This window comes from Atractosteus spatula, chromosome 3 (genome assembly GCF_055471065.1).
Source record: "Atractosteus spatula isolate fAtrSpa1 chromosome 3, fAtrSpa1.hap1, whole genome shotgun sequence".
Taxonomy (NCBI): domain Eukaryota; kingdom Metazoa; phylum Chordata; class Actinopteri; order Semionotiformes; family Lepisosteidae; genus Atractosteus; species Atractosteus spatula.
In genome coordinates this window covers 39509083-39652951 of record NC_142708.1, presented here as the reverse complement: position 1 = coordinate 39652951, position 143869 = coordinate 39509083, and positions in this window count along the sequence as shown.

Here is a 143869-nt window from a genome sequence, read left to right as displayed (position 1 = left end):
CCCAGTGTGCTGAAATTGTCAAAACGTGTTTTTCAGCAGAAATAAACACGTTTTGGCAACTTTGGTCACCACCATGTAAGTTATAGGGCAGGAACAGCACAGTTTTCAAAACGTGTTTTTCAGCCCGAAATAAACGCGTTTTCTCAGCTCTTAGAATCGCAGTGTAACTGCCTGTCTCAGAAGAGCACACTGAGTCAGCCCTTAACCCCAGTGTGCTGAAATTGTCAAAACGTGTTTTTCAGCAGAAATAAACACGTTTTGGCAACTTTGGTCACCACCATGTAAGTTATAGGGCAGGAACAGCACAGTTTTCAAAACGTGTTTTTCAGCCCGAAATAAACGCGTTTTCTCAGCCCTTAGAATCACAGTGTAACTGCCTGGCTCAGAAGAGCAAACTGAGTCAGCCCTTAACCCCAGTGTGCTGAAATTGTCAAAACGTGTTTTACAGCAGAAATAAACACGTTTTGGCAACTTTGGTCACCACCATGTAAGTTATAGGGCAGGAACAGCACAGTTTTCAAAACGTGTTTTTCAGCCCGAAATAAACGCGTTTTCTCAGCCCTTAGAATCACAGTGTAACTGCCTGGCTCAGAAGAGCAAACTGAGTCAGCCCTTAACCCCAGTGTGCTGAAATTGTCAAAACGTGTTTTACAGCAGAAATAAACACGTTTTGGCAACTTTGGTCACCACCATGTAAGTTTTAGGGCAGGAACAGCACAGTTTTCAAAACGTGTTTTTCAGCCCGAAATAAACGCGTTTTCTCAGCCCTTAGAATCACAGTGTAACTGCCTGGCTCAGAAGAGCAAACTGAGTCAGCCCTTAACCCCAGTGTGCTGAAATTGTCAAAACGTGTTTTTCAGCAGAAATAAACACGTTTTGGCAACTTTGGTCACCACCATGTAAGTTATAGGGCAGGAACAGCACAGTTTTCAAAACGTGTTTTTCAGCCCGAAATAAACGCGTTTTCTCAGCCCTTAGAATCACAGTGTAACTGCCTGGCTCAGAAGAGCAAACTGAGTCAGCCCTTAACCCCAGTGTGCTGAAATTGTCAAAACGTGTTTTTCAGCAGAAATAAACACGTTTTGGCAACTTTGGTCACCACCATGTAAGTTATAGGGCAGGAACAGCACAGTTTTCAAAACGTGTTTTTCAGCCCGAAATAAACGCGTTTTCTCAGCTCTTAGAATCGCAGTGTAACTGCCTGTCTCAGAAGAGCACACTGAGTCAGCCCTTAACCCCAGTGTGCTGAAATTGTCAAAACGTGTTTTTCAGCAGAAATAAACACGTTTTGGCAACTTTGGTCACCACCATGTAAGTTTTAGGGCAGGAACAGCACAGTTTTCAAAACGTGTTTTTCAGCCCGAAATAAACGCGTTTTCTCAGCCCTTAGAATCACAGTGTAACTGCCTGGCTCAGAAGAGCAAACTGAGTCAGCCCTTAACCCCAGTGTGCTGAAATTGTCAAAACGTGTTTTTCAGCAGAAATAAACACGTTTTGGCAACTTTGGTCACCACCATGTAAGTTATAGGGCAGGAACAGCACAGTTTTCAAAACGTGTTTTTCAGCCCGAAATAAACGCGTTTTCTCAGCTCTTAGAATCGCAGTGTAACTGCCTGTCTCAGAAGAGCACACTGAGTCAGCCCTTAACCCCAGTGTGCTGAAATTGTCAAAACGTGTTTTTCAGCAGAAATAAACACGTTTTGGCAACTTTGGTCACCACCATGTAAGTTATAGGGCAGGAACAGCACAGTTTTCAAAACGTGTTTTTCAGCCCGAAATAAACGCGTTTTCTCAGCTCTTAGAATCGCAGTGTAACTGCCTGTCTCAGAAGAGCACACTGAGTCAGCCCTTAACCCCAGTGTGCTGAAATTGTCAAAACGTGTTTTTCAGCAGAAATAAACACGTTTTGGCAACTTTGGTCACCACCATGTAAGTTATAGGGCAGGAACAGCACAGTTTTCAAAACGTGTTTTTCAGCCCGAAATAAACGCGTTTTCTCAGCTCTTAGAATCGCAGTGTAACTGCCTGTCTCAGAAGAGCACACTGAGTCAGCCCTTAACCCCAGTGTGCTGAAATTGTCAAAACGTGTTTTACAGCAGAAATAAACACGTTTTGGCAACTTTGGTCACCACCATGTAAGTTATAGGGCATAAACAGCACAGTTTTCAAAACGTGTTTTTCAGCCCGAAATAAACGCGTTTTCTCAGCCCTTAGAATCACAGTGTAACTGCCTGGCTCAGAAGAGCAAACTGAGTCAGACCTTAACCCCAGTGTGCTGAAATTGTCAAAACGTGTTTTTCAGCAGAAATAAACACGTTTTGGCAACTTTGGTCACCACCATGTAAGTTATAGGGCAGGAACAGCACAGTTTTCAAAACGTGTTTTTCAGCCCGAAATAAACGCGTTTTCTCAGCTCTTAGAATCGCAGTGTAACTGCCTGTCTCAGAAGAGCACACTGAGTCAGCCCTTAACCCCAGTGTGCTGAAATTGTCAAAACGTGTTTTTCAGCAGAAATAAACACGTTTTGGCAACTTTGGTCACCACCATGTAAGTAATAGGGCAGGAACAGCACAGTTTTCAAAACGTGTTTTTCAGCCCGAAATAAACGCGTTTTCTCAGCTCTTAGAATCGCAGTGTAAATGCCTGTCTCAGAAGAGCACACTGAGTCAGCCCTTAACCCCAGTGTGCTGAAATTGTCAAAACGTGTTTTTCAGCAGAAATAAACACGTTTTGGCAACTTTGGTCACCACCATGTAAGTTATATGGCAGGAACAGCACAGTTTTCAAAACGTGTTTTTCAGCCCGAAATAAACGCGTTTTCTCAGCTCTTAGAATCGCAGTGTAACTGCCTGTCTCAGAAGAGCACACTGAGTCAGCCCTTAACCCCAGTGTGCTGAAATTGTCAAAACGTGTTTTACAGCAGAAATAAACACGTTTTGGCAACTTTGGTCAGCACCATGTAACTTATAGGGCAGGAACAGCACAGTTTTCAAAACGTGTTTTTCAGCCCGAAATAAACGCGTTTTCTCAGCCCTTAGAATCACAGTGTAACTGCCTGGCTCAGAAGAGCACACTGAGTCAGCCCTTAACCCCAGTGTGCTGAAATTGTCAAAACGTGTTTTTCAGCAGAAATAAACACGTTTTGGCAACTTTGGTCACCACCATGTAAGTTATATGGCAGGAACAGCACAGTTTTCAAAACGTGTTTTTCAGCCCGAAATAAACGCGTTTTCTCAGCCCTTAGAATCACAGTGTAACTGCCTGTCTCAGAAGAGCACAGTGAGTCAGCCCTTAACCCCAGTGTGCTGAAATTGTCAAAACGTGTTTTTCAGCAGAAATAAACACGTTTTGGCAACTTTGGTCACCACCAGGTAAGTTATATGGCAGGAACAGCACAGTTTTCAAAACGTGTTTTTCAGCCTGAAATAAACGCGTTTTCTCTGCCCTTAGAATCACAGTGTAACTGCCTGTCTCAGAAGAGCACAGTGAGTCAGCCCTTAACCCCAGTGTGCTGAAATTGTCAAAACGTGTTTTTCAGCAGAAATAAACACGTTTTGGCAACTTTGGTCACCACCATGTAAGTTATATGGCAGGAACAGCACAGTTTTCAAAACGTGTTTTTCAGCTCGAAATAAACGCGTTTTCTCAGCCCTTAGAATCACAGTGTAACTGCCTGGCTCAGAAGAGCACACTGAGTCAGCCCTTAACCCCAGTGTGCTGAAATTGTCAAAACGTGTTTTACAGCAGAAATAAACACGTTTTGGCAACTTTGGTCACCACCATGTAAGTTATAGGGCAGGAACAGCACAGTTTTCAAAACGTGTTTTTCAGCCCGAAATAAACGCGTTTTCTCAGCCCTTAGAATCACAGTGTGACTGCCTGTCTCAGAAGAGCACAGTGAGTCAGCCCTTAACCCCAGTGTGCTGAAATTGTCAAAACGTGTTTTTCAGCAGAAATAAACACGTTTTGGCAACTTTGGTCACCACCATGTAAGTTATAGGGCAGGAACAGCACAGTTTTCAAAACGTGTTTTTCAGCCCGAAATAAACGCGTTTTCTCAGCTCTTAGAATCGCAGTGTAACTGCCTGTCTCAGAAGAGCACAGTGAGTCAGCCCTTAACCCCAGTGTGCTGAAATTGTCAAAACGTGTTTTACAGCAGAAATAAACACGTTTTGGCAACTTTGGTCACCACCATGTAAGTTATATGGCATGAACAGCACAGTTTTCAAAACGTGTTTTTCAGCCCGAAATAAACGCGTTTTCTCAGCTCTTAGAATCGCAGTGTAACTGCCTGTCTCAGAAGAGCACAGTGAGTCAGCCCTTAACCCCAGTGTGCTGAAATTGTCAAAACGTGTTTTACAGCAGAAATAAACACGTTTTGGCAACTTTGGTCACCACCATGTAACTTATAGGGCAGGAACAGCACAGTTTTCAAAACGTGTTTTTCAGCCCGAAATAAACGCGTTTTCTCAGCCCTTAGAATCACAGTGTAACTGCCTGTCTCAGAAGAGCACACTGAGTCAGCCCTTAACCCCAGTGTGCTGAAATTGTCAAAACGTGTTTTACAGCAGAAATAAACACGTTTTGGCAACTTTGGTCAGCACCATGTAAGTTATAGGGCATAAACAGCACAGTTTTCAAAACGTGTTTTTCAGCCCGAAATAAACGCGTTTTCTCAGCCCTTAGAATCACACTGTAACTGCCTGGCTCAGAAGAGCAAACTGAATCAGCCCTTAACCCCAGTGTGCTGAAATTGTCAAAACGTGTTTTTCAGCAGAAATAAACACGTTTTGGCAACTTTGGTCACCACCATGTAAGTTATAGGGCAGGAACAGCACAGTTTTCAAAACGTGTTTTTCAGCCCGAAATAAACGCGTTTTCTCAGCTCTTAGAAACGCAGTGTAACTGCCTGTCTCAGAAGAGCACACTGAGTCAGCCCTTAACCCCAGTGTGCTGAAATTGTCAAAACGTGTTTTTCAGCAGAAATAAACACGTTTTGGCAACTTTGGTCACCACCATGTAAGTTATAGGGCAGGAACAGCACAGTTTTCAAAACGTGTTTTTCAGCCCGAAATAAACGCGTTTTCTCAGCCCTTAGAATCACAGTGTAACTGCCTGGCTCAGAAGAGCAAACTGAGTCAGCCCTTAACCCCAGTGTGCTGAAATTGTCAAAACGTGTTTTTCAGCAGAAATAAACACGTTTTGGCAACTTTGGTCACCACCATGTAAGTTATAGGGCAGGAACAGCACAGTTTTCAAAACGTGTTTTTCAGCCCGAAATAAACGCGTTTTCTCAGCTCTTAGAATCGCAGTGTAACTGCCTGTCTCAGAAGAGCACACTGAGTCAGCCCTTAACCCCAGTGTGCTGAAATTGTCAAAACGTGTTTTTCAGCAGAAATAAACACGTTTTGGCAACTTTGGTCACCACCATGTAAGTTATAGGGCAGGAACAGCACAGTTTTCAAAACGTGTTTTTCAGCCCGAAATAAACGCGTTTTCTCAGCCCTTAGAATCACAGTGTAACTGCCTGGCTCAGAAGAGCAAACTGAGTCAGCCCTTAACCCCAGTGTGCTGAAATTGTCAAAACGTGTTTTACAGCAGAAATAAACACGTTTTGGCAACTTTGGTCACCACCATGTAAGTTATAGGGCAGGAACAGCACAGTTTTCAAAACGTGTTTTTCAGCCCGAAATAAACGCGTTTTCTCAGCCCTTAGAATCACAGTGTAACTGCCTGGCTCAGAAGAGCAAACTGAGTCAGCCCTTAACCCCAGTGTGCTGAAATTGTCAAAACGTGTTTTACAGCAGAAATAAACACGTTTTGGCAACTTTGGTCACCACCATGTAAGTTTTAGGGCAGGAACAGCACAGTTTTCAAAACGTGTTTTTCAGCCCGAAATAAACGCGTTTTCTCAGCCCTTAGAATCACAGTGTAACTGCCTGGCTCAGAAGAGCAAACTGAGTCAGCCCTTAACCCCAGTGTGCTGAAATTGTCAAAACGTGTTTTTCAGCAGAAATAAACACGTTTTGGCAACTTTGGTCACCACCATGTAAGTTATAGGGCAGGAACAGCACAGTTTTCAAAACGTGTTTTTCAGCCCGAAATAAACGCGTTTTCTCAGCTCTTAGAATCGCAGTGTAACTGCCTGTCTCAGAAGAGCACACTGAGTCAGCCCTTAACCCCAGTGTGCTGAAATTGTCAAAACGTGTTTTTCAGCAGAAATAAACACGTTTTGGCAACTTTGGTCACCACCATGTAAGTTATAGGGCAGGAACAGCACAGTTTTCAAAACGTGTTTTTCAGCCCGAAATAAACGCGTTTTCTCAGCTCTTATAATCGCAGTGTAACTGCCTGTCTCAGAAGAGCACACTGAGTCAGCCCTTAACCCCAGTGTGCTGAAATTGTCAAAACGTGTTTTTCAGCAGAAATAAACACGTTTTGGCAACTTTGGTCACCACCATGTAAGTTATAGGGCAGGAACAGCACAGTTTTCAAAACGTGTTTTTCAGCCCGAAATAAACGCGTTTTCTCAGCTCTTAGAATCGCAGTGTAACTGCCTGTCTCAGAAGAGCACACTGAGTCAGCCCTTAACCCCAGTGTGCTGAAATTGTCAAAACGTGTTTTACAGCAGAAATAAACACGTTTTGGCAACTTTGGTCACCACCATGTAAGTTATAGGGCATAAACAGCACAGTTTTCAAAACGTGTTTTTCAGCCCGAAATAAACGCGTTTTCTCAGCCCTTAGAATCACAGTGTAACTGCCTGGCTCAGAAGAGCAAACTGAGTCAGACCTTAACCCCAGTGTGCTGAAATTGTCAAAACGTGTTTTTCAGCAGAAATAAACACGTTTTGGCAACTTTGGTCACCACCATGTAAGTTATAGGGCAGGAACAGCACAGTTTTCAAAACGTGTTTTTCAGCCCGAAATAAACGCGTTTTCTCAGCTCTTAGAATCGCAGTGTAACTGCCTGTCTCAGAAGAGCACACTGAGTCAGCCCTTAACCCCAGTGTGCTGAAATTGTCAAAACGTGTTTTTCAGCAGAAATAAACACGTTTTGGCAACTTTGGTCACCACCATGTAAGTAATAGGGCAGGAACAGCACAGTTTTCAAAACGTGTTTTTCAGCCCGAAATAAACGCGTTTTCTCAGCTCTTAGAATCGCAGTGTAAATGCCTGTCTTAGAAGAGCACACTGAGTCAGCCCTTAACCCCAGTGTGCTGAAATTGTCAAAACGTGTTTTTCAGCAGAAATAAACACGTTTTGGCAACTTTGGTCACCACCATGTAAGTTATATGGCAGGAACAGCACAGTTTTCAAAACGTGTTTTTCAGCCCGAAATAAACGCGTTTTCTCAGCTCTTAGAATCGCAGTGTAACTGCCTGTCTCAGAAGAGCACACTGAGTCAGCCCTTAACCCCAGTGTGCTGAAATTGTCAAAACGTGTTTTACAGCAGAAATAAACACGTTTTGGCAACTTTGGTCAGCACCATGTAACTTATAGGGCAGGAACAGCACAGTTTTCAAAACGTGTTTTTCAGCCCGAAATAAACGCGTTTTCTCAGCCCTTAGAATCACAGTGTAACTGCCTGGCTCAGAAGAGCACACTGAGTCAGCCCTTAACCCCAGTGTGCTGAAATTGTCAAAACGTGTTTTTCAGCAGAAATAAACACGTTTTGGCAACTTTGGTCACCACCATGTAAGTTATATGGCAGGAACAGCACAGTTTTCAAAACGTGTTTTTCAGCCCGAAATAAACGCGTTTTCTCAGCCCTTAGAATCACAGTGTAACTGCCTGTCTCAGAAGAGCACAGTGAGTCAGCCCTTAACCCCAGTGTGCTGAAATTGTCAAAACGTGTTTTTCAGCAGAAATAAACACGTTTTGGCAACTTTGGTCACCACCAGGTAAGTTATATGGCAGGAACAGCACAGTTTTCAAAACGTGTTTTTCAGCCTGAAATAAACGCGTTTTCTCTGCCCTTAGAATCACAGTGTAACTGCCTGTCTCAGAAGAGCACAGTGAGTCAGCCCTTAACCCCAGTGTGCTGAAATTGTCAAAACGTGTTTTTCAGCAGAAATAAACACGTTTTGGCAACTTTGGTCACCACCATGTAAGTTATATGGCAGGAACAGCACAGTTTTCAAAACGTGTTTTTCAGCTCGAAATAAACGCGTTTTCTCAGCCCTTAGAATCACAGTGTAACTGCCTGGCTCAGAAGAGCACACTGAGTCAGCCCTTAACCCCAGTGTGCTGAAATTGTCAAAACGTGTTTTACAGCAGAAATAAACACGTTTTGGCAACTTTGGTCACCACCATGTAAGTTATAGGGCAGGAACAGCACAGTTTTCAAAACGTGTTTTTCAGCCCGAAATAAACGCGTTTTCTCAGCCCTTAGAATCACAGTGTAACTGCCTGACTCAGAAGAGCAAACTGAGTCAGCCCTTAACCCCAGTGTGCTGAAATTGTCAAAACGTGTTTTTCAGCAGAAATAAACACGTTTTGGCAACTTTGGTCACCACCATGTAAGTTATAGGGCAGGAACAGCACAGTTTTCAAAACGTGTTTTTCAGCCCGAAATAAACGCGTTTTCTCAGCCCTTAGAATCACAGTGTAACTGCCTGTCTCAGAAGAGCACACTGAGTCAGCCCTTAACCCCAGTGTGCTGAAATTGTCAAAACGTGTTTTTCAGCAGAAATAAACACGTTTTGGCAACTTTGGTCACCACCATGTAAGTTATATGGCAGGAACAGCACAGTTTTCAAAACGTGTTTTTCAGCCCGAAATAAACGCGTTTTCTCAGCTCTTAGAATCGCAGTTTAACTGCCTGTCTCAGAAGAGCACACTGAGTCAGCCCTTAACCCCAGTGTGCTGAAATTGTCAAAACGTGTTTTACAGCAGAAATAAACACGTTTTGGCAACTTTGGTCAGCACCATGTAACTTATAGGGCAGGAACAGCACAGTTTTCAAAACGTGTTTTTCAGCCCGAAATAAACGCGTTTTCTCAGCCCTTAGAATCACAGTGTGACTGCCTGTCTCAGAAGAGCACAGTGAGTCAGCCCTTAACCCCAGTGTGCTGAAATTGTCAAAACGTGTTTTTCAGCAGAAATAAACACGTTTTGGCAACTTTGGTCACCACCATGTAAGTTATATGGCAGGAACAGCACAGTTTTCAAAACGTGTTTTTCAGCCCGAAATAAACGCGTTTTCTCAGCTCTTAGAATCGCAGTGTAACTGCCTGTCTCAGAAGAGCACAGTGAGTCAGCCCTTAACCCCAGTGTGCTGAAATTGTCAAAACGTGTTTTACAGCAGAAATAAACACGTTTTGGCAACTTTGGTCACCACCATGTAAGTTATATGGCATGAACAGCACAGTTTTCAAAACGTGTTTTTCAGCCCGAAATAAACGCGTTTTCTCAGCTCTTAGAATCGCAGTGTAACTGCCTGTCTCAGAAGAGCACAGTGAGTCAGCCCTTAACCCCAATGTGCTGAAATTGTCAAAACGTGTTTTACAGCAGAAATAAACACGTTTTGGCAACTTTGGTCACCACCATGTAACTTATAGGGCAGGAACAGCACAGTTTTCAAAACGTGTTTTTCAGCCCGAAATAAACGCGATTTCTCAGCCCTTAGAATCACAGTGTAACTGCCTGTCTCAGAAGAGCACACTGAGTCAGCCCTTAACCCCAGTGTGCTGAAATTGTCAAAACGTGTTTTACAGCAGAAATAAACACGTTTTGGCAACTTTGGTCAGCACCATGTAAGTTATAGGGCATAAACAGCACAGTTTTCAAAACGTGTTTTTCAGCCCGAAATAAACGCGTTTTCTCAGCCCTTAGAATCACACTGTAACTGCCTGGCTCAGAAGAGCAAACTGAATCAGCCCTTAACCCCAGTGTGCTGAAATTGTCAAAACGTGTTTTTCAGCAGAAATAAACACGTTTTGGCAACTTTGGTCACCACCATGTAAGTTATAGGGCAGGAACAGCACAGTTTTCAAAACGTGTTTTTCAGCCCGAAATAAACGCGTTTTCTCAGCTCTTAGAAACGCAGTGTAACTGCCTGTCTCAGAAGAGCACACTGAGTCAGCCCTTAACCCCAGTGTGCTGAAATTGTCAAAACGTGTTTTTCAGCAGAAATAAACACGTTTTGGCAACTTTGGTCACCACCATGTAAGTTATAGGGCAGGAACAGCACAGTTTTCAAAACGTGTTTTTCAGCCCGAAATAAACGCGTTTTCTCAGCCCTTAGAATCACAGTGTAACTGCCTGGCTCAGAAGAGCAAACTGAGTCAGCCCTTAACCCCAGTGTGCTGAAATTGTCAAAACGTGTTTTTCAGCAGAAATAAACACGTTTTGGCAACTTTGGTCACCACCATGTAAGTTATAGGGCAGGAACAGCACAGTTTTCAAAACGTGTTTTTCAGCCCGAAATAAACGCGTTTTCTCAGCTCTTAGAATCGCAGTGTAACTGCCTGTCTCAGAAGAGCACACTGAGTCAGCCCTTAACCCCAGTGTGCTGAAATTGTCAAAACGTGTTTTTCAGCAGAAATAAACACGTTTTGGCAACTTTGGTCACCACCATGTAAGTTATAGGGCAGGAACAGCACAGTTTTCAAAACGTGTTTTTCAGCCCGAAATAAACGCGTTTTCTCAGCCCTTAGAATCACAGTGTAACTGCCTGGCTCAGAAGAGCAAACTGAGTCAGCCCTTAACCCCAGTGTGCTGAAATTGTCAAAACGTGTTTTACAGCAGAAATAAACACGTTTTGGCAACTTTGGTCACCACCATGTAAGTTATAGGGCAGGAACAGCACAGTTTTCAAAACGTGTTTTTCAGCCCGAAATAAACGCGTTTTCTCAGCCCTTAGAATCACAGTGTAACTGCCTGGCTCAGAAGAGCAAACTGAGTCAGCCCTTAACCCCAGTGTGCTGAAATTGTCAAAACGTGTTTTACAGCAGAAATAAACACGTTTTGGCAACTTTGGTCACCACCATGTAAGTTTTAGGGCAGGAACAGCACAGTTTTCAAAACGTGTTTTTCAGCCCGAAATAAACGCGTTTTCTCAGCCCTTAGAATCACAGTGTAACTGCCTGGCTCAGAAGAGCAAACTGAGTCAGCCCTTAACCCCAGTGTGCTGAAATTGTCAAAACGTGTTTTTCAGCAGAAATAAACACGTTTTGGCAACTTTGGTCACCACCATGTAAGTTATAGGGCAGGAACAGCACAGTTTTCAAAACGTGTTTTTCAGCCCGAAATAAACGCGTTTTCTCAGCTCTTAGAATCGCAGTGTAACTGCCTGTCTCAGAAGAGCACACTGAGTCAGCCCTTAACCCCAGTGTGCTGAAATTGTCAAAACGTGTTTTTCAGCAGAAATAAACACGTTTTGGCAACTTTGGTCACCACCATGTAAGTTATAGGGCAGGAACAGCACAGTTTTCAAAACGTGTTTTTCAGCCCGAAATAAACGCGTTTTCTCAGCTCTTAGAATCGCAGTGTAACTGCCTGTCTCAGAAGAGCACACTGAGTCAGCCCTTAACCCCAGTGTGCTGAAATTGTCAAAACGTGTTTTTCAGCAGAAATAAACACGTTTTGGCAACTTTGGTCACCACCATGTAAGTTATAGGGCAGGAACAGCACAGTTTTCAAAACGTGTTTTTCAGCCCGAAATAAACGCGTTTTCTCAGCTCTTAGAATCGCAGTGTAACTGCCTGTCTCAGAAGAGCACACTGAGTCAGCCCTTAACCCCAGTGTGCTGAAATTGTCAAAACGTGTTTTACAGCAGAAATAAACACGTTTTGGCAACTTTGGTCACCACCATGTAAGTTATAGGGCATAAACAGCACAGTTTTCAAAACGTGTTTTTCAGCCCGAAATAAACGCGTTTTCTCAGCCCTTAGAATCACAGTGTAACTGCCTGGCTCAGAAGAGCAAACTGAGTCAGACCTTAACCCCAGTGTGCTGAAATTGTCAAAACGTGTTTTTCAGCAGAAATAAACACGTTTTGGCAACTTTGGTCACCACCATGTAAGTTATAGGGCAGGAACAGCACAGTTTTCAAAACGTGTTTTTCAGCCCGAAATAAACGCGTTTTCTCAGCTCTTAGAATCGCAGTGTAACTGCCTGTCTCAGAAGAGCACACTGAGTCAGCCCTTAACCCCAGTGTGCTGAAATTGTCAAAACGTGTTTTTCAGCAGAAATAAACACGTTTTGGCAACTTTGGTCACCACCATGTAAGTAATAGGGCAGGAACAGCACAGTTTTCAAAACGTGTTTTTCAGCCCGAAATAAACGCGTTTTCTCAGCTCTTAGAATCGCAGTGTAAATGCCTGTCTCAGAAGAGCACACTGAGTCAGCCCTTAACCCCAGTGTGCTGAAATTGTCAAAACGTGTTTTTCAGCAGAAATAAACACGTTTTGGCAACTTTGGTCACCACCATGTAAGTTATATGGCAGGAACAGCACAGTTTTCAAAACGTGTTTTTCAGCCCGAAATAAACGCGTTTTCTCAGCTCTTAGAATCGCAGTGTAACTGCCTGTCTCAGAAGAGCACACTGAGTCAGCCCTTAACCCCAGTGTGCTGAAATTGTCAAAACGTGTTTTACAGCAGAAATAAACACGTTTTGGCAACTTTGGTCAGCACCATGTAACTTATAGGGCAGGAACAGCACAGTTTTCAAAACGTGTTTTTCAGCCCGAAATAAACGCGTTTTCTCAGCCCTTAGAATCACAGTGTAACTGCCTGGCTCAGAAGAGCACACTGAGTCAGCCCTTAACCCCAGTGTGCTGAAATTGTCAAAACGTGTTTTTCAGCAGAAATAAACACGTTTTGGCAACTTTGGTCACCACCATGTAAGTTATATGGCAGGAACAGCACAGTTTTCAAAACGTGTTTTTCAGCCCGAAATAAACGCGTTTTCTCAGCCCTTAGAATCACAGTGTAACTGCCTGTCTCAGAAGAGCACAGTGAGTCAGCCCTTAACCCCAGTGTGCTGAAATTGTCAAAACGTGTTTTTCAGCAGAAATAAACACGTTTTGGCAACTTTGGTCACCACCAGGTAAGTTATATGGCAGGAACAGCACAGTTTTCAAAACGTGTTTTTCAGCCTGAAATAAACGCGTTTTCTCTGCCCTTAGAATCACAGTGTAACTGCCTGTCTCAGAAGAGCACAGTGAGTCAGCCCTTAACCCCAGTGTGCTGAAATTGTCAAAACGTGTTTTTCAGCAGAAATAAACACGTTTTGGCAACTTTGGTCACCACCATGTAAGTTATATGGCAGGAACAGCACAGTTTTCAAAACGTGTTTTTCAGCTCGAAATAAACGCGTTTTCTCAGCCCTTAGAATCACAGTGTAACTGCCTGGCTCAGAAGAGCACACTGAGTCAGCCCTTAACCCCAGTGTGCTGAAATTGTCAAAACGTGTTTTACAGCAGAAATAAACACGTTTTGGCAACTTTGGTCACCACCATGTAAGTTATAGGGCAGGAACAGCACAGTTTTCAAAACGTGTTTTTCAGCCCGAAATAAACGCGTTTTCTCAGCCCTTAGAATCACAGTGTAACTGCCTGACTCAGAAGAGCAAACTGAGTCAGCCCTTAACCCCAGTGTGCTGAAATTGTCAAAACGTGTTTTTCAGCAGAAATAAACACGTTTTGGCAACTTTGGTCACCACCATGTAAGTTATAGGGCAGGAACAGCACAGTTTTCAAAACGTGTTTTTCAGCCCGAAATAAACGCGTTTTCTCAGCCCTTAGAATCACAGTGTAACTGCCTGGCTCAGAAGAGCACACTGAGTCAGCCCTTAACCCCAGTGTGCTGAAATTGTCTAAACGTGTTTTACAGCAGAAATAAACACGTTTTGGCAACTTTGGTCACCACCATGTAAGTTATAGGGCAGGAACAGCACAGTTTTCAAAACGTGTTTTTCAGCCCGAAATAAACGCGTTTTCTCAGCCCTTAGAATCACAGTGTAAATGCCTGGCTCAGAAGAGCAAACTGAGTCAGCCCTTAACCCCAGTGTGCTGAAATTGTCAAAACGTGTTTTTCAGCAGAAATAAACACGTTTTGGCAACTTTGGTCACCACCATGTAAGTTATAGGGCAGGAACAGCACAGTTTTCAAAACGTGTTTTTCAGCCCGAAATAAACGCGTTTTCTCAGCCCTTAGAATCACAGTGTAACTGCCTGGCTCAGAAGAGCACACTGAGTCAGCCCTTAACCCCAGTGTGCTGAAATTGTCAAAACGTGTTTTTCAGCAGAAATAAACACGTTTTGGCAACTTTGGTCACCACCAGGTAAGTTATATGGCAGGAACAGCACAGTTTTCAAAACGTGTTTTTCAGCACGAAATAAACGCGTTTTCTCTGCCCTTAGAATCACAGTGTAACTGCCTGTCTCAGAAGAGCACAGTGAGTCAGCCCTTAACCCCAGTGTGCTGAAATTGTCAAAACGTGTTTTTCAGCAGAAATAAACACGTTTTGGCAACTTTGGTCACCACCAGGTAAGTTATATGGCAGGAACAGCACAGTTTTCAAAACGTGTTTTTCAGCCCGAAATAAACGCGTTTTCTCAGCTCTTAGAATCGCAGTGTAAATGCCTGTCTCAGAAGAGCACACTGAGTCAGCCCTTAACCCCAGTGTGCTGAAATTGTCAAAACGTGTTTTACAGCAGAAATAAACACGTTTTGGCAACTTTGGTCAGCACCATGTAACTTATAGGGCAGGAACAGCACAGTTTTCAAAACGTGTTTTTCAGCCCGAAATAAACGCGTTTTCTCAGCCCTTAGAATCACAGTGTAACTGCCTGTCTCAGAAGAGCACAGTGAGTCAGCCCTTAACCCCAGTGTGCTGAAATTGTCAAAACGTGTTTTTCAGCAGAAATAAACACGTTTTGGCAACTTTGGTCACCACCAGGTAAGTTATATGGCAGGAACAGCACAGTTTTCAAAACCTGTTTTTCAGCACGAAATAAACGCGTTTTCTCTGCCCTTAGTATCACAGTTTAACTGCCTGTCTCAGAAGAGCACAGTGAGTCAGCCCTTAACCCCAGTGTGCTGAAATTGTCAAAACGTGTTTTTCAGCAGAAATAAACACGTTTTGGCAACTTTGGTCACCACCAGGTAAGTTATATGGCAGGAACAGCACAGTTTTCAAAACGTGTTTTTCAGCCCGAAATAAACGCGTTTTCTCAGCTCTTAGAATCGCAGTGTAACTGCCTGTCTCAGAAGAGCACACTGAGTCAGCCCTTAACCCCAGTGTGCTGAAATTGTCAAAACGTGTTTTTCAGCAGAAATAAACACGTTTTGGCAACTTTGGTCACCACCATGTAAGTTATATGGCAGGAACAGCACAGTTTTCAAAACGTGTTTTTCAGCCCGAAATAAACGCGTTTTCTCAGCTCTTAGAATCGCAGTGTAACTGCCTGTCTCAGAAGAGCACAGTGAGTCAGCCCTTAACCCCAGTGTGCTGAAATTGTCAAAACGTGTTTTACAGCAGAAATAAACACGTTTTGGCAACTTTGGTCACCACCATGTAAGTTATATGGCATGAACAGCACAGTTTTCAAAACGTGTTTTTCAGCCCGAAATAAACGCGTTTTCTCAGCTCTTAGAATCGCAGTGTAACTGCCTGTCTCAGAAGAGCACAGTGAGTCAGCCCTTAACCCCAGTGTGCTGAAATTGTCAAAACGTGTTTTACAGCAGAAATAAACACGTTTTGGCAACTTTGGTCACCACCATGTAACTTATAGGGCAGGAACAGCACAGTTTTCAAAACGTGTTTTTCAGCCCGAAATAAACGCGTTTTCTCAGCCCTTAGAATCACAGTGTAACTGCCTGTCTCAGAAGAGCACACTGAGTCAGCCCTTAACCCCAGTGTGCTGAAATTGTCAAAACGTGTTTTACAGCAGAAATAAACACGTTTTGGCAACTTTGGTCACCACCATGTAAGTTATAGGGCAGGAACAGCACAGTTTTCAAAACGTGTTTTTCAGCCCGAAATAAACGCGTTTTCTCAGCCCTTAGAATCACAGTGTAACTGCCTGGCTCAGAAGAGCAAACTGAGTCAGCCCTTAACCCCAGTGTGCTGAAATTGTCAAAACGTGTTTTACAGCAGAAATAAACACGTTTTGGCAACTTTGGTCACCACCATGTAAGTTATAGGGCAGGAACAGCACAGTTTTCAAAACGTGTTTTTCAGCCCGAAATAAACGCGTTTTCTCAGCCCTTAGAATCACAGTGTAACTGCCTGGCTCAGAAGAGCAAACTGAGTCAGCCCTTAACCCCAGTGTGCTGAAATTGTCAAAACGTGTTTTACAGCAGAAATAAACACGTTTTGGCAACTTTGGTCACCACCATGTAAGTTTTAGGGCAGGAACAGCACAGTTTTCAAAACGTGTTTTTCAGCCCGAAATAAACGCGTTTTCTCAGCCCTTAGAATCACAGTGTAACTGCCTGGCTCAGAAGAGCAAACTGAGTCAGCCCTTAACCCCAGTGTGCTGAAATTGTCAAAACGTGTTTTTCAGCAGAAATAAACACGTTTTGGCAACTTTGGTCACCACCATGTAAGTTATAGGGCAGGAACAGCACAGTTTTCAAAACGTGTTTTTCAGCCCGAAATAAACGCGTTTTCTCAGCTCTTAGAATCGCAGTGTAACTGCCTGTCTCAGAAGAGCACACTGAGTCAGCCCTTAACCCCAGTGTGCTGAAATTGTCAAAACGTGTTTTTCAGCAGAAATAAACACGTTTTGGCAACTTTGGTCACCACCATGTAAGTTATAGGGCAGGAACAGCACAGTTTTCAAAACGTGTTTTTCAGCCCGAAATAAACGCGTTTTCTCAGCTCTTAGAATCGCAGTGTAACTGCCTGTCTCAGAAGAGCACACTGAGTCAGCCCTTAACCCCAGTGTGCTGAAATTGTCAAAACGTGTTTTTCAGCAGAAATAAACACGTTTTGGCAACTTTGGTCACCACCATGTAAGTTATAGGGCAGGAACAGCACAGTTTTCAAAACGTGTTTTTCAGCCCGAAATAAACGCGTTTTCTCAGCTCTTAGAATCGCAGTGTAACTGCCTGTCTCAGAAGAGCACACTGAGTCAGCCCTTAACCCCAGTGTGCTGAAATTGTCAAAACGTGTTTTACAGCAGAAATAAACACGTTTTGGCAACTTTGGTCACCACCATGTAAGTTATAGGGCATAAACAGCACAGTTTTCAAAACGTGTTTTTCAGCCCGAAATAAACGCGTTTTCTCAGCCCTTAGAATCACAGTGTAACTGCCTGGCTCAGAAGAGCAAACTGAGTCAGCCCTTAACCCCAGTGTGCTGAAATTGTCAAAACGTGTTTTTCAGCAGAAATAAACACGTTTTGGCAACTTTGGTCACCACCATGTAAGTTATAGGGCAGGAACAGCACAGTTTTCAAAACGTGTTTTTCAGCCCGAAATAAACGCGTTTTCTCAGCTCTTAGAATCGCAGTGTAACTGCCTGTCTCAGAAGAGCACACTGAGTCAGCCCTTAACCCCAGTGTGCTGAAATTGTCAAAACGTGTTTTTCAGCAGAAATAAACACGTTTTGGCAACTTTGGTCACCACCATGTAAGTTATAGGGCAGGAACAGCACAGTTTTCAAAACGTGTTTTTCAGCCCGAAATAAACGCGTTTTCTCAGCTCTTAGAATCGCAGTGTAAATGCCTGTCTCAGAAGAGCACACTGAGTCAGCCCTTAACCCCAGTGTGCTGAAATTGTCAAAACGTGTTTTTCAGCAGAAATAAACACGTTTTGGCAACTTTGGTCACCACCATGTAAGTTATATGGCAGGAACAGCACAGTTTTCAAAACGTGTTTTTCAGCCCGAAATAAACGCGTTTTCTCAGCTCTTAGAATCGCAGTGTAACTGCCTGTCTCAGAAGAGCACACTGAGTCAGCCCTTAACCCCAGTGTGCTGAAATTGTCAAAACGTGTTTTACAGCAGAAATAAACACGTTTTGGCAACTTTGGTCAGCACCATGTAACTTATAGGGCAGGAACAGCACAGTTTTCAAAACGTGTTTTTCAGCCCGAAATAAACGCGTTTTCTCAGCCCTTAGAATCACAGTGTAACTGCCTGGCTCAGAAGAGCACACTGAGTCAGCCCTTAACCCCAGTGTGCTGAAATTGTCAAAACGTGTTTTTCAGCAGAAATAAACACGTTTTGGCAACTTTGGTCACCACCATGTAAGTTATATGGCAGGAACAGCACAGTTTTCAAAACGTGTTTTTCAGCCCGAAATAAACGCGTTTTCTCAGCCCTTAGAATCACAGTGTAACTGCCTGTCTCAGAAGAGCACAGTGAGTCAGCCCTTAACCCCAGTGTGCTGAAATTGTCAAAACGTGTTTTTCAGCAGAAATAAACACGTTTTGGCAACTTTGGTCACCACCATGTAAGTTATAGGGCAGGAACAGCACAGTTTTCAAAACGTGTTTTTCAGCCCGAAATAAACGCGTTTTCTCAGCTCTTAGAATCGCAGTGTAACTGCCTGTCTCAGAAGAGCACACTGAGTCAGCCCTTAACCCCAGTGTGCTGAAATTGTCAAAACGTGTTTTTCAGCAGAAATAAACACGTTTTGGCAACTTTGGTCACCACCATGTAAGTTATAGGGCAGGAACAGCACAGTTTTCAAAACGTGTTTTTCAGCCCGAAATAAACGCGTTTTCTCAGCTCTTAGAATCGCAGTGTAACTGCCTGTCTCAGAAGAGCACACTGAGTCAGCCCTTAACCCCAGTGTGCTGAAATTGTCAAAACGTGTTTTTCAGCAGAAATAAACACGTTTTGGCAACTTTGGTCACCACCATGTAAGTTATAGGGCAGGAACAGCACAGTTTTCAAAACGTGTTTTTCAGCCCGAAATAAACGCGTTTTCTCAGCTCTTAGAATCGCAGTGTAACTGCCTGTCTCAGAAGAGCACACTGAGTCAGCCCTTAACCCCAGTGTGCTGAAATTGTCAAAACGTGTTTTACAGCAGAAATAAACACGTTTTGGCAACTTTGGTCAGCACCATGTAACTTATAGGGCAGGAACAGCACAGTTTTCAAAACGTGTTTTTCAGCCCGAAATAAACGCGTTTTCTCAGCCCTTAGAATCACAGTGTGACTGCCTGTCTCAGAAGAGCACAGTGAGTCAGCCCTTAACCCCAGTGTGCTGAAATTGTCAAAACGTGTTTTTCAGCAGAAATAAACACGTTTTGGCAACTTTGGTCACCACCATGTAAGTTATATGGCAGGAACAGCACAGTTTTCAAAACGTGTTTTTCAGCCCGAAATAAACGCGTTTTCTCAGCTCTTAGAATCGCAGTGTAACTGCCTGTCTCAGAAGAGCACAGTGAGTCAGCCCTTAACCCCAGTGTGCTGAAATTGTCAAAACGTGTTTTACAGCAGAAATAAACACGTTTTGGCAACTTTGGTCACCACCATGTAAGTTATATGGCATGAACAGCACAGTTTTCAAAACGTGTTTTTCAGCCCGAAATAAACGCGTTTTCTCAGCTCTTAGAATCGCAGTGTAACTGCCTGTCTCAGAAGAGCACAGTGAGTCAGCCCTTAACCCCAGTGTGCTGAAATTGTCAAAACGTGTTTTACAGCAGAAATAAACACGTTTTGGCAACTTTGGTCACCACCATGTAACTTATAGGGCAGGAACAGCACAGTTTTCAAAACGTGTTTTTCAGCCCGAAATAAACGCGTTTTCTCAGCCCTTAGAATCACAGTGTAACTGCCTGTCTCAGAAGAGCACACTGAGTCAGCCCTTAACCCCAGTGTGCTGAAATTGTCAAAACGTGTTTTACAGCAGAAATAAACACGTTTTGGCAACTTTGGTCAGCACCATGTAAGTTATAGGGCATAAACAGCACAGTTTTCAAAACGTGTTTTTCAGCCCGAAATAAACGCGTTTTCTCAGCCCTTAGAATCACACTGTAACTGCCTGGCTCAGAAGAGCAAACTGAATCAGCCCTTAACCCCAGTGTGCTGAAATTGTCAAAACGTGTTTTTCAGCAGAAATAAACACGTTTTGGCAACTTTGGTCACCACCATGTAAGTTATAGGGCAGGAACAGCACAGTTTTCAAAACGTGTTTTTCAGCCCGAAATAAACGCGTTTTCTCAGCTCTTAGAAACGCAGTGTAACTGCCTGTCTCAGAAGAGCACACTGAGTCAGCCCTTAACCCCAGTGTGCTGAAATTGTCAAAACGTGTTTTTCAGCAGAAATAAACACGTTTTGGCAACTTTGGTCACCACCATGTAAGTTATAGGGCAGGAACAGCACAGTTTTCAAAACGTGTTTTTCAGCCCGAAATAAACGCGTTTTCTCAGCCCTTAGAATCACAGTGTAACTGCCTGGCTCAGAAGAGCAAACTGAGTCAGCCCTTAACCCCAGTGTGCTGAAATTGTCAAAACGTGTTTTTCAGCAGAAATAAACACGTTTTGGCAACTTTGGTCACCACCATGTAAGTTATAGGGCAGGAACAGCACAGTTTTCAAAACGTGTTTTTCAGCCCGAAATAAACGCGTTTTCTCAGCTCTTAGAATCGCAGTGTAACTGCCTGTCTCAGAAGAGTACACTGAGTCAGCCCTTAACCCCAGTGTGCTGAAATTGTCAAAACGTGTTTTTCAGCAGAAATAAACACGTTTTGGCAACTTTGGTCACCACCATGTAAGTTATAGGGCAGGAACAGCACAGTTTTCAAAACGTGTTTTTCAGCCCGAAATAAACGCGTTTTCTCAGCCCTTAGAATCACAGTGTAACTGCCTGGCTCAGAAGAGCAAACTGAGTCAGCCCTTAACCCCAGTGTGCTGAAATTGTCAAAACGTGTTTTACAGCAGAAATAAACACGTTTTGGCAACTTTGGTCACCACCATGTAAGTTATAGGGCAGGAACAGCACAGTTTTCAAAACGTGTTTTTCAGCCCGAAATAAACGCGTTTTCTCAGCTCTTAGAATCGCAGTGTAACTGCCTGTCTCAGAAGAGCACACTGAGTCAGCCCTTAACCCCAGTGTGCTGAAATTGTCAAAACGTGTTTTTCAGCAGAAATAAACACGTTTTGGCAACTTTGGTCACCACCATGTAAGTTATAGGGCAGGAACAGCACAGTTTTCAAAACGTGTTTTTCAGCCCGAAATAAACGCGTTTTCTCAGCTCTTAGAATCGCAGTGTAACTGCCTGTCTCAGAAGAGCACACTGAGTCAGCCCTTAACCCCAGTGTGCTGAAATTGTCAAAACGTGTTTTACAGCAGAAATAAACACGTTTTGGCAACTTTGGTCACCACCATGTAAGTTATAGGGCATAAACAGCACAGTTTTCAAAACGTGTTTTTCAGCCCGAAATAAACGCGTTTTCTCAGCCCTTAGAATCACAGTGTAACTGCCTGGCTCAGAAGAGCAAACTGAGTCAGACCTTAACCCCAGTGTGCTGAAATTGTCAAAACGTGTTTTTCAGCAGAAATAAACACGTTTTGGCAACTTTGGTCACCACCATGTAAGTTATAGGGCAGGAACAGCACAGTTTTCAAAACGTGTTTTTCAGCCCGAAATAAACGCGTTTTCTCAGCTCTTAGAATCGCAGTGTAACTGCCTGTCTCAGAAGAGCACACTGAGTCAGCCCTTAACCCCAGTGTGCTGAAATTGTCAAAACGTGTTTTTCAGCAGAAATAAACACGTTTTGGCAACTTTGGTCACCACCATGTAAGTAATAGGGCAGGAACAGCACAGTTTTCAAAACGTGTTTTTCAGCCCGAAATAAACGCGTTTTCTCAGCTCTTAGAATCGCAGTGTAAATGCCTGTCTCAGAAGAGCACACTGAGTCAGCCCTTAACCCCAGTGTGCTGAAATTGTCAAAACGTGTTTTTCAGCAGAAATAAACACGTTTTGGCAACTTTGGTCACCACCATGTAAGTTATATGGCAGGAACAGCACAGTTTTCAAAACGTGTTTTTCAGCCCGAAATAAACGCGTTTTCTCAGCTCTTAGAATCGCAGTGTAACTGCCTGTCTCAGAAGAGCACACTGAGTCAGCCCTTAACCCCAGTGTGCTGAAATTGTCAAAACGTGTTTTACAGCAGAAATAAACACGTTTTGGCAACTTTGGTCAGCACCATGTAACTTATAGGGCAGGAACAGCACAGTTTTCAAAACGTGTTTTTCAGCCCGAAATAAACGCGTTTTCTCAGCCCTTAGAATCACAGTGTAACTGCCTGGCTCAGAAGAGCACACTGAGTCAGCCCTTAACCCCAGTGTGCTGAAATTGTCAAAACGTGTTTTTCAGCAGAAATAAACACGTTTTGGCAACTTTGGTCACCACCATGTAAGTTATATGGCAGGAACAGCACAGTTTTCAAAACGTGTTTTTCAGCCCGAAATAAACGCGTTTTCTCAGCCCTTAGAATCACAGTGTAACTGCCTGTCTCAGAAGAGCACAGTGAGTCAGCCCTTAACCCCAGTGTGCTGAAATTGTCAAAACGTGTTTTTCAGCAGAAATAAACACGTTTTGGCAACTTTGGTCACCACCAGGTAAGTTATATGGCAGGAACAGCACAGTTTTCAAAACGTGTTTTTCAGCCTGAAATAAACGCGTTTTCTCTGCCCTTAGAATCACAGTGTAACTGCCTGTCTCAGAAGAGCACAGTGAGTCAGCCCTTAACCCCAGTGTGCTGAAATTGTCAAAACGTGTTTTTCAGCAGAAATAAACACGTTTTGGCAACTTTGGTCACCACCATGTAAGTTATATGGCAGGAACAGCACAGTTTTCAAAACGTGTTTTTCAGCTCGAAATAAACGCGTTTTCTCAGCCCTTAGAATCACAGTGTAACTGCCTGGCTCAGAAGAGCACACTGAGTCAGCCCTTAACCCCAGTGTGCTGAAATTGTCAAAACGTGTTTTACAGCAGAAATAAACACGTTTTGGCAACTTTGGTCACCACCATGTAAGTTATAGGGCAGGAACAGCACAGTTTTCAAAACGTGTTTTTCAGCCCGAAATAAACGCGTTTTCTCAGCCCTTAGAATCACAGTGTAACTGCCTGACTCAGAAGAGCAAACTGAGTCAGCCCTTAACCCCAGTGTGCTGAAATTGTCAAAACGTGTTTTTCAGCAGAAATAAACACGTTTTGGCAACTTTGGTCACCACCATGTAAGTTATAGGGCAGGAACAGCACAGTTTTCAAAACGTGTTTTTCAGCCCGAAATAAACGCGTTTTCTCAGCCCTTAGAATCACAGTGTAACTGCCTGGCTCAGAAGAGCACACTGAGTCAGCCCTTAACCCCAGTGTGCTGAAATTGTCTAAACGTGTTTTACAGCAGAAATAAACACGTTTTGGCAACTTTGGTCACCACCATGTAAGTTATAGGGCAGGAACAGCACAGTTTTCAAAACGTGTTTTTCAGCCCGAAATAAACGCGTTTTCTCAGCCCTTAGAATCACAGTGTAAATGCCTGGCTCAGAAGAGCAAACTGAGTCAGCCCTTAACCCCAGTGTGCTGAAATTGTCAAAACGTGTTTTTCAGCAGAAATAAACACGTTTTGGCAACTTTGGTCACCACCATGTAAGTTATAGGGCAGGAACAGCACAGTTTTCAAAACGTGTTTTTCAGCCCGAAATAAACGCGTTTTCTCAGCCCTTAGAATCACAGTGTAACTGCCTGGCTCAGAAGAGCACACTGAGTCAGCCCTTAACCCCAGTGTGCTGAAATTGTCAAAACGTGTTTTTCAGCAGAAATAAACACGTTTTGGCAACTTTGGTCACCACCAGGTAAGTTATATGGCAGGAACAGCACAGTTTTCAAAACGTGTTTTTCAGCACGAAATAAACGCGTTTTCTCTGCCCTTAGAATCACAGTGTAACTGCCTGTCTCAGAAGAGCACAGTGAGTCAGCCCTTAACCCCAGTGTGCTGAAATTGTCAAAACGTGTTTTTCAGCAGAAATAAACACGTTTTGGCAACTTTGGTCACCACCAGGTAAGTTATATGGCAGGAACAGCACAGTTTTCAAAACGTGTTTTTCAGCCCGAAATAAACGCGTTTTCTCAGCTCTTAGAATCGCAGTGTAAATGCCTGTCTCAGAAGAGCACACTGAGTCAGCCCTTAACCCCAGTGTGCTGAAATTGTCAAAACGTGTTTTACAGCAGAAATAAACACGTTTTGGCAACTTTGGTCAGCACCATGTAACTTATAGGGCAGGAACAGCACAGTTTTCAAAACGTGTTTTTCAGCCCGAAATAAACGCGTTTTCTCAGCCCTTAGAATCACAGTGTAACTGCCTGTCTCAGAAGAGCACAGTGAGTCAGCCCTTAACCCCAGTGTGCTGAAATTGTCAAAACGTGTTTTTCAGCAGAAATAAACACGTTTTGGCAACTTTGGTCACCACCAGGTAAGTTATATGGCAGGAACAGCACAGTTTTCAAAACCTGTTTTTCAGCACGAAATAAACGCGTTTTCTCTGCCCTTAGTATCACAGTTTAACTGCCTGTCTCAGAAGAGCACAGTGAGTCAGCCCTTAACCCCAGTGTGCTGAAATTGTCAAAACGTGTTTTTCAGCAGAAATAAACACGTTTTGGCAACTTTGGTCACCACCAGGTAAGTTATATGGCAGGAACAGCACAGTTTTCAAAACGTGTTTTTCAGCCCGAAATAAACGCGTTTTCTCAGCTCTTAGAATCGCAGTGTAACTGCCTGTCTCAGAAGAGCACACTGAGTCAGCCCTTAACCCCAGTGTGCTGAAATTGTCAAAACGTGTTTTTCAGCAGAAATAAACACGTTTTGGCAACTTTGGTCACCACCATGTAAGTTATATGGCAGGAACAGCACAGTTTTCAAAACGTGTTTTTCAGCCCGAAATAAACGCGTTTTCTCAGCTCTTAGAATCGCAGTGTAACTGCCTGTCTCAGAAGAGCACAGTGAGTCAGCCCTTAACCCCAGTGTGCTGAAATTGTCAAAACGTGTTTTACAGCAGAAATAAACACGTTTTGGCAACTTTGGTCACCACCATGTAAGTTATATGGCATGAACAGCACAGTTTTCAAAACGTGTTTTTCAGCCCGAAATAAACGCGTTTTCTCAGCTCTTAGAATCGCAGTGTAACTGCCTGTCTCAGAAGAGCACAGTGAGTCAGCCCTTAACCCCAGTGTGCTGAAATTGTCAAAACGTGTTTTACAGCAGAAATAAACACGTTTTGGCAACTTTGGTCACCACCATGTAACTTATAGGGCAGGAACAGCACAGTTTTCAAAACGTGTTTTTCAGCCCGAAATAAACGCGTTTTCTCAGCCCTTAGAATCACAGTGTAACTGCCTGTCTCAGAAGAGCACACTGAGTCAGCCCTTAACCCCAGTGTGCTGAAATTGTCAAAACGTGTTTTACAGCAGAAATAAACACGTTTTGGCAACTTTGGTCACCACCATGTAAGTTATAGGGCAGGAACAGCACAGTTTTCAAAACGTGTTTTTCAGCCCGAAATAAACGCGTTTTCTCAGCCCTTAGAATCACAGTGTAACTGCCTGGCTCAGAAGAGCAAACTGAGTCAGCCCTTAACCCCAGTGTGCTGAAATTGTCAAAACGTGTTTTACAGCAGAAATAAACACGTTTTGGCAACTTTGGTCACCACCATGTAAGTTATAGGGCAGGAACAGCACAGTTTTCAAAACGTGTTTTTCAGCCCGAAATAAACGCGTTTTCTCAGCCCTTAGAATCACAGTGTAACTGCCTGGCTCAGAAGAGCAAACTGAGTCAGCCCTTAACCCCAGTGTGCTGAAATTGTCAAAACGTGTTTTACAGCAGAAATAAACACGTTTTGGCAACTTTGGTCACCACCATGTAAGTTTTAGGGCAGGAACAGCACAGTTTTCAAAACGTGTTTTTCAGCCCGAAATAAACGCGTTTTCTCAGCCCTTAGAATCACAGTGTAACTGCCTGGCTCAGAAGAGCAAACTGAGTCAGCCCTTAACCCCAGTGTGCTGAAATTGTCAAAACGTGTTTTTCAGCAGAAATAAACACGTTTTGGCAACTTTGGTCACCACCATGTAAGTTATAGGGCAGGAACAGCACAGTTTTCAAAACGTGTTTTTCAGCCCGAAATAAACGCGTTTTCTCAGCTCTTAGAATCGCAGTGTAACTGCCTGTCTCAGAAGAGCACACTGAGTCAGCCCTTAACCCCAGTGTGCTGAAATTGTCAAAACGTGTTTTTCAGCAGAAATAAACACGTTTTGGCAACTTTGGTCACCACCATGTAAGTTATAGGGCAGGAACAGCACAGTTTTCAAAACGTGTTTTTCAGCCCGAAATAAACGCGTTTTCTCAGCTCTTAGAATCGCAGTGTAACTGCCTGTCTCAGAAGAGCACACTGAGTCAGCCCTTAACCCCAGTGTGCTGAAATTGTCAAAACGTGTTTTTCAGCAGAAATAAACACGTTTTGGCAACTTTGGTCACCACCATGTAAGTTATAGGGCAGGAACAGCACAGTTTTCAAAACGTGTTTTTCAGCCCGAAATAAACGCGTTTTCTCAGCTCTTAGAATCGCAGTGTAACTGCCTGTCTCAGAAGAGCACACTGAGTCAGCCCTTAACCCCAGTGTGCTGAAATTGTCAAAACGTGTTTTACAGCAGAAATAAACACGTTTTGGCAACTTTGGTCACCACCATGTAAGTTATAGGGCATAAACAGCACAGTTTTCAAAACGTGTTTTTCAGCCCGAAATAAACGCGTTTTCTCAGCCCTTAGAATCACAGTGTAACTGCCTGGCTCAGAAGAGCAAACTGAGTCAGCCCTTAACCCCAGTGTGCTGAAATTGTCAAAACGTGTTTTTCAGCAGAAATAAACACGTTTTGGCAACTTTGGTCACCACCATGTAAGTTATAGGGCAGGAACAGCACAGTTTTCAAAACGTGTTTTTCAGCCCGAAATAAACGCGTTTTCTCAGCTCTTAGAATCGCAGTGTAACTGCCTGTCTCAGAAGAGCACACTGAGTCAGCCCTTAACCCCAGTGTGCTGAAATTGTCAAAACGTGTTTTTCAGCAGAAATAAACACGTTTTGGCAACTTTGGTCACCACCATGTAAGTTATAGGGCAGGAACAGCACAGTTTTCAAAACGTGTTTTTCAGCCCGAAATAAACGCGTTTTCTCAGCTCTTAGAATCGCAGTGTAAATGCCTGTCTCAGAAGAGCACACTGAGTCAGCCCTTAACCCCAGTGTGCTGAAATTGTCAAAACGTGTTTTTCAGCAGAAATAAACACGTTTTGGCAACTTTGGTCACCACCATGTAAGTTATATGGCAGGAACAGCACAGTTTTCAAAACGTGTTTTTCAGCCCGAAATAAACGCGTTTTCTCAGCTCTTAGAATCGCAGTGTAACTGCCTGTCTCAGAAGAGCACACTGAGTCAGCCCTTAACCCCAGTGTGCTGAAATTGTCAAAACGTGTTTTACAGCAGAAATAAACACGTTTTGGCAACTTTGGTCAGCACCATGTAACTTATAGGGCAGGAACAGCACAGTTTTCAAAACGTGTTTTTCAGCCCGAAATAAACGCGTTTTCTCAGCCCTTAGAATCACAGTGTAACTGCCTGGCTCAGAAGAGCACACTGAGTCAGCCCTTAACCCCAGTGTGCTGAAATTGTCAAAACGTGTTTTTCAGCAGAAATAAACACGTTTTGGCAACTTTGGTCACCACCATGTAAGTTATATGGCAGGAACAGCACAGTTTTCAAAACGTGTTTTTCAGCCCGAAATAAACGCGTTTTCTCAGCCCTTAGAATCACAGTGTAACTGCCTGTCTCAGAAGAGCACAGTGAGTCAGCCCTTAACCCCAGTGTGCTGAAATTGTCAAAACGTGTTTTTCAGCAGAAATAAACACGTTTTGGCAACTTTGGTCACCACCATGTAAGTTATAGGGCAGGAACAGCACAGTTTTCAAAACGTGTTTTTCAGCCCGAAATAAACGCGTTTTCTCAGCTCTTAGAATCGCAGTGTAACTGCCTGTCTCAGAAGAGCACACTGAGTCAGCCCTTAACCCCAGTGTGCTGAAATTGTCAAAACGTGTTTTTCAGCAGAAATAAACACGTTTTGGCAACTTTGGTCACCACCATGTAAGTTATAGGGCAGGAACAGCACAGTTTTCAAAACGTGTTTTTCAGCCCGAAATAAACGCGTTTTCTCAGCTCTTAGAATCGCAGTGTAACTGCCTGTCTCAGAAGAGCACACTGAGTCAGCCCTTAACCCCAGTGTGCTGAAATTGTCAAAACGTGTTTTTCAGCAGAAATAAACACGTTTTGGCAACTTTGGTCACCACCATGTAAGTTATAGGGCAGGAACAGCACAGTTTTCAAAACGTGTTTTTCAGCCCGAAATAAACGCGTTTTCTCAGCTCTTAGAATCGCAGTGTAACTGCCTGTCTCAGAAGAGCACACTGAGTCAGCCCTTAACCCCAGTGTGCTGAAATTGTCAAAACGTGTTTTACAGCAGAAATAAACACGTTTTGGCAACTTTGGTCACCACCATGTAAGTTATAGGGCATAAACAGCACAGTTTTCAAAACGTGTTTTTCAGCCCGAAATAAACGCGTTTTCTCAGCCCTTAGAATCACAGTGTAACTGCCTGGCTCAGAAGAGCAAACTGAGTCAGCCCTTAACCCCAGTGTGCTGAAATTGTCAAAACGTGTTTTTCAGCAGAAATAAACACGTTTTGGCAACTTTGGTCACCACCATGTAAGTTATAGGGCAGGAACAGCACAGTTTTCAAAACGTGTTTTTCAGCCCGAAATAAACGCGTTTTCTCAGCTCTTAGAATCGCAGTGTAACTGCCTGTCTCAGAAGAGCACACTGAGTCAGCCCTTAACCCCAGTGTGCTGAAATTGTCAAAACGTGTTTTTCAGCAGAAATAAACACGTTTTGGCAACTTTGGTCACCACCATGTAAGTTATAGGGCAGGAACAGCACAGTTTTCAAAACGTGTTTTTCAGCCCGAAATAAACGCGTTTTCTCAGCTCTTAGAATCGCAGTGTAAATGCCTGTCTCAGAAGAGCACACTGAGTCAGCCCTTAACCCCAGTGTGCTGAAATTGTCAAAACGTGTTTTTCAGCAGAAATAAACACGTTTTGGCAACTTTGGTCACCACCATGTAAGTTATATGGCAGGAACAGCACAGTTTTCAAAACGTGTTTTTCAGCCCGAAATAAACGCGTTTTCTCAGCTCTTGGAATCGCAGTGTAACTGCCTGTCTCAGAAGAGCACACTGAGTCAGCCCTTAACCCCAGTGTGCTGAAATTGTCAAAACGTGTTTTACAGCAGAAATAAACACGTTTTGGCAACTTTCGTCAGCACCATGTAACTTATAGGGCAGGAACAGCACAGTTTTCAAAACGTGTTTTTCAGCCCGAAATAAACGCGTTTTCTCAGCCCTTAGAATCACAGTGTAACTGCCTGGCTCAGAAGAGCACACTGAGTCAGCCCTTAACCCCAGTGTGCTGAAATTGTCAAAACGTGTTTTTCAGCAGAAATAAACACGTTTTGGCAACTTTGGTCACCACCATGTAAGTTATATGGCAGGAACAGCACAGTTTTCAAAACGTGTTTTTCAGCCCGAAATAAACGCGTTTTCTCAGCCCTTAGAATCACAGTGTAACTGCCTGTCTCAGAAGAGCACAGTGAGTCAGCCCTTAACCCCAGTGTGCTGAAATTGTCAAAACGTGTTTTTCAGCAGAAATAAACACGTTTTGGCAACTTTGGTCACCACCAGGTAAGTTATATGGCAGGAACAGCACAGTTTTCAAAACGTGTTTTTCAGCCCGAAATAAACGCGTTTTCTCAGCCCTTAGAATCACAGTGTAACTGCCTGTCTCAGAAGAGCACACTGAGTCAGCCCTTAACCCCAGTGTGCTGAAATTGTCAAAACGTGTTTTTCAGCAGAAATAAACACGTTTTGGCAACTTTGGTCACCACCATGTAAGTTATATGGCAGGAACAGCACAGTTTTCAAAACGTGTTTTTCAGCCCGAAATAAACGCGTTTTCTCAGCTCTTAGAATCGCAGTTTAACTGCCTGTCTCAGAAGAGCACACTGAGTCAGCCCTTAACCCCAGTGTGCTGAAATTGTCAAAACGTGTTTTACAGCAAAAATAAACACGTTTTGGCAACTTTGGTCAGCACCATGTAACTTATAGGGCAGGAACAGCACAGTTTTCAAAACGTGTTTTTCAGCCCGAAATAAACGCGTTTTCTCAGCCCTTAGAATCACAGTGTGACTGCCTGTCTCAGAAGAGCACAGTGAGTCAGCCCTTAACCCCAGTGTGCTGAAATTGTCAAAACGTGTTTTTCAGCAGAAATAAACACGTTTTGGCAACTTTGGTCACCACCATGTAAGTTATATGGCAGGAACAGCACAGTTTTCAAAACGTGTTTTTCAGCCCGAAATAAACGCGTTTTCTCAGCTCTTAGAATCGCAGTGTAACTGCCTGTCTCAGAAGAGCACAGTGAGTCAGCCCTTAACCCCAGTGTGCTGAAATTGTCAAAACGTGTTTTACAGCAGAAATAAACACGTTTTGGCAACTTTGGTCACCACCATGTAAGTTATATGGCATGAACAGCACAGTTTTCAAAACGTGTTTTTCAGCCCGAAATAAACGCGTTTTCTCAGCTCTTAGAATCGCAGTGTAACTGCCTGTCTCAGAAGAGCACAGTGAGTCAGCCCTTAACCCCAGTGTGCTGAAATTGTCAAAACGTGTTTTACAGCAGAAATAAACACGTTTTGGCAACTTTGGTCACCACCATGTAACTTATAGGGCAGGAACAGCACAGTTTTCAAAACGTGTTTTTCAGCCCGAAATAAACGCGTTTTCTCAGCCCTTAGAATCACAGTGTAACTGCCTGTCTCAGAAGAGCACACTGAGTCAGCCCTTAACCCCAGTGTGCTGAAATTGTCAAAACGTGTTTTACAGCAGAAATAAACACGTTTTGGCAACTTTGGTCAGCACCATGTAAGTTATAGGGCATAAACAGCACAGTTTTCAAAACGTGTTTTTCAGCCCGAAATAAACGCGTTTTCTCAGCCCTTAGAATCACAGTGTAACTGCCTGGCTCAGAAGAGCAAACTGAATCAGCCCTTAACCCCAGTGTGCTGAAATTGTCAAAACGTGTTTTTCAGCAGAAATAAACACGTTTTGGCAACTTTGGTCACCACCATGTAAGTTATAGGGCAGGAACAGCACAGTTTTCAAAACGTGTTTTTCAGCCCGAAATAAACGCGTTTTCTCAGCTCTTAGAATCGCAGTGTAACTGCCTGTCTCAGAAGAGCACACTGAGTCAGCCCTTAACCCCAGTGTGCTGAAATTGTCAAAACGTGTTTTTCAGCAGAAATAAACACGTTTTGGCAACTTTGGTCACCACCATGTAAGTTATAGGGCAGGAACAGCACAGTTTTCAAAACGTGTTTTTCAGCCCGAAATAAACGCGTTTTCTCAGCTCTTAGAAACGCAGTGTAACTGCCTGTCTCAGAAGAGCACACTGAGTCAGCCCTTAACCCCAGTGTGCTGAAATTGTCAAAACGTGTTTTTCAGCAGAAATAAACACGTTTTGGCAACTTTGGTCACCACCATGTAAGTTATAGGGCAGGAACAGCACAGTTTTCAAAACGTGTTTTTCAGCCCGAAATAAACGCGTTTTCTCAGCCCTTAGAATCACAGTGTAACTGCCTGTCTCAGAAGAGCACACTGAGTCAGCCCTTAACCCCAGTGTGCTGAAATTGTCAAAACGTGTTTTACAGCAGAAATAAACACGTTTTGGCAACTTTGGTCACCACCATGTAAGTTATAGGGCATAAACAGCACAGTTTTCAAAACGTGTTTTTCAGCCCGAAATAAACGCGTTTTCTCAGCCCTTAGAATCACAGTGTAACTGCCTGGCTCAGAAGAGCAAACTGAGTCAGCCCTTAACCCCAGTGTGCTGAAATTGTCAAAACGTGTTTTTCAGCAGAAATAAACACGTTTTGGCAACTTTGGTCACCACCATGTAAGTTATAGGGCAGGAACAGCACAGTTTTCAAAACGTGTTTTTCAGCCCGAAATAAACGCGTTTTCTCAGCTCTTAGAATCGCAGTGTAACTGCCTGTCTCAGAAGAGCACACTGAGTCAGCCCTTAACCCCAGTGTGCTGAAATTGTCAAAACGTGTTTTTCAGCAGAAATAAACACGTTTTGGCAACTTTGGTCACCACCATGTAAGTTATAGGGCAGGAACAGCACAGTTTTCAAAACGTGTTTTTCAGCCCGAAATAAACGCGTTTTCTCAGCTCTTAGAATCGCAGTGTAAATGCCTGTCTCAGAAGAGCACACTGAGTCAGCCCTTAACCCCAGTGTGCTGAAATTGTCAAAACGTGTTTTTCAGCAGAAATAAACACGTTTTGGCAACTTTGGTCACCACCATGTAAGTTATATGGCAGGAACAGCACAGTTTTCAAAACGTGTTTTTCAGCCCGAAATAAACGCGTTTTCTCAGCTCTTAGAATCGCAGTGTAACTGCCTGTCTCAGAAGAGCACACTGAGTCAGCCCTTAACCCCAGTGTGCTGAAATTGTCAAAACGTGTTTTACAGCAGAAATAAACACGTTTTGGCAACTTTGGTCAGCACCATGTAACTTATAGGGCAGGAACAGCACAGTTTTCAAAACGTGTTTTTCAGCCCGAAATAAACGCGTTTTCTCAGCCCTTAGAATCACAGTGTAACTGCCTGGCTCAGAAGAGCACACTGAGTCAGCCCTTAACCCCAGTGTGCTGAAATTGTCAAAACGTGTTTTTCAGCAGAAATAAACACGTTTTGGCAACTTTGGTCACCACCATGTAAGTTATATGGCAGGAACAGCACAGTTTTCAAAACGTGTTTTTCAGCCCGAAATAAACGCGTTTTCTCAGCCCTTAGAATCACAGTGTAACTGCCTGTCTCAGAAGAGCACAGTGAGTCAGCCCTTAACCCCAGTGTGCTGAAATTGTCAAAACGTGTTTTTCAGCAGAAATAAACACGTTTTGGCAACTTTGGTCACCACCAGGTAAGTTATATGGCAGGAACAGCACAGTTTTCAAAACGTGTTTTTCAGCCCGAAATAAACGCGTTTTCTCAGCCCTTAGAATCACAGTGTAACTGCCTGTCTCAGAAGAGCACACTGAGTCAGCCCTTAACCCCAGTGTGCTGAAATTGTCAAAACGTGTTTTTCAGCAGAAATAAACACGTTTTGGCAACTTTGGTCACCACCATGTAAGTTATATGGCAGGAACAGCACAGTTTTCAAAACGTGTTTTTCAGCCCGAAATAAACGCGTTTTCTCAGCTCTTAGAATCGCAGTTTAACTGCCTGTCTCAGAAGAGCACACTGAGTCAGCCCTTAACCCCAGTGTGCTGAAATTGTCAAAACGTGTTTTACAGCAGAAATAAACACGTTTTGGCAACTTTGGTCAGCACCATGTAACTTATAGGGCAGGAACAGCACAGTTTTCAAAACGTGTTTTTCAGCCCGAAATAAACGCGTTTTCTCAGCCCTTAGAATCACAGTGTGACTGCCTGTCTCAGAAGAGCACAGTGAGTCAGCCCTTAACCCCAGTGTGCTGAAATTGTCAAAACGTGTTTTTCAGCAGAAATAAACACGTTTTGGCAACTTTGGTCACCACCATGTAAGTTATATGGCAGGAACAGCACAGTTTTCAAAACGTGTTTTTCAGCCCGAAATAAACGCGTTTTCTCAGCTCTTAGAATCGCAGTGTAACTGCCTGTCTCAGAAGAGCACAGTGAGTCAGCCCTTAACCCCAGTGTGCTGAAATTGTCAAAACGTGTTTTACAGCAGAAATAAACACGTTTTGGCAACTTTGGTCACCACCATGTAAGTTATATGGCATGAACAGCACAGTTTTCAAAACGTGTTTTTCAGCCCGAAATAAACGCGTTTTCTCAGCTCTTAGAATCGCAGTGTAACTGCCTGTCTCAGAAGAGCACAGTGAGTCAGCCCTTAACCCCAGTGTGCTGAAATTGTCAAAACGTGTTTTACAGCAGAAATAAACACGTTTTGGCAACTTTGGTCACCACCATGTAACTTATAGGGCAGGAACAGCACAGTTTTCAAAACGTGTTTTTCAGCCCGAAATAAACGCGTTTTCTCAGCCCTTAGAATCACAGTGTAACTGCCTGTCTCAGAAGAGCACACTGAGTCAGCCCTTAACCCCAGTGTGCTGAAATTGTCAAAACGTGTTTTACAGCAGAAATGAACACGTTTTGGCAACTTTGGTCAGCACCATGTAAGTTATAGGGCATAAACAGCACAGTTTTCAAAACGTGTTTTTCAGCCCGAAATAAACGCGTTTTCTCAGCCCTTAGAATCACAGTGTAACTGCCTGGCTCAGAAGAGCAAACTGAATCAGCCCTTAACCCCAGTGTGCTGAAATTGTCAAAACGTGTTTTTCAGCAGAAATAAACACGTTTTGGCAACTTTGGTCACCACCATGTAAGTTATAGGGCAGGAACAGCACAGTTTTCAAAACGTGTTTTTCAGCCCGAAATAAACGCGTTTTCTCAGCTCTTAGAATCGCAGTGTAACTGCCTGTCTCAGAAGAGCACACTGAGTCAGCCCTTAACCCCAGTGTGCTGAAATTGTCAAAACGTGTTTTTCAGCAGAAATAAACACGTTTTGGCAACTTTGGTCACCACCATGTAAGTTATAGGGCAGGAACAGCACAGTTTTCAAAACGTGTTTTTCAGCCCGAAATAAACGCGTTTTCTCAGCTCTTAGAAACGCAGTGTAACTGCCTGTCTCAGAAGAGCACACTGAGTCAGCCCTTAACCCCAGTGTGCTGAAATTGTCAAAACGTGTTTTTCAGCAGAAATAAACACGTTTTGGCAACTTTGGTCACCACCATGTAAGTTATATGGCAGGAACAGCACAGTTTTCAAAACCTGTTTTTCAGCACGAAATAAACGCGTTTTCTCTGCCCTTAGTATCACAGTGTAACTGCCTGTCTCAGAAGAGCACAGTGAGTCAGCCCTTAACCCCAGTGTGCTGAAATTGTCAAAACGTGTTTTTCAGCAGAAATAAACACGTTTTGGCAACTTTGGTCACCACCAGGTAAGTTATATGGCAGGAACAGCACAGTTTTCAAAACGTGTTTTTCAGCCCGAAATAAACGCGTTTTCTCAGCTCTTAGAATCGCAGTGTAACTGCCTGTCTCAGAAGAGCACACTGAGTCAGCCCTTAACCCCAGTGTGCTGAAATTGTCAAAACGTGTTTTTCAGCAGAAATAAACACGTTTTGGCAACTTTGGTCACCACCATGTAAGTTATATGGCAGGAACAGCACAGTTTTCAAAACGTGTTTTTCAGCCCGAAATAAACGCGTTTTCTCAGCTCTTAGAATCGCAGTGTAACTGCCTGTCTCAGAAGAGCACAGTGAGTCAGCCCTTAACCCCAGTGTGCTGAAATTGTCAAAACGTGTTTTACAGCAGAAATAAACACGTTTTGGCAACTTTGGTCACCACCATGTAAGTTATATGGCATGAACAGCACAGTTTTCAAAACGTGTTTTTCAGCCCGAAATAAACGCGTTTTCTCAGCTCTTAGAATCGCAGTGTAACTGCCTGTCTCAGAAGAGCACAGTGAGTCAGCCCTTAACCCCAGTGTGCTGAAATTGTCAAAACGTGTTTTACAGCAGAAATAAACACGTTTTGGCAACTTTGGTCACCACCATGTAACTTATAGGGCAGGAACAGCACAGTTTTCAAAACGTGTTTTTCAGCCCGAAATAAACGCGTTTTCTCAGCCCTTAGAATCACAGTGTAACTGCCTGTCTCAGAAGAGCACACTGAGTCAGCCCTTAACCCCAGTGTGCTGAAATTGTCAAAACGTGTTTTACAGCAGAAATAAACACGTTTTGGCAACTTTGGTCACCACCATGTAAGTTATAGGGCAGGAACAGCACAGTTTTCAAAACGTGTTTTTCAGCCCGAAATAAACGCGTTTTCTCAGCCCTTAGAATCACAGTGTAACTGCCTGGCTCAGAAGAGCAAACTGAGTCAGCCCTTAACCCCAGTGTGCTGAAATTGTCAAAACGTGTTTTACAGCAGAAATAAACACGTTTTGGCAACTTTGGTCACCACCATGTAAGTTTTAGGGCAGGAACAGCACAGTTTTCAAAACGTGTTTTTCAGCCCGAAATAAACGCGTTTTCTCAGCCCTTAGAATCACAGTGTAACTGCCTGGCTCAGAAGAGCAAACTGAGTCAGCCCTTAACCCCAGTGTGCTGAAATTGTCAAAACGTGTTTTTCAGCAGAAATAAACACGTTTTGGCAACTTTGGTCACCACCATGTAAGTTATAGGGCAGGAACAGCACAGTTTTCAAAACGTGTTTTTCAGCCCGAAATAAACGCGTTTTCTCAGCTCTTAGAATCGCAGTGTAACTGCCTGTCTCAGAAGAGCACACTGAGTCAGCCCTTAACCCCAGTGTGCTGAAATTGTCAAAACGTGTTTTTCAGCAGAAATAAACACGTTTTGGCAACTTTGGTCACCACCATGTAAGTTATAGGGCAGGAACAGCACAGTTTTCAAAACGTGTTTTTCAGCCCGAAATAAACGCGTTTTCTCAGCTCTTAGAATCGCAGTGTAACTGCCTGTCTCAGAAGAGCACACTGAGTCAGCCCTTAACCCCAGTGTGCTGAAATTGTCAAAACGTGTTTTTCAGCAGAAATAAACACGTTTTGGCAACTTTGGTCACCACCATGTAAGTTATAGGGCAGGAACAGCACAGTTTTCAAAACGTGTTTTTCAGCCCGAAATAAACGCGTTTTCTCAGCTCTTAGAATCGCAGTGTAACTGCCTGTCTCAGAAGAGCACACTGAGTCAGCCCTTAACCCCAGTGTGCTGAAATTGTCAAAACGTGTTTTACAGCAGAAATAAACACGTTTTGGCAACTTTGGTCACCACCATGTAAGTTATAGGGCATAAACAGCACAGTTTTCAAAACGTGTTTTTCAGCCCGAAATAAACGCGTTTTCTCAGCCCTTAGAATCACAGTGTAACTGCCTGGCTCAGAAGAGCAAACTGAGTCAGCCCTTAACCCCAGTGTGCTGAAATTGTCAAAACGTGTTTTTCAGCAGAAATAAACACGTTTTGGCAACTTTGGTCACCACCATGTAAGTTATAGGGCAGGAACAGCACAGTTTTCAAAACGTGTTTTTCAGCCCGAAATAAACGCGTTTTCTCAGCTCTTAGAATCGCAGTGTAACTGCCTGTCTCAGAAGAGCACACTGAGTCAGCCCTTAACCCCAGTGTGCTGAAATTGTCAAAACGTGTTTTTCAGCAGAAATAAACACGTTTTGGCAACTTTGGTCACCACCATGTAAGTTATAGGGCAGGAACAGCACAGTTTTCAAAACGTGTTTTTCAGCCCGAAATAAACGCGTTTTCTCAGCTCTTAGAATCGCAGTGTAAATGCCTGTCTCAGAAGAGCACACTGAGTCAGCCCTTAACCCCAGTGTGCTGAAATTGTCAAAACGTGTTTTTCAGCAGAAATAAACACGTTTTGGCAACTTTGGTCACCACCATGTAAGTTATATGGCAGGAACAGCACAGTTTTCAAAACGTGTTTTTCAGCCCGAAATAAACGCGTTTTCTCAGCTCTTAGAATCGCAGTGTAACTGCCTGTCTCAGAAGAGCACACTGAGTCAGCCCTTAACCCCAGTGTGCTGAAATTGTCAAAACGTGTTTTACAGCAGAAATAAACACGTTTTGGCAACTTTGGTCAGCACCATGTAACTTATAGGGCAGGAACAGCACAGTTTTCAAAACGTGTTTTTCAGCCCGAAATAAACGCGTTTTCTCAGCCCTTAGAATCACAGTGTAACTGCCTGGCTCAGAAGAGCACACTGAGTCAGCCCTTAACCCCAGTGTGCTGAAATTGTCAAAACGTGTTTTTCAGCAGAAATAAACACGTTTTGGCAACTTTGGTCACCACCATGTAAGTTATATGGCAGGAACAGCACAGTTTTCAAAACGTGTTTTTCAGCCCGAAATAAACGCGTTTTCTCAGCCCTTAGAATCACAGTGTAACTGCCTGTCTCAGAAGAGCACAGTGAGTCAGCCCTTAACCCCAGTGTGCTGAAATTGTCAAAACGTGTTTTTCAGCAGAAATAAACACGTTTTGGCAACTTTGGTCACCACCAGGTAAGTTATATGGCAGGAACAGCACAGTTTTCAAAACGTGTTTTTCAGCCCGAAATAAACGCGTTTTCTCAGCCCTTAGAATCACAGTGTAACTGCCTGTCTCAGAAGAGCACACTGAGTCAGCCCTTAACCCCAGTGTGCTGAAATTGTCAAAACGTGTTTTTCAGCAGAAATAAACACGTTTTGGCAACTTTGGTCACCACCATGTAAGTTATATGGCAGGAACAGCACAGTTTTCAAAACGTGTTTTTCAGCCCGAAATAAACGCGTTTTCTCAGCTCTTAGAATCGCAGTTTAACTGCCTGTCTCAGAAGAGCACACTGAGTCAGCCCTTAACCCCAGTGTGCTGAAATTGTCAAAACGTGTTTTACAGCAGAAATAAACACGTTTTGGCAACTTTGGTCAGCACCATGTAACTTATAGGGCAGGAACAGCACAGTTTTCAAAACGTGTTTTTCAGCCCGAAATAAACGCGTTTTCTCAGCCCTTAGAATCACAGTGTGACTGCCTGTCTCAGAAGAGCACAGTGAGTCAGCCCTTAACCCCAGTGTGCTGAAATTGTCAAAACGTGTTTTTCAGCAGAAATAAACACGTTTTGGCAACTTTGGTCACCACCATGTAAGTTATAGGGCAGGAACAGCACAGTTTTCAAAACGTGTTTTTCAGCCCGAAATAAACGCGTTTTCTCAGCTCTTAGAATCGCAGTGTAACTGCCTGTCTCAGAAGAGCACACTGAGTCAGCCCTTAACCCCAGTGTGCTGAAATTGTCAAAACGTGTTTTTCAGCAGAAATAAACACGTTTTGGCAACTTTGGTCACCACCATGTAAGTTATAGGGCAGGAACAGCACAGTTTTCAAAACGTGTTTTTCAGCCCGAAATAAACGCGTTTTCTCAGCTCTTAGAATCGCAGTGTAACTGCCTGTCTCAGAAGAGCACACTGAGTCAGCCCTTAACCCCAGTGTGCTGAAATTGTCAAAACGTGTTTTTCAGCAGAAATAAACACGTTTTGGCAACTTTGGTCACCACCATGTAAGTTATAGGGCAGGAACAGCACAGTTTTCAAAACGTGTTTTTCAGCCCGAAATAAACGCGTTTTCTCAGCTCTTAGAATCGCAGTGTAACTGCCTGTCTCAGAAGAGCACACTGAGTCAGCCCTTAACCCCAGTGTGCTGAAATTGTCAAAACGTGTTTTACAGCAGAAATAAACACGTTTTGGCAACTTTGGTCACCACCATGTAAGTTATAGGGCATAAACAGCACAGTTTTCAAAACGTGTTTTTCAGCCCGAAATAAACGCGTTTTCTCAGCCCTTAGAATCACAGTGTAACTGCCTGGCTCAGAAGAGCAAACTGAGTCAGCCCTTAACCCCAGTGTGCTGAAATTGTCAAAACGTGTTTTTCAGCAGAAATAAACACGTTTTGGCAACTTTGGTCACCACCATGTAAGTTATAGGGCAGGAACAGCACAGTTTTCAAAACGTGTTTTTCAGCCCGAAATAAACGCGTTTTCTCAGCTCTTAGAATCGCAGTGTAACTGCCTGTCTCAGAAGAGCACACTGAGTCAGCCCTTAACCCCAGTGTGCTGAAATTGTCAAAACGTGTTTTTCAGCAGAAATAAACACGTTTTGGCAACTTTGGTCACCACCATGTAAGTTATAGGGCAGGAACAGCACAGTTTTCAAAACGTGTTTTTCAGCCCGAAATAAACGCGTTTTCTCAGCTCTTAGAATCGCAGTGTAAATGCCTGTCTCAGAAGAGCACACTGAGTCAGCCCTTAACCCCAGTGTGCTGAAATTGTCAAAACGTGTTTTTCAGCAGAAATAAACACGTTTTGGCAACTTTGGTCACCACCATGTAAGTTATATGGCAGGAACAGCACAGTTTTCAAAACGTGTTTTTCAGCCCGAAATAAACGCGTTTTCTCAGCTCTTAGAATCGCAGTGTAACTGCCTGTCTCAGAAGAGCACACTGAGTCAGCCCTTAACCCCAGTGTGCTGAAATTGTCAAAACGTGTTTTACAGCAGAAATAAACACGTTTTGGCAACTTTGGTCAGCACCATGTAACTTATAGGGCAGGAACAGCACAGTTTTCAAAACGTGTTTTTCAGCCCGAAATAAACGCGTTTTCTCAGCCCTTAGAATCACAGTGTAACTGCCTGGCTCAGAAGAGCAAACTGAGTCAGCCCTTAACCCCAGTGTGCTGAAATTGTCAAAACGTGTTTTTCAGCAGAAATAAACACGTTTTGGCAACTTTGGTCACCACCATGTAAGTTATAGGGCAGGAACAGCACAGTTTTCAAAACGTGTTTTTCAGCCCGAAATAAACGCGTTTTCTCAGCTCTTAGAATCGCAGTGTAACTGCCTGTCTCAGAAGAGCACACTGAGTCAGCCCTTAACCCCAGTGTGCTGAAATTGTCAAAACGTGTTTTTCAGCAGAAATAAACACGTTTTGGCAACTTTGGTCACCACCATGTAAGTTATAGGGCAGGAACAGCACAGTTTTCAAAACGTGTTTTTCAGCCCGAAATAAACGCGTTTTCTCAGCTCTTAGAATCGCAGTGTAAATGCCTGTCTCAGAAGAGCACACTGAGTCAGCCCTTAACCCCAGTGTGCTGAAATTGTCAAAACGTGTTTTTCAGCAGAAATAAACACGTTTTGGCAACTTTGGTCACCACCATGTAAGTTATATGGCAGGAACAGCACAGTTTTCAAAACGTGTTTTTCAGCCCGAAATAAACGCGTTTTCTCAGCTCTTAGAATCGCAGTGTAACTGCCTGTCTCAGAAGAGCACACTGAGTCAGCCCTTAACCCCAGTGTGCTGAAATTGTCAAAACGTGTTTTACAGCAGAAATAAACACGTTTTGGCAACTTTGGTCAGCACCATGTAACTTATAGGGCAGGAACAGCACAGTTTTCAAAACGTGTTTTTCAGCCCGAAATAAACGCGTTTTCTCAGCCCTTAGAATCACAGTGTAACTGCCTGGCTCAGAAGAGCACACTGAGTCAGCCCTTAACCCCAGTGTGCTGAAATTGTCAAAACGTGTTTTTCAGCAGAAATAAACACGTTTTGGCAACTTTGGTCACCACCATGTAAGTTATATGGCAGGAACAGCACAGTTTTCAAAACGTGTTTTTCAGCCCGAAATAAACGCGTTTTCTCAGCCCTTAGAATCACAGTGTAACTGCCTGTCTCAAAAGAGCACAGTGAGTCAGCCCTTAACCCCAGTGTGCTGAAATTGTCAAAACGTGTTTTTCAGCAGAAATAAACACGTTTTGGCAACTTTGGTCACCACCAGGTAAGTTATATGGCAGGAACAGCACAGTTTTCAAAACGTGTTTTTCAGCCCGAAATAAACGCGTTTTCTCAGCCCTTAGAATCACAGTGTAACTGCCTGTCTCAGAAGAGCACACTGAGTCAGCCCTTAACCCCAGTGTGCTGAAATTGTCAAAACGTGTTTTTCAGCAGAAATAAACACGTTTTGGCAACTTTGGTCACCACCATGTAAGTTATATGGCAGGAACAGCACAGTTTTCAAAACGTGTTTTTCAGCCCGAAATAAACGCGTTTTCTCAGCTCTTAGAATCGCAGTTTAACTGCCTGTCTCAGAAGAGCACACTGAGTCAGCCCTTAACCCCAGTGTGCTGAAATTGTCAAAACGTGTTTTACAGCAGAAATAAACACGTTTTGGCAACTTTGGTCAGCACCATGTAACTTATAGGGCAGGAACAGCACAGTTTTCAAAACGTGTTTTTCAGCCCGAAATAAACGCGTTTTCTCAGCCCTTAGAATCACAGTGTGACTGCCTGTCTCAGAAGAGCACAGTGAGTCAGCCCTTAACCCCAGTGTGCTGAAATTGTCAAAACGTGTTTTTCAGCAGAAATAAACACGTTTTGGCAACTTTGGTCACCACCATGTAAGTTATATGGCAGGAACAGCACAGTTTTCAAAACGTGTTTTTCAGCCCGAAATAAACGCGTTTTCTCAGCTCTTAGAATCGCAGTGTAACTGCCTGTCTCAGAAGAGCACAGTGAGTCAGCCCTTAACCCCAGTGTGCTGAAATTGTCAAAACGTGTTTTACAGCAGAAATAAACACGTTTTGGCAACTTTGGTCACCACCATGTAAGTTATATGGCATGAACAGCACAGTTTTCAAAACGTGTTTTTCAGCCCGAAATAAACGCGTTTTCTCAGCTCTTAGAATCGCAGTGTAACTGCCTGTCTCAGAAGAGCACAGTGAGTCAGCCCTTAACCCCAGTGTGCTGAAATTGTCAAAACGTGTTTTACAGCAGAAATAAACACGTTTTGGCAACTTTGGTCACCACCATGTAACTTATAGGGCAGGAACAGCACAGTTTTCAAAACGTGTTTTTCAGCCCGAAATAAACGCGTTTTCTCAGCCCTTAGAATCACAGTGTAACTGCCTGTCTCAGAAGAGCACACTGAGTCAGCCCTTAACCCCAGTGTGCTGAAATTGTCAAAACGTGTTTTACAGCAGAAATAAACACGTTTTGGCAACTTTGGTCAGCACCATGTAAGTTATAGGGCATAAACAGCACAGTTTTCAAAACGTGTTTTTCAGCCCGAAATAAACGCGTTTTCTCAGCCCTTAGAATCACAGTGTAACTGCCTGGCTCAGAAGAGCAAACTGAATCAGCCCTTAACCCCAGTGTGCTGAAATTGTCAAAACGTGTTTTTCAGCAGAAATAAACACGTTTTGGCAACTTTGGTCACCACCATGTAAGTTATAGGGCAGGAACAGCACAGTTTTCAAAACGTGTTTTTCAGCCCGAAATAAACGCGTTTTCTCAGCTCTTAGAATCGCAGTGTAACTGCCTGTCTCAGAAGAGCACACTGAGTCAGCCCTTAACCCCAGTGTGCTGAAATTGTCAAAACGTGTTTTTCAGCAGAAATAAACACGTTTTGGCAACTTTGGTCACCACCATGTAAGTTATAGGGCAGGAACAGCACAGTTTTCAAAACGTGTTTTTCAGCCCGAAATAAACGCGTTTTCTCAGCTCTTAGAAACGCAGTGTAACTGCCTGTCTCAGAAGAGCACACTGAGTCAGCCCTTAACCCCAGTGTGCTGAAATTGTCAAAACGTGTTTTTCAGCAGAAATAAACACGTTTTGGCAACTTTGGTCACCACCATGTAAGTTATAGGGCAGGAACAGCACAGTTTTCAAAACGTGTTTTTCAGCCCGAAATAAACGCGTTTTCTCAGCCCTTAGAATCACAGTGTAACTGCCTGTCTCAGAAGAGCACACTGAGTCAGCCCTTAACCCCAGTGTGCTGAAATTGTCAAAACGTGTTTTACAGCAGAAATAAACACGTTTTGGCAACTTTGGTCACCACCATGTAAGTTATAGGGCATAAACAGCACAGTTTTCAAAACGTGTTTTTCAGCCCGAAATAAACGCGTTTTCTCAGCCCTTAGAATCACAGTGTAACTGCCTGGCTCAGAAGAGCAAACTGAGTCAGCCCTTAACCCCAGTGTGCTGAAATTGTCAAAACGTGTTTTTCAGCAGAAATAAACACGTTTTGGCAACTTTGGTCACCACCATGTAAGTTATAGGGCAGGAACAGCACAGTTTTCAAAACGTGTTTTTCAGCCCGAAATAAACGCGTTTTCTCAGCTCTTAGAATCGCAGTGTAACTGCCTGTCTCAGAAGAGCACACTGAGTCAGCCCTTAACCCCAGTGTGCTGAAATTGTCAAAACGTGTTTTTCAGCAGAAATAAACACGTTTTGGCAACTTTGGTCACCACCATGTAAGTTATAGGGCAGGAACAGCACAGTTTTCAAAACGTGTTTTTCAGCCCGAAATAAACGCGTTTTCTCAGCTCTTAGAATCGCAGTGTAAATGCCTGTCTCAGAAGAGCACACTGAGTCAGCCCTTAACCCCAGTGTGCTGAAATTGTCAAAACGTGTTTTTCAGCAGAAATAAACACGTTTTGGCAACTTTGGTCACCACCATGTAAGTTATATGGCAGGAACAGCACAGTTTTCAAAACGTGTTTTTCAGCCCGAAATAAACGCGTTTTCTCAGCTCTTAGAATCGCAGTGTAACTGCCTGTCTCAGAAGAGCACACTGAGTCAGCCCTTAACCCCAGTGTGCTGAAATTGTCAAAACGTGTTTTACAGCAGAAATAAACACGTTTTGGCAACTTTGGTCAGCACCATGTAACTTATAGGGCAGGAACAGCACAGTTTTCAAAACGTGTTTTTCAGCCCGAAATAAACGCGTTTTCTCAGCCCTTAGAATCACAGTGTAACTGCCTGGCTCAGAAGAGCACACTGAGTCAGCCCTTAACCCCAGTGTGCTGAAATTGTCAAAACGTGTTTTTCAGCAGAAATAAACACGTTTTGGCAACTTTGGTCACCACCATGTAAGTTATATGGCAGGAACAGCACAGTTTTCAAAACGTGTTTTTCAGCCCGAAATAAACGCGTTTTCTCAGCCCTTAGAATCACAGTGTAACTGCCTGTCTCAGAAGAGCACAGTGAGTCAGCCCTTAACCCCAGTGTGCTGAAATTGTCAAAACGTGTTTTTCAGCAGAAATAAACACGTTTTGGCAACTTTGGTCACCACCAGGTAAGTTATATGGCAGGAACAGCACAGTTTTCAAAACGTGTTTTTCAGCCCGAAATAAACGCGTTTTCTCAGCCCTTAGAATCACAGTGTAACTGCCTGTCTCAGAAGAGCACACTGAGTCAGCCCTTAACCCCAGTGTGCTGAAATTGTCAAAACGTGTTTTTCAGCAGAAATAAACACGTTTTGGCAACTTTGGTCACCACCATGTAAGTTATATGGCAGGAACAGCACAGTTTTCAAAACGTGTTTTTCAGCCCGAAATAAACGCGTTTTCTCAGCTCTTAGAATCGCAGTTTAACTGCCTGTCTCAGAAGAGCACACTGAGTCAGCCCTTAACCCCAGTGTGCTGAAATTGTCAAAACGTGTTTTACAGCAGAAATAAACACGTTTTGGCAACTTTGGTCAGCACCATGTAACTTATAGGGCAGGAACAGCACAGTTTTCAAAACGTGTTTTTCAGCCCGAAATAAACGCGTTTTCTCAGCCCTTAGAATCACAGTGTGACTGCCTGTCTCAGAAGAGCACAGTGAGTCAGCCCTTAACCCCAGTGTGCTGAAATTGTCAAAACGTGTTTTTCAGCAGAAATAAACACGTTTTGGCAACTTTGGTCACCACCATGTAAGTTATATGGCAGGAACAGCACAGTTTTCAAAACGTGTTTTTCAGCCCGAAATAAACGCGTTTTCTCAGCTCTTAGAATCGCAGTGTAACTGCCTGTCTCAGAAGAGCACAGTGAGTCAGCCCTTAACCCCAGTGTGCTGAAATTGTCAAAACGTGTTTTACAGCAGAAATAAACACGTTTTGGCAACTTTGGTCACCACCATGTAAGTTATATGGCATGAACAGCACAGTTTTCAAAACGTGTTTTTCAGCACGAAATAAACGCGTTTTCTCTGCCCTTAGAATCACAGTGTAACTGCCTGTCTCAGAAGAGCACAGTGAGTCAGCCCTTAACCCCAGTGTGCTGAAATTGTCAAAACGTGTTTTTCAGCAGAAATAAACACGTTTTGGCAACTTTGGTCACCACCAGGTAAGTTATATGGCAGGAACAGCACAGTTTTCAAAACGTGTTTTTCAGCCCGAAATAAACGCGTTTTCTCAGCTCTTAGAATCGCAGTGTAAATGCCTGTCTCAGAAGAGCACACTGAGTCAGCCCTTAACCCCAGTGTGCTGAAATTGTCAAAACGTGTTTTACAGCAGAAATAAACACGTTTTGGCAACTTTGGTCAGCACCATGTAACTTATAGGGCAGGAACAGCACAGTTTTCAAAACGTGTTTTTCAGCCCGAAATAAACGCGTTTTCTCAGCCCTTAGAATCACAGTGTAACTGCCTGTCTCAGAAGAGCACAGTGAGTCAGCCCTTAACCCCAGTGTGCTGAAATTGTCAAAACGTGTTTTTCAGCAGAAATAAACACGTTTTGGCAACTTTGGTCACCACCAGGTAAGTTATATGGCAGGAACAGCACAGTTTTCAAAACCTGTTTTTCAGCACGAAATAAACGCGTTTTCTCTGCCCTTAGTATCACAGTTTAACTGCCTGTCTCAGAAGAGCACAGTGAGTCAGCCCTTAACCCCAGTGTGCTGAAATTGTCAAAACGTGTTTTTCAGCAGAAATAAACACGTTTTGGCAACTTTGGTCACCACCAGGTAAGTTATATGGCAGGAACAGCACAGTTTTCAAAACGTGTTTTTCAGCCCGAAATAAACGCGTTTTCTCAGCTCTTAGAATCGCAGTGTAACTGCCTGTCTCAGAAGAGCACACTGAGTCAGCCCTTAACCCCAGTGTGCTGAAATTGTCAAAACGTGTTTTTCAGCAGAAATAAACACGTTTTGGCAACTTTGGTCACCACCATGTAAGTTATATGGCAGGAACAGCACAGTTTTCAAAACGTGTTTTTCAGCCCGAAATAAACGCGTTTTCTCAGCTCTTAGAATCGCAGTGTAACTGCCTGTCTCAGAAGAGCACAGTGAGTCAGCCCTTAACCCCAGTGTGCTGAAATTGTCAAAACGTGTTTTACAGCAGAAATAAACACGTTTTGGCAACTTTGGTCACCACCATGTAAGTTATATGGCATGAACAGCACAGTTTTCAAAACGTGTTTTTCAGCCCGAAATAAACGCGTTTTCTCAGCTCTTAGAATCGCAGTGTAACTGCCTGTCTCAGAAGAGCACAGTGAGTCAGCCCTTAACCCCAGTGTGCTGAAATTGTCAAAACGTGTTTTACAGCAGAAATAAACACGTTTTGGCAACTTTGGTCACCACCATGTAACTTATAGGGCAGGAACAGCACAGTTTTCAAAACGTGTTTTTCAGCCCGAAATAAACGCGTTTTCTCAGCCCTTAGAATCACAGTGTAACTGCCTGTCTCAGAAGAGCACACTGAGTCAGCCCTTAACCCCAGTGTGCTGAAATTGTCAAAACGTGTTTTACAGCAGAAATAAACACGTTTTGGCAACTTTGGTCACCACCATGTAAGTTATAGGGCAGGAACAGCACAGTTTTCAAAACGTGTTTTTCAGCCCGAAATAAACGCGTTTTCTCAGCCCTTAGAATCACAGTGTAACTGCCTGGCTCAGAAGAGCAAACTGAGTCAGCCCTTAACCCCAGTGTGCTGAAATTGTCAAAACGTGTTTTACAGCAGAAATAAACACGTTTTGGCAACTTTGGTCACCACCACGTAAGTTATAGGGCAGGAACAGCACAGTTTTCAAAACGTGTTTTTCAGCCCGAAATAAACGCGTTTTCTCAGCCCTTAGAATCACAGTGTAACTGCCTGGCTCAGAAGAGCAAACTGAGTCAGCCCTTAACCCCAGTGTGCTGAAATTGTCAAAACGTGTTTTACAGCAGAAATAAACACGTTTTGGCAACTTTGGTCACCACCATGTAAGTTTTAGGGCAGGAACAGCACAGTTTTCAAAACGTGTTTTTCAGCCCGAAATAAACGCGTTTTCTCAGCCCTTAGAATCACAGTGTAACTGCCTGGCTCAGAAGAGCAAACTGAGTCAGCCCTTAACCCCAGTGTGCTGAAATTGTCAAAACGTGTTTTTCAGCAGAAATAAACACGTTTTGGCAACTTTGGTCACCACCATGTAAGTTATAGGGCAGGAACAGCACAGTTTTCAAAACGTGTTTTTCAGCCCGAAATAAACGCGTTTTCTCAGCTCTTAGAATCGCAGTGTAACTGCCTGTCTCAGAAGAGCACACTGAGTCAGCCCTTAACCCCAGTGTGCTGAAATTGTCAAAACGTGTTTTTCAGCAGAAATAAACACGTTTTGGCAACTTTGGTCACCACCATGTAAGTTATAGGGCAGGAACAGCACAGTTTTCAAAACGTGTTTTTCAGCCCGAAATAAACGCGTTTTCTCAGCTCTTAGAATCGCAGTGTAACTGCCTGTCTCAGAAGAGCACACTGAGTCAGCCCTTAACCCCAGTGTGCTGAAATTGTCAAAACGTGTTTTTCAGCAGAAATAAACACGTTTTGGCAACTTTGGTCACCACCATGTAAGTTATAGGGCAGGAACAGCACAGTTTTCAAAACGTGTTTTTCAGCCCGAAATAAACGCGTTTTCTCAGCTCTTAGAATCGCAGTGTAACTGCCTGTCTCAGAAGAGCACACTGAGTCAGCCCTTAACCCCAGTGTGCTGAAATTGTCAAAACGTGTTTTACAGCAGAAATAAACACGTTTTGGCAACTTTGGTCACCACCATGTAAGTTATAGGGCATAAACAGCACAGTTTTCAAAACGTGTTTTTCAGCCCGAAATAAACGCGTTTTCTCAGCCCTTAGAATCACAGTGTAACTGCCTGGCTCAGAAGAGCAAACTGAGTCAGCCCTTAACCCCAGTGTGCTGAAATTGTCAAAACGTGTTTTTCAGCAGAAATAAACACGTTTTGGCAACTTTGGTCACCACCATGTAAGTTATAGGGCAGGAACAGCACAGTTTTCAAAACGTGTTTTTCAGCCCGAAATAAACGCGTTTTCTCAGCTCTTAGAATCGCAGTGTAACTGCCTGTCTCAGAAGAGCACACTGAGTCAGCCCTTAACCCCAGTGTGCTGAAATTGTCAAAACGTGTTTTTCAGCAGAAATAAACACGTTTTGGCAACTTTGGTCACCACCATGTAAGTTATAGGGCAGGAACAGCACAGTTTTCAAAACGTGTTTTTCAGCCCGAAATAAACGCGTTTTCTCAGCTCTTAGAATCGCAGTGTAAATGCCTGTCTCAGAAGAGCACACTGAGTCAGCCCTTAACCCCAGTGTGCTGAAATTGTCAAAACGTGTTTTTCAGCAGAAATAAACACGTTTTGGCAACTTTGGTCACCACCATGTAAGTTATATGGCAGGAACAGCACAGTTTTCAAAACGTGTTTTTCAGCCCGAAATAAACGCGTTTTCTCAGCTCTTAGAATCGCAGTGTAACTGCCTGTCTCAGAAGAGCACACTGAGTCAGCCCTTAACCCCAGTGTGCTGAAATTGTCAAAACGTGTTTTACAGCAGAAATAAACACGTTTTGGCAACTTTGGTCAGCACCATGTAACTTATAGGGCAGGAACAGCACAGTTTTCAAAACGTGTTTTTCAGCCCGAAATAAACGCGTTTTCTCAGCCCTTAGAATCACAGTGTAACTGCCTGGCTCAGAAGAGCACACTGAGTCAGCCCTTAACCCCAGTGTGCTGAAATTGTCAAAACGTGTTTTTCAGCAGAAATAAACACGTTTTGGCAACTTTGGTCACCACCATGTAAGTTATATGGCAGGAACAGCACAGTTTTCAAAACGTGTTTTTCAGCCCGAAATAAACGCGTTTTCTCAGCCCTTAGAATCACAGTGTAACTGCCTGTCTCAGAAGAGCACAGTGAGTCAGCCCTTAACCCCAGTGTGCTGAAATTGTCAAAACGTGTTTTTCAGCAGAAATAAACACGTTTTGGCAACTTTGGTCACCACCATGTAAGTTATAGGGCAGGAACAGCACAGTTTTCAAAACGTGTTTTTCAGCCCGAAATAAACGCGTTTTCTCAGCTCTTAGAATCGCAGTGTAACTGCCTGTCTCAGAAGAGCACACTGAGTCAGCCCTTAACCCCAGTGTGCTGAAATTGTCAAAACGTGTTTTTCAGCAGAAATAAACACGTTTTGGCAACTTTGGTCACCACCATGTAAGTTATAGGGCAGGAACAGCACAGTTTTCAAAACGTGTTTTTCAGCCCGAAATAAACGCGTTTTCTCAGCTCTTAGAATCGCAGTGTAACTGCCTGTCTCAGAAGAGCACACTGAGTCAGCCCTTAACCCCAGTGTGCTGAAATTGTCAAAACGTGTTTTTCAGCAGAAATAAACACGTTTTGGCAACTTTGGTCACCACCATGTAAGTTATAGGGCAGGAACAGCACAGTTTTCAAAACGTGTTTTTCAGCCCGAAATAAACGCGTTTTCTCAGCTCTTAGAATCGCAGTGTAACTGCCTGTCTCAGAAGAGCACACTGAGTCAGCCCTTAACCCCAGTGTGCTGAAATTGTCAAAACGTGTTTTACAGCAGAAATAAACACGTTTTGGCAACTTTGGTCACCACCATGTAAGTTATAGGGCATAAACAGCACAGTTTTCAAAACGTGTTTTTCAGCCCGAAATAAACGCGTTTTCTCAGCCCTTAGAATCACAGTGTAACTGCCTGGCTCAGAAGAGCAAACTGAGTCAGCCCTTAACCCCAGTGTGCTGAAATTGTCAAAACGTGTTTTTCAGCAGAAATAAACACGTTTTGGCAACTTTGGTCACCACCATGTAAGTTATAGGGCAGGAACAGCACAGTTTTCAAAACGTGTTTTTCAGCCCGAAATAAACGCGTTTTCTCAGCTCTTAGAATCGCAGTGTAACTGCCTGTCTCAGAAGAGCACACTGAGTCAGCCCTTAACCCCAGTGTGCTGAAATTGTCAAAACGTGTTTTTCAGCAGAAATAAACACGTTTTGGCAACTTTGGTCACCACCATGTAAGTTATAGGGCAGGAACAGCACAGTTTTCAAAACGTGTTTTTCAGCCCGAAATAAACGCGTTTTCTCAGCTCTTAGAATCGCAGTGTAAATGCCTGTCTCAGAAGAGCACACTGAGTCAGCCCTTAACCCCAGTGTGCTGAAATTGTCAAAACGTGTTTTTCAGCAGAAATAAACACGTTTTGGCAACTTTGGTCACCACCATGTAAGTTATATGGCAGGAACAGCACAGTTTTCAAAACGTGTTTTTCAGCCCGAAATAAACGCGTTTTCTCAGCTCTTGGAATCGCAGTGTAACTGCCTGTCTCAGAAGAGCACACTGAGTCAGCCCTTAACCCCAGTGTGCTGAAATTGTCAAAACGTGTTTTACAGCAGAAATAAACACGTTTTGGCAACTTTCGTCAGCACCATGTAACTTATAGGGCAGGAACAGCACAGTTTTCAAAACGTGTTTTTCAGCCCGAAATAAACGCGTTTTCTCAGCCCTTAGAATCACAGTGTAACTGCCTGGCTCAGAAGAGCACACTGAGTCAGCCCTTAACCCCAGTGTGCTGAAATTGTCAAAACGTGTTTTTCAGCAGAAATAAACACGTTTTGGCAACTTTGGTCACCACCATGTAAGTTATATGGCAGGAACAGCACAGTTTTCAAAACGTGTTTTTCAGCCCGAAATAAACGCGTTTTCTCAGCCCTTAGAATCACAGTGTAACTGCCTGTCTCAGAAGAGCACAGTGAGTCAGCCCTTAACCCCAGTGTGCTGAAATTGTCAAAACGTGTTTTTCAGCAGAAATAAACACGTTTTGGCAACTTTGGTCACCACCAGGTAAGTTATATGGCAGGAACAGCACAGTTTTCAAAACGTGTTTTTCAGCCCGAAATAAACGCGTTTTCTCAGCCCTTAGAATCACAGTGTAACTGCCTGTCTCAGAAGAGCACACTGAGTCAGCCCTTAACCCCAGTGTGCTGAAATTGTCAAAACGTGTTTTTCAGCAGAAATAAACACGTTTTGGCAACTTTGGTCACCACCATGTAAGTTATATGGCAGGAACAGCACAGTTTTCAAAACGTGTTTTTCAGCCCGAAATAAACGCGTTTTCTCAGCTCTTAGAATCGCAGTTTAACTGCCTGTCTCAGAAGAGCACACTGAGTCAGCCCTTAACCCCAGTGTGCTGAAATTGTCAAAACGTGTTTTACAGCAAAAATAAACACGTTTTGGCAACTTTGGTCAGCACCATGTAACTTATAGGGCAGGAACAGCACAGTTTTCAAAACGTGTTTTTCAGCCCGAAATAAACGCGTTTTCTCAGCCCTTAGAATCACAGTGTGACTGCCTGTCTCAGAAGAGCACAGTGAGTCAGCCCTTAACCCCAGTGTGCTGAAATTGTCAAAACGTGTTTTTCAGCAGAAATAAACACGTTTTGGCAACTTTGGTCACCACCATGTAAGTTATATGGCAGGAACAGCACAGTTTTCAAAACGTGTTTTTCAGCCCGAAATAAACGCGTTTTCTCAGCTCTTAGAATCGCAGTGTAACTGCCTGTCTCAGAAGAGCACAGTGAGTCAGCCCTTAACCCCAGTGTGCTGAAATTGTCAAAACGTGTTTTACAGCAGAAATAAACACGTTTTGGCAACTTTGGTCACCACCATGTAAGTTATATGGCATGAACAGCACAGTTTTCAAAACGTGTTTTTCAGCCCGAAATAAACGCGTTTTCTCAGCTCTTAGAATCGCAGTGTAACTGCCTGTCTCAGAAGAGCACAGTGAGTCAGCCCTTAACCCCAGTGTGCTGAAATTGTCAAAACGTGTTTTACAGCAGAAATAAACACGTTTTGGCAACTTTGGTCACCACCATGTAACTTATAGGGCAGGAACAGCACAGTTTTCAAAACGTGTTTTTCAGCCCGAAATAAACGCGTTTTCTCAGCCCTTAGAATCACAGTGTAACTGCCTGTCTCAGAAGAGCACACTGAGTCAGCCCTTAACCCCAGTGTGCTGAAATTGTCAAAACGTGTTTTACAGCAGAAATAAACACGTTTTGGCAACTTTGGTCAGCACCATGTAAGTTATAGGGCATAAACAGCACAGTTTTCAAAACGTGTTTTTCAGCCCGAAATAAACGCGTTTTCTCAGCCCTTAGAATCACAGTGTAACTGCCTGGCTCAGAAGAGCAAACTGAATCAGCCCTTAACCCCAGTGTGCTGAAATTGTCAAAACGTGTTTTTCAGCAGAAATAAACACGTTTTGGCAACTTTGGTCACCACCATGTAAGTTATAGGGCAGGAACAGCACAGTTTTCAAAACGTGTTTTTCAGCCCGAAATAAACGCGTTTTCTCAGCTCTTAGAATCGCAGTGTAACTGCCTGTCTCAGAAGAGCACACTGAGTCAGCCCTTAACCCCAGTGTGCTGAAATTGTCAAAACGTGTTTTTCAGCAGAAATAAACACGTTTTGGCAACTTTGGTCACCACCATGTAAGTTATAGGGCAGGAACAGCACAGTTTTCAAAACGTGTTTTTCAGCCCGAAATAAACGCGTTTTCTCAGCTCTTAGAAACGCAGTGTAACTGCCTGTCTCAGAAGAGCACACTGAGTCAGCCCTTAACCCCAGTGTGCTGAAATTGTCAAAACGTGTTTTTCAGCAGAAATAAACACGTTTTGGCAACTTTGGTCACCACCATGTAAGTTATAGGGCAGGAACAGCACAGTTTTCAAAACGTGTTTTTCAGCCCGAAATAAACGCGTTTTCTCAGCCCTTAGAATCACAGTGTAACTGCCTGTCTCAGAAGAGCACACTGAGTCAGCCCTTAACCCCAGTGTGCTGAAATTGTCAAAACGTGTTTTACAGCAGAAATAAACACGTTTTGGCAACTTTGGTCACCACCATGTAAGTTATAGGGCATAAACAGCACAGTTTTCAAAACGTGTTTTTCAGCCCGAAATAAACGCGTTTTCTCAGCCCTTAGAATCACAGTGTAACTGCCTGGCTCAGAAGAGCAAACTGAGTCAGCCCTTAACCCCAGTGTGCTGAAATTGTCAAAACGTGTTTTTCAGCAGAAATAAACACGTTTTGGCAACTTTGGTCACCACCATGTAAGTTATAGGGCAGGAACAGCACAGTTTTCAAAACGTGTTTTTCAGCCCGAAATAAACGCGTTTTCTCAGCTCTTAGAATCGCAGTGTAACTGCCTGTCTCAGAAGAGCACACTGAGTCAGCCCTTAACCCCAGTGTGCTGAAATTGTCAAAACGTGTTTTTCAGCAGAAATAAACACGTTTTGGCAACTTTGGTCACCACCATGTAAGTTATAGGGCAGGAACAGCACAGTTTTCAAAACGTGTTTTTCAGCCCGAAATAAACGCGTTTTCTCAGCTCTTAGAATCGCAGTGTAAATGCCTGTCTCAGAAGAGCACACTGAGTCAGCCCTTAACCCCAGTGTGCTGAAATTGTCAAAACGTGTTTTTCAGCAGAAATAAACACGTTTTGGCAACTTTGGTCACCACCATGTAAGTTATATGGCAGGAACAGCACAGTTTTCAAAACGTGTTTTTCAGCCCGAAATAAACGCGTTTTCTCAGCTCTTAGAATCGCAGTGTAACTGCCTGTCTCAGAAGAGCACACTGAGTCAGCCCTTAACCCCAGTGTGCTGAAATTGTCAAAACGTGTTTTACAGCAGAAATAAACACGTTTTGGCAACTTTGGTCAGCACCATGTAACTTATAGGGCAGGAACAGCACAGTTTTCAAAACGTGTTTTTCAGCCCGAAATAAACGCGTTTTCTCAGCCCTTAGAATCACAGTGTAACTGCCTGGCTCAGAAGAGCACACTGAGTCAGCCCTTAACCCCAGTGTGCTGAAATTGTCAAAACGTGTTTTTCAGCAGAAATAAACACGTTTTGGCAACTTTGGTCACCACCATGTAAGTTATATGGCAGGAACAGCACAGTTTTCAAAACGTGTTTTTCAGCCCGAAATAAACGCGTTTTCTCAGCCCTTAGAATCACAGTGTAACTGCCTGTCTCAGAAGAGCACAGTGAGTCAGCCCTTAACCCCAGTGTGCTGAAATTGTCAAAACGTGTTTTTCAGCAGAAATAAACACGTTTTGGCAACTTTGGTCACCACCAGGTAAGTTATATGGCAGGAACAGCACAGTTTTCAAAACGTGTTTTTCAGCCCGAAATAAACGCGTTTTCTCAGCCCTTAGAATCACAGTGTAACTGCCTGTCTCAGAAGAGCACACTGAGTCAGCCCTTAACCCCAGTGTGCTGAAATTGTCAAAACGTGTTTTTCAGCAGAAATAAACACGTTTTGGCAACTTTGGTCACCACCATGTAAGTTATATGGCAGGAACAGCACAGTTTTCAAAACGTGTTTTTCAGCCCGAAATAAACGCGTTTTCTCAGCTCTTAGAATCGCAGTTTAACTGCCTGTCTCAGAAGAGCACACTGAGTCAGCCCTTAACCCCAGTGTGCTGAAATTGTCAAAACGTGTTTTACAGCAGAAATAAACACGTTTTGGCAACTTTGGTCAGCACCATGTAACTTATAGGGCAGGAACAGCACAGTTTTCAAAACGTGTTTTTCAGCCCGAAATAAACGCGTTTTCTCAGCCCTTAGAATCACAGTGTGACTGCCTGTCTCAGAAGAGCACAGTGAGTCAGCCCTTAACCCCAGTGTGCTGAAATTGTCAAAACGTGTTTTTCAGCAGAAATAAACACGTTTTGGCAACTTTGGTCACCACCATGTAAGTTATATGGCAGGAACAGCACAGTTTTCAAAACGTGTTTTTCAGCCCGAAATAAACGCGTTTTCTCAGCTCTTAGAATCGCAGTGTAACTGCCTGTCTCAGAAGAGCACAGTGAGTCAGCCCTTAACCCCAGTGTGCTGAAATTGTCAAAACGTGTTTTACAGCAGAAATAAACACGTTTTGGCAACTTTGGTCACCACCATGTAAGTTATATGGCATGAACAGCACAGTTTTCAAAACGTGTTTTTCAGCCCGAAATAAACGCGTTTTCTCAGCTCTTAGAATCGCAGTGTAACTGCCTGTCTCAGAAGAGCACAGTGAGTCAGCCCTTAACCCCAGTGTGCTGAAATTGTCAAAACGTGTTTTACAGCAGAAATAAACACGTTTTGGCAACTTTGGTCACCACCATGTAACTTATAGGGCAGGAACAGCACAGTTTTCAAAACGTGTTTTTCAGCCCGAAATAAACGCGTTTTCTCAGCCCTTAGAATCACAGTGTAACTGCCTGTCTCAGAAGAGCACACTGAGTCAGCCCTTAACCCCAGTGTGCTGAAATTGTCAAAACGTGTTTTACAGCAGAAATGAACACGTTTTGGCAACTTTGGTCAGCACCATGTAAGTTATAGGGCATAAACAGCACAGTTTTCAAAACGTGTTTTTCAGCCCGAAATAAACGCGTTTTCTCAGCCCTTAGAATCACAGTGTAACTGCCTGGCTCAGAAGAGCAAACTGAATCAGCCCTTAACCCCAGTGTGCTGAAATTGTCAAAACGTGTTTTTCAGCAGAAATAAACACGTTTTGGCAACTTTGGTCACCACCATGTAAGTTATAGGGCAGGAACAGCACAGTTTTCAAAACGTGTTTTTCAGCCCGAAATAAACGCGTTTTCTCAGCTCTTAGAATCGCAGTGTAACTGCCTGTCTCAGAAGAGCACACTGAGTCAGCCCTTAACCCCAGTGTGCTGAAATTGTCAAAACGTGTTTTTCAGCAGAAATAAACACGTTTTGGCAACTTTGGTCACCACCATGTAAGTTATAGGGCAGGAACAGCACAGTTTTCAAAACGTGTTTTTCAGCCCGAAATAAACGCGTTTTCTCAGCTCTTAGAAACGCAGTGTAACTGCCTGTCTCAGAAGAGCACACTGAGTCAGCCCTTAACCCCAGTGTGCTGAAATTGTCAAAACGTGTTTTTCAGCAGAAATAAACACGTTTTGGCAACTTTGGTCACCACCATGTAAGTTATATGGCAGGAACAGCACAGTTTTCAAAACCTGTTTTTCAGCACGAAATAAACGCGTTTTCTCAGCCCTTAGAATCACAGTGTAACTGCCTGTCTCAGAAGAGCACACTGAGTCAGCCCTTAACCCCAGTGTGCTGAAATTGTCAAAACGTGTTTTACAGCAGAAATAAACACGTTTTGGCAACTTTGGTCACCACCATGTAAGTTATAGGGCATAAACAGCACAGTTTTCAAAACGTGTTTTTCAGCCCGAAATAAACGCGTTTTCTCAGCCCTTAGAATCACAGTGTAACTGCCTGGCTCAGAAGAGCAAACTGAGTCAGCCCTTAACCCCAGTGTGCTGAAATTGTCAAAACGTGTTTTTCAGCAGAAATAAACACGTTTTGGCAACTTTGGTCACCACCATGTAAGTTATAGGGCAGGAACAGCACAGTTTTCAAAACGTGTTTTTCAGCCCGAAATAAACGCGTTTTCTCAGCTCTTAGAATCGCAGTGTAACTGCCTGTCTCAGAAGAGCACACTGAGTCAGCCCTTAACCCCAGTGTGCTGAAATTGTCAAAACGTGTTTTTCAGCAGAAATAAACACGTTTTGGCAACTTTGGTCACCACCATGTAAGTTATAGGGCAGGAACAGCACAGTTTTCAAAACGTGTTTTTCAGCCCGAAATAAACGCGTTTTCTCAGCTCTTAGAATCGCAGTGTAAATGCCTGTCTCAGAAGAGCACACTGAGTCAGCCCTTAACCCCAGTGTGCTGAAATTGTCAAAACGTGTTTTTCAGCAGAAATAAACACGTTTTGGCAACTTTGGTCACCACCATGTAAGTTATATGGCAGGAACAGCACAGTTTTCAAAACGTGTTTTTCAGCCCGAAATAAACGCGTTTTCTCAGCTCTTAGAATCGCAGTGTAACTGCCTGTCTCAGAAGAGCACACTGAGTCAGCCCTTAACCCCAGTGTGCTGAAATTGTCAAAACGTGTTTTACAGCAGAAATAAACACGTTTTGGCAACTTTGGTCAGCACCATGTAACTTATAGGGCAGGAACAGCACAGTTTTCAAAACGTGTTTTTCAGCCCGAAATAAACGCGTTTTCTCAGCCCTTAGAATCACAGTGTAACTGCCTGGCTCAGAAGAGCACACTGAGTCAGCCCTTAACCCCAGTGTGCTGAAATTGTCAAAACGTGTTTTTCAGCAGAAATAAACACGTTTTGGCAACTTTGGTCACCACCATGTAAGTTATATGGCAGGAACAGCACAGTTTTCAAAACGTGTTTTTCAGCCCGAAATAAACGCGTTTTCTCAGCCCTTAGAATCACAGTGTAACTGCCTGTCTCAGAAGAGCACAGTGAGTCAGCCCTTAACCCCAGTGTGCTGAAATTGTCAAAACGTGTTTTTCAGCAGAAATAAACACGTTTTGGCAACTTTGGTCACCACCAGGTAAGTTATATGGCAGGAACAGCACAGTTTTCAAAACGTGTTTTTCAGCCCGAAATAAACGCGTTTTCTCAGCCCTTAGAATCACAGTGTAACTGCCTGTCTCAGAAGAGCACACTGAGTCAGCCCTTAACCCCAGTGTGCTGAAATTGTCAAAACGTGTTTTTCAGCAGAAATAAACACGTTTTGGCAACTTTGGTCACCACCATGTAAGTTATATGGCAGGAACAGCACAGTTTTCAAAACGTGTTTTTCAGCCCGAAATAAACGCGTTTTCTCAGCTCTTAGAATCGCAGTTTAACTGCCTGTCTCAGAAGAGCACACTGAGTCAGCCCTTAACCCCAGTGTGCTGAAATTGTCAAAACGTGTTTTACAGCAGAAATAAACACGTTTTGGCAACTTTGGTCAGCACCATGTAACTTATAGGGCAGGAACAGCACAGTTTTCAAAACGTGTTTTTCAGCCCGAAATAAACGCGTTTTCTCAGCCCTTAGAATCACAGTGTGACTGCCTGTCTCAGAAGAGCACAGTGAGTCAGCCCTTAACCCCAGTGTGCTGAAATTGTCAAAACGTGTTTTTCAGCAGAAATAAACACGTTTTGGCAACTTTGGTCACCACCATGTAAGTTATATGGCAGGAACAGCACAGTTTTCAAAACCTGTTTTTCAGCACGAAATAAACGCGTTTTCTCTGCCCTTAGTATCACAGTGTAACTGCCTGTCTCAGAAGAGCACAGTGAGTCAGCCCTTAACCCCAGTGTGCTGAAATTGTCAAAACGTGTTTTTCAGCAGAAATAAACACGTTTTGGCAACTTTGGTCACCACCAGGTAAGTTATATGGCAGGAACAGCACAGTTTTCAAAACGTGTTTTTCAGCCCGAAATAAACGCGTTTTCTCAGCTCTTAGAATCGCAGTGTAACTGCCTGTCTCAGAAGAGCACACTGAGTCAGCCCTTAACCCCAGTGTGCTGAAATTGTCAAAACGTGTTTTTCAGCAGAAATAAACACGTTTTGGCAACTTTGGTCACCACCATGTAAGTTATATGGCAGGAACAGCACAGTTTTCAAAACGTGTTTTTCAGCCCGAAATAAACGCGTTTTCTCAGCTCTTAGAATCGCAGTGTAACTGCCTGTCTCAGAAGAGCACAGTGAGTCAGCCCTTAACCCCAGTGTGCTGAAATTGTCAAAACGTGTTTTACAGCAGAAATAAACACGTTTTGGCAACTTTGGTCACCACCATGTAAGTTATATGGCATGAACAGCACAGTTTTCAAAACGTGTTTTTCAGCCCGAAATAAACGCGTTTTCTCAGCTCTTAGAATCGCAGTGTAACTGCCTGTCTCAGAAGAGCACAGTGAGTCAGCCCTTAACCCCAGTGTGCTGAAATTGTCAAAACGTGTTTTACAGCAGAAATAAACACGTTTTGGCAACTTTGGTCACCACCATGTAACTTATAGGGCAGGAACAGCACAGTTTTCAAAACGTGTTTTTCAGCCCGAAATAAACGCGTTTTCTCAGCCCTTAGAATCACAGTGTAACTGCCTGTCTCAGAAGAGCACACTGAGTCAGCCCTTAACCCCAGTGTGCTGAAATTGTCAAAACGTGTTTTACAGCAGAAATAAACACGTTTTGGCAACTTTGGTCACCACCATGTAAGTTATAGGGCAGGAACAGCACAGTTTTCAAAACGTGTTTTTCAGCCCGAAATAAACGCGTTTTCTCAGCCCTTAGAATCACAGTGTAACTGCCTGGCTCAGAAGAGCAAACTGAGTCAGCCCTTAACCCCAGTGTGCTGAAATTGTCAAAACGTGTTTTACAGCAGAAATAAACACGTTTTGGCAACTTTGGTCACCACCATGTAAGTTTTAGGGCAGGAACAGCACAGTTTTCAAAACGTGTTTTTCAGCCCGAAATAAACGCGTTTTCTCAGCCCTTAGAATCACAGTGTAACTGCCTGGCTCAGAAGAGCAAACTGAGTCAGCCCTTAACCCCAGTGTGCTGAAATTGTCAAAACGTGTTTTTCAGCAGAAATAAACACGTTTTGGCAACTTTGGTCACCACCATGTAAGTTATAGGGCAGGAACAGCACAGTTTTCAAAACGTGTTTTTCAGCCCGAAATAAACGCGTTTTCTCAGCTCTTAGAATCGCAGTGTAACTGCCTGTCTCAGAAGAGCACACTGAGTCAGCCCTTAACCCCAGTGTGCTGAAATTGTCAAAACGTGTTTTTCAGCAGAAATAAACACGTTTTGGCAACTTTGGTCACCACCATGTAAGTTATAGGGCAGGAACAGCACAGTTTTCAAAACGTGTTTTTCAGCCCGAAATAAACGCGTTTTCTCAGCTCTTAGAATCGCAGTGTAACTGCCTGTCTCAGAAGAGCACACTGAGTCAGCCCTTAACCCCAGTGTGCTGAAATTGTCAAAACGTGTTTTTCAGCAGAAATAAACACGTTTTGGCAACTTTGGTCACCACCATGTAAGTTATAGGGCAGGAACAGCACAGTTTTCAAAACGTGTTTTTCAGCCCGAAATAAACGCGTTTTCTCAGCTCTTAGAATCGCAGTGTAACTGCCTGTCTCAGAAGAGCACACTGAGTCAGCCCTTAACCCCAGTGTGCTGAAATTGTCAAAACGTGTTTTACAGCAGAAATAAACACGTTTTGGCAACTTTGGTCACCACCATGTAAGTTATAGGGCATAAACAGCACAGTTTTCAAAACGTGTTTTTCAGCCCGAAATAAACGCGTTTTCTCAGCCCTTAGAATCACAGTGTAACTGCCTGGCTCAGAAGAGCAAACTGAGTCAGCCCTTAACCCCAGTGTGCTGAAATTGTCAAAACGTGTTTTTCAGCAGAAATAAACACGTTTTGGCAACTTTGGTCACCACCATGTAAGTTATAGGGCAGGAACAGCACAGTTTTCAAAACGTGTTTTTCAGCCCGAAATAAACGCGTTTTCTCAGCTCTTAGAATCGCAGTGTAACTGCCTGTCTCAGAAGAGCACACTGAGTCAGCCCTTAACCCCAGTGTGCTGAAATTGTCAAAACGTGTTTTTCAGCAGAAATAAACACGTTTTGGCAACTTTGGTCACCACCATGTAAGTTATAGGGCAGGAACAGCACAGTTTTCAAAACGTGTTTTTCAGCCCGAAATAAACGCGTTTTCTCAGCTCTTAGAATCGCAGTGTAAATGCCTGTCTCAGAAGAGCACACTGAGTCAGCCCTTAACCCCAGTGTGCTGAAATTGTCAAAACGTGTTTTTCAGCAGAAATAAACACGTTTTGGCAACTTTGGTCACCACCATGTAAGTTATATGGCAGGAACAGCACAGTTTTCAAAACGTGTTTTTCAGCCCGAAATAAACGCGTTTTCTCAGCTCTTAGAATCGCAGTGTAACTGCCTGTCTCAGAAGAGCACACTGAGTCAGCCCTTAACCCCAGTGTGCTGAAATTGTCAAAACGTGTTTTACAGCAGAAATAAACACGTTTTGGCAACTTTGGTCAGCACCATGTAACTTATAGGGCAGGAACAGCACAGTTTTCAAAACGTGTTTTTCAGCCCGAAATAAACGCGTTTTCTCAGCCCTTAGAATCACAGTGTAACTGCCTGGCTCAGAAGAGCACACTGAGTCAGCCCTTAACCCCAGTGTGCTGAAATTGTCAAAACGTGTTTTTCAGCAGAAATAAACACGTTTTGGCAACTTTGGTCACCACCATGTAAGTTATATGGCAGGAACAGCACAGTTTTCAAAACGTGTTTTTCAGCCCGAAATAAACGCGTTTTCTCAGCCCTTAGAATCACAGTGTAACTGCCTGTCTCAGAAGAGCACAGTGAGTCAGCCCTTAACCCCAGTGTGCTGAAATTGTCAAAACGTGTTTTTCAGCAGAAATAAACACGTTTTGGCAACTTTGGTCACCACCAGGTAAGTTATATGGCAGGAACAGCACAGTTTTCAAAACGTGTTTTTCAGCCCGAAATAAACGCGTTTTCTCAGCCCTTAGAATCACAGTGTAACTGCCTGTCTCAGAAGAGCACACTGAGTCAGCCCTTAACCCCAGTGTGCTGAAATTGTCAAAACGTGTTTTTCAGCAGAAATAAACACGTTTTGGCAACTTTGGTCACCACCATGTAAGTTATATGGCAGGAACAGCACAGTTTTCAAAACGTGTTTTTCAGCCCGAAATAAACGCGTTTTCTCAGCTCTTAGAATCGCAGTTTAACTGCCTGTCTCAGAAGAGCACACTGAGTCAGCCCTTAACCCCAGTGTGCTGAAATTGTCAAAACGTGTTTTACAGCAGAAATAAACACGTTTTGGCAACTTTGGTCAGCACCATGTAACTTATAGGGCAGGAACAGCACAGTTTTCAAAACGTGTTTTTCAGCCCGAAATAAACGCGTTTTCTCAGCCCTTAGAATCACAGTGTGACTGCCTGTCTCAGAAGAGCACAGTGAGTCAGCCCTTAACCCCAGTGTGCTGAAATTGTCAAAACGTGTTTTACAGCAGAAATAAACACGTTTTGGCAACTTTGGTCACCACCATGTAAGTTATAGGGCAGGAACAGCACAGTTTTCAAAACGTGTTTTTCAGCCCGAAATAAACGCGTTTTCTCAGCTCTTAGAATCGCAGTGTAACTGCCTGTCTCAGAAGAGCACACTGAGTCAGCCCTTAACCCCAGTGTGCTGAAATTGTCAAAACGTGTTTTTCAGCAGAAATAAACACGTTTTGGCAACTTTGGTCACCACCATGTAAGTTATAGGGCAGGAACAGCACAGTTTTCAAAACGTGTTTTTCAGCCCGAAATAAACGCGTTTTCTCAGCTCTTAGAATCGCAGTGTAACTGCCTGTCTCAGAAGAGCACACTGAGTCAGCCCTTAACCCCAGTGTGCTGAAATTGTCAAAACGTGTTTTACAGCAGAAATAAACACGTTTTGGCAACTTTGGTCACCACCATGTAAGTTATAGGGCATAAACAGCACAGTTTTCAAAACGTGTTTTTCAGCCCGAAATAAACGCGTTTTCTCAGCCCTTAGAATCACAGTGTAACTGCCTGGCTCAGAAGAGCAAACTGAGTCAGCCCTTAACCCCAGTGTGCTGAAATTGTCAAAACGTGTTTTTCAGCAGAAATAAACACGTTTTGGCAACTTTGGTCACCACCATGTAAGTTATAGGGCAGGAACAGCACAGTTTTCAAAACGTGTTTTTCAGCCCGAAATAAACGCGTTTTCTCAGCTCTTAGAATCGCAGTGTAACTGCCTGTCTCAGAAGAGCACACTGAGTCAGCCCTTAACCCCAGTGTGCTGAAATTGTCAAAACGTGTTTTTCAGCAGAAATAAACACGTTTTGGCAACTTTGGTCACCACCATGTAAGTTATAGGGCAGGAACAGCACAGTTTTCAAAACGTGTTTTTCAGCCCGAAATAAACGCGTTTTCTCAGCTCTTAGAATCGCAGTGTAAATGCCTGTCTCAGAAGAGCACACTGAGTCAGCCCTTAACCCCAGTGTGCTGAAATTGTCAAAACGTGTTTTTCAGCAGAAATAAACACGTTTTGGCAACTTTGGTCACCACCATGTAAGTTATATGGCAGGAACAGCACAGTTTTCAAAACGTGTTTTTCAGCCCGAAATAAACGCGTTTTCTCAGCTCTTAGAATCGCAGTGTAACTGCCTGTCTCAGAAGAGCACACTGAGTCAGCCCTTAACCCCAGTGTGCTGAAATTGTCAAAACGTGTTTTACAGCAGAAATAAACACGTTTTGGCAACTTTGGTCAGCACCATGTAACTTATAGGGCAGGAACAGCACAGTTTTCAAAACGTGTTTTTCAGCCCGAAATAAACGCGTTTTCTCAGCCCTTAGAATCACAGTGTAACTGCCTGGCTCAGAAGAGCAAACTGAGTCAGCCCTTAACCCCAGTGTGCTGAAATTGTCAAAACGTGTTTTTCAGCAGAAATAAACACGTTTTGGCAACTTTGGTCACCACCATGTAAGTTATAGGGCAGGAACAGCACAGTTTTCAAAACGTGTTTTTCAGCCCGAAATAAACGCGTTTTCTCAGCTCTTAGAATCGCAGTGTAACTGCCTGTCTCAGAAGAGCACACTGAGTCAGCCCTTAACCCCAGTGTGCTGAAATTGTCAAAACGTGTTTTTCAGCAGAAATAAACACGTTTTGGCAACTTTGGTCACCACCATGTAAGTTATAGGGCAGGAACAGCACAGTTTTCAAAACGTGTTTTTCAGCCCGAAATAAACGCGTTTTCTCAGCTCTTAGAATCGCAGTGTAAATGCCTGTCTCAGAAGAGCACACTGAGTCAGCCCTTAACCCCAGTGTGCTGAAATTGTCAAAACGTGTTTTTCAGCAGAAATAAACACGTTTTGGCAACTTTGGTCACCACCATGTAAGTTATATGGCAGGAACAGCACAGTTTTCAAAACGTGTTTTTCAGCCCGAAATAAACGCGTTTTCTCAGCTCTTAGAATCGCAGTGTAACTGCCTGTCTCAGAAGAGCACACTGAGTCAGCCCTTAACCCCAGTGTGCTGAAATTGTCAAAACGTGTTTTACAGCAGAAATAAACACGTTTTGGCAACTTTGGTCAGCACCATGTAACTTATAGGGCAGGAACAGCACAGTTTTCAAAACGTGTTTTTCAGCCCGAAATAAACGCGTTTTCTCAGCCCTTAGAATCACAGTGTAACTGCCTGGCTCAGAAGAGCACACTGAGTCAGCCCTTAACCCCAGTGTGCTGAAATTGTCAAAACGTGTTTTTCAGCAGAAATAAACACGTTTTGGCAACTTTGGTCACCACCATGTAAGTTATATGGCAGGAACAGCACAGTTTTCAAAACGTGTTTTTCAGCCCGAAATAAACGCGTTTTCTCAGCCCTTAGAATCACAGTGTAACTGCCTGTCTCAAAAGAGCACAGTGAGTCAGCCCTTAACCCCAGTGTGCTGAAATTGTCAAAACGTGTTTTTCAGCAGAAATAAACACGTTTTGGCAACTTTGGTCACCACCAGGTAAGTTATATGGCAGGAACAGCACAGTTTTCAAAACGTGTTTTTCAGCCCGAAATAAACGCGTTTTCTCAGCCCTTAGAATCACAGTGTAACTGCCTGTCTCAGAAGAGCACACTGAGTCAGCCCTTAACCCCAGTGTGCTGAAATTGTCAAAACGTGTTTTTCAGCAGAAATAAACACGTTTTGGCAACTTTGGTCACCACCATGTAAGTTATATGGCAGGAACAGCACAGTTTTCAAAACGTGTTTTTCAGCCCGAAATAAACGCGTTTTCTCAGCTCTTAGAATCGCAGTTTAACTGCCTGTCTCAGAAGAGCACACTGAGTCAGCCCTTAACCCCAGTGTGCTGAAATTGTCAAAACGTGTTTTACAGCAGAAATAAACACGTTTTGGCAACTTTGGTCAGCACCATGTAACTTATAGGGCAGGAACAGCACAGTTTTCAAAACGTGTTTTTCAGCCCGAAATAAACGCGTTTTCTCAGCCCTTAGAATCACAGTGTGACTGCCTGTCTCAGAAGAGCACAGTGAGTCAGCCCTTAACCCCAGTGTGCTGAAATTGTCAAAACGTGTTTTTCAGCAGAAATAAACACGTTTTGGCAACTTTGGTCACCACCATGTAAGTTATATGGCAGGAACAGCACAGTTTTCAAAACGTGTTTTTCAGCCCGAAATAAACGCGTTTTCTCAGCTCTTAGAATCGCAGTGTAACTGCCTGTCTCAGAAGAGCACAGTGAGTCAGCCCTTAACCCCAGTGTGCTGAAATTGTCAAAACGTGTTTTACAGCAGAAATAAACACGTTTTGGCAACTTTGGTCACCACCATGTAAGTTATATGGCATGAACAGCACAGTTTTCAAAACGTGTTTTTCAGCCCGAAATAAACGCGTTTTCTCAGCTCTTAGAATCGCAGTGTAACTGCCTGTCTCAGAAGAGCACAGTGAGTCAGCCCTTAACCCCAGTGTGCTGAAATTGTCAAAACGTGTTTTACAGCAGAAATAAACACGTTTTGGCAACTTTGGTCACCACCATGTAACTTATAGGGCAGGAACAGCACAGTTTTCAAAACGTGTTTTTCAGCCCGAAATAAACGCGTTTTCTCAGCCCTTAGAATCACAGTGTAACTGCCTGTCTCAGAAGAGCACACTGAGTCAGCCCTTAACCCCAGTGTGCTGAAATTGTCAAAACGTGTTTTACAGCAGAAATAAACACGTTTTGGCAACTTTGGTCAGCACCATGTAAGTTATAGGGCATAAACAGCACAGTTTTCAAAACGTGTTTTTCAGCCCGAAATAAACGCGTTTTCTCAGCCCTTAGAATCACAGTGTAACTGCCTGTCTCAGAAGAGCACACTGAGTCAGCCCTTAACCCCAGTGTGCTGAAATTGTCAAAACGTGTTTTTCAGCAGAAATAAACACGTTTTGGCAACTTTGGTCACCACCATGTAAGTTATAGGGCAGGAACAGCACAGTTTTCAAAACGTGTTTTTCAGCCCGAAATAAACGCGTTTTCTCAGCTCTTAGAAACGCAGTGTAACTGCCTGTCTCAGAAGAGCACACTGAGTCAGCCCTTAACCCCAGTGTGCTGAAATTGTCAAAACGTGTTTTTCAGCAGAAATAAACACGTTTTGGCAACTTTGGTCACCACCATGTAAGTTATAGGGCAGGAACAGCACAGTTTTCAAAACGTGTTTTTCAGCCCGAAATAAACGCGTTTTCTCAGCCCTTAGAATCACAGTGTAACTGCCTGTCTCAGAAGAGCACACTGAGTCAGCCCTTAACCCCAGTGTGCTGAAATTGTCAAAACGTGTTTTACAGCAGAAATAAACACGTTTTGGCAACTTTGGTCACCACCATGTAAGTTATAGGGCATAAACAGCACAGTTTTCAAAACGTGTTTTTCAGCCCGAAATAAACGCGTTTTCTCAGCCCTTAGAATCACAGTGTAACTGCCTGGCTCAGAAGAGCAAACTGAGTCAGCCCTTAACCCCAGTGTGCTGAAATTGTCAAAACGTGTTTTTCAGCAGAAATAAACACGTTTTGGCAACTTTGGTCACCACCATGTAAGTTATAGGGCAGGAACAGCACAGTTTTCAAAACGTGTTTTTCAGCCCGAAATAAACGCGTTTTCTCAGCTCTTAGAATCGCAGTGTAACTGCCTGTCTCAGAAGAGCACACTGAGTCAGCCCTTAACCCCAGTGTGCTGAAATTGTCAAAACGTGTTTTTCAGCAGAAATAAACACGTTTTGGCAACTTTGGTCACCACCATGTAAGTTATAGGGCAGGAACAGCACAGTTTTCAAAACGTGTTTTTCAGCCCGAAATAAACGCGTTTTCTCAGCTCTTAGAATCGCAGTGTAAATGCCTGTCTCAGAAGAGCACACTGAGTCAGCCCTTAACCCCAGTGTGCTGAAATTGTCAAAACGTGTTTTTCAGCAGAAATAAACACGTTTTGGCAACTTTGGTCACCACCATGTAAGTTATATGGCAGGAACAGCACAGTTTTCAAAACGTGTTTTTCAGCCCGAAATAAACGCGTTTTCTCAGCTCTTAGAATCGCAGTGTAACTGCCTGTCTCAGAAGAGCACACTGAGTCAGCCCTTAACCCCAGTGTGCTGAAATTGTCAAAACGTGTTTTACAGCAGAAATAAACACGTTTTGGCAACTTTGGTCAGCACCATGTAACTTATAGGGCAGGAACAGCACAGTTTTCAAAACGTGTTTTTCAGCCCGAAATAAACGCGTTTTCTCAGCCCTTAGAATCACAGTGTAACTGCCTGGCTCAGAAGAGCACACTGAGTCAGCCCTTAACCCCAGTGTGCTGAAATTGTCAAAACGTGTTTTTCAGCAGAAATAAACACGTTTTGGCAACTTTGGTCACCACCATGTAAGTTATATGGCAGGAACAGCACAGTTTTCAAAACGTGTTTTTCAGCCCGAAATAAACGCGTTTTCTCAGCCCTTAGAATCACAGTGTAACTGCCTGTCTCAGAAGAGCACAGTGAGTCAGCCCTTAACCCCAGTGTGCTGAAATTGTCAAAACGTGTTTTTCAGCAGAAATAAACACGTTTTGGCAACTTTGGTCACCACCAGGTAAGTTATATGGCAGGAACAGCACAGTTTTCAAAACGTGTTTTTCAGCCCGAAATAAACGCGTTTTCTCAGCCCTTAGAATCACAGTGTAACTGCCTGTCTCAGAAGAGCACACTGAGTCAGCCCTTAACCCCAGTGTGCTGAAATTGTCAAAACGTGTTTTTCAGCAGAAATAAACACGTTTTGGCAACTTTGGTCACCACCATGTAAGTTATATGGCAGGAACAGCACAGTTTTCAAAACGTGTTTTTCAGCCCGAAATAAACGCGTTTTCTCAGCTCTTAGAATCGCAGTTTAACTGCCTGTCTCAGAAGAGCACACTGAGTCAGCCCTTAACCCCAGTGTGCTGAAATTGTCAAAACGTGTTTTACAGCAGAAATAAACACGTTTTGGCAACTTTGGTCAGCACCATGTAACTTATAGGGCAGGAACAGCACAGTTTTCAAAACGTGTTTTTCAGCCCGAAATAAACGCGTTTTCTCAGCCCTTAGAATCACAGTGTGACTGCCTGTCTCAGAAGAGCACAGTGAGTCAGCCCTTAACCCCAGTGTGCTGAAATTGTCAAAACGTGTTTTTCAGCAGAAATAAACACGTTTTGGCAACTTTGGTCACCACCATGTAAGTTATATGGCAGGAACAGCACAGTTTTCAAAACGTGTTTTTCAGCCCGAAATAAACGCGTTTTCTCAGCTCTTAGAATCGCAGTGTAACTGCCTGTCTCAGAAGAGCACAGTGAGTCAGCCCTTAACCCCAGTGTGCTGAAATTGTCAAAACGTGTTTTACAGCAGAAATAAACACGTTTTGGCAACTTTGGTCACCACCATGTAAGTTATATGGCATGAACAGCACAGTTTTCAAAACGTGTTTTTCAGCCCGAAATAAACGCGTTTTCTCAGCTCTTAGAATCGCAGTGTAACTGCCTGTCTCAGAAGAGCACAGTGAGTCAGCCCTTAACCCCAGTGTGCTGAAATTGTCAAAACGTGTTTTACAGCAGAAATAAACACGTTTTGGCAACTTTGGTCACCACCATGTAACTTATAGGGCAGGAACAGCACAGTTTTCAAAACGTGTTTTTCAGCCCGAAATAAACGCGTTTTCTCAGCCCTTAGAATCACAGTGTAACTGCCTGTCTCAGAAGAGCACACTGAGTCAGCCCTTAACCCCAGTGTGCTGAAATTGTCAAAACGTGTTTTACAGCAGAAATAAACACGTTTTGGCAACTTTGGTCAGCACCATGTAAGTTATAGGGCATAAACAGCACAGTTTTCAAAACGTGTTTTTCAGCCCGAAATAAACGTGTTTTCTCAGCCCTTAGAATCACAGTGTAACTGCCTGGCTCAGAAGAGCAAACTGAATCAGCCCTTAACCCCAGTGTGCTGAAATTGTCAAAACGTGTTTTTCAGCAGAAATAAACACGTTTTGGCAACTTTGGTCACCACCATGTAAGTTATAGGGCAGGAACAGCACAGTTTTCAAAACGTGTTTTTCAGCCCGAAATAAACGCGTTTTCTCAGCTCTTAGAATCGCAGTGTAACTGCCTGTCTCAGAAGAGCACACTGAGTCAGCCCTTAACCCCAGTGTGCTGAAATTGTCAAAACGTGTTTTTCAGCAGAAATAAACACGTTTTGGCAACTTTGGTCACCACCATGTAAGTTATAGGGCAGGAACAGCACAGTTTTCAAAACGTGTTTTTCAGCCCGAAATAAACGCGTTTTCTCAGCTCTTAGAAACGCAGTGTAACTGCCTGTCTCAGAAGAGCACACTGAGTCAGCCCTTAACCCCAGTGTGCTGAAATTGTCAAAACGTGTTTTTCAGCAGAAATAAACACGTTTTGGCAACTTTGGTCACCACCATGTAAGTTATAGGGCAGGAACAGCACAGTTTTCAAAACGTGTTTTTCAGCCCGAAATAAACGCGTTTTCTCAGCCCTTAGAATCACAGTGTAACTGCCTGTCTCAGAAGAGCACACTGAGTCAGCCCTTAACCCCAGTGTGCTGAAATTGTCAAAACGTGTTTTACAGCAGAAATAAACACGTTTTGGCAACTTTGGTCACCACCATGTAAGTTATAGGGCAGGAACAGCACAGTTTTCAAAACGTGTTTTTCAGCCCGAAATAAACGCGTTTTCTCAGCCCTTAGAATCACAGTGTAACTGCCTGGCTCAGAAGAGCAAACTGAGTCAGCCCTTAACCCCAGTGTGCTGAAATTGTCAAAACGTGTTTTACAGCAGAAATAAACACGTTTTGGCAACTTTGGTCACCACCATGTAAGTTATAGGGCAGGAACAGCACAGTTTTCAAAACGTGTTTTTCAGCCCGAAATAAACGCGTTTTCTCAGCCCTTAGAATCACAGTGTAACTGCCTGGCTCAGAAGAGCAAACTGAGTCAGCCCTTAACCCCAGTGTGCTGAAATTGTCAAAACGTGTTTTACAGCAGAAATAAACACGTTTTGGCAACTTTGGTCACCACCATGTAAGTTTTAGGGCAGGAACAGCACAGTTTTCAAAACGTGTTTTTCAGCCCGAAATAAACGCGTTTTCTCAGCACTTAGAATCACAGTGTAACTGCCTGGCTCAGAAGAGCAAACTGAGTCAGCCCTTAACCCCAGTGTGCTGAAATTGTCAAAACGTGTTTTTCAGCAGAAATAAACACGTTTTGGCAACTTTGGTCACCACCATGTAAGTTATAGGGCAGGAACAGCACAGTTTTCAAAACGTGTTTTTCAGCCCGAAATAAACGCGTTTTCTCAGCTCTTAGAATCGCAGTGTAACTGCCTGTCTCAGAAGAGCACACTGAGTCAGCCCTTAACCCCAGTGTGCTGAAATTGTCAAAACGTGTTTTTCAGCAGAAATAAACACGTTTTGGCAACTTTGGTCACCACCATGTAAGTTATAGGGCAGGAACAGCACAGTTTTCAAAACGTGTTTTTCAGCCCGAAATAAACGCGTTTTCTCAGCCCTTAGAATCACAGTGTAACTGCCTGGCTCAGAAGAGCAAACTGAGTCAGCCCTTAACCCCAGTGTGCTGAAATTGTCAAAACGTGTTTTACAGCAGAAATAAACACGTTTTGGCAACTTTGGTCACCACCATGTAAGTTATAGGGCAGGAACAGCACAGTTTTCAAAACGTGTTTTTCAGCCCGAAATAAACGCGTTTTCTCAGCCCTTAGAATCACAGTGTAACTGCCTGGCTCAGAAGAGCAAACTGAGTCAGCCCTTAACCCCAGTGTGCTGAAATTGTCAAAACGTGTTTTTCAGCAGAAATAAACACGTTTTGGCAACTTTGGTCACCACCATGTAAGTTATAGGGCAGGAACAGCACAGTTTTCAAAACGTGTTTTTCAGCCCGAAATAAACGCGTTTTCTCAGCTCTTAGAATCGCAGTGTAACTGCCTGTCTCAGAAGAGCACACTGAGTCAGCCCTTAACCCCAGTGTGCTGAAATTGTCAAAACGTGTTTTACAGCAGAAATAAACACGTTTTGGCAACTTTGGTCACCACCATGTAAGTTATAGGGCATAAACAGCACAGTTTTCAAAACGTGTTTTTCAGCCCGAAATAAACGCGTTTTCTCAGCCCTTAGAATCACAGTGTAACTGCCTGGCTCAGAAGAGCAAACTGAGTCAGCCCTTAACCCCAGTGTGCTGAAATTGTCAAAACGTGTTTTTCAGCAGAAATAAACACGTTTTGGCAACTTTGGTCACCACCATGTAAGTTATAGGGCACGAACAGCACAGTTTTCAAAACGTGTTTTTCAGCCCGAAATAAACGCGTTTTCTCAGCTCTTAGAATCGCAATGTAACTGCCTGTCTCAGAAGAGCACACTGAGTCAGCCCTTAACCCCAGTGTGCTGAAATTGTCAAAACGTGTTTTTCAGCAGAAATAAACACGTTTTGGCAACTTTGGTCACCACCATGTAAGTTATAGGGCAGGAACAGCACAGTTTTCAAAACGTGTTTTTCAGCCCGAAATAAACGCGTTTTCTCAGCTCTTAGAATCGCAGTGTAAATGCCTGTCTCAGAAGAGCACACTGAGTCAGCCCTTAACCCCAGTGTGCTGAAATTGTCAAAACGTGTTTTTCAGCAGAAATAAACACGTTTTGGCAACTTTGGTCACCACCATGTAAGTTATATGGCAGGAACAGCACAGTTTTCAAAACGTGTTTTTCAGCCCGAAATAAACGCGTTTTCTCAGCTCTTAGAATCGCAGTGTAACTGCCTGTCTCAGAAGAGCACACTGAGTCAGCCCTTAACCCCAGTGTGCTGAAATTGTCAAAACGTGTTTTACAGCAGAAATAAACACGTTTTGGCAACTTTGGTCAGCACCATGTAACTTATAGGGCAGGAACAGCACAGTTTTCAAAACGTGTTTTTCAGCCCGAAATAAACGCGTTTTCTCAGCCCTTAGAATCACAGTGTAACTGCCTGGCTCAGAAGAGCACACTGAGTCAGCCCTTAACCCCAGTGTGCTGAAATTGTCAAAACGTGTTTTTCAGCAGAAATAAACACGTTTTGGCAACTTTGGTCACCACCATGTAAGTTATATGGCAGGAACAGCACAGTTTTCAAAACGTGTTTTTCAGCCCGAAATAAACGCGTTTTCTCAGCCCTTAGAATCACAGTGTAACTGCCTGTCTCAGAAGAGCACAGTGAGTCAGCCCTTAACCCCAGTGTGCTGAAATTGTCAAAACGTGTTTTTCAGCAGAAATAAACACGTTTTGGCAACTTTGGTCACCACCAGGTAAGTTATATGGCAGGAACAGCACAGTTTTCAAAACGTGTTTTTCAGCCTGAAATAAACGCGTTTTCTCTGCCCTTAGAATCACAGTGTAACTGCCTGTCTCAGAAGAGCACAGTGAGTCAGCCCTTAACCCCAGTGTGCTGAAATTGTCAAAACGTGTTTTTCAGCAGAAATAAACACGTTTTGGCAACTTTGGTCACCACCATGTAAGTTATATGGCAGGAACAGCACAGTTTTCAAAACGTGTTTTTCAGCTCGAAATAAACGCGTTTTCTCAGCCCTTAGAATCACAGTGTAACTGCCTGACTCAGAAGAGCAAACTGAGTCAGCCCTTAACCCCAGTGTGCTGAAATTGTCAAAACGTGTTTTTCAGCAGAAATAAACACGTTTTGGCAACTTTGGTCACCACCATGTAAGTTATAGGGCAGGAACAGCACAGTTTTCAAAACGTGTTTTTCAGCCCGAAATAAACGCGTTTTCTCAGCCCTTAGAATCACAGTGTAACTGCCTGTCTCAGAAGAGCACACTGAGTCAGCCCTTAACCCCAGTGTGCTGAAATTGTCAAAACGTGTTTTACAGCAGAAATAAACACGTTTTGGCAACTTTGGTCAGCACCATGTAACTTATAGGGCAGGAACAGCACAGTTTTCAAAACGTGTTTTTCAGCCCGAAATAAACGCGTTTTCTCAGCCCTTAGAATCACAGTGTGACTGCCTGTCTCAGAAGAGCACAGTGAGTCAGCCCTTAACCCCAGTGTGCTGAAATTGTCAAAACGTGTTTTTCAGCAGAAATAAACACGTTTTGGCAACTTTGGTCACCACCATGTAAGTTATATGGCAGGAACAGCACAGTTTTCAAAACGTGTTTTTCAGCCCGAAATAAACGCGTTTTCTCAGCTCTTAGAATCGCAGTGTAACTGCCTGTCTCAGAAGAGCACAGTGAGTCAGCCCTTAACCCCAGTGTGCTGAAATTGTCAAAACGTGTTTTACAGCAGAAATAAACACGTTTTGGCAACTTTGGTCACCACCATGTAAGTTATATGGCATGAACAGCACAGTTTTCAAAACGTGTTTTTCAGCCCGAAATAAACGCGTTTTCTCAGCTCTTAGAATCGCAGTGTAACTGCCTGTCTCAGAAGAGCACAGTGAGTCAGCCCTTAACCCCAGTGTGCTGAAATTGTCAAAACGTGTTTTACAGCAGAAATAAACACGTTTTGGCAACTTTGGTCACCACCATGTAACTTATAGGGCAGGAACAGCACAGTTTTCAAAACGTGTTTTTCAGCCCGAAATAAACGCGTTTTCTCAGCCCTTAGAATCACAGTGTAACTGCCTGTCTCAGAAGAGCACACTGAGTCAGCCCTTAACCCCAGTGTGCTGAAATTGTCAAAACGTGTTTTACAGCAGAAATAAACACGTTTTGGCAACTTTGGTCAGCACCATGTAAGTTATAGGGCATAAACAGCACAGTTTTCAAAACGTGTTTTTCAGCCCGAAATAAACGCGTTTTCTCAGCCCTTAGAATCACAGTGTAACTGCCTGGCTCAGAAGAGCAAACTGAATCAGCCCTTAACCCCAGTGTGCTGAAATTGTCAAAACGTGTTTTTCAGCAGAAATAAACACGTTTTGGCAACTTTGGTCACCACCATGTAAGTTATAGGGCAGGAACAGCACAGTTTTCAAAACGTGTTTTTCAGCCCGAAATAAACGCGTTTTCTCAGCTCTTAGAATCGCAGTGTAACTGCCTGTCTCAGAAGAGCACACTGAGTCAGCCCTTAACCCCAGTGTGCTGAAATTGTCAAAACGTGTTTTTCAGCAGAAATAAACACGTTTTGGCAACTTTGGTCACCACCATGTAAGTTATAGGGCAGGAACAGCACAGTTTTCAAAACGTGTTTTTCAGCCCGAAATAAACGCGTTTTCTCAGCTCTTAGAAACGCAGTGTAACTGCCTGTCTCAGAAGAGCACACTGAGTCAGCCCTTAACCCCAGTGTGCTGAAATTGTCAAAACGTGTTTTTCAGCAGAAATAAACACGTTTTGGCAACTTTGGTCACCACCATGTAAGTTATAGGGCAGGAACAGCACAGTTTTCAAAACGTGTTTTTCAGCCCGAAATAAACGCGTTTTCTCAGCCCTTAGAATCACAGTGTAACTGCCTGTCTCAGAAGAGCACACTGAGTCAGCCCTTAACCCCAGTGTGCTGAAATTGTCAAAACGTGTTTTACAGCAGAAATAAACACGTTTTGGCAACTTTGGTCACCACCATGTAAGTTATAGGGCATAAACAGCACAGTTTTCAAAACGTGTTTTTCAGCCCGAAATAAACGCGTTTTCTCAGCCCTTAGAATCACAGTGTAACTGCCTGGCTCAGAAGAGCAAACTGAGTCAGCCCTTAACCCCAGTGTGCTGAAATTGTCAAAACGTGTTTTTCAGCAGAAATAAACACGTTTTGGCAACTTTGGTCACCACCATGTAAGTTATAGGGCAGGAACAGCACAGTTTTCAAAACGTGTTTTTCAGCCCGAAATAAACGCGTTTTCTCAGCTCTTAGAATCGCAGTGTAACTGCCTGTCTCAGAAGAGCACACTGAGTCAGCCCTTAACCCCAGTGTGCTGAAATTGTCAAAACGTGTTTTTCAGCAGAAATAAACACGTTTTGGCAACTTTGGTCACCACCATGTAAGTTATAGGGCAGGAACAGCACAGTTTTCAAAACGTGTTTTTCAGCCCGAAATAAACGCGTTTTCTCAGCTCTTAGAATCGCAGTGTAAATGCCTGTCTCAGAAGAGCACACTGAGTCAGCCCTTAACCCCAGTGTGCTGAAATTGTCAAAACGTGTTTTTCAGCAGAAATAAACACGTTTTGGCAACTTTGGTCACCAACATGTAAGTTATATGGCAGGAACAGCACAGTTTTCAAAACGTGTTTTTCAGCCCGAAATAAACGCGTTTTCTCAGCTCTTAGAATCGCAGTGTAACTGCCTGTCTCAGAAGAGCACACTGAGTCAGCCCTTAACCCCAGTGTGCTGAAATTGTCAAAACGTGTTTTACAGCAGAAATAAACACGTTTTGGCAACTTTGGTCAGCACCATGTAACTTATAGGGCAGGAACAGCACAGTTTTCAAAACGTGTTTTTCAGCCCGAAATAAACGCGTTTTCTCAGCCCTTAGAATCACAGTGTAACTGCCTGGCTCAGAAGAGCACACTGAGTCAGCCCTTAACCCCAGTGTGCTGAAATTGTCAAAACGTGTTTTTCAGCAGAAATAAACACGTTTTGGCAACTTTGGTCACCACCATGTAAGTTATATGGCAGGAACAGCACAGTTTTCAAAACGTGTTTTTCAGCCCGAAATAAACGCGTTTTCTCAGCCCTTAGAATCACAGTGTAACTGCCTGTCTCAGAAGAGCACAGTGAGTCAGCCCTTAACCCCAGTGTGCTGAAATTGTCAAAACGTGTTTTTCAGCAGAAATAAACACGTTTTGGCAACTTTGGTCACCACCAGGTAAGTTATATGGCAGGAACAGCACAGTTTTCAAAACGTGTTTTTCAGCCCGAAATAAACGCGTTTTCTCAGCCCTTAGAATCACAGTGTAACTGCCTGTCTCAGAAGAGCACACTGAGTCAGCCCTTAACCCCAGTGTGCTGAAATTGTCAAAACGTGTTTTTCAGCAGAAATAAACACGTTTTGGCAACTTTGGTCACCACCATGTAAGTTATATGGCAGGAACAGCACAGTTTTCAAAACGTGTTTTTCAGCCCGAAATAAACGCGTTTTCTCAGCTCTTAGAATCGCAGTTTAACTGCCTGTCTCAGAAGAGCACACTGAGTCAGCCCTTAACCCCAGTGTGCTGAAATTGTCAAAACGTGTTTTACAGCAGAAATAAACACGTTTTGGCAACTTTGGTCAGCACCATGTAACTTATAGGGCAGGAACAGCACAGTTTTCAAAACGTGTTTTTCAGCCCGAAATAAACGCGTTTTCTCAGCCCTTAGAATCACAGTGTGACTGCCTGTCTCAGAAGAGCACAGTGAGTCAGCCCTTAACCCCAGTGTGCTGAAATTGTCAAAACGTGTTTTTCAGCAGAAATAAACACGTTTTGGCAACTTTGGTCACCACCATGTAAGTTATATGGCAGGAACAGCACAGTTTTCAAAACGTGTTTTTCAGCCCGAAATAAACGCGTTTTCTCAGCTCTTAGAATCGCAGTGTAACTGCCTGTCTCAGAAGAGCACAGTGAGTCAGCCCTTAACCCCAGTGTGCTGAAATTGTCAAAACGTGTTTTACAGCAGAAATAAACACGTTTTGGCAACTTTGGTCACCACCATGTAAGTTATATGGCATGAACAGCACAGTTTTCAAAACGTGTTTTTCAGCCCGAAATAAACGCGTTTTCTCAGCTCTTAGAATCGCAGTGTAACTGCCTGTCTCAGAAGAGCACAGTGAGTCAGCCCTTAACCCCAGTGTGCTGAAATTGTCAAAACGTGTTTTACAGCAGAAATAAACACGTTTTGGCAACTTTGGTCACCACCATGTAACTTATAGGGCAGGAACAGCACAGTTTTCAAAACGTGTTTTTCAGCCCGAAATAAACGCGTTTTCTCAGCCCTTAGAATCACAGTGTAACTGCCTGTCTCAGAAGAGCACACTGAGTCAGCCCTTAACCCCAGTGTGCTGAAATTGTCAAAACGTGTTTTACAGCAGAAATAAACACGTTTTGGCAACTTTGGTCAGCACCATGTAAGTTATAGGGCATAAACAGCACAGTTTTCAAAACGTGTTTTTCAGCCCGAAATAAACGCGTTTTCTCAGCCCTTAGAATCACAGTGTAACTGCCTGGCTCAGAAGAGCAAACTGAATCAGCCCTTAACCCCAGTGTGCTGAAATTGTCAAAACGTGTTTTTCAGCAGAAATAAACACGTTTTGGCAACTTTGGTCACCACCATGTAAGTTATAGGGCAGGAACAGCACAGTTTTCAAAACGTGTTTTTCAGCCCGAAATAAACGCGTTTTCTCAGCTCTTAGAATCGCAGTGTAACTGCCTGTCTCAGAAGAGCACACTGAGTCAGCCCTTAACCCCAGTGTGCTGAAATTGTCAAAACGTGTTTTTCAGCAGAAATAAACACGTTTTGGCAACTTTGGTCACCACCATGTAAGTTATAGGGCAGGAACAGCACAGTTTTCAAAACGTGTTTTTCAGCCCGAAATAAACGCGTTTTCTCAGCTCTTAGAAACGCAGTGTAACTGCCTGTCTCAGAAGAGCACACTGAGTCAGCCCTTAACCCCAGTGTGCTGAAATTGTCAAAACGTGTTTTTCAGCAGAAATAAACACGTTTTGGCAACTTTGGTCACCACCATGTAAGTTATAGGGCAGGAACAGCACAGTTTTCAAAACGTGTTTTTCAGCCCGAAATAAACGCGTTTTCTCAGCCCTTAGAATCACAGTGTAACTGCCTGTCTCAGAAGAGCACACTGAGTCAGCCCTTAACCCCAGTGTGCTGAAATTGTCAAAACGTGTTTTACAGCAGAAATAAACACGTTTTGGCAACTTTGGTCACCACCATGTAAGTTATAGGGCAGGAACAGCACAGTTTTCAAAACGTGTTTTTCAGCCCGAAATAAACGCGTTTTCTCAGCCCTTAGAATCACAGTGTAACTGCCTGGCTCAGAAGAGCAAACTGAGTCAGCCCTTAACCCCAGTGTGCTGAAATTGTCAAAACGTGTTTTACAGCAGAAATAAACACGTTTTGGCAACTTTGGTCACCACCATGTAAGTTATAGGGCAGGAACAGCACAGTTTTCAAAACGTGTTTTTCAGCCCGAAATAAACGCGTTTTCTCAGCCCTTAGAATCACAGTGTAACTGCCTGGCTCAGAAGAGCAAACTGAGTCAGCCCTTAACCCCAGTGTGCTGAAATTGTCAAAACGTGTTTTACAGCAGAAATAAACACGTTTTGGCAACTTTGGTCAGCACCATGTAAGTTATAGGGCATAAACAGCACAGTTTTCAAAACGTGTTTTTCAGCCCGAAATAAACGCGTTTTCTCAGCCCTTAGAATCACAGTGTAACTGCCTGGCTCAGAAGAGCAAACTGAATCAGCCCTTAACCCCAGTGTGCTGAAATTGTCAAAACGTGTTTTTCAGCAGAAATAAACACGTTTTGGCAACTTTGGTCACCACCATGTAAGTTATATGGCAGGAACAGCACAGTTTTCAAAACGTGTTTTTCAGCCCGAAATAAACGCGTTTTCTCAGCTCTTAGAATCGCAGTGTAACTGCCTGTCTCAGAAGAGCACACTGAGTCAGCCCTTAACCCCAGTGTGCTGAAATTGTCAAAACGTGTTTTTCAGCAGAAATAAACACGTTTTGGCAACTTTGGTCACCACCATGTAAGTTATAGGGCAGGAACAGCACAGTTTTCAAAACGTGTTTTTCAGCCCGAAATAAACGCGTTTTCTCAGCTCTTAGAAACGCAGTGTAACTGCCTGTCTCAGAAGAGCACACTGAGTCAGCCCTTAACCCCAGTGTGCTGAAATTGTCAAAACGTGTTTTTCAGCAGAAATAAACACGTTTTGGCAACTTTGGTCACCACCATGTAAGTTATAGGGCAGGAACAGCACAGTTTTCAAAACGTGTTTTTCAGCCCGAAATAAACGCGTTTTCTCAGCCCTTAGAATCACAGTGTAACTGCCTGTCTCAGAAGAGCACACTGAGTCAGCCCTTAACCCCAGTGTGCTGAAATTGTCAAAACGTGTTTTACAGCAGAAATAAACACGTTTTGGCAACTTTGGTCACCACCATGTAAGTTATAGAGCAGGAACAGCACAGTTTTCAAAACGTGTTTTTCAGCCCGAAATAAACGCGTTTTCTCAGCCCTTAGAATCACAGTGTAACTGCCTGGCTCAGAAGAGCAAACTGAGTCAGCCCTTAACCCCAGTGTGCTGAAATTGTCAAAACGTGTTTTACAGCAGAAATAAACACGTTTTGGCAACTTTGGTCACCACCATGTAAGTTATAGGGCAGGAACAGCACAGTTTTCAAAACGTGTTTTTCAGCCCGAAATAAACGCGTTTTCTCAGCCCTTAGAATCACAGTGTAACTGCCTGGCTCAGAAGAGCAAACTGAGTCAGCCCTTAACCCCAGTGTGCTGAAATTGTCAAAACGTGTTTTACAGCAGAAATAAACACGTTTTGGCAACTTTGGTCACCACCATGTAAGTTATATGGCAGGAACAGCACAGTTTTCAAAACGTGTTTTTCAGCCCGAAATAAACGCGTTTTCTCAGCTCTTAGAATCGCAGTGTAACTGCCTGTCTCAGAAGAGCACACTGAGTCAGCCCTTAACCCCAGTGTGCTGAAATTGTCAAAACGTGTTTTACAGCAGAAATAAACACGTTTTGGCAACTTTGGTCAGCACCATGTAACTTATAGGGCAGGAACAGCACAGTTTTCAAAACGTGTTTTTCAGCCCGAAATAAACGCGTTTTCTCAGCCCTTAGAATCACAGTGTAACTGCCTGGCTCAGAAGAGCACACTGAGTCAGCCCTTAACCCCAGTGTGCTGAAATTGTCAAAACGTGTTTTTCAGCAGAAATAAACACGTTTTGGCAACTTTGGTCACCACCATGTAAGTTATATGGCAGGAACAGCACAGTTTTCAAAACGTGTTTTTCAGCCCGAAATAAACGCGTTTTCTCAGCCCTTAGAATCACAGTGTAACTGCCTGTCTCAGAAGAGCACAGTGAGTCAGCCCTTAACCCCAGTGTGCTGAAATTGTCAAAACGTGTTTTTCAGCAGAAATAAACACGTTTTGGCAACTTTGGTCACCACCAGGTAAGTTATATGGCAGGAACAGCACAGTTTTCAAAACGTGTTTTTCAGCCTGAAATAAACGCGTTTTCTCTGCCCTTAGAATCACAGTGTAACTGCCTGTCTCAGAAGAGCACAGTGAGTCAGCCCTTAACCCCAGTGTGCTGAAATTGTCAAAACGTGTTTTTCAGCAGAAATAAACACGTTTTGGCAACTTTGGTCACCACCATGTAAGTTATATGGCAGGAACAGCACAGTTTTCAAAACGTGTTTTTCAGCTCGAAATAAACGCGTTTTCTCAGCCCTTAGAATCACAGTGTAACTGCCTGACTCAGAAGAGCAAACTGAGTCAGCCCTTAACCCCAGTGTGCTGAAATTGTCAAAACGTGTTTTTCAGCAGAAATAAACACGTTTTGGCAACTTTGGTCAGCACCATGTAAGTTATAGGGCAGGAACAGCACAGTTTTCAAAACGTGTTTTTCAGCCCGAAATAAACGCGTTTTCTCAGCCCTTAGAATCACAGTGTAACTGCCTGTCTCAGAAGAGCACAGTGAGTCAGCCCTTAACCCCAGTGTGCTGAAATTGTCAAAACGTGTTTTTCAGCAGAAATAAACACGTTTTGGCAACTTTGGTCACCACCATGTAAGTTATATGGCAGGAACAGCACAGTTTTCAAAACGTGTTTTTCAGCCCGAAATAAACGCGTTTTCTCAGCTCTTAGAATCGCAGTGTAACTGCCTGTCTCAGAAGAGCACAGTGAGTCAGCCCTTAACCCCAGTGTGCTGAAATTGTCAAAACGTGTTTTACAGCAGAAATAAACACGTTTTGGCAACTTTGGTCACCACCATGTAAGTTATATGGCATGAACAGCACAGTTTTCAAAACGTGTTTTTCAGCCCGAAATAAACGCGTTTTCTCAGCTCTTAGAATCGCAGTGTAACTGCCTGTCTCAGAAGAGCACAGTGAGTCAGCCCTTAACCCCAGTGTGCTGAAATTGTCAAAACGTGTTTTACAGCAGAAATAAACACGTTTTGGCAACTTTGGTCACCACCATGTAACTTATAGGGCAGGAACAGCACAGTTTTCAAAACGTGTTTTTCAGCCCGAAATAAACGCGTTTTCTCAGCCCTTAGAATCACAGTGTAACTGCCTGTCTCAGAAGAGCACACTGAGTCAGCCCTTAACCCCAGTGTGCTGAAATTGTCAAAACGTGTTTTACAGCAGAAATAAACACGTTTTGGCAACTTTGGTCAGCACCATGTAAGTTATAGGGCATAAACAGCACAGTTTTCAAAACGTGTTTTTCAGCCCGAAATAAACGCGTTTTCTCAGCCCTTAGAATCACAGTGTAACTGCCTGGCTCAGAAGAGCAAACTGAATCAGCCCTTAACCCCAGTGTGCTGAAATTGTCAAAACGTGTTTTTCAGCAGAAATAAACACGTTTTGGCAACTTTGGTCACCACCATGTAAGTTATAGGGCAGGAACAGCACAGTTTTCAAAACGTGTTTTTCAGCCCGAAATAAACGCGTTTTCTCAGCTCTTAGAATCGCAGTGTAACTGCCTGTCTCAGAAGAGCACACTGAGTCAGCCCTTAACCCCAGTGTGCTGAAATTGTCAAAACGTGTTTTTCAGCAGAAATAAACACGTTTTGGCAACTTTGGTCACCACCATGTAAGTTATAGGGCAGGAACAGCACAGTTTTCAAAACGTGTTTTTCAGCCCGAAATAAACGCGTTTTCTCAGCTCTTAGAAACGCAGTGTAACTGCCTGTCTCAGAAGAGCACACTGAGTCAGCCCTTAACCCCAGTGTGTTGAAATTGTCAAAACGTGTTTTTCAGCAGAAATAAACACGTTTTGGCAACTTTGGTCACCACCATGTAAGTTATAGGGCAGGAACAGCACAGTTTTCAAAACGTGTTTTTCAGCCCGAAATAAACGCGTTTTCTCAGCCCTTAGAATCACAGTGTAACTGCCTGTCTCAGAAGAGCACACTGAGTCAGCCCTTAACCCCAGTGTGCTGAAATTGTCAAAACGTGTTTTACAGCAGAAATAAACACGTTTTGGCAACTTTGGTCACCACCATGTAAGTTATAGGGCATAAACAGCACAGTTTTCAAAACGTGTTTTTCAGCCCGAAATAAACGCGTTTTCTCAGCCCTTAGAATCACAGTGTAACTGCCTGGCTCAGAAGAGCAAACTGAGTCAGCCCTTAACCCCAGTGTGCTGAAATTGTCAAAACGTGTTTTTCAGCAGAAATAAACACGTTTTGGCAACTTTGGTCACCACCATGTAAGTTATAGGGCAGGAACAGCACAGTTTTCAAAACGTGTTTTTCAGCCCGAAATAAACGCGTTTTCTCAGCTCTTAGAATCGCAGTGTAACTGCCTGTCTCAGAAGAGCACACTGAGTCAGCCCTTAACCCCAGTGTGCTGAAATTGTCAAAACGTGTTTTTCAGCAGAAATAAACACGTTTTGGCAACTTTGGTCACCACCATGTAAGTTATAGGGCAGGAACAGCACAGTTTTCAAAACGTGTTTTTCAGCCCGAAATAAACGCGTTTTCTCAGCTCTTAGAATCGCAGTGTAAATGCCTGTCTCAGAAGAGCACACTGAGTCAGCCCTTAACCCCAGTGTGCTGAAATTGTCAAAACGTGTTTTTCAGCAGAAATAAACACGTTTTGGCAACTTTGGTCACCAACATGTAAGTTATATGGCAGGAACAGCACAGTTTTCAAAACGTGTTTTTCAGCCCGAAATAAACGCGTTTTCTCAGCTCTTAGAATCGCAGTGTAACTGCCTGTCTCAGAAGAGCACACTGAGTCAGCCCTTAACCCCAGTGTGCTGAAATTGTCAAAACGTGTTTTACAGCAGAAATAAACACGTTTTGGCAACTTTGGTCAGCACCATGTAACTTATAGGGCAGGAACAGCACAGTTTTCAAAACGTGTTTTTCAGCCCGAAATAAACGCGTTTTCTCAGCCCTTAGAATCACAGTGTAACTGCCTGGCTCAGAAGAGCACACTGAGTCAGCCCTTAACCCCAGTGTGCTGAAATTGTCAAAACGTGTTTTTCAGCAGAAATAAACACGTTTTGGCAACTTTGGTCACCACCATGTAAGTTATATGGCAGGAACAGCACAGTTTTCAAAACGTGTTTTTCAGCCCGAAATAAACGCGTTTTCTCAGCCCTTAGAATCACAGTGTAACTGCCTGTCTCAGAAGAGCACAGTGAGTCAGCCCTTAACCCCAGTGTGCTGAAATTGTCAAAACGTGTTTTTCAGCAGAAATAAACACGTTTTGGCAACTTTGGTCACCACCAGGTAAGTTATATGGCAGGAACAGCACAGTTTTCAAAACGTGTTTTTCAGCCCGAAATAAACGCGTTTTCTCAGCCCTTAGAATCACAGTGTAACTGCCTGTCTCAGAAGAGCACACTGAGTCAGCCCTTAACCCCAGTGTGCTGAAATTGTCAAAACGTGTTTTTCAGCAGAAATAAACACGTTTTGGCAACTTTGGTCACCACCATGTAAGTTATATGGCAGGAACAGCACAGTTTTCAAAACGTGTTTTTCAGCCCGAAATAAACGCGTTTTCTCAGCTCTTAGAATCGCAGTTTAACTGCCTGTCTCAGAAGAGCACACTGAGTCAGCCCTTAACCCCAGTGTGCTGAAATTGTCAAAACGTGTTTTACAGCAGAAATAAACACGTTTTGGCAACTTTGGTCAGCACCATGTAACTTATAGGGCAGGAACAGCACAGTTTTCAAAACGTGTTTTTCAGCCCGAAATAAACGCGTTTTCTCAGCCCTTAGAATCACAGTGTGACTGCCTGTCTCAGAAGAGCACAGTGAGTCAGCCCTTAACCCCAGTGTGCTGAAATTGTCAAAACGTGTTTTTCAGCAGAAATAAACACGTTTTGGCAACTTTGGTCACCACCATGTAAGTTATATGGCAGGAACAGCACAGTTTTCAAAACGTGTTTTTCAGCCCGAAATAAACGCGTTTTCTCAGCTCTTAGAATCGCAGTGTAACTGCCTGTCTCAGAAGAGCACAGTGAGTCAGCCCTTAACCCCAGTGTGCTGAAATTGTCAAAACGTGTTTTACAGCAGAAATAAACACGTTTTGGCAACTTTGGTCACCACCATGTAAGTTATATGGCATGAACAGCACAGTTTTCAAAACGTGTTTTTCAGCCCGAAATAAACGCGTTTTCTCAGCTCTTAGAATCGCAGTGTAACTGCCTGTCTCAGAAGAGCACAGTGAGTCAGCCCTTAACCCCAGTGTGCTGAAATTGTCAAAACGTGTTTTACAGCAGAAATAAACACGTTTTGGCAACTTTGGTCACCACCATGTAACTTATAGGGCAGGAACAGCACAGTTTTCAAAACGTGTTTTTCAGCCCGAAATAAACGCGTTTTCTCAGCCCTTAGAATCACAGTGTAACTGCCTGTCTCAGAAGAGCACACTGAGTCAGCCCTTAACCCCAGTGTGCTGAAATTGTCAAAACGTGTTTTACAGCAGAAATAAACACGTTTTGGCAACTTTGGTCAGCACCATGTAAGTTATAGGGCATAAACAGCACAGTTTTCAAAACGTGTTTTTCAGCCCGAAATAAACGCGTTTTCTCAGCCCTTAGAATCACAGTGTAACTGCCTGGCTCAGAAGAGCAAACTGAATCAGCCCTTAACCCCAGTGTGCTGAAATTGTCAAAACGTGTTTTTCAGCAGAAATAAACACGTTTTGGCAACTTTGGTCACCACCATGTAAGTTATAGGGCAGGAACAGCACAGTTTTCAAAACGTGTTTTTCAGCCCGAAATAAACGCGTTTTCTCAGCTCTTAGAATCGCAGTGTAACTGCCTGTCTCAGAAGAGCACACTGAGTCAGCCCTTAACCCCAGTGTGCTGAAATTGTCAAAACGTGTTTTACAGCAGAAATAAACACGTTTTGGCAACTTTGGTCACCACCATGTAAGTTATAGGGCATAAACAGCACAGTTTTCAAAACGTGTTTTTCAGCCCGAAATAAACGCGTTTTCTCAGCCCTTAGAATCACAGTGTAACTGCCTGGCTCAGAAGAGCAAACTGAGTCAGACCTTAACCCCAGTGTGCTGAAATTGTCAAAACGTGTTTTTCAGCAGAAATAAACACGTTTTGGCAACTTTGGTCACCACCATGTAAGTTATAGGGCAGGAACAGCACAGTTTTCAAAACGTGTTTTTCAGCCCGAAATAAACGCGTTTTCTCAGCTCTTAGAATCGCAGTGTAACTGCCTGTCTCAGAAGAGCACACTGAGTCAGCCCTTAACCCCAGTGTGCTGAAATTGTCAAAACGTGTTTTTCAGCAGAAATAAACACGTTTTGGCAACTTTGGTCACCACCATGTAAGTAATAGGGCAGGAACAGCACAGTTTTCAAAACGTGTTTTTCAGCCCGAAATAAACGCGTTTTCTCAGCTCTTAGAATCGCAGTGTAAATGCCTGTCTCAGAAGAGCACACTGAGTCAGCCCTTAACCCCAGTGTGCTGAAATTGTCAAAACGTGTTTTTCAGCAGAAATAAACACGTTTTGGCAACTTTGGTCACCACCATGTAAGTTATATGGCAGGAACAGCACAGTTTTCAAAACGTGTTTTTCAGCCCGAAATAAACGCGTTTTCTCAGCTCTTAGAATCGCAGTGTAACTGCCTGTCTCAGAAGAGCACACTGAGTCAGCCCTTAACCCCAGTGTGCTGAAATTGTCAAAACGTGTTTTACAGCAGAAATAAACACGTTTTGGCAACTTTGGTCAGCACCATGTAACTTATAGGGCAGGAACAGCACAGTTTTCAAAACGTGTTTTTCAGCCCGAAATAAACGCGTTTTCTCAGCCCTTAGAATCACAGTGTAACTGCCTGGCTCAGAAGAGCACACTGAGTCAGCCCTTAACCCCAGTGTGCTGAAATTGTCAAAACGTGTTTTTCAGCAGAAATAAACACGTTTTGGCAACTTTGGTCACCACCATGTAAGTTATATGGCAGGAACAGCACAGTTTTCAAAACGTGTTTTTCAGCCCGAAATAAACGCGTTTTCTCAGCCCTTAGAATCACAGTGTAACTGCCTGTCTCAGAAGAGCACAGTGAGTCAGCCCTTAACCCCAGTGTGCTGAAATTGTCAAAACGTGTTTTTCAGCAGAAATAAACACGTTTTGGCAACTTTGGTCACCACCAGGTAAGTTATATGGCAGGAACAGCACAGTTTTCAAAACGTGTTTTTCAGCCTGAAATAAACGCGTTTTCTCTGCCCTTAGAATCACAGTGTAACTGCCTGTCTCAGAAGAGCACAGTGAGTCAGCCCTTAACCCCAGTGTGCTGAAATTGTCAAAACGTGTTTTTCAGCAGAAATAAACACGTTTTGGCAACTTTGGTCACCACCATGTAAGTTATATGGCAGGAACAGCACAGTTTTCAAAACGTGTTTTTCAGCTCGAAATAAACGCGTTTTCTCAGCCCTTAGAATCACAGTGTAACTGCCTGGCTCAGAAGAGCACACTGAGTCAGCCCTTAACCCCAGTGTGCTGAAATTGTCAAAACGTGTTTTACAGCAGAAATAAACACGTTTTGGCAACTTTGGTCACCACCATGTAAGTTATAGGGCAGGAACAGCACAGTTTTCAAAACGTGTTTTTCAGCCCGAAATAAACGCGTTTTCTCAGCCCTTAGAATCACAGTGTAACTGCCTGACTCAGAAGAGCAAACTGAGTCAGCCCTTAACCCCAGTGTGCTGAAATTGTCAAAACGTGTTTTTCAGCAGAAATAAACACGTTTTGGCAACTTTGGTCACCACCATGTAAGTTATAGGGCAGGAACAGCACAGTTTTCAAAACGTGTTTTTCAGCCCGAAATAAACGCGTTTTCTCAGCCCTTAGAATCACAGTGTAACTGCCTGGCTCAGAAGAGCACACTGAGTCAGCCCTTAACCCCAGTGTGCTGAAATTGTCTAAACGTGTTTTACAGCAGAAATAAACACGTTTTGGCAACTTTGGTCACCACCATGTAAGTTATAGGGCAGGAACAGCACAGTTTTCAAAACGTGTTTTTCAGCCCGAAATAAACGCGTTTTCTCAGCCCTTAGAATCACAGTGTAAATGCCTGGCTCAGAAGAGCAAACTGAGTCAGCCCTTAACCCCAGTGTGCTGAAATTGTCAAAACGTGTTTTTCAGCAGAAATAAACACGTTTTGGCAACTTTGGTCACCACCATGTAAGTTATAGGGCAGGAACAGCACAGTTTTCAAAACGTGTTTTTCAGCCCGAAATAAACGCGTTTTCTCAGCCCTTAGAATCACAGTGTAACTGCCTGGCTCAGAAGAGCACACTGAGTCAGCCCTTAACCCCAGTGTGCTGAAATTGTCAAAACGTGTTTTTCAGCAGAAATAAACACGTTTTGGCAACTTTGGTCACCACCAGGTAAGTTATATGGCAGGAACAGCACAGTTTTCAAAACGTGTTTTTCAGCACGAAATAAACGCGTTTTCTCTGCCCTTAGAATCACAGTGTAACTGCCTGTCTCAGAAGAGCACAGTGAGTCAGCCCTTAACCCCAGTGTGCTGAAATTGTCAAAACGTGTTTTTCAGCAGAAATAAACACGTTTTGGCAACTTTGGTCACCACCAGGTAAGTTATATGGCAGGAACAGCACAGTTTTCAAAACGTGTTTTTCAGCCCGAAATAAACGCGTTTTCTCAGCTCTTAGAATCGCAGTGTAAATGCCTGTCTCAGAAGAGCACACTGAGTCAGCCCTTAACCCCAGTGTGCTGAAATTGTCAAAACGTGTTTTACAGCAGAAATAAACACGTTTTGGCAACTTTGGTCAGCACCATGTAACTTATAGGGCAGGAACAGCACAGTTTTCAAAACGTGTTTTTCAGCCCGAAATAAACGCGTTTTCTCAGCCCTTAGAATCACAGTGTAACTGCCTGTCTCAGAAGAGCACAGTGAGTCAGCCCTTAACCCCAGTGTGCTGAAATTGTCAAAACGTGTTTTTCAGCAGAAATAAACACGTTTTGGCAACTTTGGTCACCACCAGGTAAGTTATATGGCAGGAACAGCACAGTTTTCAAAACCTGTTTTTCAGCACGAAATAAACGCGTTTTCTCTGCCCTTAGTATCACAGTTTAACTGCCTGTCTCAGAAGAGCACAGTGAGTCAGCCCTTAACCCCAGTGTGCTGAAATTGTCAAAACGTGTTTTTCAGCAGAAATAAACACGTTTTGGCAACTTTGGTCACCACCAGGTAAGTTATATGGCAGGAACAGCACAGTTTTCAAAACGTGTTTTTCAGCCCGAAATAAACGCGTTTTCTCAGCTCTTAGAATCGCAGTGTAACTGCCTGTCTCAGAAGAGCACACTGAGTCAGCCCTTAACCCCAGTGTGCTGAAATTGTCAAAACGTGTTTTTCAGCAGAAATAAACACGTTTTGGCAACTTTGGTCACCACCATGTAAGTTATATGGCAGGAACAGCACAGTTTTCAAAACGTGTTTTTCAGCCCGAAATAAACGCGTTTTCTCAGCTCTTAGAATCGCAGTGTAACTGCCTGTCTCAGAAGAGCACAGTGAGTCAGCCCTTAACCCCAGTGTGCTGAAATTGTCAAAACGTGTTTTACAGCAGAAATAAACACGTTTTGGCAACTTTGGTCACCACCATGTAAGTTATATGGCATGAACAGCACAGTTTTCAAAACGTGTTTTTCAGCCCGAAATAAACGCGTTTTCTCAGCTCTTAGAATCGCAGTGTAACTGCCTGTCTCAGAAGAGCACAGTGAGTCAGCCCTTAACCCCAGTGTGCTGAAATTGTCAAAACGTGTTTTACAGCAGAAATAAACACGTTTTGGCAACTTTGGTCACCACCATGTAACTTATAGGGCAGGAACAGCACAGTTTTCAAAACGTGTTTTTCAGCCCGAAATAAACGCGTTTTCTCAGCCCTTAGAATCACAGTGTAACTGCCTGTCTCAGAAGAGCACACTGAGTCAGCCCTTAACCCCAGTGTGCTGAAATTGTCAAAACGTGTTTTACAGCAGAAATAAACACGTTTTGGCAACTTTGGTCACCACCATGTAAGTTATAGGGCAGGAACAGCACAGTTTTCAAAACGTGTTTTTCAGCCCGAAATAAACGCGTTTTCTCAGCCCTTAGAATCACAGTGTAACTGCCTGGCTCAGAAGAGCAAACTGAGTCAGCCCTTAACCCCAGTGTGCTGAAATTGTCAAAACGTGTTTTACAGCAGAAATAAACACGTTTTGGCAACTTTGGTCACCACCATGTAAGTTATAGGGCAGGAACAGCACAGTTTTCAAAACGTGTTTTTCAGCCCGAAATAAACGCGTTTTCTCAGCCCTTAGAATCACAGTGTAACTGCCTGGCTCAGAAGAGCAAACTGAGTCAGCCCTTAACCCCAGTGTGCTGAAATTGTCAAAACGTGTTTTACAGCAGAAATAAACACGTTTTGGCAACTTTGGTCACCACCATGTAAGTTTTAGGGCAGGAACAGCACAGTTTTCAAAACGTGTTTTTCAGCCCGAAATAAACGCGTTTTCTCAGCCCTTAGAATCACAGTGTAACTGCCTGGCTCAGAAGAGCAAACTGAGTCAGCCCTTAACCCCAGTGTGCTGAAATTGTCAAAACGTGTTTTTCAGCAGAAATAAACACGTTTTGGCAACTTTGGTCACCACCATGTAAGTTATAGGGCAGGAACAGCACAGTTTTCAAAACGTGTTTTTCAGCCCGAAATAAACGCGTTTTCTCAGCTCTTAGAATCGCAGTGTAACTGCCTGTCTCAGAAGAGCACACTGAGTCAGCCCTTAACCCCAGTGTGCTGAAATTGTCAAAACGTGTTTTTCAGCAGAAATAAACACGTTTTGGCAACTTTGGTCACCACCATGTAAGTTATAGGGCAGGAACAGCACAGTTTTCAAAACGTGTTTTTCAGCCCGAAATAAACGCGTTTTCTCAGCTCTTAGAATCGCAGTGTAACTGCCTGTCTCAGAAGAGCACACTGAGTCAGCCCTTAACCCCAGTGTGCTGAAATTGTCAAAACGTGTTTTTCAGCAGAAATAAACACGTTTTGGCAACTTTGGTCACCACCATGTAAGTTATAGGGCAGGAACAGCACAGTTTTCAAAACGTGTTTTTCAGCCCGAAATAAACGCGTTTTCTCAGCTCTTAGAATCGCAGTGTAACTGCCTGTCTCAGAAGAGCACACTGAGTCAGCCCTTAACCCCAGTGTGCTGAAATTGTCAAAACGTGTTTTACAGCAGAAATAAACACGTTTTGGCAACTTTGGTCACCACCATGTAAGTTATAGGGCATAAACAGCACAGTTTTCAAAACGTGTTTTTCAGCCCGAAATAAACGCGTTTTCTCAGCCCTTAGAATCACAGTGTAACTGCCTGGCTCAGAAGAGCAAACTGAGTCAGCCCTTAACCCCAGTGTGCTGAAATTGTCAAAACGTGTTTTTCAGCAGAAATAAACACGTTTTGGCAACTTTGGTCACCACCATGTAAGTTATAGGGCAGGAACAGCACAGTTTTCAAAACGTGTTTTTCAGCCCGAAATAAACGCGTTTTCTCAGCTCTTAGAATCGCAGTGTAACTGCCTGTCTCAGAAGAGCACACTGAGTCAGCCCTTAACCCCAGTGTGCTGAAATTGTCAAAACGTGTTTTTCAGCAGAAATAAACACGTTTTGGCAACTTTGGTCACCACCATGTAAGTTATAGGGCAGGAACAGCACAGTTTTCAAAACGTGTTTTTCAGCCCGAAATAAACGCGTTTTCTCAGCTCTTAGAATCGCAGTGTAAATGCCTGTCTCAGAAGAGCACACTGAGTCAGCCCTTAACCCCAGTGTGCTGAAATTGTCAAAACGTGTTTTTCAGCAGAAATAAACACGTTTTGGCAACTTTGGTCACCACCATGTAAGTTATATGGCAGGAACAGCACAGTTTTCAAAACGTGTTTTTCAGCCCGAAATAAACGCGTTTTCTCAGCTCTTAGAATCGCAGTGTAACTGCCTGTCTCAGAAGAGCACACTGAGTCAGCCCTTAACCCCAGTGTGCTGAAATTGTCAAAACGTGTTTTACAGCAGAAATAAACACGTTTTGGCAACTTTGGTCAGCACCATGTAACTTATAGGGCAGGAACAGCACAGTTTTCAAAACGTGTTTTTCAGCCCGAAATAAACGCGTTTTCTCAGCCCTTAGAATCACAGTGTAACTGCCTGGCTCAGAAGAGCACACTGAGTCAGCCCTTAACCCCAGTGTGCTGAAATTGTCAAAACGTGTTTTTCAGCAGAAATAAACACGTTTTGGCAACTTTGGTCACCACCATGTAAGTTATATGGCAGGAACAGCACAGTTTTCAAAACGTGTTTTTCAGCCCGAAATAAACGCGTTTTCTCAGCCCTTAGAATCACAGTGTAACTGCCTGTCTCAGAAGAGCACAGTGAGTCAGCCCTTAACCCCAGTGTGCTGAAATTGTCAAAACGTGTTTTTCAGCAGAAATAAACACGTTTTGGCAACTTTGGTCACCACCATGTAAGTTATAGGGCAGGAACAGCACAGTTTTCAAAACGTGTTTTTCAGCCCGAAATAAACGCGTTTTCTCAGCTCTTAGAATCGCAGTGTAACTGCCTGTCTCAGAAGAGCACACTGAGTCAGCCCTTAACCCCAGTGTGCTGAAATTGTCAAAACGTGTTTTTCAGCAGAAATAAACACGTTTTGGCAACTTTGGTCACCACCATGTAAGTTATAGGGCAGGAACAGCACAGTTTTCAAAACGTGTTTTTCAGCCCGAAATAAACGCGTTTTCTCAGCTCTTAGAATCGCAGTGTAACTGCCTGTCTCAGAAGAGCACACTGAGTCAGCCCTTAACCCCAGTGTGCTGAAATTGTCAAAACGTGTTTTTCAGCAGAAATAAACACGTTTTGGCAACTTTGGTCACCACCATGTAAGTTATAGGGCAGGAACAGCACAGTTTTCAAAACGTGTTTTTCAGCCCGAAATAAACGCGTTTTCTCAGCTCTTAGAATCGCAGTGTAACTGCCTGTCTCAGAAGAGCACACTGAGTCAGCCCTTAACCCCAGTGTGCTGAAATTGTCAAAACGTGTTTTACAGCAGAAATAAACACGTTTTGGCAACTTTGGTCAGCACCATGTAACTTATAGGGCAGGAACAGCACAGTTTTCAAAACGTGTTTTTCAGCCCGAAATAAACGCGTTTTCTCAGCCCTTAGAATCACAGTGTGACTGCCTGTCTCAGAAGAGCACAGTGAGTCAGCCCTTAACCCCAGTGTGCTGAAATTGTCAAAACGTGTTTTTCAGCAGAAATAAACACGTTTTGGCAACTTTGGTCACCACCATGTAAGTTATATGGCAGGAACAGCACAGTTTTCAAAACGTGTTTTTCAGCCCGAAATAAACGCGTTTTCTCAGCTCTTAGAATCGCAGTGTAACTGCCTGTCTCAGAAGAGCACAGTGAGTCAGCCCTTAACCCCAGTGTGCTGAAATTGTCAAAACGTGTTTTACAGCAGAAATAAACACGTTTTGGCAACTTTGGTCACCACCATGTAAGTTATATGGCATGAACAGCACAGTTTTCAAAACGTGTTTTTCAGCCCGAAATAAACGCGTTTTCTCAGCTCTTAGAATCGCAGTGTAACTGCCTGTCTCAGAAGAGCACAGTGAGTCAGCCCTTAACCCCAGTGTGCTGAAATTGTCAAAACGTGTTTTACAGCAGAAATAAACACGTTTTGGCAACTTTGGTCACCACCATGTAACTTATAGGGCAGGAACAGCACAGTTTTCAAAACGTGTTTTTCAGCCCGAAATAAACGCGTTTTCTCAGCCCTTAGAATCACAGTGTAACTGCCTGTCTCAGAAGAGCACACTGAGTCAGCCCTTAACCCCAGTGTGCTGAAATTGTCAAAACGTGTTTTACAGCAGAAATAAACACGTTTTGGCAACTTTGGTCAGCACCATGTAAGTTATAGGGCATAAACAGCACAGTTTTCAAAACGTGTTTTTCAGCCCGAAATAAACGCGTTTTCTCAGCCCTTAGAATCACACTGTAACTGCCTGGCTCAGAAGAGCAAACTGAATCAGCCCTTAACCCCAGTGTGCTGAAATTGTCAAAACGTGTTTTTCAGCAGAAATAAACACGTTTTGGCAACTTTGGTCACCACCATGTAAGTTATAGGGCAGGAACAGCACAGTTTTCAAAACGTGTTTTTCAGCCCGAAATAAACGCGTTTTCTCAGCTCTTAGAAACGCAGTGTAACTGCCTGTCTCAGAAGAGCACACTGAGTCAGCCCTTAACCCCAGTGTGCTGAAATTGTCAAAACGTGTTTTTCAGCAGAAATAAACACGTTTTGGCAACTTTGGTCACCACCATGTAAGTTATAGGGCAGGAACAGCACAGTTTTCAAAACGTGTTTTTCAGCCCGAAATAAACGCGTTTTCTCAGCCCTTAGAATCACAGTGTAACTGCCTGGCTCAGAAGAGCAAACTGAGTCAGCCCTTAACCCCAGTGTGCTGAAATTGTCAAAACGTGTTTTTCAGCAGAAATAAACACGTTTTGGCAACTTTGGTCACCACCATGTAAGTTATAGGGCAGGAACAGCACAGTTTTCAAAACGTGTTTTTCAGCCCGAAATAAACGCGTTTTCTCAGCTCTTAGAATCGCAGTGTAACTGCCTGTCTCAGAAGAGTACACTGAGTCAGCCCTTAACCCCAGTGTGCTGAAATTGTCAAAACGTGTTTTTCAGCAGAAATAAACACGTTTTGGCAACTTTGGTCACCACCATGTAAGTTATAGGGCAGGAACAGCACAGTTTTCAAAACGTGTTTTTCAGCCCGAAATAAACGCGTTTTCTCAGCCCTTAGAATCACAGTGTAACTGCCTGGCTCAGAAGAGCAAACTGAGTCAGCCCTTAACCCCAGTGTGCTGAAATTGTCAAAACGTGTTTTACAGCAGAAATAAACACGTTTTGGCAACTTTGGTCACCACCATGTAAGTTATAGGGCAGGAACAGCACAGTTTTCAAAACGTGTTTTTCAGCCCGAAATAAACGCGTTTTCTCAGCCCTTAGAATCACAGTGTAACTGCCTGGCTCAGAAGAGCAAACTGAGTCAGCCCTTAACCCCAGTGTGCTGAAATTGTCAAAACGTGTTTTACAGCAGAAATAAACACGTTTTGGCAACTTTGGTCACCACCATGTAAGTTTTAGGGCAGGAACAGCACAGTTTTCAAAACGTGTTTTTCAGCCCGAAATAAACGCGTTTTCTCAGCCCTTAGAATCACAGTGTAACTGCCTGGCTCAGAAGAGCAAACTGAGTCAGCCCTTAACCCCAGTGTGCTGAAATTGTCAAAACGTGTTTTTCAGCAGAAATAAACACGTTTTGGCAACTTTGGTCACCACCATGTAAGTTATAGGGCAGGAACAGCACAGTTTTCAAAACGTGTTTTTCAGCCCGAAATAAACGCGTTTTCTCAGCTCTTAGAATCGCAGTGTAACTGCCTGTCTCAGAAGAGCACACTGAGTCAGCCCTTAACCCCAGTGTGCTGAAATTGTCAAAACGTGTTTTTCAGCAGAAATAAACACGTTTTGGCAACTTTGGTCACCACCATGTAAGTAATAGGGCAGGAACAGCACAGTTTTCAAAACGTGTTTTTCAGCCCGAAATAAACGCGTTTTCTCAGCTCTTAGAATCGCAGTGTAAATGCCTGTCTCAGAAGAGCACACTGAGTCAGCCCTTAACCCCAGTGTGCTGAAATTGTCAAAACGTGTTTTTCAGCAGAAATAAACACGTTTTGGCAACTTTGGTCACCACCATGTAAGTTATATGGCAGGAACAGCACAGTTTTCAAAACGTGTTTTTCAGCCCGAAATAAACGCGTTTTCTCAGCTCTTAGAATCGCAGTGTAACTGCCTGTCTCAGAAGAGCACACTGAGTCAGCCCTTAACCCCAGTGTGCTGAAATTGTCAAAACGTGTTTTACAGCAGAAATAAACACGTTTTGGCAACTTTGGTCAGCACCATGTAACTTATAGGGCAGGAACAGCACAGTTTTCAAAACGTGTTTTTCAGCCCGAAATAAACGCGTTTTCTCAGCCCTTAGAATCACAGTGTAACTGCCTGGCTCAGAAGAGCACACTGAGTCAGCCCTTAACCCCAGTGTGCTGAAATTGTCAAAACGTGTTTTTCAGCAGAAATAAACACGTTTTGGCAACTTTGGTCACCACCATGTAAGTTATATGGCAGGAACAGCACAGTTTTCAAAACGTGTTTTTCAGCCCGAAATAAACGCGTTTTCTCAGCCCTTAGAATCACAGTGTAACTGCCTGTCTCAGAAGAGCACAGTGAGTCAGCCCTTAACCCCAGTGTGCTGAAATTGTCAAAACGTGTTTTTCAGCAGAAATAAACACGTTTTGGCAACTTTGGTCACCACCAGGTAAGTTATATGGCAGGAACAGCACAGTTTTCAAAACGTGTTTTTCAGCCTGAAATAAACGCGTTTTCTCTGCCCTTAGAATCACAGTGTAACTGCCTGTCTCAGAAGAGCACAGTGAGTCAGCCCTTAACCCCAGTGTGCTGAAATTGTCAAAACGTGTTTTTCAGCAGAAATAAACACGTTTTGGCAACTTTGGTCACCACCATGTAAGTTATATGGCAGGAACAGCACAGTTTTCAAAACGTGTTTTTCAGCTCGAAATAAACGCGTTTTCTCAGCCCTTAGAATCACAGTGTAACTGCCTGGCTCAGAAGAGCACACTGAGTCAGCCCTTAACCCCAGTGTGCTGAAATTGTCAAAACGTGTTTTACAGCAGAAATAAACACGTTTTGGCAACTTTGGTCACCACCATGTAAGTTATAGGGCAGGAACAGCACAGTTTTCAAAACGTGTTTTTCAGCCCGAAATAAACGCGTTTTCTCAGCCCTTAGAATCACAGTGTAACTGCCTGACTCAGAAGAGCAAACTGAGTCAGCCCTTAACCCCAGTGTGCTGAAATTGTCAAAACGTGTTTTTCAGCAGAAATAAACACGTTTTGGCAACTTTGGTCACCACCATGTAAGTTATAGGGCAGGAACAGCACAGTTTTCAAAACGTGTTTTTCAGCCCGAAATAAACGCGTTTTCTCGACCCTTAGAATCACAGTGTAACTGCCTGGCTCAGAAGAGCACACTGAGTCAGCCCTTAACCCCAGTGTGCTGAAATTGTCTAAACGTGTTTTACAGCAGAAATAAACACGTTTTGGCAACTTTGGTCACCACCATGTAAGTTATAGGGCAGGAACAGCACAGTTTTCAAAACGTGTTTTTCAGCCCGAAATAAACGCGTTTTCTCAGCCCTTAGAATCACAGTGTAAATGCCTGGCTCAGAAGAGCAAACTGAGTCAGCCCTTAACCCCAGTGTGCTGAAATTGTCAAAACGTGTTTTTCAGCAGAAATAAACACGTTTTGGCAACTTTGGTCACCACCATGTAAGTTATAGGGCAGGAACAGCACAGTTTTCAAAACGTGTTTTTCAGCCCGAAATAAACGCGTTTTCTCAGCCCTTAGAATCACAGTGTAACTGCCTGGCTCAGAAGAGCACACTGAGTCAGCCCTTAACCCCAGTGTGCTGAAATTGTCAAAACGTGTTTTTCAGCAGAAATAAACACGTTTTGGCAACTTTGGTCACCACCAGGTAAGTTATATGGCAGGAACAGCACAGTTTTCAAAACGTGTTTTTCAGCACGAAATAAACGCGTTTTCTCTGCCCTTAGAATCACAGTGTAACTGCCTGTCTCAGAAGAGCACAGTGAGTCAGCCCTTAACCCCAGTGTGCTGAAATTGTCAAAACGTGTTTTTCAGCAGAAATAAACACGTTTTGGCAACTTTGGTCACCACCAGGTAAGTTATATGGCAGGAACAGCACAGTTTTCAAAACGTGTTTTTCAGCCCGAAATAAACGCGTTTTCTCAGCTCTTAGAATCGCAGTGTAAATGCCTGTCTCAGAAGAGCACACTGAGTCAGCCCTTAACCCCAGTGTGCTGAAATTGTCAAAACGTGTTTTACAGCAGAAATAAACACGTTTTGGCAACTTTGGTCAGCACCATGTAACTTATAGGGCAGGAACAGCACAGTTTTCAAAACGTGTTTTTCAGCCCGAAATAAACGCGTTTTCTCAGCCCTTAGAATCACAGTGTAACTGCCTGTCTCAGAAGAGCACAGTGAGTCAGCCCTTAACCCCAGTGTGCTGAAATTGTCAAAACGTGTTTTTCAGCAGAAATAAACACGTTTTGGCAACTTTGGTCACCACCAGGTAAGTTATATGGCAGGAACAGCACAGTTTTCAAAACCTGTTTTTCAGCACGAAATAAACGCGTTTTCTCTGCCCTTAGTATCACAGTTTAACTGCCTGTCTCAGAAGAGCACAGTGAGTCAGCCCTTAACCCCAGTGTGCTGAAATTGTCAAAACGTGTTTTTCAGCAGAAATAAACACGTTTTGGCAACTTTGGTCACCACCAGGTAAGTTATATGGCAGGAACAGCACAGTTTTCAAAACGTGTTTTTCAGCCCGAAATAAACGCGTTTTCTCAGCTCTTAGAATCGCAGTGTAACTGCCTGTCTCAGAAGAGCACACTGAGTCAGCCCTTAACCCCAGTGTGCTGAAATTGTCAAAACGTGTTTTTCAGCAGAAATAAACACGTTTTGGCAACTTTGGTCACCACCATGTAAGTTATATGGCAGGAACAGCACAGTTTTCAAAACGTGTTTTTCAGCCCGAAATAAACGCGTTTTCTCAGCTCTTAGAATCGCAGTGTAACTGCCTGTCTCAGAAGAGCACAGTGAGTCAGCCCTTAACCCCAGTGTGCTGAAATTGTCAAAACGTGTTTTACAGCAGAAATAAACACGTTTTGGCAACTTTGGTCACCACCATGTAAGTTATATGGCATGAACAGCACAGTTTTCAAAACGTGTTTTTCAGCCCGAAATAAACGCGTTTTCTCAGCTCTTAGAATCGCAGTGTAACTGCCTGTCTCAGAAGAGCACAGTGAGTCAGCCCTTAACCCCAGTGTGCTGAAATTGTCAAAACGTGTTTTACAGCAGAAATAAACACGTTTTGGCAACTTTGGTCACCACCATGTAACTTATAGGGCAGGAACAGCACAGTTTTCAAAACGTGTTTTTCAGCCCGAAATAAACGCGTTTTCTCAGCCCTTAGAATCACAGTGTAACTGCCTGTCTCAGAAGAGCACACTGAGTCAGCCCTTAACCCCAGTGTGCTGAAATTGTCAAAACGTGTTTTACAGCAGAAATAAACACGTTTTGGCAACTTTGGTCACCACCATGTAAGTTATAGGGCAGGAACAGCACAGTTTTCAAAACGTGTTTTTCAGCCCGAAATAAACGCGTTTTCTCAGCCCTTAGAATCACAGTGTAACTGCCTGGCTCAGAAGAGCAAACTGAGTCAGCCCTTAACCCCAGTGTGCTGAAATTGTCAAAACGTGTTTTACAGCAGAAATAAACACGTTTTGGCAACTTTGGTCACCACCATGTAAGTTATAGGGCAGGAACAGCACAGTTTTCAAAACGTGTTTTTCAGCCCGAAATAAACGCGTTTTCTCAGCCCTTAGAATCACAGTGTAACTGCCTGGCTCAGAAGAGCAAACTGAGTCAGCCCTTAACCCCAGTGTGCTGAAATTGTCAAAACGTGTTTTACAGCAGAAATAAACACGTTTTGGCAACTTTGGTCACCACCATGTAAGTTTTAGGGCAGGAACAGCACAGTTTTCAAAACGTGTTTTTCAGCCCGAAATAAACGCGTTTTCTCAGCCCTTAGAATCACAGTGTAACTGCCTGGCTCAGAAGAGCAAACTGAGTCAGCCCTTAACCCCAGTGTGCTGAAATTGTCAAAACGTGTTTTTCAGCAGAAATAAACACGTTTTGGCAACTTTGGTCACCACCATGTAAGTTATAGGGCAGGAACAGCACAGTTTTCAAAACGTGTTTTTCAGCCCGAAATAAACGCGTTTTCTCAGCTCTTAGAATCGCAGTGTAACTGCCTGTCTCAGAAGAGCACACTGAGTCAGCCCTTAACCCCAGTGTGCTGAAATTGTCAAAACGTGTTTTTCAGCAGAAATAAACACGTTTTGGCAACTTTGGTCACCACCATGTAAGTTATAGGGCAGGAACAGCACAGTTTTCAAAACGTGTTTTTCAGCCCGAAATAAACGCGTTTTCTCAGCTCTTAGAATCGCAGTGTAACTGCCTGTCTCAGAAGAGCACACTGAGTCAGCCCTTAACCCCAGTGTGCTGAAATTGTCAAAACGTGTTTTTCAGCAGAAATAAACACGTTTTGGCAACTTTGGTCACCACCATGTAAGTTATAGGGCAGGAACAGCACAGTTTTCAAAACGTGTTTTTCAGCCCGAAATAAACGCGTTTTCTCAGCTCTTAGAATCGCAGTGTAACTGCCTGTCTCAGAAGAGCACACTGAGTCAGCCCTTAACCCCAGTGTGCTGAAATTGTCAAAACGTGTTTTACAGCAGAAATAAACACGTTTTGGCAACTTTGGTCACCACCATGTAAGTTATAGGGCATAAACAGCACAGTTTTCAAAACGTGTTTTTCAGCCCGAAATAAACGCGTTTTCTCAGCCCTTAGAATCACAGTGTAACTGCCTGGCTCAGAAGAGCAAACTGAGTCAGCCCTTAACCCCAGTGTGCTGAAATTGTCAAAACGTGTTTTTCAGCAGAAATAAACACGTTTTGGCAACTTTGGTCACCACCATGTAAGTTATAGGGCAGGAACAGCACAGTTTTCAAAACGTGTTTTTCAGCCCGAAATAAACGCGTTTTCTCAGCTCTTAGAATCGCAGTGTAACTGCCTGTCTCAGAAGAGCACACTGAGTCAGCCCTTAACCCCAGTGTGCTGAAATTGTCAAAACGTGTTTTTCAGCAGAAATAAACACGTTTTGGCAACTTTGGTCACCACCATGTAAGTTATAGGGCAGGAACAGCACAGTTTTCAAAACGTGTTTTTCAGCCCGAAATAAACGCGTTTTCTCAGCTCTTAGAATCGCAGTGTAAATGCCTGTCTCAGAAGAGCACACTGAGTCAGCCCTTAACCCCAGTGTGCTGAAATTGTCAAAACGTGTTTTTCAGCAGAAATAAACACGTTTTGGCAACTTTGGTCACCACCATGTAAGTTATATGGCAGGAACAGCACAGTTTTCAAAACGTGTTTTTCAGCCCGAAATAAACGCGTTTTCTCAGCTCTTAGAATCGCAGTGTAACTGCCTGTCTCAGAAGAGCACACTGAGTCAGCCCTTAACCCCAGTGTGCTGAAATTGTCAAAACGTGTTTTACAGCAGAAATAAACACGTTTTGGCAACTTTGGTCAGCACCATGTAACTTATAGGGCAGGAACAGCACAGTTTTCAAAACGTGTTTTTCAGCCCGAAATAAACGCGTTTTCTCAGCCCTTAGAATCACAGTGTAACTGCCTGGCTCAGAAGAGCACACTGAGTCAGCCCTTAACCCCAGTGTGCTGAAATTGTCAAAACGTGTTTTTCAGCAGAAATAAACACGTTTTGGCAACTTTGGTCACCACCATGTAAGTTATATGGCAGGAACAGCACAGTTTTCAAAACGTGTTTTTCAGCCCGAAATAAACGCGTTTTCTCAGCCCTTAGAATCACAGTGTAACTGCCTGTCTCAGAAGAGCACAGTGAGTCAGCCCTTAACCCCAGTGTGCTGAAATTGTCAAAACGTGTTTTTCAGCAGAAATAAACACGTTTTGGCAACTTTGGTCACCACCATGTAAGTTATAGGGCAGGAACAGCACAGTTTTCAAAACGTGTTTTTCAGCCCGAAATAAACGCGTTTTCTCAGCTCTTAGAATCGCAGTGTAACTGCCTGTCTCAGAAGAGCACACTGAGTCAGCCCTTAACCCCAGTGTGCTGAAATTGTCAAAACGTGTTTTTCAGCAGAAATAAACACGTTTTGGCAACTTTGGTCACCACCATGTAAGTTATAGGGCAGGAACAGCACAGTTTTCAAAACGTGTTTTTCAGCCCGAAATAAACGCGTTTTCTCAGCTCTTAGAATCGCAGTGTAACTGCCTGTCTCAGAAGAGCACACTGAGTCAGCCCTTAACCCCAGTGTGCTGAAATTGTCAAAACGTGTTTTTCAGCAGAAATAAACACGTTTTGGCAACTTTGGTCACCACCATGTAAGTTATAGGGCAGGAACAGCACAGTTTTCAAAACGTGTTTTTCAGCCCGAAATAAACGCGTTTTCTCAGCTCTTAGAATCGCAGTGTAACTGCCTGTCTCAGAAGAGCACACTGAGTCAGCCCTTAACCCCAGTGTGCTGAAATTGTCAAAACGTGTTTTACAGCAGAAATAAACACGTTTTGGCAACTTTGGTCACCACCATGTAAGTTATAGGGCATAAACAGCACAGTTTTCAAAACGTGTTTTTCAGCCCGAAATAAACGCGTTTTCTCAGCCCTTAGAATCACAGTGTAACTGCCTGGCTCAGAAGAGCAAACTGAGTCAGCCCTTAACCCCAGTGTGCTGAAATTGTCAAAACGTGTTTTTCAGCAGAAATAAACACGTTTTGGCAACTTTGGTCACCACCATGTAAGTTATAGGGCAGGAACAGCACAGTTTTCAAAACGTGTTTTTCAGCCCGAAATAAACGCGTTTTCTCAGCTCTTAGAATCGCAGTGTAACTGCCTGTCTCAGAAGAGCACACTGAGTCAGCCCTTAACCCCAGTGTGCTGAAATTGTCAAAACGTGTTTTTCAGCAGAAATAAACACGTTTTGGCAACTTTGGTCACCACCATGTAAGTTATAGGGCAGGAACAGCACAGTTTTCAAAACGTGTTTTTCAGCCCGAAATAAACGCGTTTTCTCAGCTCTTAGAATCGCAGTGTAAATGCCTGTCTCAGAAGAGCACACTGAGTCAGCCCTTAACCCCAGTGTGCTGAAATTGTCAAAACGTGTTTTTCAGCAGAAATAAACACGTTTTGGCAACTTTGGTCACCACCATGTAAGTTATATGGCAGGAACAGCACAGTTTTCAAAACGTGTTTTTCAGCCCGAAATAAACGCGTTTTCTCAGCTCTTAGAATCGCAGTGTAACTGCCTGTCTCAGAAGAGCACACTGAGTCAGCCCTTAACCCCAGTGTGCTGAAATTGTCAAAACGTGTTTTACAGCAGAAATAAACACGTTTTGGCAACTTTCGTCAGCACCATGTAACTTATAGGGCAGGAACAGCACAGTTTTCAAAACGTGTTTTTCAGCCCGAAATAAACGCGTTTTCTCAGCCCTTAGAATCACAGTGTAACTGCCTGTCTCAGAAGAGCACACTGAGTCAGCCCTTAACCCCAGTGTGCTGAAATTGTCAAAACGTGTTTTTCAGCAGAAATAAACACGTTTTGGCAACTTTGGTCACCACCATGTAAGTTATATGGCAGGAACAGCACAGTTTTCAAAACGTGTTTTTCAGCCCGAAATAAACGCGTTTTCTCAGCCCTTAGAATCACAGTGTAACTGCCTGTCTCAGAAGAGCACAGTGAGTCAGCCCTTAACCCCAGTGTGCTGAAATTGTCAAAACGTGTTTTTCAGCAGAAATAAACACGTTTTGGCAACTTTGGTCACCACCAGGTAAGTTATATGGCAGGAACAGCACAGTTTTCAAAACGTGTTTTTCAGCCCGAAATAAACGCGTTTTCTCAGCCCTTAGAATCACAGTGTAACTGCCTGTCTCAGAAGAGCACACTGAGTCAGCCCTTAACCCCAGTGTGCTGAAATTGTCAAAACGTGTTTTTCAGCAGAAATAAACACGTTTTGGCAACTTTGGTCACCACCATGTAAGTTATATGGCAGGAACAGCACAGTTTTCAAAACGTGTTTTTCAGCCCGAAATAAACGCGTTTTCTCAGCTCTTAGAATCGCAGTTTAACTGCCTGTCTCAGAAGAGCACACTGAGTCAGCCCTTAACCCCAGTGTGCTGAAATTGTCAAAACGTGTTTTACAGCAAAAATAAACACGTTTTGGCAACTTTGGTCAGCACCATGTAACTTATAGGGCAGGAACAGCACAGTTTTCAAAACGTGTTTTTCAGCCCGAAATAAACGCGTTTTCTCAGCCCTTAGAATCACAGTGTGACTGCCTGTCTCAGAAGAGCACAGTGAGTCAGCCCTTAACCCCAGTGTGCTGAAATTGTCAAAACGTGTTTTTCAGCAGAAATAAACACGTTTTGGCAACTTTGGTCACCACCATGTAAGTTATATGGCAGGAACAGCACAGTTTTCAAAACGTGTTTTTCAGCCCGAAATAAACGCGTTTTCTCAGCTCTTAGAATCGCAGTGTAACTGCCTGTCTCAGAAGAGCACAGTGAGTCAGCCCTTAACCCCAGTGTGCTGAAATTGTCAAAACGTGTTTTACAGCAGAAATAAACACGTTTTGGCAACTTTGGTCACCACCATGTAAGTTATATGGCATGAACAGCACAGTTTTCAAAACGTGTTTTTCAGCCCGAAATAAACGCGTTTTCTCAGCTCTTAGAATCGCAGTGTAACTGCCTGTCTCAGAAGAGCACAGTGAGTCAGCCCTTAACCCCAGTGTGCTGAAATTGTCAAAACGTGTTTTACAGCAGAAATAAACACGTTTTGGCAACTTTGGTCACCACCATGTAACTTATAGGGCAGGAACAGCACAGTTTTCAAAACGTGTTTTTCAGCCCGAAATAAACGCGTTTTCTCAGCCCTTAGAATCACAGTGTAACTGCCTGTCTCAGAAGAGCACACTGAGTCAGCCCTTAACCCCAGTGTGCTGAAATTGTCAAAACGTGTTTTACAGCAGAAATAAACACGTTTTGGCAACTTTGGTCAGCACCATGTAAGTTATAGGGCATAAACAGCACAGTTTTCAAAACGTGTTTTTCAGCCCGAAATAAACGCGTTTTCTCAGCCCTTAGAATCACAGTGTAACTGCCTGGCTCAGAAGAGCAAACTGAATCAGCCCTTAACCCCAGTGTGCTGAAATTGTCAAAACGTGTTTTTCAGCAGAAATAAACACGTTTTGGCAACTTTGGTCACCACCATGTAAGTTATAGGGCAGGAACAGCACAGTTTTCAAAACGTGTTTTTCAGCCCGAAATAAACGCGTTTTCTCAGCTCTTAGAATCGCAGTGTAACTGCCTGTCTCAGAAGAGCACACTGAGTCAGCCCTTAACCCCAGTGTGCTGAAATTGTCAAAACGTGTTTTTCAGCAGAAATAAACACGTTTTGGCAACTTTGGTCACCACCATGTAAGTTATAGGGCAGGAACAGCACAGTTTTCAAAACGTGTTTTTCAGCCCGAAATAAACGCGTTTTCTCAGCTCTTAGAAACGCAGTGTAACTGCCTGTCTCAGAAGAGCACACTGAGTCAGCCCTTAACCCCAGTGTGCTGAAATTGTCAAAACGTGTTTTTCAGCAGAAATAAACACGTTTTGGCAACTTTGGTCACCACCATGTAAGTTATAGGGCAGGAACAGCACAGTTTTCAAAACGTGTTTTTCAGCCCGAAATAAACGCGTTTTCTCAGCCCTTAGAATCACAGTGTAACTGCCTGTCTCAGAAGAGCACACTGAGTCAGCCCTTAACCCCAGTGTGCTGAAATTGTCAAAACGTGTTTTACAGCAGAAATAAACACGTTTTGGCAACTTTGGTCACCACCATGTAAGTTATAGGGCATAAACAGCACAGTTTTCAAAACGTGTTTTTCAGCCCGAAATAAACGCGTTTTCTCAGCCCTTAGAATCACAGTGTAACTGCCTGGCTCAGAAGAGCAAACTGAGTCAGCCCTTAACCCCAGTGTGCTGAAATTGTCAAAACGTGTTTTTCAGCAGAAATAAACACGTTTTGGCAACTTTGGTCACCACCATGTAAGTTATAGGGCAGGAACAGCACAGTTTTCAAAACGTGTTTTTCAGCCCGAAATAAACGCGTTTTCTCAGCTCTTAGAATCGCAGTGTAACTGCCTGTCTCAGAAGAGCACACTGAGTCAGCCCTTAACCCCAGTGTGCTGAAATTGTCAAAACGTGTTTTTCAGCAGAAATAAACACGTTTTGGCAACTTTGGTCACCACCATGTAAGTTATAGGGCAGGAACAGCACAGTTTTCAAAACGTGTTTTTCAGCCCGAAATAAACGCGTTTTCTCAGCTCTTAGAATCGCAGTGTAAATGCCTGTCTCAGAAGAGCACACTGAGTCAGCCCTTAACCCCAGTGTGCTGAAATTGTCAAAACGTGTTTTTCAGCAGAAATAAACACGTTTTGGCAACTTTGGTCACCACCATGTAAGTTATATGGCAGGAACAGCACAGTTTTCAAAACGTGTTTTTCAGCCCGAAATAAACGCGTTTTCTCAGCTCTTAGAATCGCAGTGTAACTGCCTGTCTCAGAAGAGCACACTGAGTCAGCCCTTAACCCCAGTGTGCTGAAATTGTCAAAACGTGTTTTACAGCAGAAATAAACACGTTTTGGCAACTTTGGTCAGCACCATGTAACTTATAGGGCAGGAACAGCACAGTTTTCAAAACGTGTTTTTCAGCCCGAAATAAACGCGTTTTCTCAGCCCTTAGAATCACAGTGTAACTGCCTGGCTCAGAAGAGCACACTGAGTCAGCCCTTAACCCCAGTGTGCTGAAATTGTCAAAACGTGTTTTTCAGCAGAAATAAACACGTTTTGGCAACTTTGGTCACCACCATGTAAGTTATATGGCAGGAACAGCACAGTTTTCAAAACGTGTTTTTCAGCCCGAAATGAACGCGTTTTCTCAGCCCTTAGAATCACAGTGTAACTGCCTGTCTCAGAAGAGCACAGTGAGTCAGCCCTTAACCCCAGTGTGCTGAAATTGTCAAAACGTGTTTTTCAGCAGAAATAAACACGTTTTGGCAACTTTGGTCACCACCAGGTAAGTTATATGGCAGGAACAGCACAGTTTTCAAAACGTGTTTTTCAGCCCGAAATAAACGCGTTTTCTCAGCCCTTAGAATCACAGTGTAACTGCCTGTCTCAGAAGAGCACACTGAGTCAGCCCTTAACCCCAGTGTGCTGAAATTGTCAAAACGTGTTTTTCAGCAGAAATAAACACGTTTTGGCAACTTTGGTCACCACCATGTAAGTTATATGGCAGGAACAGCACAGTTTTCAAAACGTGTTTTTCAGCCCGAAATAAACGCGTTTTCTCAGCTCTTAGAATCGCAGTTTAACTGCCTGTCTCAGAAGAGCACAGTGAGTCAGCCCTTAACCCCAGTGTGCTGAAATTGTCAAAACGTGTTTTACAGCAGAAATAAACACGTTTTGGCAACTTTGGTCACCACCATGTAAGTTATATGGCATGAACAGCACAGTTTTCAAAACGTGTTTTTCAGCCCGAAATAAACGCGTTTTCTCAGCTCTTAGAATCGCAGTGTAACTGCCTGTCTCAGAAGAGCACAGTGAGTCAGCCCTTAACCCCAGTGTGCTGAAATTGTCAAAACGTGTTTTACAGCAGAAATAAACACGTTTTGGCAACTTTGGTCACCACCATGTAACTTATAGGGCAGGAACAGCACAGTTTTCAAAACGTGTTTTTCAGCCCGAAATAAACGCGTTTTCTCAGCCCTTAGAATCACAGTGTAACTGCCTGTCTCAGAAGAGCACACTGAGTCAGCCCTTAACCCCAGTGTGCTGAAATTGTCAAAACGTGTTTTACAGCAGAAATGAACACGTTTTGGCAACTTTGGTCAGCACCATGTAAGTTATAGGGCATAAACAGCACAGTTTTCAAAACGTGTTTTTCAGCCCGAAATAAACGCGTTTTCTCAGCCCTTAGAATCACAGTGTAACTGCCTGGCTCAGAAGAGCAAACTGAATCAGCCCTTAACCCCAGTGTGCTGAAATTGTCAAAACGTGTTTTTCAGCAGAAATAAACACGTTTTGGCAACTTTGGTCACCACCATGTAAGTTATAGGGCAGGAACAGCACAGTTTTCAAAACGTGTTTTTCAGCCCGAAATAAACGCGTTTTCTCAGCTCTTAGAATCGCAGTGTAACTGCCTGTCTCAGAAGAGCACACTGAGTCAGCCCTTAACCCCAGTGTGCTGAAATTGTCAAAACGTGTTTTTCAGCAGAAATAAACACGTTTTGGCAACTTTGGTCACCACCATGTAAGTTATAGGGCAGGAACAGCACAGTTTTCAAAACGTGTTTTTCAGCCCGAAATAAACGCGTTTTCTCAGCTCTTACAAACGCAGTGTAACTGCCTGTCTCAGAAGAGCACACTGAGTCAGCCCTTAACCCCAGTGTGCTGAAATTGTCAAAACGTGTTTTTCAGCAGAAATAAACACGTTTTGGCAACTTTGGTCACCACCATGTAAGTTATATGGCAGGAACAGCACAGTTTTCAAAACCTGTTTTTCAGCACGAAATAAACGCGTTTTCTCTGCCCTTAGTATCACAGTGTAACTGCCTGTCTCAGAAGAGCACAGTGAGTCAGCCCTTAACCCCAGTGTGCTGAAATTGTCAAAACGTGTTTTACAGCAGAAATAAACACGTTTTGGCAACTTTGGTCAGCACCATGTAACTTATAGGGCAGGAACAGCACAGTTTTCAAAACGTGTTTTTCAGCCCGAAATAAACGCGTTTTCTCAGCCCTTAGAATCACAGTGTAACTGCCTGGCTCAGAAGAGCACACTGAGTCAGCCCTTAACCCCAGTGTGCTGAAATTGTCAAAACGTGTTTTTCAGCAGAAATAAACACGTTTTGGCAACTTTGGTCACCACCATGTAAGTTATATGGCAGGAACAGCACAGTTTTCAAAACGTGTTTTTCAGCCCGAAATAAACGCGTTTTCTCAGCCCTTAGAATCACAGTGTAACTGCCTGTCTCAGAAGAGCACAGTGAGTCAGCCCTTAACCCCAGTGTGCTGAAATTGTCAAAACGTGTTTTTCAGCAGAAATAAACACGTTTTGGCAACTTTGGTCACCACCAGGTAAGTTATATGGCAGGAACAGCACAGTTTTCAAAACGTGTTTTTCAGCCCGAAATAAACGCGTTTTCTCAGCTCTTAGAATCGCAGTGTAACTGCCTGTCTCAGAAGAGCACACTGAGTCAGCCCTTAACCCCAGTGTGCTGAAATTGTCAAAACGTGTTTTTCAGCAGAAATAAACACGTTTTGGCAACTTTGGTCACCACCATGTAAGTTATATGGCAGGAACAGCACAGTTTTCAAAACGTGTTTTTCAGCCCGAAATAAACGCGTTTTCTCAGCTCTTAGAATCGCAGTGTAACTGCCTGTCTCAGAAGAGCACAGTGAGTCAGCCCTTAACCCCAGTGTGCTGAAATTGTCAAAACGTGTTTTACAGCAGAAATAAACACGTTTTGGCAACTTTGGTCACCACCATGTAAGTTATATGGCATGAACAGCACAGTTTTCAAAACGTGTTTTTCAGCCCGAAATAAACGCGTTTTCTCAGCTCTTAGAATCGCAGTGTAACTGCCTGTCTCAGAAGAGCACAGTGAGTCAGCCCTTAACCCCAGTGTGCTGAAATTGTCAAAACGTGTTTTACAGCAGAAATAAACACGTTTTGGCAACTTTGGTCACCACCATGTAACTTATAGGGCAGGAACAGCACAGTTTTCAAAACGTGTTTTTCAGCCCGAAATAAACGCGTTTTCTCAGCCCTTAGAATCACAGTGTAACTGCCTGTCTCAGAAGAGCACACTGAGTCAGCCCTTAACCCCAGTGTGCTGAAATTGTCAAAACGTGTTTTACAGCAGAAATAAACACGTTTTGGCAACTTTGGTCACCACCATGTAAGTTATAGGGCAGGAACAGCACAGTTTTCAAAACGTGTTTTTCAGCCCGAAATAAACGCGTTTTCTCAGCCCTTAGAATCACAGTGTAACTGCCTGGCTCAGAAGAGCAAACTGAGTCAGCCCTTAACCCCAGTGTGCTGAAATTGTCAAAACGTGTTTTACAGCAGAAATAAACACGTTTTGGCAACTTTGGTCACCACCATGTAAGTTTTAGGGCAGGAACAGCACAGTTTTCAAAACGTGTTTTTCAGCCCGAAATAAACGCGTTTTCTCAGCCCTTAGAATCACAGTGTAACTGCCTGGCTCAGAAGAGCAAACTGAGTCAGCCCTTAACCCCAGTGTGCTGAAATTGTCAAAACGTGTTTTTCAGCAGAAATAAACACGTTTTGGCAACTTTGGTCACCACCATGTAAGTTATAGGGCAGGAACAGCACAGTTTTCAAAACGTGTTTTTCAGCCCGAAATAAACGCGTTTTCTCAGCTCTTAGAATCGCAGTGTAACTGCCTGTCTCAGAAGAGCACACTGAGTCAGCCCTTAACCCCAGTGTGCTGAAATTGTCAAAACGTGTTTTTCAGCAGAAATAAACACGTTTTGGCAACTTTGGTCACCACCATGTAAGTTATAGGGCAGGAACAGCACAGTTTTCAAAACGTGTTTTTCAGCCCGAAATAAACGCGTTTTCTCAGCTCTTAGAATCGCAGTGTAACTGCCTGTCTCAGAAGAGCACACTGAGTCAGCCCTTAACCCCAGTGTGCTGAAATTGTCAAAACGTGTTTTTCAGCAGAAATAAACACGTTTTGGCAACTTTGGTCACCACCATGTAAGTTATAGGGCAGGAACAGCACAGTTTTCAAAACGTGTTTTTCAGCCCGAAATAAACGCGTTTTCTCAGCTCTTAGAATCGCAGTGTAACTGCCTGTCTCAGAAGAGCACACTGAGTCAGCCCTTAACCCCAGTGTGCTGAAATTGTCAAAACGTGTTTTACAGCAGAAATAAACACGTTTTGGCAACTTTGGTCACCACCATGTAAGTTATAGGGCATAAACAGCACAGTTTTCAAAACGTGTTTTTCAGCCCGAAATAAACGCGTTTTCTCAGCCCTTAGAATCACAGTGTAACTGCCTGGCTCAGAAGAGCAAACTGAGTCAGCCCTTAACCCCAGTGTGCTGAAATTGTCAAAACGTGTTTTTCAGCAGAAATAAACACGTTTTGGCAACTTTGGTCACCACCATGTAAGTTATAGGGCAGGAACAGCACAGTTTTCAAAACGTGTTTTTCAGCCCGAAATAAACGCGTTTTCTCAGCTCTTAGAATCGCAGTGTAACTGCCTGTCTCAGAAGAGCACACTGAGTCAGCCCTTAACCCCAGTGTGCTGAAATTGTCAAAACGTGTTTTTCAGCAGAAATAAACACGTTTTGGCAACTTTGGTCACCACCATGTAAGTTATAGGGCAGGAACAGCACAGTTTTCAAAACGTGTTTTTCAGCCCGAAATAAACGCGTTTTCTCAGCTCTTAGAATCGCAGTGTAAATGCCTGTCTCAGAAGAGCACACTGAGTCAGCCCTTAACCCCAGTGTGCTGAAATTGTCAAAACGTGTTTTTCAGCAGAAATAAACACGTTTTGGCAACTTTGGTCACCACCATGTAAGTTATATGGCAGGAACAGCACAGTTTTCAAAACGTGTTTTTCAGCCCGAAATAAACGCGTTTTCTCAGCTCTTAGAATCGCAGTGTAACTGCCTGTCTCAGAAGAGCACACTGAGTCAGCCCTTAACCCCAGTGTGCTGAAATTGTCAAAACGTGTTTTACAGCAGAAATAAACACGTTTTGGCAACTTTGGTCAGCACCATGTAACTTATAGGGCAGGAACAGCACAGTTTTCAAAACGTGTTTTTCAGCCCGAAATAAACGCGTTTTCTCAGCCCTTAGAATCACAGTGTAACTGCCTGGCTCAGAAGAGCACACTGAGTCAGCCCTTAACCCCAGTGTGCTGAAATTGTCAAAACGTGTTTTTCAGCAGAAATAAACACGTTTTGGCAACTTTGGTCACCACCATGTAAGTTATATGGCAGGAACAGCACAGTTTTCAAAACGTGTTTTTCAGCCCGAAATAAACGCGTTTTCTCAGCCCTTAGAATCACAGTGTAACTGCCTGTCTCAGAAGAGCACAGTGAGTCAGCCCTTAACCCCAGTGTGCTGAAATTGTCAAAACGTGTTTTTCAGCAGAAATAAACACGTTTTGGCAACTTTGGTCACCACCAGGTAAGTTATATGGCAGGAACAGCACAGTTTTCAAAACGTGTTTTTCAGCCCGAAATAAACGCGTTTTCTCAGCCCTTAGAATCACAGTGTAACTGCCTGTCTCAGAAGAGCACACTGAGTCAGCCCTTAACCCCAGTGTGCTGAAATTGTCAAAACGTGTTTTTCAGCAGAAATAAACACGTTTTGGCAACTTTGGTCACCACCATGTAAGTTATATGGCAGGAACAGCACAGTTTTCAAAACGTGTTTTTCAGCCCGAAATAAACGCGTTTTCTCAGCTCTTAGAATCGCAGTTTAACTGCCTGTCTCAGAAGAGCACACTGAGTCAGCCCTTAACCCCAGTGTGCTGAAATTGTCAAAACGTGTTTTACAGCAGAAATAAACACGTTTTGGCAACTTTGGTCAGCACCATGTAACTTATAGGGCAGGAACAGCACAGTTTTCAAAACGTGTTTTTCAGCCCGAAATAAACGCGTTTTCTCAGCCCTTAGAATCACAGTGTGACTGCCTGTCTCAGAAGAGCACAGTGAGTCAGCCCTTAACCCCAGTGTGCTGAAATTGTCAAAACGTGTTTTTCAGCAGAAATAAACACGTTTTGGCAACTTTGGTCACCACCATGTAAGTTATAGGGCAGGAACAGCACAGTTTTCAAAACGTGTTTTTCAGCCCGAAATAAACGCGTTTTCTCAGCTCTTAGAATCGCAGTGTAACTGCCTGTCTCAGAAGAGCACACTGAGTCAGCCCTTAACCCCAGTGTGCTGAAATTGTCAAAACGTGTTTTTCAGCAGAAATAAACACGTTTTGGCAACTTTGGTCACCACCATGTAAGTTATAGGGCAGGAACAGCACAGTTTTCAAAACGTGTTTTTCAGCCCGAAATAAACGCGTTTTCTCAGCTCTTAGAATCGCAGTGTAACTGCCTGTCTCAGAAGAGCACACTGAGTCAGCCCTTAACCCCAGTGTGCTGAAATTGTCAAAACGTGTTTTTCAGCAGAAATAAACACGTTTTGGCAACTTTGGTCACCACCATGTAAGTTATAGGGCAGGAACAGCACAGTTTTCAAAACGTGTTTTTCAGCCCGAAATAAACGCGTTTTCTCAGCTCTTAGAATCGCAGTGTAACTGCCTGTCTCAGAAGAGCACACTGAGTCAGCCCTTAACCCCAGTGTGCTGAAATTGTCAAAACGTGTTTTACAGCAGAAATAAACACGTTTTGGCAACTTTGGTCACCACCATGTAAGTTATAGGGCATAAACAGCACAGTTTTCAAAACGTGTTTTTCAGCCCGAAATAAACGCGTTTTCTCAGCCCTTAGAATCACAGTGTAACTGCCTGGCTCAGAAGAGCAAACTGAGTCAGCCCTTAACCCCAGTGTGCTGAAATTGTCAAAACGTGTTTTTCAGCAGAAATAAACACGTTTTGGCAACTTTGGTCACCACCATGTAAGTTATAGGGCAGGAACAGCACAGTTTTCAAAACGTGTTTTTCAGCCCGAAATAAACGCGTTTTCTCACCTCTTAGAATCGCAGTGTAACTGCCTGTCTCAGAAGAGCACACTGAGTCAGCCCTTAACCCCAGTGTGCTGAAATTGTCAAAACGTGTTTTTCAGCAGAAATAAACACGTTTTGGCAACTTTGGTCACCACCATGTAAGTTATAGGGCAGGAACAGCACAGTTTTCAAAACGTGTTTTTCAGCCCGAAATAAACGCGTTTTCTCAGCTCTTAGAATCGCAGTGTAAATGCCTGTCTCAGAAGAGCACACTGAGTCAGCCCTTAACCCCAGTGTGCTGAAATTGTCAAAACGTGTTTTTCAGCAGAAATAAACACGTTTTGGCAACTTTGGTCACCACCATGTAAGTTATATGGCAGGAACAGCACAGTTTTCAAAACGTGTTTTTCAGCCCGAAATAAACGCGTTTTTTCAGCTCTTAGAATCGCAGTGTAACTGCCTGTCTCAGAAGAGCACACTGAGTCAGCCCTTAACCCCAGTGTGCTGAAATTGTCAAAACGTGTTTTACAGCAGAAATAAACACGTTTTGGCAACTTTGGTCAGCACCATGTAACTTATAGGGCAGGAACAGCACAGTTTTCAAAACGTGTTTTTCAGCCCGAAATAAACGCGTTTTCTCAGCCCTTAGAATCACAGTGTAACTGCCTGGCTCAGAAGAGCACACTGAGTCAGCCCTTAACCCCAGTGTGCTGAAATTGTCAAAACGTGTTTTTCAGCAGAAATAAACACGTTTTGGCAACTTTGGTCACCACCATGTAAGTTATATGGCAGGAACAGCACAGTTTTCAAAACGTGTTTTTCAGCCCGAAATAAACGCGTTTTCTCAGCCCTTAGAATCACAGTGTAACTGCCTGTCTCAGAAGAGCACAGTGAGTCAGCCCTTAACCCCAGTGTGCTGAAATTGTCAAAACGTGTTTTTCAGCAGAAATAAACACGTTTTGGCAACTTTGGTCACCACCAGGTAAGTTATATGGCAGGAACAGCACAGTTTTCAAAACGTGTTTTTCAGCCCGAAATAAACGCGTTTTCTCAGCCCTTAGAATCACAGTGTAACTGCCTGTCTCAGAAGAGCACACTGAGTCAGCCCTTAACCCCAGTGTGCTGAAATTGTCAAAACGTGTTTTTCAGCAGAAATAAACACGTTTTGGCAACTTTGGTCACCACCATGTAAGTTATATGGCAGGAACAGCACAGTTTTCAAAACGTGTTTTTCAGCCCGAAATAAACGCGTTTTCTCAGCTCTTAGAATCGCAGTTTAACTGCCTGTCTCAGAAGAGCACACTGAGTCAGCCCTTAACCCCAGTGTGCTGAAATTGTCAAAACGTGTTTTACAGCAGAAATAAACACGTTTTGGCAACTTTGGTCAGCACCATGTAACTTATAGGGCAGGAACAGCACAGTTTTCAAAACGTGTTTTTCAGCCCGAAATAAACGCGTTTTCTCAGCCCTTAGAATCACAGTGTGACTGCCTGTCTCAGAAGAGCACAGTGAGTCAGCCCTTAACCCCAGTGTGCTGAAATTGTCAAAACGTGTTTTTCAGCAGAAATAAACACGTTTTGGCAACTTTGGTCACCACCATGTAAGTTATATGGCAGGAACAGCACAGTTTTCAAAACGTGTTTTTCAGCCCGAAATAAACGCGTTTTCTCAGCTCTTAGAATCGCAGTGTAACTGCCTGTCTCAGAAGAGCACAGTGAGTCAGCCCTTAACCCCAGTGTGCTGAAATTGTCAAAACGTGTTTTACAGCAGAAATAAACACGTTTTGGCAACTTTGGTCACCACCATGTAAGTTATATGGCATGAACAGCACAGTTTTCAAAACGTGTTTTTCAGCCCGAAATAAACGCGTTTTCTCAGCTCTTAGAATCGCAGTGTAACTGCCTGTCTCAGAAGAGCACAGTGAGTCAGCCCTTAACCCCAGTGTGCTGAAATTGTCAAAACGTGTTTTACAGCAGAAATAAACACGTTTTGGCAACTTTGGTCACCACCATGTAACTTATAGGGCAGGAACAGCACAGTTTTCAAAACGTGTTTTTCAGCCCGAAATAAACGCGTTTTCTCAGCCCTTAGAATCACAGTGTAACTGCCTGTCTCAGAAGAGCACACTGAGTCAGCCCTTAACCCCAGTGTGCTGAAATTGTCAAAACGTGTTTTACAGCAGAAATAAACACGTTTTGGCAACTTTGGTCAGCACCATGTAAGTTATAGGGCATAAACAGCACAGTTTTCAAAACGTGTTTTTCAGCCCGAAATAAACGCGTTTTCTCAGCCCTTAGAATCACAGTGTAACTGCCTGGCTCAGAAGAGCAAACTGAATCAGCCCTTAACCCCAGTGTGCTGAAATTGTCAAAACGTGTTTTTCAGCAGAAATAAACACGTTTTGGCAACTTTGGTCACCACCATGTAAGTTATAGGGCAGGAACAGCACAGTTTTCAAAACGTGTTTTTCAGCCCGAAATAAACGCGTTTTCTCAGCTCTTAGAATCGCAGTGTAACTGCCTGTCTCAGAAGAGCACACTGAGTCAGCCCTTAACCCCAGTGTGCTGAAATTGTCAAAACGTGTTTTTCAGCAGAAATAAACACGTTTTGGCAACTTTGGTCACCACCATGTAAGTTATAGGGCAGGAACAGCACAGTTTTCAAAACGTGTTTTTCAGCCCGAAATAAACGCGTTTTCTCAGCTCTTAGAATCGCAGTGTAACTGCCTGTCTCAGAAGAGCACACTGAGTCAGCCCTTAACCCCAGTGTGCTGAAATTGTCAAAACGTGTTTTTCAGCAGAAATAAACACGTTTTGGCAACTTTGGTCACCACCATGTAAGTTATAGGGCAGGAACAGCACAGTTTTCAAAACGTGTTTTTCAGCCCGAAATAAACGCGTTTTCTCAGCCCTTAGAATCACAGTGTAACTGCCTGTCTCAGAAGAGCACACTGAGTCAGCCCTTAACCCCAGTGTGCTGAAATTGTCAAAACGTGTTTTACAGCAGAAATAAACACGTTTTGGCAACTTTGGTCACCACCATGTAAGTTATAGGGCATAAACAGCACAGTTTTCAAAACGTGTTTTTCAGCCCGAAATAAACGCGTTTTCTCAGCCCTTAGAATCACAGTGTAACTGCCTGGCTCAGAAGAGCAAACTGAGTCAGCCCTTAACCCCAGTGTGCTGAAATTGTCAAAACGTGTTTTTCAGCAGAAATAAACACGTTTTGGCAACTTTGGTCACCACCATGTAAGTTATAGGGCAGGAACAGCACAGTTTTCAAAACGTGTTTTTCAGCCCGAAATAAACGCGTTTTCTCAGCTCTTAGAATCGCAGTGTAACTGCCTGTCTCAGAAGAGCACACTGAGTCAGCCCTTAACCCCAGTGTGCTGAAATTGTCAAAACGTGTTTTTCAGCAGAAATAAACACGTTTTGGCAACTTTGGTCACCACCATGTAAGTTATAGGGCAGGAACAGCACAGTTTTCAAAACGTGTTTTTCAGCCCGAAATAAACGCGTTTTCTCAGCTCTTAGAATCGCAGTGTAAATGCCTGTCTCAGAAGAGCACACTGAGTCAGCCCTTAACCCCAGTGTGCTGAAATTGTCAAAACGTGTTTTTCAGCAGAAATAAACACGTTTTGGCAACTTTGGTCACCACCATGTAAGTTATATGGCAGGAACAGCACAGTTTTCAAAACGTGTTTTTCAGCCCGAAATAAACGCGTTTTCTCAGCTCTTAGAATCGCAGTGTAACTGCCTGTCTCAGAAGAGCACACTGAGTCAGCCCTTAACCCCAGTGTGCTGAAATTGTCAAAACGTGTTTTACAGCAGAAATAAACACGTTTTGGCAACTTTGGTCAGCACCATGTAACTTATAGGGCAGGAACAGCACAGTTTTCAAAACGTGTTTTTCAGCCCGAAATAAACGCGTTTTCTCAGCCCTTAGAATCACAGTGTAACTGCCTGGCTCAGAAGAGCACACTGAGTCAGCCCTTAACCCCAGTGTGCTGAAATTGTCAAAACGTGTTTTTCAGCAGAAATAAACACGTTTTGGCAACTTTGGTCACCACCATGTAAGTTATATGGCAGGAACAGCACAGTTTTCAAAACGTGTTTTTCAGCCCGAAATAAACGCGTTTTCTCAGCCCTTAGAATCACAGTGTAACTGCCTGTCTCAGAAGAGCACAGTGAGTCAGCCCTTAACCCCAGTGTGCTGAAATTGTCAAAACGTGTTTTTCAGCAGAAATAAACACGTTTTGGCAACTTTGGTCACCACCAGGTAAGTTATATGGCAGGAACAGCACAGTTTTCAAAACGTGTTTTTCAGCCCGAAATAAACGCGTTTTCTCAGCCCTTAGAATCACAGTGTAACTGCCTGTCTCAGAAGAGCACACTGAGTCAGCCCTTAACCCCAGTGTGCTGAAATTGTCAAAACGTGTTTTTCAGCAGAAATAAACACGTTTTGGCAACTTTGGTCACCACCATGTAAGTTATATGGCAGGAACAGCACAGTTTTCAAAACGTGTTTTTCAGCCCGAAATAAACGCGTTTTCTCAGCTCTTAGAATCGCAGTTTAACTGCCTGTCTCAGAAGAGCACACTGAGTCAGCCCTTAACCCCAGTGTGCTGAAATTGTCAAAACGTGTTTTACAGCAGAAATAAACACGTTTTGGCAACTTTGGTCAGCACCATGTAACTTATAGGGCAGGAACAGCACAGTTTTCAAAACGTGTTTTTCAGCCCGAAATAAACGCGTTTTCTCAGCCCTTAGAATCACAGTGTGACTGCCTGTCTCAGAAGAGCACAGTGAGTCAGCCCTTAACCCCAGTGTGCTGAAATTGTCAAAACGTGTTTTTCAGCAGAAATAAACACGTTTTGGCAACTTTGGTCACCACCATGTAAGTTATATGGCAGGAACAGCACAGTTTTCAAAACGTGTTTTTCAGCCCGAAATAAACGCGTTTTCTCAGCTCTTAGAATCGCAGTGTAACTGCCTGTCTCAGAAGAGCACAGTGAGTCAGCCCTTAACCCCAGTGTGCTGAAATTGTCAAAACGTGTTTTACAGCAGAAATAAACACGTTTTGGCAACTTTGGTCACCACCATGTAAGTTATAGGGCAGGAACAGCACAGTTTTCAAAACGTGTTTTTCAGCCCGAAATAAACGCGTTTTCTCAGCTCTTAGAATCGCAGTGTAACTGCCTGTCTCAGAAGAGCACACTGAGTCAGCCCTTAACCCCAGTGTGCTGAAATTGTCAAAACGTGTTTTTCAGCAGAAATAAACACGTTTTGGCAACTTTGGTCACCACCATGTAAGTTATAGGGCAGGAACAGCACAGTTTTCAAAACGTGTTTTTCAGCCCGAAATAAACGCGTTTTCTCAGCTCTTAGAAACGCAGTGTAACTGCCTGTCTCAGAAGAGCACACTGAGTCAGCCCTTAACCCCAGTGTGCTGAAATTGTCAAAACGTGTTTTTCAGCAGAAATAAACACGTTTTGGCAACTTTGGTCACCACCATGTAAGTTATATGGCAGGAACAGCACAGTTTTCAAAACCTGTTTTTCAGCACGAAATAAACGCGTTTTCTCTGCCCTTAGTATCACAGTGTAACTGCCTGTCTCAGAAGAGCACAGTGAGTCAGCCCTTAACCCCAGTGTGCTGAAATTGTCAAAACGTGTTTTACAGCAGAAATAAACACGTTTTGGCAACTTTGGTCAGCACCATGTAACTTATAGGGCAGGAACAGCACAGTTTTCAAAACGTGTTTTTCAGCCCGAAATAAACGCGTTTTCTCAGCCCTTAGAATCACAGTGTAACTGCCTGGCTCAGAAGAGCACACTGAGTCAGCCCTTAACCCCAGTGTGCTGAAATTGTCAAAACGTGTTTTTCAGCAGAAATAAACACGTTTTGGCAACTTTGGTCACCACCATGTAAGTTATATGGCAGGAACAGCACAGTTTTCAAAACGTGTTTTTCAGCCCGAAATAAACGCGTTTTCTCAGCCCTTAGAATCACAGTGTAACTGCCTGTCTCAGAAGAGCACAGTGAGTCAGCCCTTAACCCCAGTGTGCTGAAATTGTCAAAACGTGTTTTTCAGCAGAAATAAACACGTTTTGGCAACTTTGGTCACCACCAGGTAAGTTATATGGCAGGAACAGCACAGTTTTCAAAACGTGTTTTTCAGCCCGAAATAAACGCGTTTTCTCAGCTCTTAGAATCGCAGTGTAACTGCCTGTCTCAGAAGAGCACACTGAGTCAGCCCTTAACCCCAGTGTGCTGAAATTGTCAAAACGTGTTTTTCAGCAGAAATAAACACGTTTTGGCAACTTTGGTCACCACCATGTAAGTTATATGGCAGGAACAGCACAGTTTTCAAAACGTGTTTTTCAGCCCGAAATAAACGCGTTTTCTCAGCTCTTAGAATCGCAGTGTAACTGCCTGTCTCAGAAGAGCACAGTGAGTCAGCCCTTAACCCCAGTGTGCTGAAATTGTCAAAACGTGTTTTACAGCAGAAATAAACACGTTTTGGCAACTTTGGTCACCACCATGTAAGTTATATGGCATGAACAGCACAGTTTTCAAAACGTGTTTTTCAGCCCGAAATAAACGCGTTTTCTCAGCTCTTAGAATCGCAGTGTAACTGCCTGTCTCAGAAGAGCACAGTGAGTCAGCCCTTAACCCCAGTGTGCTGAAATTGTCAAAACGTGTTTTACAGCAGAAATAAACACGTTTTGGCAACTTTGGTCACCACCATGTAACTTATAGGGCAGGAACAGCACAGTTTTCAAAACGTGTTTTTCAGCCCGAAATAAACGCGTTTTCTCAGCCCTTAGAATCACAGTGTAACTGCCTGTCTCAGAAGAGCACACTGAGTCAGCCCTTAACCCCAGTGTGCTGAAATTGTCAAAACGTGTTTTACAGCAGAAATAAACACGTTTTGGCAACTTTGGTCACCACCATGTAAGTTATAGGGCAGGAACAGCACAGTTTTCAAAACGTGTTTTTCAGCCCGAAATAAACGCGTTTTCTCAGCCCTTAGAATCACAGTGTAACTGCCTGGCTCAGAAGAGCAAACTGAGTCAGCCCTTAACCCCAGTGTGCTGAAATTGTCAAAACGTGTTTTACAGCAGAAATAAACACGTTTTGGCAACTTTGGTCACCACCATGTAAGTTTTAGGGCAGGAACAGCACAGTTTTCAAAACGTGTTTTTCAGCCCGAAATAAACGCGTTTTCTCAGCCCTTAGAATCACAGTGTAACTGCCTGGCTCAGAAGAGCAAACTGAGTCAGCCCTTAACCCCAGTGTGCTGAAATTGTCAAAACGTGTTTTTCAGCAGAAATAAACACGTTTTGGCAACTTTGGTCACCACCATGTAAGTTATAGGGCAGGAACAGCACAGTTTTCAAAACGTGTTTTTCAGCCCGAAATAAACGCGTTTTCTCAGCTCTTAGAATCGCAGTGTAACTGCCTGTCTCAGAAGAGCACACTGAGTCAGCCCTTAACCCCAGTGTGCTGAAATTGTCAAAACGTGTTTTTCAGCAGAAATAAACACGTTTTGGCAACTTTGGTCACCACCATGTAAGTTATAGGGCAGGAACAGCACAGTTTTCAAAACGTGTTTTTCAGCCCGAAATAAACGCGTTTTCTCAGCTCTTAGAATCGCAGTGTAACTGCCTGTCTCAGAAGAGCACACTGAGTCAGCCCTTAACCCCAGTGTGCTGAAATTGTCAAAACGTGTTTTTCAGCAGAAATAAACACGTTTTGGCAACTTTGGTCACCACCATGTAAGTTATAGGGCAGGAACAGCACAGTTTTCAAAACGTGTTTTTCAGCCCGAAATAAACGCGTTTTCTCAGCTCTTAGAATCGCAGTGTAACTGCCTGTCTCAGAAGAGCACACTGAGTCAGCCCTTAACCCCAGTGTGCTGAAATTGTCAAAACGTGTTTTACAGCAGAAATAAACACGTTTTGGCAACTTTGGTCACCACCATGTAAGTTATAGGGCATAAACAGCACAGTTTTCAAAACGTGTTTTTCAGCCCGAAATAAACGCGTTTTCTCAGCCCTTAGAATCACAGTGTAACTGCCTGGCTCAGAAGAGCAAACTGAGTCAGCCCTTAACCCCAGTGTGCTGAAATTGTCAAAACGTGTTTTTCAGCAGAAATAAACACGTTTTGGCAACTTTGGTCACCACCATGTAAGTTATAGGGCAGGAACAGCACAGTTTTCAAAACGTGTTTTTCAGCCCGAAATAAACGCGTTTTCTCAGCTCTTAGAATCGCAGTGTAACTGCCTGTCTCAGAAGAGCACACTGAGTCAGCCCTTAACCCCAGTGTGCTGAAATTGTCAAAACGTGTTTTTCAGCAGAAATAAACACGTTTTGGCAACTTTGGTCACCACCATGTAAGTTATAGGGCAGGAACAGCACAGTTTTCAAAACGTGTTTTTCAGCCCGAAATAAACGCGTTTTCTCAGCTCTTAGAATCGCAGTGTAAATGCCTGTCTCAGAAGAGCACACTGAGTCAGCCCTTAACCCCAGTGTGCTGAAATTGTCAAAACGTGTTTTTCAGCAGAAATAAACACGTTTTGGCAACTTTGGTCACCACCATGTAAGTTATATGGCAGGAACAGCACAGTTTTCAAAACGTGTTTTTCAGCCCGAAATAAACGCGTTTTCTCAGCTCTTAGAATCGCAGTGTAACTGCCTGTCTCAGAAGAGCACACTGAGTCAGCCCTTAACCCCAGTGTGCTGAAATTGTCAAAACGTGTTTTACAGCAGAAATAAACACGTTTTGGCAACTTTGGTCAGCACCATGTAACTTATAGGGCAGGAACAGCACAGTTTTCAAAACGTGTTTTTCAGCCCGAAATAAACGCGTTTTCTCAGCCCTTAGAATCACAGTGTAACTGCCTGGCTCAGAAGAGCACACTGAGTCAGCCCTTAACCCCAGTGTGCTGAAATTGTCAAAACGTGTTTTTCAGCAGAAATAAACACGTTTTGGCAACTTTGGTCACCACCATGTAAGTTATATGGCAGGAACAGCACAGTTTTCAAAACGTGTTTTTCAGCCCGAAATAAACGCGTTTTCTCAGCCCTTAGAATCACAGTGTAACTGCCTGTCTCAGAAGAGCACAGTGAGTCAGCCCTTAACCCCAGTGTGCTGAAATTGTCAAAACGTGTTTTTCAGCAGAAATAAACACGTTTTGGCAACTTTGGTCACCACCAGGTAAGTTATATGGCAGGAACAGCACAGTTTTCAAAACGTGTTTTTCAGCCCGAAATAAACGCGTTTTCTCAGCCCTTAGAATCACAGTGTAACTGCCTGTCTCAGAAGAGCACACTGAGTCAGCCCTTAACCCCAGTGTGCTGAAATTGTCAAAACGTGTTTTTCAGCAGAAATAAACACGTTTTGGCAACTTTGGTCACCACCATGTAAGTTATATGGCAGGAACAGCACAGTTTTCAAAACGTGTTTTTCAGCCCGAAATAAACGCGTTTTCTCAGCTCTTAGAATCGCAGTTTAACTGCCTGTCTCAGAAGAGCACACTGAGTCAGCCCTTAACCCCAGTGTGCTGAAATTGTCAAAACGTGTTTTACAGCAGAAATAAACACGTTTTGGCAACTTTGGTCAGCACCATGTAACTTATAGGGCAGGAACAGCACAGTTTTCAAAACGTGTTTTTCAGCCCGAAATAAACGCGTTTTCTCAGCCCTTAGAATCACAGTGTGACTGCCTGTCTCAGAAGAGCACAGTGAGTCAGCCCTTAACCCCAGTGTGCTGAAATTGTCAAAACGTGTTTTTCAGCAGAAATAAACACGTTTTGGCAACTTTGGTCACCACCATGTAAGTTATAGGGCAGGAACAGCACAGTTTTCAAAACGTGTTTTTCAGCCCGAAATAAACGCGTTTTCTCAGCTCTTAGAATCGCAGTGTAACTGCCTGTCTCAGAAGAGCACACTGAGTCAGCCCTTAACCCCAGTGTGCTGAAATTGTCAAAACGTGTTTTTCAGCAGAAATAAACACGTTTTGGCAACTTTGGTCACCACCATGTAAGTTATAGGGCAGGAACAGCACAGTTTTCAAAACGTGTTTTTCAGCCCGAAATAAACGCGTTTTCTCAGCTCTTAGAATCGCAGTGTAACTGCCTGTCTCAGAAGAGCACACTGAGTCAGCCCTTAACCCCAGTGTGCTGAAATTGTCAAAACGTGTTTTTCAGCAGAAATAAACACGTTTTGGCAACTTTGGTCACCACCATGTAAGTTATAGGGCAGGAACAGCACAGTTTTCAAAACGTGTTTTTCAGCCCGAAATAAACGCGTTTTCTCAGCTCTTAGAATCGCAGTGTAACTGCCTGTCTCAGAAGAGCACACTGAGTCAGCCCTTAACCCCAGTGTGCTGAAATTGTCAAAACGTGTTTTACAGCAGAAATAAACACGTTTTGGCAACTTTGGTCACCACCATGTAAGTTATAGGGCATAAACAGCACAGTTTTCAAAACGTGTTTTTCAGCCCGAAATAAACGCGTTTTCTCAGCCCTTAGAATCACAGTGTAACTGCCTGGCTCAGAAGAGCAAACTGAGTCAGCCCTTAACCCCAGTGTGCTGAAATTGTCAAAACGTGTTTTTCAGCAGAAATAAACACGTTTTGGCAACTTTGGTCACCACCATGTAAGTTATAGGGCAGGAACAGCACAGTTTTCAAAACGTGTTTTTCAGCCCGAAATAAACGCGTTTTCTCACCTCTTAGAATCGCAGTGTAACTGCCTGTCTCAGAAGAGCACACTGAGTCAGCCCTTAACCCCAGTGTGCTGAAATTGTCAAAACGTGTTTTTCAGCAGAAATAAACACGTTTTGGCAACTTTGGTCACCACCATGTAAGTTATAGGGCAGGAACAGCACAGTTTTCAAAACGTGTTTTTCAGCCCGAAATAAACGCGTTTTCTCAGCTCTTAGAATCGCAGTGTAAATGCCTGTCTCAGAAGAGCACACTGAGTCAGCCCTTAACCCCAGTGTGCTGAAATTGTCAAAACGTGTTTTTCAGCAGAAATAAACACGTTTTGGCAACTTTGGTCACCACCATGTAAGTTATATGGCAGGAACAGCACAGTTTTCAAAACGTGTTTTTCAGCCCGAAATAAACGCGTTTTTTCAGCTCTTAGAATCGCAGTGTAACTGCCTGTCTCAGAAGAGCACACTGAGTCAGCCCTTAACCCCAGTGTGCTGAAATTGTCAAAACGTGTTTTACAGCAGAAATAAACACGTTTTGGCAACTTTGGTCAGCACCATGTAACTTATAGGGCAGGAACAGCACAGTTTTCAAAACGTGTTTTTCAGCCCGAAATAAACGCGTTTTCTCAGCCCTTAGAATCACAGTGTAACTGCCTGGCTCAGAAGAGCACACTGAGTCAGCCCTTAACCCCAGTGTGCTGAAATTGTCAAAACGTGTTTTTCAGCAGAAATAAACACGTTTTGGCAACTTTGGTCACCACCATGTAAGTTATATGGCAGGAACAGCACAGTTTTCAAAACGTGTTTTTCAGCCCGAAATAAACGCGTTTTCTCAGCCCTTAGAATCACAGTGTAACTGCCTGTCTCAGAAGAGCACAGTGAGTCAGCCCTTAACCCCAGTGTGCTGAAATTGTCAAAACGTGTTTTTCAGCAGAAATAAACACGTTTTGGCAACTTTGGTCACCACCAGGTAAGTTATATGGCAGGAACAGCACAGTTTTCAAAACGTGTTTTTCAGCCCGAAATAAACGCGTTTTCTCAGCCCTTAGAATCACAGTGTAACTGCCTGTCTCAGAAGAGCACACTGAGTCAGCCCTTAACCCCAGTGTGCTGAAATTGTCAAAACGTGTTTTTCAGCAGAAATAAACACGTTTTGGCAACTTTGGTCACCACCATGTAAGTTATATGGCAGGAACAGCACAGTTTTCAAAACGTGTTTTTCAGCCCGAAATAAACGCGTTTTCTCAGCTCTTAGAATCGCAGTTTAACTGCCTGTCTCAGAAGAGCACACTGAGTCAGCCCTTAACCCCAGTGTGCTGAAATTGTCAAAACGTGTTTTACAGCAGAAATAAACACGTTTTGGCAACTTTGGTCAGCACCATGTAACTTATAGGGCAGGAACAGCACAGTTTTCAAAACGTGTTTTTCAGCCCGAAATAAACGCGTTTTCTCAGCCCTTAGAATCACAGTGTGACTGCCTGTCTCAGAAGAGCACAGTGAGTCAGCCCTTAACCCCAGTGTGCTGAAATTGTCAAAACGTGTTTTTCAGCAGAAATAAACACGTTTTGGCAACTTTGGTCACCACCATGTAAGTTATATGGCAGGAACAGCACAGTTTTCAAAACGTGTTTTTCAGCCCGAAATAAACGCGTTTTCTCAGCTCTTAGAATCGCAGTGTAACTGCCTGTCTCAGAAGAGCACAGTGAGTCAGCCCTTAACCCCAGTGTGCTGAAATTGTCAAAACGTGTTTTACAGCAGAAATAAACACGTTTTGGCAACTTTGGTCACCACCATGTAAGTTATATGGCATGAACAGCACAGTTTTCAAAACGTGTTTTTCAGCCCGAAATAAACGCGTTTTCTCAGCTCTTAGAATCGCAGTGTAACTGCCTGTCTCAGAAGAGCACAGTGAGTCAGCCCTTAACCCCAGTGTGCTGAAATTGTCAAAACGTGTTTTACAGCAGAAATAAACACGTTTTGGCAACTTTGGTCACCACCATGTAACTTATAGGGCAGGAACAGCACAGTTTTCAAAACGTGTTTTTCAGCCCGAAATAAACGCGTTTTCTCAGCCCTTAGAATCACAGTGTAACTGCCTGTCTCAGAAGAGCACACTGAGTCAGCCCTTAACCCCAGTGTGCTGAAATTGTCAAAACGTGTTTTACAGCAGAAATAAACACGTTTTGGCAACTTTGGTCAGCACCATGTAAGTTATAGGGCATAAACAGCACAGTTTTCAAAACGTGTTTTTCAGCCCGAAATAAACGCGTTTTCTCAGCCCTTAGAATCACAGTGTAACTGCCTGGCTCAGAAGAGCAAACTGAATCAGCCCTTAACCCCAGTGTGCTGAAATTGTCAAAACGTGTTTTTCAGCAGAAATAAACACGTTTTGGCAACTTTGGTCACCACCATGTAAGTTATAGGGCAGGAACAGCACAGTTTTCAAAACGTGTTTTTCAGCCCGAAATAAACGCGTTTTCTCAGCTCTTAGAATCGCAGTGTAACTGCCTGTCTCAGAAGAGCACACTGAGTCAGCCCTTAACCCCAGTGTGCTGAAATTGTCAAAACGTGTTTTTCAGCAGAAATAAACACGTTTTGGCAACTTTGGTCACCACCATGTAAGTTATAGGGCAGGAACAGCACAGTTTTCAAAACGTGTTTTTCAGCCCGAAATAAACGCGTTTTCTCAGCTCTTAGAATCGCAGTGTAACTGCCTGTCTCAGAAGAGCACACTGAGTCAGCCCTTAACCCCAGTGTGCTGAAATTGTCAAAACGTGTTTTTCAGCAGAAATAAACACGTTTTGGCAACTTTGGTCACCACCATGTAAGTTATAGGGCAGGAACAGCACAGTTTTCAAAACGTGTTTTTCAGCCCGAAATAAACGCGTTTTCTCAGCCCTTAGAATCACAGTGTAACTGCCTGTCTCAGAAGAGCACACTGAGTCAGCCCTTAACCCCAGTGTGCTGAAATTGTCAAAACGTGTTTTACAGCAGAAATAAACACGTTTTGGCAACTTTGGTCACCACCATGTAAGTTATAGGGCATAAACAGCACAGTTTTCAAAACGTGTTTTTCAGCCCGAAATAAACGCGTTTTCTCAGCCCTTAGAATCACAGTGTAACTGCCTGGCTCAGAAGAGCAAACTGAGTCAGCCCTTAACCCCAGTGTGCTGAAATTGTCAAAACGTGTTTTTCAGCAGAAATAAACACGTTTTGGCAACTTTGGTCACCACCATGTAAGTTATAGGGCAGGAACAGCACAGTTTTCAAAACGTGTTTTTCAGCCCGAAATAAACGCGTTTTCTCAGCTCTTAGAATCGCAGTGTAACTGCCTGTCTCAGAAGAGCACACTGAGTCAGCCCTTAACCCCAGTGTGCTGAAATTGTCAAAACGTGTTTTTCAGCAGAAATAAACACGTTTTGGCAACTTTGGTCACCACCATGTAAGTTATAGGGCAGGAACAGCACAGTTTTCAAAACGTGTTTTTCAGCCCGAAATAAACGCGTTTTCTCAGCTCTTAGAATCGCAGTGTAAATGCCTGTCTCAGAAGAGCACACTGAGTCAGCCCTTAACCCCAGTGTGCTGAAATTGTCAAAACGTGTTTTTCAGCAGAAATAAACACGTTTTGGCAACTTTGGTCACCACCATGTAAGTTATATGGCAGGAACAGCACAGTTTTCAAAACGTGTTTTTCAGCCCGAAATAAACGCGTTTTCTCAGCTCTTAGAATCGCAGTGTAACTGCCTGTCTCAGAAGAGCACACTGAGTCAGCCCTTAACCCCAGTGTGCTGAAATTGTCAAAACGTGTTTTACAGCAGAAATAAACACGTTTTGGCAACTTTGGTCAGCACCATGTAACTTATAGGGCAGGAACAGCACAGTTTTCAAAACGTGTTTTTCAGCCCGAAATAAACGCGTTTTCTCAGCCCTTAGAATCACAGTGTAACTGCCTGGCTCAGAAGAGCACACTGAGTCAGCCCTTAACCCCAGTGTGCTGAAATTGTCAAAACGTGTTTTTCAGCAGAAATAAACACGTTTTGGCAACTTTGGTCACCACCATGTAAGTTATATGGCAGGAACAGCACAGTTTTCAAAACGTGTTTTTCAGCCCGAAATAAACGCGTTTTCTCAGCCCTTAGAATCACAGTGTAACTGCCTGTCTCAGAAGAGCACAGTGAGTCAGCCCTTAACCCCAGTGTGCTGAAATTGTCAAAACGTGTTTTTCAGCAGAAATAAACACGTTTTGGCAACTTTGGTCACCACCAGGTAAGTTATATGGCAGGAACAGCACAGTTTTCAAAACGTGTTTTTCAGCCCGAAATAAACGCGTTTTCTCAGCCCTTAGAATCACAGTGTAACTGCCTGTCTCAGAAGAGCACACTGAGTCAGCCCTTAACCCCAGTGTGCTGAAATTGTCAAAACGTGTTTTTCAGCAGAAATAAACACGTTTTGGCAACTTTGGTCACCACCATGTAAGTTATATGGCAGGAACAGCACAGTTTTCAAAACGTGTTTTTCAGCCCGAAATAAACGCGTTTTCTCAGCTCTTAGAATCGCAGTTTAACTGCCTGTCTCAGAAGAGCACACTGAGTCAGCCCTTAACCCCAGTGTGCTGAAATTGTCAAAACGTGTTTTACAGCAGAAATAAACACGTTTTGGCAACTTTGGTCAGCACCATGTAACTTATAGGGCAGGAACAGCACAGTTTTCAAAACGTGTTTTTCAGCCCGAAATAAACGCGTTTTCTCAGCCCTTAGAATCACAGTGTGACTGCCTGTCTCAGAAGAGCACAGTGAGTCAGCCCTTAACCCCAGTGTGCTGAAATTGTCAAAACGTGTTTTTCAGCAGAAATAAACACGTTTTGGCAACTTTGGTCACCACCATGTAAGTTATATGGCAGGAACAGCACAGTTTTCAAAACGTGTTTTTCAGCCCGAAATAAACGCGTTTTCTCAGCTCTTAGAATCGCAGTGTAACTGCCTGTCTCAGAAGAGCACAGTGAGTCAGCCCTTAACCCCAGTGTGCTGAAATTGTCAAAACGTGTTTTACAGCAGAAATAAACACGTTTTGGCAACTTTGGTCACCACCATGTAAGTTATATGGCATGAACAGCACAGTTTTCAAAACGTGTTTTTCAGCCCGAAATAAACGCGTTTTCTCAGCTCTTAGAATCGCAGTGTAACTGCCTGTCTCAGAAGAGCACAGTGAGTCAGCCCTTAACCCCAGTGTGCTGAAATTGTCAAAACGTGTTTTACAGCAGAAATAAACACGTTTTGGCAACTTTGGTCACCACCATGTAACTTATAGGGCAGGAACAGCACAGTTTTCAAAACGTGTTTTTCAGCCCGAAATAAACGCGTTTTCTCAGCCCTTAGAATCACAGTGTAACTGCCTGTCTCAGAAGAGCACACTGAGTCAGCCCTTAACCCCAGTGTGCTGAAATTGTCAAAACGTGTTTTACAGCAGAAATAAACACGTTTTGGCAACTTTGGTCAGCACCATGTAAGTTATAGGGCATAAACAGCACAGTTTTCAAAACGTGTTTTTCAGCCCGAAATAAACGCGTTTTCTCAGCCCTTAGAATCACAGTGTAACTGCCTGGCTCAGAAGAGCAAACTGAATCAGCCCTTAACCCCAGTGTGCTGAAATTGTCAAAACGTGTTTTTCAGCAGAAATAAACACGTTTTGGCAACTTTGGTCACCACCATGTAAGTTATAGGGCAGGAACAGCACAGTTTTCAAAACGTGTTTTTCAGCCCGAAATAAACGCGTTTTCTCAGCTCTTAGAATCGCAGTGTAACTGCCTGTCTCAGAAGAGCACACTGAGTCAGCCCTTAACCCCAGTGTGCTGAAATTGTCAAAACGTGTTTTTCAGCAGAAATAAACACGTTTTGGCAACTTTGGTCACCACCATGTAAGTTATAGGGCAGGAACAGCACAGTTTTCAAAACGTGTTTTTCAGCCCGAAATAAACGCGTTTTCTCAGCTCTTAGAAACGCAGTGTAACTGCCTGTCTCAGAAGAGCACACTGAGTCAGCCCTTAACCCCAGTGTGCTGAAATTGTCAAAACGTGTTTTTCAGCAGAAATAAACACGTTTTGGCAACTTTGGTCACCACCATGTAAGTTATAGGGCAGGAACAGCACAGTTTTCAAAACGTGTTTTTCAGCCCGAAATAAACGCGTTTTCTCAGCCCTTAGAATCACAGTGTAACTGCCTGTCTCAGAAGAGCACACTGAGTCAGCCCTTAACCCCAGTGTGCTGAAATTGTCAAAACGTGTTTTACAGCAGAAATAAACACGTTTTGGCAACTTTGGTCACCACCATGTAAGTTATAGGGCAGGAACAGCACAGTTTTCAAAACGTGTTTTTCAGCCCGAAATAAACGCGTTTTCTCAGCCCTTAGAATCACAGTGTAACTGCCTGGCTCAGAAGAGCAAACTGAGTCAGCCCTTAACCCCAGTGTGCTGAAATTGTCAAAACGTGTTTTACAGCAGAAATAAACACGTTTTGGCAACTTTGGTCACCACCATGTAAGTTATAGGGCAGGAACAGCACAGTTTTCAAAACGTGTTTTTCAGCCCGAAATAAACGCGTTTTCTCAGCCCTTAGAATCACAGTGTAACTGCCTGGCTCAGAAGAGCAAACTGAGTCAGCCCTTAACCCCAGTGTGCTGAAATTGTCAAAACGTGTTTTACAGCAGAAATAAACACGTTTTGGTAACTTTGGTCACCACCATGTAAGTTTTAGGGCAGGAACAGCACAGTTTTCAAAACGTGTTTTTCAGCCCGAAATAAACGCGTTTTCTCAGCCCTTAGAATCACAGTGTAACTGCCTGGCTCAGAAGAGCAAACTGAGTCAGCCCTTAACCCCAGTGTGCTGAAATTGTCAAAACGTGTTTTTCAGCAGAAATAAACACGTTTTGGCAACTTTGGTCACCACCATGTAAGTTATAGGGCAGGAACAGCACAGTTTTCAAAACGTGTTTTTCAGCCCGAAATAAACGCGTTTTCTCAGCTCTTAGAATCGCAGTGTAACTGCCTGTCTCAGAAGAGCACACTGAGTCAGCCCTTAACCCCAGTGTGCTGAAATTGTCAAAACGTGTTTTTCAGCAGAAATAAACACGTTTTGGCAACTTTGGTCACCACCATGTAAGTTATAGGGCAGGAACAGCACAGTTTTCAAAACGTGTTTTTCAGCCCGAAATAAACGCGTTTTCTCAGCCCTTAGAATCACAGTGTAACTGCCTGGCTCAGAAGAGCAAACTGAGTCAGCCCTTAACCCCAGTGTGCTGAAATTGTCAAAACGTGTTTTACAGCAGAAATAAACACGTTTTGGCAACTTTGGTCACCACCATGTAAGTTATAGGGCAGGAACAGCACAGTTTTCAAAACGTGTTTTTCAGCCCGAAATAAACGCGTTTTCTCAGCCCTTAGAATCACAGTGTAACTGCCTGGCTCAGAAGAGCAAACTGAGTCAGCCCTTAACCCCAGTGTGCTGAAATTGTCAAAACGTGTTTTTCAGCAGAAATAAACACGTTTTGGCAACTTTGGTCACCACCATGTAAGTTATAGGGCAGGAACAGCACAGTTTTCAAAACGTGTTTTTCAGCCCGAAATAAACGCGTTTTCTCAGCTCTTAGAATCGCAGTGTAACTGCCTGTCTCAGAAGAGCACACTGAGTCAGCCCTTAACCCCAGTGTGCTGAAATTGTCAAAACGTGTTTTACAGCAGAAATAAACACGTTTTGGCAACTTTGGTCACCACCATGTAAGTTATAGGGCATAAACAGCACAGTTTTCAAAACGTGTTTTTCAGCCCGAAATAAACGCGTTTTCTCAGCCCTTAGAATCACAGTGTAACTGCCTGGCTCAGAAGAGCAAACTGAGTCAGCCCTTAACCCCAGTGTGCTGAAATTGTCAAAACGTGTTTTTCAGCAGAAATAAACACGTTTTGGCAACTTTGGTCACCACCATGTAAGTTATAGGGCACGAACAGCACAGTTTTCAAAACGTGTTTTTCAGCCCGAAATAAACGCGTTTTCTCAGCTCTTAGAATCGCAGTGTAACTGCCTGTCTCAGAAGAGCACACTGAGTCAGCCCTTAACCCCAGTGTGCTGAAATTGTCAAAACGTGTTTTTCAGCAGAAATAAACACGTTTTGGCAACTTTGGTCACCACCATGTAAGTTATAGGGCAGGAACAGCACAGTTTTCAAAACGTGTTTTTCAGCCCGAAATAAACGCGTTTTCTCAGCTCTTAGAATCGCAGTGTAAATGCCTGTCTCAGAAGAGCACACTGAGTCAGCCCTTAACCCCAGTGTGCTGAAATTGTCAAAACGTGTTTTTCAGCAGAAATAAACACGTTTTGGCAACTTTGGTCACCACCATGTAAGTTATATGGCAGGAACAGCACAGTTTTCAAAACGTGTTTTTCAGCCCGAAATAAACGCGTTTTTTCAGCTCTTAGAATCGCAGTGTAACTGCCTGTCTCAGAAGAGCACACTGAGTCAGCCCTTAACCCCAGTGTGCTGAAATTGTCAAAACGTGTTTTACAGCAGAAATAAACACGTTTTGGCAACTTTGGTCAGCACCATGTAACTTATAGGGCAGGAACAGCACAGTTTTCAAAACGTGTTTTTCAGCCCGAAATAAACGCGTTTTCTCAGCCCTTAGAATCACAGTGTAACTGCCTGGCTCAGAAGAGCACACTGAGTCAGCCCTTAACCCCAGTGTGCTGAAATTGTCAAAACGTGTTTTTCAGCAGAAATAAACACGTTTTGGCAACTTTGGTCACCACCATGTAAGTTATATGGCAGGAACAGCACAGTTTTCAAAACCTGTTTTTCAGCACGAAATAAACGCGTTTTCTCTGCCCTTAGTATCACAGTGTAACTGCCTGTCTCAGAAGAGCACAGTGAGTCAGCCCTTAACCCCAGTGTGCTGAAATTGTCAAAACGTGTTTTACAGCAGAAATAAACACGTTTTGGCAACTTTGGTCAGCACCATGTAACTTATAGGGCAGGAACAGCACAGTTTTCAAAACGTGTTTTTCAGCCCGAAATAAACGCGTTTTCTCAGCCCTTAGAATCACAGTGTAACTGCCTGGCTCAGAAGAGCACACTGAGTCAGCCCTTAACCCCAGTGTGCTGAAATTGTCAAAACGTGTTTTTCAGCAGAAATAAACACGTTTTGGCAACTTTGGTCACCACCATGTAAGTTATATGGCAGGAACAGCACAGTTTTCAAAACGTGTTTTTCAGCCCGAAATAAACGCGTTTTCTCAGCCCTTAGAATCACAGTGTAACTGCCTGTCTCAGAAGAGCACAGTGAGTCAGCCCTTAACCCCAGTGTGCTGAAATTGTCAAAACGTGTTTTTCAGCAGAAATAAACACGTTTTGGCAACTTTGGTCACCACCAGGTAAGTTATATGGCAGGAACAGCACAGTTTTCAAAACGTGTTTTTCAGCCCGAAATAAACGCGTTTTCTCAGCTCTTAGAATCGCAGTGTAACTGCCTGTCTCAGAAGAGCACACTGAGTCAGCCCTTAACCCCAGTGTGCTGAAATTGTCAAAACGTGTTTTTCAGCAGAAATAAACACGTTTTGGCAACTTTGGTCACCACCATGTAAGTTATATGGCAGGAACAGCACAGTTTTCAAAACGTGTTTTTCAGCCCGAAATAAACGCGTTTTCTCAGCTCTTAGAATCGCAGTGTAACTGCCTGTCTCAGAAGAGCACAGTGAGTCAGCCCTTAACCCCAGTGTGCTGAAATTGTCAAAACGTGTTTTACAGCAGAAATAAACACGTTTTGGCAACTTTGGTCACCACCATGTAAGTTATATGGCATGAACAGCACAGTTTTCAAAACGTGTTTTTCAGCCCGAAATAAACGCGTTTTCTCAGCTCTTAGAATCGCAGTGTAACTGCCTGTCTCAGAAGAGCACAGTGAGTCAGCCCTTAACCCCAGTGTGCTGAAATTGTCAAAACGTGTTTTACAGCAGAAATAAACACGTTTTGGCAACTTTGGTCACCACCATGTAACTTATAGGGCAGGAACAGCACAGTTTTCAAAACGTGTTTTTCAGCCCGAAATAAACGCGTTTTCTCAGCCCTTAGAATCACAGTGTAACTGCCTGTCTCAGAAGAGCACACTGAGTCAGCCCTTAACCCCAGTGTGCTGAAATTGTCAAAACGTGTTTTACAGCAGAAATAAACACGTTTTGGCAACTTTGGTCACCACCATGTAAGTTATAGGGCAGGAACAGCACAGTTTTCAAAACGTGTTTTTCAGCCCGAAATAAACGCGTTTTCTCAGCCCTTAGAATCACAGTGTAACTGCCTGGCTCAGAAGAGCAAACTGAGTCAGCCCTTAACCCCAGTGTGCTGAAATTGTCAAAACGTGTTTTACAGCAGAAATAAACACGTTTTGGCAACTTTGGTCACCACCATGTAAGTTTTAGGGCAGGAACAGCACAGTTTTCAAAACGTGTTTTTCAGCCCGAAATAAACGCGTTTTCTCAGCCCTTAGAATCACAGTGTAACTGCCTGGCTCAGAAGAGCAAACTGAGTCAGCCCTTAACCCCAGTGTGCTGAAATTGTCAAAACGTGTTTTTCAGCAGAAATAAACACGTTTTGGCAACTTTGGTCACCACCATGTAAGTTATAGGGCAGGAACAGCACAGTTTTCAAAACGTGTTTTTCAGCCCGAAATAAACGCGTTTTCTCAGCTCTTAGAATCGCAGTGTAACTGCCTGTCTCAGAAGAGCACACTGAGTCAGCCCTTAACCCCAGTGTGCTGAAATTGTCAAAACGTGTTTTTCAGCAGAAATAAACACGTTTTGGCAACTTTGGTCACCACCATGTAAGTTATAGGGCAGGAACAGCACAGTTTTCAAAACGTGTTTTTCAGCCCGAAATAAACGCGTTTTCTCAGCTCTTAGAATCGCAGTGTAACTGCCTGTCTCAGAAGAGCACACTGAGTCAGCCCTTAACCCCAGTGTGCTGAAATTGTCAAAACGTGTTTTTCAGCAGAAATAAACACGTTTTGGCAACTTTGGTCACCACCATGTAAGTTATAGGGCAGGAACAGCACAGTTTTCAAAACGTGTTTTTCAGCCCGAAATAAACGCGTTTTCTCAGCTCTTAGAATCGCAGTGTAACTGCCTGTCTCAGAAGAGCACACTGAGTCAGCCCTTAACCCCAGTGTGCTGAAATTGTCAAAACGTGTTTTACAGCAGAAATAAACACGTTTTGGCAACTTTGGTCACCACCATGTAAGTTATAGGGCATAAACAGCACAGTTTTCAAAACGTGTTTTTCAGCCCGAAATAAACGCGTTTTCTCAGCCCTTAGAATCACAGTGTAACTGCCTGGCTCAGAAGAGCAAACTGAGTCAGCCCTTAACCCCAGTGTGCTGAAATTGTCAAAACGTGTTTTTCAGCAGAAATAAACACGTTTTGGCAACTTTGGTCACCACCATGTAAGTTATAGGGCAGGAACAGCACAGTTTTCAAAACGTGTTTTTCAGCCCGAAATAAACGCGTTTTCTCAGCTCTTAGAATCGCAGTGTAACTGCCTGTCTCAGAAGAGCACACTGAGTCAGCCCTTAACCCCAGTGTGCTGAAATTGTCAAAACGTGTTTTTCAGCAGAAATAAACACGTTTTGGCAACTTTGGTCACCACCATGTAAGTTATAGGGCAGGAACAGCACAGTTTTCAAAACGTGTTTTTCAGCCCGAAATAAACGCGTTTTCTCAGCTCTTAGAATCGCAGTGTAAATGCCTGTCTCAGAAGAGCACACTGAGTCAGCCCTTAACCCCAGTGTGCTGAAATTGTCAAAACGTGTTTTTCAGCAGAAATAAACACGTTTTGGCAACTTTGGTCACCACCATGTAAGTTATATGGCAGGAACAGCACAGTTTTCAAAACGTGTTTTTCAGCCCGAAATAAACGCGTTTTCTCAGCTCTTAGAATCGCAGTGTAACTGCCTGTCTCAGAAGAGCACACTGAGTCAGCCCTTAACCCCAGTGTGCTGAAATTGTCAAAACGTGTTTTACAGCAGAAATAAACACGTTTTGGCAACTTTGGTCAGCACCATGTAACTTATAGGGCAGGAACAGCACAGTTTTCAAAACGTGTTTTTCAGCCCGAAATAAACGCGTTTTCTCAGCCCTTAGAATCACAGTGTAACTGCCTGGCTCAGAAGAGCACACTGAGTCAGCCCTTAACCCCAGTGTGCTGAAATTGTCAAAACGTGTTTTTCAGCAGAAATAAACACGTTTTGGCAACTTTGGTCACCACCATGTAAGTTATATGGCAGGAACAGCACAGTTTTCAAAACGTGTTTTTCAGCCCGAAATAAACGCGTTTTCTCAGCCCTTAGAATCACAGTGTAACTGCCTGTCTCAGAAGAGCACAGTGAGTCAGCCCTTAACCCCAGTGTGCTGAAATTGTCAAAACGTGTTTTTCAGCAGAAATAAACACGTTTTGGCAACTTTGGTCACCACCAGGTAAGTTATATGGCAGGAACAGCACAGTTTTCAAAACGTGTTTTTCAGCCCGAAATAAACGCGTTTTCTCAGCCCTTAGAATCACAGTGTAACTGCCTGTCTCAGAAGAGCACACTGAGTCAGCCCTTAACCCCAGTGTGCTGAAATTGTCAAAACGTGTTTTTCAGCAGAAATAAACACGTTTTGGCAACTTTGGTCACCACCATGTAAGTTATATGGCAGGAACAGCACAGTTTTCAAAACGTGTTTTTCAGCCCGAAATAAACGCGTTTTCTCAGCTCTTAGAATCGCAGTTTAACTGCCTGTCTCAGAAGAGCACACTGAGTCAGCCCTTAACCCCAGTGTGCTGAAATTGTCAAAACGTGTTTTACAGCAGAAATAAACACGTTTTGGCAACTTTGGTCAGCACCATGTAACTTATAGGGCAGGAACAGCACAGTTTTCAAAACGTGTTTTTCAGCCCGAAATAAACGCGTTTTCTCAGCCCTTAGAATCACAGTGTGACTGCCTGTCTCAGAAGAGCACAGTGAGTCAGCCCTTAACCCCAGTGTGCTGAAATTGTCAAAACGTGTTTTTCAGCAGAAATAAACACGTTTTGGCAACTTTGGTCACCACCATGTAAGTTATAGGGCAGGAACAGCACAGTTTTCAAAACGTGTTTTTCAGCCCGAAATAAACGCGTTTTCTCAGCTCTTAGAATCGCAGTGTAACTGCCTGTCTCAGAAGAGCACACTGAGTCAGCCCTTAACCCCAGTGTGCTGAAATTGTCAAAACGTGTTTTTCAGCAGAAATAAACACGTTTTGGCAACTTTGGTCACCACCATGTAAGTTATAGGGCAGGAACAGCACAGTTTTCAAAACGTGTTTTTCAGCCCGAAATAAACGCGTTTTCTCAGCTCTTAGAATCGCAGTGTAACTGCCTGTCTCAGAAGAGCACACTGAGTCAGCCCTTAACCCCAGTGTGCTGAAATTGTCAAAACGTGTTTTTCAGCAGAAATAAACACGTTTTGGCAACTTTGGTCACCACCATGTAAGTTATAGGGCAGGAACAGCACAGTTTTCAAAACGTGTTTTTCAGCCCGAAATAAACGCGTTTTCTCAGCTCTTAGAATCGCAGTGTAACTGCCTGTCTCAGAAGAGCACACTGAGTCAGCCCTTAACCCCAGTGTGCTGAAATTGTCAAAACGTGTTTTACAGCAGAAATAAACACGTTTTGGCAACTTTGGTCACCACCATGTAAGTTATAGGGCATAAACAGCACAGTTTTCAAAACGTGTTTTTCAGCCCGAAATAAACGCGTTTTCTCAGCCCTTAGAATCACAGTGTAACTGCCTGGCTCAGAAGAGCAAACTGAGTCAGCCCTTAACCCCAGTGTGCTGAAATTGTCAAAACGTGTTTTTCAGCAGAAATAAACACGTTTTGGCAACTTTGGTCACCACCATGTAAGTTATAGGGCAGGAACAGCACAGTTTTCAAAACGTGTTTTTCAGCCCGAAATAAACGCGTTTTCTCACCTCTTAGAATCGCAGTGTAACTGCCTGTCTCAGAAGAGCACACTGAGTCAGCCCTTAACCCCAGTGTGCTGAAATTGTCAAAACGTGTTTTTCAGCAGAAATAAACACGTTTTGGCAACTTTGGTCACCACCATGTAAGTTATAGGGCAGGAACAGCACAGTTTTCAAAACGTGTTTTTCAGCCCGAAATAAACGCGTTTTCTCAGCTCTTAGAATCGCAGTGTAAATGCCTGTCTCAGAAGAGCACACTGAGTCAGCCCTTAACCCCAGTGTGCTGAAATTGTCAAAACGTGTTTTTCAGCAGAAATAAACACGTTTTGGCAACTTTGGTCACCACCATGTAAGTTATATGGCAGGAACAGCACAGTTTTCAAAACGTGTTTTTCAGCCCGAAATAAACGCGTTTTTTCAGCTCTTAGAATCGCAGTGTAACTGCCTGTCTCAGAAGAGCACACTGAGTCAGCCCTTAACCCCAGTGTGCTGAAATTGTCAAAACGTGTTTTACAGCAGAAATAAACACGTTTTGGCAACTTTGGTCAGCACCATGTAACTTATAGGGCAGGAACAGCACAGTTTTCAAAACGTGTTTTTCAGCCCGAAATAAACGCGTTTTCTCAGCCCTTAGAATCACAGTGTAACTGCCTGGCTCAGAAGAGCACACTGAGTCAGCCCTTAACCCCAGTGTGCTGAAATTGTCAAAACGTGTTTTTCAGCAGAAATAAACACGTTTTGGCAACTTTGGTCACCACCATGTAAGTTATATGGCAGGAACAGCACAGTTTTCAAAACGTGTTTTTCAGCCCGAAATAAACGCGTTTTCTCAGCCCTTAGAATCACAGTGTAACTGCCTGTCTCAGAAGAGCACAGTGAGTCAGCCCTTAACCCCAGTGTGCTGAAATTGTCAAAACGTGTTTTTCAGCAGAAATAAACACGTTTTGGCAACTTTGGTCACCACCAGGTAAGTTATATGGCAGGAACAGCACAGTTTTCAAAACGTGTTTTTCAGCCCGAAATAAACGCGTTTTCTCAGCCCTTAGAATCACAGTGTAACTGCCTGTCTCAGAAGAGCACACTGAGTCAGCCCTTAACCCCAGTGTGCTGAAATTGTCAAAACGTGTTTTTCAGCAGAAATAAACACGTTTTGGCAACTTTGGTCACCACCATGTAAGTTATATGGCAGGAACAGCACAGTTTTCAAAACGTGTTTTTCAGCCCGAAATAAACGCGTTTTCTCAGCTCTTAGAATCGCAGTTTAACTGCCTGTCTCAGAAGAGCACACTGAGTCAGCCCTTAACCCCAGTGTGCTGAAATTGTCAAAACGTGTTTTACAGCAGAAATAAACACGTTTTGGCAACTTTGGTCAGCACCATGTAACTTATAGGGCAGGAACAGCACAGTTTTCAAAACGTGTTTTTCAGCCCGAAATAAACGCGTTTTCTCAGCCCTTAGAATCACAGTGTGACTGCCTGTCTCAGAAGAGCACAGTGAGTCAGCCCTTAACCCCAGTGTGCTGAAATTGTCAAAACGTGTTTTTCAGCAGAAATAAACACGTTTTGGCAACTTTGGTCACCACCATGTAAGTTATATGGCAGGAACAGCACAGTTTTCAAAACGTGTTTTTCAGCCCGAAATAAACGCGTTTTCTCAGCTCTTAGAATCGCAGTGTAACTGCCTGTCTCAGAAGAGCACAGTGAGTCAGCCCTTAACCCCAGTGTGCTGAAATTGTCAAAACGTGTTTTACAGCAGAAATAAACACGTTTTGGCAACTTTGGTCACCACCATGTAAGTTATATGGCATGAACAGCACAGTTTTCAAAACGTGTTTTTCAGCCCGAAATAAACGCGTTTTCTCAGCTCTTAGAATCGCAGTGTAACTGCCTGTCTCAGAAGAGCACAGTGAGTCAGCCCTTAACCCCAGTGTGCTGAAATTGTCAAAACGTGTTTTACAGCAGAAATAAACACGTTTTGGCAACTTTGGTCACCACCATGTAACTTATAGGGCAGGAACAGCACAGTTTTCAAAACGTGTTTTTCAGCCCGAAATAAACGCGTTTTCTCAGCCCTTAGAATCACAGTGTAACTGCCTGTCTCAGAAGAGCACACTGAGTCAGCCCTTAACCCCAGTGTGCTGAAATTGTCAAAACGTGTTTTACAGCAGAAATAAACACGTTTTGGCAACTTTGGTCAGCACCATGTAAGTTATAGGGCATAAACAGCACAGTTTTCAAAACGTGTTTTTCAGCCCGAAATAAACGCGTTTTCTCAGCCCTTAGAATCACAGTGTAACTGCCTGGCTCAGAAGAGCAAACTGAATCAGCCCTTAACCCCAGTGTGCTGAAATTGTCAAAACGTGTTTTTCAGCAGAAATAAACACGTTTTGGCAACTTTGGTCACCACCATGTAAGTTATAGGGCAGGAACAGCACAGTTTTCAAAACGTGTTTTTCAGCCCGAAATAAACGCGTTTTCTCAGCTCTTAGAATCGCAGTGTAACTGCCTGTCTCAGAAGAGCACACTGAGTCAGCCCTTAACCCCAGTGTGCTGAAATTGTCAAAACGTGTTTTTCAGCAGAAATAAACACGTTTTGGCAACTTTGGTCACCACCATGTAAGTTATAGGGCAGGAACAGCACAGTTTTCAAAACGTGTTTTTCAGCCCGAAATAAACGCGTTTTCTCAGCTCTTAGAATCGCAGTGTAACTGCCTGTCTCAGAAGAGCACACTGAGTCAGCCCTTAACCCCAGTGTGCTGAAATTGTCAAAACGTGTTTTTCAGCAGAAATAAACACGTTTTGGCAACTTTGGTCACCACCATGTAAGTTATAGGGCAGGAACAGCACAGTTTTCAAAACGTGTTTTTCAGCCCGAAATAAACGCGTTTTCTCAGCCCTTAGAATCACAGTGTAACTGCCTGTCTCAGAAGAGCACACTGAGTCAGCCCTTAACCCCAGTGTGCTGAAATTGTCAAAACGTGTTTTACAGCAGAAATAAACACGTTTTGGCAACTTTGGTCACCACCATGTAAGTTATAGGGCATAAACAGCACAGTTTTCAAAACGTGTTTTTCAGCCCGAAATAAACGCGTTTTCTCAGCCCTTAGAATCACAGTGTAACTGCCTGGCTCAGAAGAGCAAACTGAGTCAGCCCTTAACCCCAGTGTGCTGAAATTGTCAAAACGTGTTTTTCAGCAGAAATAAACACGTTTTGGCAACTTTGGTCACCACCATGTAAGTTATAGGGCAGGAACAGCACAGTTTTCAAAACGTGTTTTTCAGCCCGAAATAAACGCGTTTTCTCAGCTCTTAGAATCGCAGTGTAACTGCCTGTCTCAGAAGAGCACACTGAGTCAGCCCTTAACCCCAGTGTGCTGAAATTGTCAAAACGTGTTTTTCAGCAGAAATAAACACGTTTTGGCAACTTTGGTCACCACCATGTAAGTTATAGGGCAGGAACAGCACAGTTTTCAAAACGTGTTTTTCAGCCCGAAATAAACGCGTTTTCTCAGCTCTTAGAATCGCAGTGTAAATGCCTGTCTCAGAAGAGCACACTGAGTCAGCCCTTAACCCCAGTGTGCTGAAATTGTCAAAACGTGTTTTTCAGCAGAAATAAACACGTTTTGGCAACTTTGGTCACCACCATGTAAGTTATATGGCAGGAACAGCACAGTTTTCAAAACGTGTTTTTCAGCCCGAAATAAACGCGTTTTCTCAGCTCTTAGAATCGCAGTGTAACTGCCTGTCTCAGAAGAGCACACTGAGTCAGCCCTTAACCCCAGTGTGCTGAAATTGTCAAAACGTGTTTTACAGCAGAAATAAACACGTTTTGGCAACTTTGGTCAGCACCATGTAACTTATAGGGCAGGAACAGCACAGTTTTCAAAACGTGTTTTTCAGCCCGAAATAAACGCGTTTTCTCAGCCCTTAGAATCACAGTGTAACTGCCTGGCTCAGAAGAGCACACTGAGTCAGCCCTTAACCCCAGTGTGCTGAAATTGTCAAAACGTGTTTTTCAGCAGAAATAAACACGTTTTGGCAACTTTGGTCACCACCATGTAAGTTATATGGCAGGAACAGCACAGTTTTCAAAACGTGTTTTTCAGCCCGAAATAAACGCGTTTTCTCAGCCCTTAGAATCACAGTGTAACTGCCTGTCTCAGAAGAGCACAGTGAGTCAGCCCTTAACCCCAGTGTGCTGAAATTGTCAAAACGTGTTTTTCAGCAGAAATAAACACGTTTTGGCAACTTTGGTCACCACCAGGTAAGTTATATGGCAGGAACAGCACAGTTTTCAAAACGTGTTTTTCAGCCCGAAATAAACGCGTTTTCTCAGCCCTTAGAATCACAGTGTAACTGCCTGTCTCAGAAGAGCACACTGAGTCAGCCCTTAACCCCAGTGTGCTGAAATTGTCAAAACGTGTTTTTCAGCAGAAATAAACACGTTTTGGCAACTTTGGTCACCACCATGTAAGTTATATGGCAGGAACAGCACAGTTTTCAAAACGTGTTTTTCAGCCCGAAATAAACGCGTTTTCTCAGCTCTTAGAATCGCAGTTTAACTGCCTGTCTCAGAAGAGCACACTGAGTCAGCCCTTAACCCCAGTGTGCTGAAATTGTCAAAACGTGTTTTACAGCAGAAATAAACACGTTTTGGCAACTTTGGTCAGCACCATGTAACTTATAGGGCAGGAACAGCACAGTTTTCAAAACGTGTTTTTCAGCCCGAAATAAACGCGTTTTCTCAGCCCTTAGAATCACAGTGTGACTGCCTGTCTCAGAAGAGCACAGTGAGTCAGCCCTTAACCCCAGTGTGCTGAAATTGTCAAAACGTGTTTTTCAGCAGAAATAAACACGTTTTGGCAACTTTGGTCACCACCATGTAAGTTATATGGCAGGAACAGCACAGTTTTCAAAACGTGTTTTTCAGCCCGAAATAAACGCGTTTTCTCAGCTCTTAGAATCGCAGTGTAACTGCCTGTCTCAGAAGAGCACAGTGAGTCAGCCCTTAACCCCAGTGTGCTGAAATTGTCAAAACGTGTTTTACAGCAGAAATAAACACGTTTTGGCAACTTTGGTCACCACCATGTAAGTTATATGGCATGAACAGCACAGTTTTCAAAACGTGTTTTTCAGCCCGAAATAAACGCGTTTTCTCAGCTCTTAGAATCGCAGTGTAACTGCCTGTCTCAGAAGAGCACAGTGAGTCAGCCCTTAACCCCAGTGTGCTGAAATTGTCAAAACGTGTTTTACAGCAGAAATAAACACGTTTTGGCAACTTTGGTCACCACCATGTAACTTATAGGGCAGGAACAGCACAGTTTTCAAAACGTGTTTTTCAGCCCGAAATAAACGCGTTTTCTCAGCCCTTAGAATCACAGTGTAACTGCCTGTCTCAGAAGAGCACACTGAGTCAGCCCTTAACCCCAGTGTGCTGAAATTGTCAAAACGTGTTTTACAGCAGAAATAAACACGTTTTGGCAACTTTGGTCAGCACCATGTAAGTTATAGGGCATAAACAGCACAGTTTTCAAAACGTGTTTTTCAGCCCGAAATAAACGCGTTTTCTCAGCCCTTAGAATCACAGTGTAACTGCCTGGCTCAGAAGAGCAAACTGAATCAGCCCTTAACCCCAGTGTGCTGAAATTGTCAAAACGTGTTTTTCAGCAGAAATAAACACGTTTTGGCAACTTTGGTCACCACCATGTAAGT